Source organism: Centruroides sculpturatus, unplaced genomic scaffold, assembly GCF_000671375.1.
Source record: "Centruroides sculpturatus isolate CEXI.00-Female unplaced genomic scaffold, Cexi_2.0 scaffold506, whole genome shotgun sequence".
Taxonomy (NCBI): domain Eukaryota; kingdom Metazoa; phylum Arthropoda; class Arachnida; order Scorpiones; family Buthidae; genus Centruroides; species Centruroides sculpturatus.
The window spans coordinates 148,849-282,571 of NW_019384672.1; the positions used below are offsets into that span (position 1 = coordinate 148,849).

The 133,723-nt window shown below is 28.9% G+C and overlaps 1 protein-coding gene and 1 long non-coding RNA gene across 3 annotated transcripts; one reads left to right on the forward strand and one right to left on the reverse strand.

The window, feature by feature from the left end:
- Positions 1 to 53,907: 53,907 nt before the first annotated feature.
- Positions 53,908 to 97,286, reverse strand: LOC111626758 (corticotropin-releasing factor receptor 2-like). Of its 2 annotated transcripts, none has more exons than XM_023370246.1 (11): positions 96,880 to 97,286; positions 68,972 to 69,103; positions 68,805 to 68,896; positions 60,949 to 61,052; positions 60,744 to 60,873; positions 60,510 to 60,666; positions 60,308 to 60,438; positions 56,163 to 56,248; positions 55,353 to 55,488; positions 55,217 to 55,258; positions 53,908 to 54,586 (listed from the first exon to the last, which is right to left on the reverse strand). In XM_023370246.1, the coding sequence occupies exons 1-11, from the start codon at positions 96,956 to 96,958 to the stop codon at positions 54,305 to 54,307; spliced, it is 1,371 nt and encodes a 456-aa protein (XP_023226014.1). In that variant the 5' UTR covers positions 96,959 to 97,286; the 3' UTR covers positions 53,908 to 54,304. The 2 variants fall into 2 exon arrangements, with proteins under 2 accessions (XP_023226014.1, XP_023226015.1); XM_023370247.1 differs by lacking the exon at positions 96,880 to 97,286 and adding an exon at positions 76,371 to 76,432 and having other exon boundaries at positions 68,972 to 69,097.
- A 10,808-nt stretch (positions 97,287 to 108,094) lies between these two features.
- LOC111626757 lies at positions 108,095 to 110,016 on the forward strand. The gene is made up of 3 exons (XR_002756922.1): positions 108,095 to 108,213; positions 109,119 to 109,192; positions 109,894 to 110,016. It is a non-coding gene; the product is annotated as an uncharacterized LOC111626757 (long non-coding RNA).
- Positions 110,017 to 133,723: the final 23,707 nt, after the last annotated feature.

A 133,723-nucleotide genomic window follows, 5' to 3' on the forward strand; every position in this document is an offset into this window, starting at 1 on the left:
GATTAAGTTCGTTAACCGGGGTTCCACTGTATTTTTATTTTTTATCAAGTTAATTTTTTTATTATTTCGAACATTAAAAAGTCATTAAAATATAAACTATTAAGCATAAAAAAATTGCATCAGAAAACAAATTATTTGTAATAATGTACTGAAAAATATACCTAAAATTTAAAAACATGCCAGGAGAGACTTTAAAAGAAAAAATATTTAGAAAAAAATAAATAAAATCAAGGAGAATGTGTGTAAAACGAGGAAATTTTAACAAAATATTTCTCGTTTTAACTGAATAACCTTCATCTCTTCCATAAATGGATGAAGACAAAGTGAGTAATTGGATAAAACCACTGAATACTGGTAGTTAGTCGTTGGTTCGTATCTGACCAAAGAGCTGGCCATGTAAAGTCTTCACGTGTATAAGACGTAATAAATTTAATGGGCAATAAAAATGGCGTATCTGATACTCAACAATAATAAGGGACAGATTACCGTAGAAAGTACTTCCGGCAGACAACCCAATTGGCAGATAACCCAAATGTCGCGTACCTTTATTCCACCAATCCAATACAAATCAATTTTCTTCCATAAGCTTGTTCCCCATTTTTATACTCGATCATACTTTGAGATTCCATCTCTTGCACATTCCTACTTCAAATTCATTTCTTCAGTGTCATGACTGTGGAAGAGTGGCTAAAACCATTGAATACTGGGTTCAGTAGTTTTATCCACTCTGAAATTATAGAATTCATTGGTTAGTGTCAGGCCAAAGGAGCTAACCAAGTGATGTTTTCCAGAATGCAATATTAATTCACTCTTACTTCAAAATGCTTATGAAGAAAAGATTCTCATTCGTTCTAATTATGTTATACAGACGTTATTGACGTCATTTAAACGGTTCCTTGAGTATTGTTCCACTTTCCAATAATGGTGACGGTGACTGATACATTTTTCTAACGTGCAGATTACATTATAACTTATTATTACAAAAACTTATTTAAAATATAATTGTCTTGGGTAACCAGTGCCTATTTTATGTATAGGAAAACCCAAAACCCGTTAAGATTACATTCGTCTTAATTTGTGGAATTTTAAAAATTTAAAATTAAAACAATGGCAATGGTATGAGGCAATCTAACACATGGGCGATCTGTCAAATGGGGGTTTCCCTATTAATATATTAGACACCTGAAAAAAACCCTAGAAAACTTCACTGGCCAGCACTTTGATCGAGCATGAACCCGCGACCAACTAGTGGTTTTATCCACTCGAACACTGGTAACCTGTAAAATTGGGGCCAAAAAATATTTTTGTCTAGGACCTATATATAAATATTCTTCATTCACAACGCTAAACAGTGGTAAAGGGGTGAATACAGGTTAATACGTTCTAAATGGGTCAACCTAATATCTGTTCTGGTTCGTCTACTGTATATATATATGACCCATCAAAATTTTCCTTGTTATATATAAAGGAAATTGAATTTTATACCGTTATAGACATATGAAAACAAGAAAAAAAAATGATTGAATATCTCATTCAATCTTCAGACGTGACTTGACTTTAGTAGATTATTAATAAAAACTTCTAGTGTACAGGTGACAATAAGCTCTAGAGTCATATAAACGTTAGAATATCAGATTTTTATTACTTTATATATATGATATGGACTCGACAACATAATTTATTATGAAATAACAAAGACAACAAAGCATTGAAGACAAAATATTACTATTGATATACTAAGATCAGCTACATTTTCAACAGGAGAGAAATAGGAGAAAACAATTCAAAAGATGTAAATTTAAAGAAATTTCACTTTTATAACCGCTTATTTAAGCTTGAAAATAATGGAGTTGTATTACTCCTAGCCATATGAAGTAGATACTGACATTTTTAGAATTCAAAAGACACGATTTACAACTGCCTCAAGACTAACACGAAGCAAAATAATGATCTGTATCGTTATTATTACGTGAATAGCAAAGTTTTATATTGAAATTTACGAATTTTTCAGTCTTCTAACAAGATCCATGTTCTTATTTTCTGCTCGAAGAGTAATAAAAGTATAAAGTTCTCATTAAAATTAATGCAATTTCTAATAATCATCCTTTAATTTTAAACGATAACGTCACTTCGGTCTTGTATTTTCTAAGTTTTTGGTCTAGATTTTAGTAGTGTCTTGCCCATGTATATAATACTTCTCTTGATAACAATCTATAAAACTTAAAGTTCTCGAAAAAAATTTTTAATAAACTGCTTTTATACGTTGGTGGAAAATAAAAATTATATAAAAACGAAAGAATAATTCAAGCAAATGCAAATACAAGTAGTCACATCATCAAAAACTCTCATTAAAATTGATGATAATCTCACTTAAAAAGGAAAAAAGAAACTAATAAAAAACATTACGTATTTACTCTTTAGAATATAATTATGAGTAAAAAAAACCCTTTAAATATCTCATTTTAATACATTATCAAAGAATAAAAAAATCATTTGTAGATAATTTTAAATAAATCATTAAAAAGTAGACTTTTAATAAGAATTTTTTACGAGGTTTTTAACAATTTTTTTTTTAAATTATTTTATTTCTAAGTCATCACTTCGCTTTAGAAATATAATTTATTGATACGGAACAACGATTCAAAAACTAATTACATATTTCATCAAAAGATTTCTAAGTGGTTGTTTGAAGAAGTGAAAGGAGACATCATCTGTTCTCTTTACTTCATCACGGATCAATTAAAGACTGATGAAAGCATCCTTTACACTTCTTCTGCTTAAATTCTTCTATAAATTGAGATGTAAGTAATCTTTCATGGATGATATTTTGTTGTTATTATATCAAAAATATGTCGTACCATTTTATATTATCCTTCTAATATTACAATTAGTAGAAATTTAATATAGTAAATCTGTCTTATTTGGCTGCAATTTTATTTCTTCATCTGAAGCATATAATTTAGTAGTTAATTATAAAAGATACTGTTTCCTTCACAACTACTGGTTTAGAATAGAGAAGCTAACGAAACGTGAAGCGTATGAAAGAAAACATCTTCTTATTAAAACTTTCCAACATAAAAAAAATCTATTTAAATGAAAATCAAATGTAAAAGTTAACATTTCATATGAAGAATTAAAAGTCATTCTTACGTGAAATTCAAAAATAAATGTTTATGGTAATTACACTTTATTGTGAAGTTAAGAAGCGCGAGAGAAATAATAAAGACAACGATTCTTATATTAAAAACTCTACGAGTTGAGTAATTTTTCCGGATGAGTTAAAAATATGTGTTGTGCCATCTGTTATGAGGTTTTATTTAAAAAAAATTAAATTATTAATAATTATATAACGGCAAAAAGCTTAATTTTTAAGGTAGAAATATAATGGGAAAAGATTGAAAATGATAATAAAGAGTGATCCTCGTATCGTTCCATCTCTTCACCTTTAATCCAGCATCAATACTCAGTACACAAATCTCCCTGTAAAATTTCAAAAAATTTCGACGAAAAGCAAAGAACTTATTAAGGTTTAAAATGGAAAAAAATCGTGCATACATACATACACACGAACATGCATACATGTAGAAAAAAACCCCAACTATTACATATAGGCTATATTTTATACACATATAACAGCCGGGAAAGTGATAATTTAGAATCTTCTTTGCATGCTCTTCTCATACACAAGCAGCTTGACTATTCAAGTATTTATCTTTAATTAAATGGTGTATAATTTAAGTGTACTTCTTTTAAATTTTTATCCTCCTACAGGGTCTATTATCCCATTAAATAGTTTTTTTTTGGGGGGCAATCGTTTGGTAGATAGTTGACTTATTGCATTGCTTTTGCTTATCAATTCAATACTTTTTCACACATCTCAGAACACAAACAAATTTACAGGCCGGAGTCCAACTTTATTTTCAGGACTTTTCACCTGTTTATATGGACAACTTATTATATACATGATCAAAAACACAATGACACTCACCTTCCACACAGTTTGTATTAACTGGCAACTGCTCGTATATAGAACGTTTAATAGTGGACTGCCAGGTAATTTAACCTTTGTTGTTTAGTGTCAGGTCTTAAGTGTTTTCAATAGTCATATATTCATTATAAGAAATTGTTCATGTAATGAGCCCTGTCCATATTTAGTATCCCATAAGTCTAGAACAATAGGAATTATGTTGAAGTTCGTTTATTCTAATACAGGTAAACGGTTTATACTTATTTAAAAAACAAATGTAAAGTTATTTATGAAAAATACCTTTATATTCAAATATACAAGAGTGACCTAAAGTCAGTTAACCACAATTAATAAACTAACATTCTGTCTTTTTCGAATGATTTAATATCTATAAATTTTAAAGATAATGTTGCGAATTTTTACGAAAAATTGTACAGTTAACAAACTTTTCAGACATTTTTTCTGTATTTTAATAACGTTTTTTTTAAACCGTTTCTGAAAACATTATTTTAAGCACAGTTTCTAATAACGTAAGGTTAAAGAATGCTAAACACGTAAATTTCCTGCTAGATCATGTTTTGAAAAGCAATAAAAAGAGCGATATAAAAAAATAAAAAAAAAATTTCAAATAATTTCCCCTTGCTTTAAAACTTTCAGATTAAAAATATAATAAAATAAATATCGAATTATGAAAAAAAAATCTCAAATTTAAAAATAAAATTTTCTTCTAATAACAAACAATTTGTTAAATTTTATTTTTTAAATAAATTTTCTTTTTAGAATATAATTATGAGTAAAAAAAACCCTTTAAATATCTCATTTTAATACATTATCAAAGAATAAAAAAATCATTTGTAGATAATTTTAAATAAATCATTAAAAAGTAGACTTTTAATAAGAATTTTTTACGAGGTTTTTAACAATTTTTTTAAAAATTATTCTATTTCTAAGTCATCACTTCGCTTTAGGAATATAATTTATTGATACGGAACAACGATTCAAAAACTAATTACATATTTCATCAAAAGATTTCTAAGTGGTTGTTTGAAGAAGTGAAAGGAGACATCATCTGTTCTCTTTACTTCATCACGGATCAATTAAAGACTGATGAAAGCATCCTTTACACTTCTTCTGCTTAAATTCTTCTATAAATTGAGATGTAAGTAATCTTTCATGGATGATATTTTGTTGTTATTATATCAAAAATATGTCGTACCATTTTATATTATCCTTCTAATATTACAATTAGTAGAAATTTAATATAGTAAATCTGTCTTATTTGGCTGCAATTTTATTTCTTCATCTGAAGCATATAATTTAGTAGTTAATTATAAAAGATACTGTTTCCTTCACAACTACTGGTTTAGAATAGAGAAGCTAACGAAACGTGAAGCGTATGAAAGAAAACATCTTCTTATTAAAACTTTCCAACATAAAAAAAATCTATTTAAATGAAAATCAAATGTAAAAGTTAACATTTCATATGAAGAATTAAAAGTCATTCTTACGTGAAATTCAAAAATAAATGTTTATGGTAATTACACTTTATTGTGAAGTTAAGAAGCGCGAGAGAAATAATAAAGACAACGATTCTTATATTAAAAACTCTACGAGTTGAGTAATTTTTCCGGATGAGTTAAAAATATGTGTTGTGCCATCTGTTATGAGGTTTTATTTAAAAAAAATTAAATTATTAATAATTATATAACGGCAAAAAGCTTAATTTTTAAGGTAGAAATATAATGGGAAAAGATTGAAAATGATAATAAAGAGTGATCCTCGTATCGTTCCATCTCTTCACCTTTAATCCAGCATCAATACTCAGTACACAAATCTCCCTGTAAAATTTCAAAAAATTTCGACGAAAAGCAAAGAACTTATTAAGGTTTAAAATGGAAAAAAATCGTGCATACATACATACACACGAACATGCATACATGTAGAAAAAAACCCCAACTATTACATATAGGCTATATTTTATACACATATAACAGCCGGGAAAGTGATAATTTAGAATCTTCTTTGCATGCTCTTCTCATACACAAGCAGCTTGACTATTCAAGTATTTATCTTTAATTAAATGGTGTATAATTTAAGTGTACTTCTTTTAAATTTTTATCCTCCTACAGGGTCTATTATCCCATTAAATAGTTTTTTTTTGGGGGGCAATCGTTTGGTAGATAGTTGACTTATTGCATTGCTTTTGCTTATCAATTCAATACTTTTTCACACATCTCAGAACACAAACAAATTTACAGGCCGGAGTCCAACTTTATTTTCAGGACTTTTCACCTGTTTATATGGACAACTTATTATATACATGATCAAAAACACAATGACACTCACCTTCCACACAGTTTGTATTAACTGGCAACTGCTCGTATATAGAACGTTTAATAGTGGACTGCCAGGTAATTTAACCTTTGTTGTTTAGTGTCAGGTCTTAAGTGTTTTCAATAGTCATATATTCATTATAAGAAATTGTTCATGTAATGAGCCCTGTCCATATTTAGTATCCCATAAGTCTAGAACAATAGGAATTATGTTGAAGTTCGTTTATTCTAATACAGGTAAACGGTTTATACTTATTTAAAAAACAAATGTAAAGTTATTTATGAAAAATACCTTTATATTCAAATATACAAGAGTGACCTAAAGTCAGTTAACCACAATTAATAAACTAACATTCTGTCTTTTTCGAATGATTTAATATCTATAAATTTTAAAGATAATGTTGCGAATTTTTACGAAAAATTGTACAGTTAACAAACTTTTCAGACATTTTTTCTGTATTTTAATAACGTTTTTTTTAAACCGTTTCTGAAAACATTATTTTAAGCACAGTTTCTAATAAAGTAAGGTTAAAGAATGCTAAACACGTAAATTTCCTGCTAGATCATGTTTTGAAAAGCAATAAAAAGAGCGATATAAAAAAATAAAAAAAAAATTTCAAATAATTTCCCCTTGCTTTAAAACTTTCAGATTAAAAATATAATAAAATAAATATCGAATTATGAAAAAAAAATCTCAAATTTAAAAATAAAATTTTCTTCTAATAACAAACAATTTGTTAAATTTTATTTTTTAAATAAATTTTCTTTCATATATAATGAATAAAGAAATGATTAATACGTTTTTTTTTNCTTTACGTTAAATGATTTTTTAACTTCTTTAATTAGAACAGATTAATGAAAAATACAAATTTCGAAAAGAGAAATAGAGATAAAGATACAGTAAATATACAATAATAATATTCTATTAAAGTATTAACCGAATATTAATTTATTCAGGGTTTATTCATCAACAAATAAATTAAATTCAAAATTGGCAATGCAAAATAGAGCTCTTAAGAGCCTTATGGTGGCTGCCATCTTGTTTGCTAGCTTATCCAGCACTGAAAAAGACGCTTGCAGTTTGCTGCCAGCGCGCTGCCAGCAACCGGAAAGTTGGCTGAGATTTTGAACAGAGGTGCTGAGAGGCGCTGGCAGCGCGCTGAGATTTTGAATACACCCGATGATAAAGTATGATTTTAAAGCTAAAATATCGACAAAAAATTCCAAGCACACCGTACAGCACTAGGTATACGCTATCTGAACGTCACGACACTAGCGGCATCTCGTGATAAAAACCAGAACTACGGCTACGGAATCGTTCTGTAATTAGACGCCAGTTAAATATGTGTTGCATTTATTACATTAGTTCTTAAGTCTGATTAATTATTTAATAAATATAGACTACTACAAAACGATGTTAGTGTTCTAAATGTTAAAGACTGCACTTAGTGAATCTAATACTTTACACGTGTTGACTGTAGCATTTGGCTCGAGAATTGGCTACTTTTTAAAAATTATTCGGCTACGAAAGCTAAAAACATCTGGCAACAACTTCTTCATTTCTATCATCGTAAAAGGTTGGTACACACGTTAGTTTTGGTTAGTCATTCCTTCGATTCAATTAATTGAAATTTTTGGTAAGTACTTCTATTTTAAATATTATAGAAATACTAATTTCTATACAAATTTTATAACCATATCATTCATTTGACGGGAATTTATATGATGATATATTTAGAAATGAGAGAAGTTGATTTTCCGTTCGTGTTTTAACACGTTATGCGTTTTCTTGTTTAAGCTGTTGTATCGTTAATTAGCTAACGAATACGACAAAAACCAATTTCACTCGTAACCACGAAACCACATGATTACGGTTTAATTAACTATTTTGAATCGCACGTTTCGTATTCGGTTCCGATAGCCACGTGAGATAACCAAGGTTTTCTTATCGATCATTCTCGAGATTCTGTTACGAACGTAAGGAAATTTAAAGTGAAGACTACTTAGAAAAATAAAATATTTTCGAGTCTTTTCTTTATCCTTTTACAGAACTACAGAAGTAACATTTAAAATGGGTTAAAGCAAAATCTGTATTAAAATGACATATAATAGATAATTACAATTCACACAAAGTTAAAATTGACTTGTATATTTGTTTTATTATTTATAGGAATTGATAGATCTATAGGATAGGAACTACTGTATATGATAATTGATATATAATTAGGCTAAGGATATGATTGTATGGTGAGTATAAATGGGCACTTGTACCATTTAGGGGGTACGACTATTTGAGAGGTTTTCTTCCATAAAATTAATCAAATCTAAACTAATTTCACTCGAATATTTTCAAAACACGTATAATTTGTTGGAAATGATCGATATAAAATATGCTACGAACAAAAAATTGTCGGAATACTTATCGAATGTGCACCGTCGACCACGCCGTTGCTTAAGCTTGTTTTCGTCGCGGAGCGGCACATTTCTTCGTACGCGTCCGCTTTCAATGTGTCACGTGACATTTTGTCGGTGCTATTCGGTCACGTGACTACTCATCTCTGACGTGTTCCCGATAACTTATTATTTTTGCGAAGAATTTATGCTAAGAAACATAAAGTTTTCGTATTTAGATTTTTATTTATTTATATATTTCTTATTTCTTCCTACATACAACTTTGTTAGTACAGAAGAAATAAATGCAAATGTGCTACTTACACCGCAGTATTTCTTTTATCTCCGAAAGTAATTCTAAGAAACTATTAATGCTTGGAATTTTAAAAATAGTTAAGAAAAATTGTAGGCTTAGTAGTAGGCTTTGAAAATTTAAATGTTTTTGCAAAAGATATGCAAAATCTTTATGGGTGTTTTAGTTCTTATTTAGTTTTAGCATCGACTTTGGATCGAATAATAGTGCATTTCTTTCTTATATTGTGTGTTTAGTTTTAATTATTTATAATTAACCCGTAAAATCGCTAAAAAAAACAGAAAAGAACATTATAAAAGTTTTTAATATAAGTAATCGCGGACCAGGACCTTCAAAAAGAAAATGTAGTGAAGAAAATACATAATGAAATAATAAAGTTATGTTTTACATTTATTATATAAAAAAAATAAAGCAATAATAAAAAAATCAATTTGTTATAGATAATTTAACAAATATCAATTATTATTAAAAAATGGGGGTCACAAAATATTATGATATTTTGTGACCCCCATAATATCTCGGTGGCTCTCGGCTCCCCATTTGGTGGCTCTCGGCCCACCAAATATTATTTGGTGGGCCGAGAGTATAAAATGGTTAAGAACCACTGCTCTAGGGCAGTTTTTTCAACCTGTGGATCGCAAAGCCATACACGGGGAACGAGGGTAAAAGAAAAAGACAAGTGTTTGTCTACACTATAATAAAAAAAACCTACAATTTCAGTGAGAAGGCTGTGTCTGTTTATTTTAGAGTACAATTAGTTTTTTGATCGATATTTAAATCTCAACAGAAAGAAAATTAGATACGTAGTTTTTAAAATCACTGACATAATTTTTATATGGCCGTGGGAGGTCGCCAGAATTTTTTAACTTGTAAAGGGATCGCGTATTCAAGAAGGTTGAAAAACACTGCTCTAGGGTATCTGAGTCAGTCGGAAAATTCTTGGAGGATTTTCGGTTTGTCTGTTTCATATATGTTGATCCTCATCTCTCTCAATCGCTGATCCTCATCTCTCCCAATCTCTGATCCTCGTCTCGTCCAATCGCTGATCCTCGTCTCGTCCAATCGCTGATCCTCGTCTCCCTTAATCGCTGACACTCGTCTATCCCAATCGCAATCCCTTCGTTCGCCACTTAATCGCTCCTGTGGGCCTGGTATAACTCACAATGGGCCTTCTTCCGGATTTTATTTACATTAATAACATTTAAATAGGAACCAATTTCCCATAAAAGACCTCCTGGGAACCATTCTCGCTCGGTAGATCGCCCATGTTTCGCGTTTCCTTAAAACCAATAAACCCAGAGAAAATGTATTTAGCTCTGGGTTCGAATTCCACATTCTTCTTTAATTTTTAAATGTAAAAATGATTATAATAACGTTATTTAATTTAAAAATTTTCACATTTTCTGCTTAAGAGACGAGAAAAAAAAAATATGATTCGTTTTTCAATTTTAAATTTATAAATACATTAAAAATGTAGTGTGACNTATTATTAAAAATGGGGGTAACAAAATATTATGAAATATTTGGTGGGCCGATAGTATAAAAAAGTTAAGAGCCACTGCTCTAGGGCAGTTTTTTCAACCTGTGGGTCGCAAAGCCGTACAGGGGGGATCGCGGGTAAAAAAAAAAGACAAGCGTTTGTAGGTCCTACACTACAATAAAAAAACTACAATTTCAGTGAGAAGGCTGTGCCTGTTTATTTTAGAGTACAATTAGTTTTTTGATCGATATTTAAATCTCAACAAAAAGAAAATTAGATACGTAGTTTTTAAAATCACTGACATAATTTTTATATGGCCGTGGGGGGTCGCCAGAATTTTTTAACTTGTAAAGGGGTCGCGTATTCAAAAAGGTTGAAAAACACTGCTCTAGGGTATCTGAGTCAGTCGGCAAATTCTTGGAGGATTTTCGGGTGGTCTGTTTCATATATGTTGATCCTCATCTCTCTCAATCGCTGATCTTCGTCTCTCCCAATCGCTGATTCTCGTCGCGTCCAATCACTGATCTTCATCTCTCTGAATCGCTGACACTCGTCTCTCCCAATCGCTGACACTCGTCTCTCCTAACACTGATCCTCGTCTCTCAATCGCTGACACTCGTCTATCCCAATCGCAATCCCTTCGTTCGCCACTTAATCGCTCCTGTGGGCCTGGTATAACTCACAATGGGCCTTCTTCCGGATTTTATTTACATTAATAACATTTAAATAGGAACCAATTTCCCATAAAAGACCTCCTGGGAACCATTCTCGCTCGGTAGATCGCCCATGTTTCGCGTTTCCTTAAAACCAATAAACCCAGAGAAAATGTATTTAGCTCTGGGTTCGAATTCCACATTCTTCTTTAATTTTTAAATGTAAAAATGATTTTAATAACGTTATTTAATTTAAAAATTTTCACATTTTCTGCTTAAGAGACGAGAAAAAAAAAATATGATTCGTTTTTCAATTTTAAATTTATAAATACATTAAAAATGTAGTGTGACATCTAAAATCTTTGCTATTCCTAAATATATTTTTATCTGTTAAAAATTTTAAAAGGGTAAAATGTAAACCCAATTTATTTTCAAGCTTTTACTATAATTCTTTAAACAGCAAGATAATTTATCTTTCTACAACAACATGTTACATCCCACACAAATTCTTCTTATCACGGAAACAACGAATGTCACGATTTATTTCTTTTATATTTTTGTGTAGAAAATTGAATACTTAACACTTTTTCTCACTCATCAGTAGGAGAATAGGTAAAAATACTAAACACTGGTAATTGGTCGCGGGTTCACACCTCACCAACAAACTGGCCACATGAAATTATCCTTGTTAAAAACAATCCTTCCTGGAGGCACCCTCAAATTCCATTAATCAATAAAAATCTTTTCTTTTCGAGTAAATTGAGAATGTTTTCTTATATTTTTATACTTATAAAAATGAAATTAGTTTGATTTAAAATTTATATTTTGTCATTGTTTCTACAGGATAAAGCGATTTGATAAATAATCTTTTAATGGTAACTCGGAAAAGAATGGCTGTTCGATATCTATTTATGTTAAAAGCCCTTTTAAAAATTGGTTTTCTTGTGTGTTTTCTAGATATAAAAGTATAAATTTAATGGTCTTGACTTTTATTTAGTGATTTATAACGGTTTATGTTGGCGTGATTTCTCTCTTAGGATATCATTCACAGTCAATGGGTATGATTTAAAGTGTTGATCTGTCAATGTTCTTCAGCGAGTATTTTCTGTGTTTTTATGGGAAATATGAAATTGTAAGTGTAAAATTTAAAGACAAAAATGCGAATAAATCACTTTTGAAGAATGTTTTTTTTTCTGTATTTTCTCCTTATCTCGTCCGTAAATACAATGGTCCTAATTAAATTTACACAATTCAATGCCTTGTGTAGCTCGATATATCAACCGGAATAGTACTAAATTTAATGGAGAAACTAAGGAAGGCATAAGATGAAGGGTTTAGCGAAAAAAAAATTGTAGTTGCATAAGTCGCCGATAGAAGAAAATATGGCGCTGTAAAACGTAAAAATGCGTTTAAACTGACAGATGATCGAATAACAACGACGAAAGTAAGCTAAAACATCATTTTTTCTTTGGTCCCTTCACTTTCCTTGTGTTTATCGCAGTCCATGATGAACACCATAAGTGACTCAGAAAGAAAACTTATCGTTGTCCATTCATCAACATAAAAATACAAGTCTACGACTGTATTTTTTTTTTGTTAAGACGGTATTTTTATGGTCTGTAAAGAAGCTTTGACAATATAATACTTCTGTTTTTCTTAACCCTTCAAGAAATGAGTTAGTTAATAATAATAATAATAATATAAAACCACTAAATACTGATAGTTGATGTAGGTTCACACCCCACCGACAAGNTATACATAATTTGTTTTACAATTTATGCCAAAGAGGAGGAGACTACTAGTTACAGACAGACGAGTTGTGTTTATAGTCAGTTGGGAATCGAACAAACAACTTTTATGTATATACTAATGCATTAATCTGAGAGATACTGAGTCAGTGTCATCGTTGTAACTTTCCCATAAATATGAATGATTGATAATCCCATAGAGAGGAAAGTACTCAGGATAAAACAGTTGTATCTTGGTTTTCTGCTAGATTAATGCGTTGGATACGAATCGAAAGATCGTAAGGTCAAGTGTACACTCTTGGCCACACAATCTTTTAGTAACTGTCTTTAATATTTTGTTAATTGTATTTATAATTTATATAAATCTATGTTTAAATCTTGCATGCTGATTATCCATCCGCATCACTCCATCATTCATTAGATTATAGGAGGAAAGGTACAGTTACTATGTAGCCTGGCAGGTTTAACAATGCAGAAGCATAAAACAAAAGTGACCCCTAAAATGGAGTAGCAGTAAATGATCAGTGTTATATTTTTAAATTGTAAATCTGTTAAGACACTGTTAAAATACTCAAAGTGGAAAAGGAAGAGATAACACGAAACAACGGAACATGTGGGGGATCTGCTAAGAAAGAGTCCACTCGGAAGACTTTCTGTAGGAATCTGGCCCATACTTAAGCGCTAGACACGTGAAGAAAACCCGAAAAACTCCACGTTGCCAGCACATCAGGTGTGAACCCACGACAAACTGCAAGTGTTCAGTGATTTAATCTTCTCTCTAATTTAAAATTCTCTTATAAAAAATAGGGATAATGTTAATAATTAATAACAGCTTTAACTTTAGTCAATTATTCGGTTAAAGGGTCTCTTTTTTGATTGCTGACACACGTCTCTCCCAATCACTGATTTTTAACTCTCCCAATCGCTGACACTCATCGCTTAGAATCGCTCTTACCTATATCTTCCGATTGCTGATCCTTTCCTCTCCCAAGCGGTGATCCTTACCTCTCCCAATCGCTGATACGCATCGCTTATAATGACTGATCCTCATCTCTCATCTTTTAAGGTTTTCTTTACGAATCTAACACGAAACTAGGGGCTAAATATTCTTATAGAAAGTTCCATCCCTATAAGTATAGGTTATAACTCATGTGTTGCCTCGCCTTGTTCCATCCACTTAACTATAAAAATAATTTCGTAGTTTACAAATGTATTTAAATGAAAAAAATGAATTGTTTAAAAGAAAAACTTCTATTACTATTGTAACATTTTATATTACCTAGGATATTGATTATGTAGTTTTAGTTATTGGTTACTTCTAAACATTGAAAGAATATTGGAAACCGATGCTACTACAGTTTGATGTTTTGTGATTTATGTCACTGTAAAATAGATTTATCGATCTCATTGAGAGCTATAAAATAAAAATTTTCGTTTCATTGACATATATATTTTTTATCATTATCAAGTGTACACTATGGCCCAAAAATCAGTTAACCGTGCGTCTATTTAGACTTTAAAATCTGTGAATGGATTGGGTTTATAGGATAAGACAATGCAACACATGGAAGATCTTCCATGTATGCCATACAGCTGAATTTTTATAGAAAATTCGCCCTTATTTAGATACTAAACACGTGAAGTGAAACTATAAAAGGTGTCATTGGTATATAAAACATAAATAATTCCAACTTTGAGCCATTTTTCAGTTTGCAGTTTGTAGTTTACGACTAAAAAATTTGGGATTTATAATGGTTAACTGACTTTAGGACCACCCTATATACGTGTATAAAGATTCTTAATAATAATAATAATAATATAAAACCACTAAATACTGATAGTTGATGTAGGTTCACACCCCACCGACAAGCTAGTCAGGTGGATTTTATCGGGTGTTATTTACTTAACTAGGAGCCTTGTTATATCTACTAAATAAAAGGTTTGTTTCCCATAGGACCATAAATAGTGTCCAGTAACCATTAGAATGGCACCCCAGCATTGGCAGATTGCCCATATGTTGGTTGTCTTATTCCGTAGGAATTTGATAGTGATTTCTTAGGGTTGTACAGTACATCGAGCATGTTTATGCACCGAAAAATATGTAAAATGTATGAGACATTGATCAAATAAGTACGAACTGTATTTATTTATTTATTTAATAATTTATGCACACATAGAAATCACGTATTAAACTGTACAATACACATGTAAAAACTAACTAATTGGGCTGAAATTTTTATATAAATAAAACTAAGTATCGAAGGTATTCATTCGATATTTAAATAAAGTTTTGTTTATGTAATGTATTAAAATAGGGAATGAATCTTTAACAGATAAAACAATATTCATTTTTATTTATTATCAAACAGATAATATACAATCGATATAAGTCTACAGTACAAAAAAAAAACATTTCTACGTCATTATTTAAAAATTAAATTCATTTTTCTATCATTTGAAAACTAATTAATTCAAAATATTATTTGTTTTTCTGTTACATCTGGAATATTTTCTCATGTTTTTTCTATGTATATCTGTAATATTTCATTAAAATAGGATTAGGAAATTCTATAAATTCAGACAAGATTTATAAAGAAAACTTTATAAAATAAAACCTTTTTCAGCTCGTATTGTTATTAAATATTATTGAAGTGATAATATACTAGTATTAAATATATAAAGATATTGTCGTAGCAATAAGAAAGTCAAATAAAATGGTAAAAAAAGTGATAAAATATAAATAAAAGTTGTACAGAATGTAATTGGAAGAGCACTTACGTGTGCAAATTTCGATTTAAAAAAATTGATAATAGGAATTTAATAAAAATTATTGTTATATCCTCATATTTTCTTGTCTAAATTGGGCTGGCTACATGACGTGACCAGTTTAAACTCACTCACCTGTGTAGATGGAAGTTGTCGTGGGTTCGAACCTCATCAACGGCTGAGAATGTGGAGATTTCCTGGTTTTTTCGCGTGTCTAACATGTAAATAGGTATAGAAAGAGACATTCCCATTTGGTAGATTGCTATATCCTCGCGAAATTAGTTTGAACTTATCCATATGTACCTTATTATTTCATTATTTCTGTATAAATCTAGCAATTCTTTATTATTGTATCAATATTTTTTCTTTATCGTTCAATTTATATTCAAGACAACATTATGTTCATCTTTGGATAAACATCTCTGACTTTCATTGTAACGTTACTCACATCTCTTTCATTTCTACACCACACAATTATACTTTATGTCCAACTTCATTTACTTGACTTTCTAATTATATAAACAAACTATCAATTCAATCTTCGTGTTTACACTTCATTTGTCTTGTGTTTACATTTACACTTGTCTGTGCATTTGTATAGCAAAAGAAGAGAGAGAGAAAGCGACTGAAAATAATATGGTATGAAAACATAAAAGAGAGAGTGAGAGTGAGAGCAGATAGAGGACTAGAAGAAAAATTATAAGAGAAGAATAAAAAAAATATCTGAAAATGAAAAGGCATTGTTACATGCTAATAAATAGAAGCAATAGTGTTAACAAAAAATGTTATAATCGGCTGCATAATCGCCAGAAATGTCTGTTTTTTAAATCCCTAAGTTATTTTTATTTAAAACAAGAAAAAAATTAATAAAAAAAATTTATATTTATATTTTCCTTTCTTTTCTTTCTCTTCCTTCTTCTCCTACTCCTTCTTCTTTTCTTATTCCTATTCCTCTTCTACTCCTTCTTCTTTTTTATTCCTATTCCTCTTCTACTCCTTCTCTGCATGCTTCTATTTTTCATTTTCCTCCTCTTCTTCCTTCTCATCTTCCTCTTCCTTCTTTCTCTCCTCTTCTTCATTTTTTTATTTTTTTTCCTTTACTTTTTCCTCCATTTTTCCTCGCTTTTTGCAGTTTATTGGGGTCGTCTTTTCTGATTGTTTTCCTCCGAAGTTGCCTAATTAAGAGCAAAATCTATACCCACCTTAAACCAATCCAGATGTTCTTTTTTCGCAATCTCTCCACTCGTTTTCCGGTCATTCTACGCTGTTTATGTAAACGTAATTTGATCACAAATTTACTTTTAATGCTCAAATTTTGATTAGACAATTTATACATATAAAAATAAATCGATAGTTATGAATACACTTTTGAATATCGTTGGATTTGTTAATTAAAATAGAATGAATTAGGAAAGAAAAGACAGGAGTTAACATAAGAGCAATGAATTCTGAAATCTGCCACATTTAATCACTTCGTGTCCTCACGAAAATGGACCGAATTACTCCTTTGAGAGTAATTACTTCAGTAGAAAAAGTAAACATCTCTAACGTTTTTTTTCTGATTTAAATTTCATTCTAAAATATTAAATATAATTACGATTGTAAGCACTAAATCTCCCCCATCTTGTTAAAGAAAGAAGAGAAAATTAAATGTTTTTAAAGAAGGAAATTTTAGCATTTAATCGAATTTATTTCAGAAAATGTCTAGACATTTGTGTATTAATTTAAGCCATAAAAATAATAAAACATTCAGTTTTATCAGAATTAAATTAAAAGAGGTTTTTCTGCGATAAACTTCTTATAAACAATATTAGAAATAAAATTTATTTTAATTGATATTAGTTTGAGAAAAATATATCAAATCCTATTAAAAGTTTCAGAAGATTAATCGGTATAATTAAAGAGATTACAGGTTTAAATTATTTTTTAAAAATATATTAATAAGTAATATAAACAATGAAAGTCGTTTAATACTTTCTTCTCTTTAACTAATGAAGGTACGTTGAACACTACACGTAATATGCATGAAACTAACGTTGAATTAGTCGTGAAATTTTCTCTGATGGGACGTTTTGAGTTTGTATTTGCTCTATCTACACTATTCTTCCTTTTTTTTCTCTTCCTCTTCTTTCTTCTCTTACTCCTTCTTTTTCTTTTCTTCTTCCAAATTCTTCCCTGCATGCTCCTTTTTCCTTTTCCTCCTCTTTTTCTTTTCTGTCTTCCTCTTCATCCTTCTCTTTATTCGTTTCTTCTGCCTCCTTTTCCTTTCCTCTTCTTTTAAGCACATCTCAGTACATCAAACTATAGCCAAAAACAATTTTCAGGGGTGTAGAACTAAAATCTCTTACAAGAGTATCTTTTCAATGTAAGTCTCAGTGATAAGAATGGATGATAGAAAGATGAAGAGAATGAGGAGAAGAAAACAAGGTAGAAAAAGGAGAAAATGGATAAACTAAAAAAGGAGGAAAAAAGAGAAGAATGAAAAGAAGGAAGAGAAGCTATTTGATATTTGAGATTCGAGTGTATAGAGTCTCTTTCTTTAGTCCAAAATATTACACTCCTCAAATCATCTTCGCAATTTAAAAACGAAAATTCTAATCAGCAAGATTTAGATTTTAAAGAAAGATGTACTTTTATGTCTGCTTAATTTAAACCTTCAACTTGTTTATTGCTGGACACACTTCAATTCGGGCGTAAAATAACCATAAACTTTTCTTTCTTTAATTCTTGAGAATGATCCTTCTAATCACCCTCGTATCAGAAATCCAATTTTTACAAATTTCTCCAAAAATATTGTTGTTTTGAAAGTATTTTAATATTAAAAAGAACAATTTTCTTTAAAAAAAAATATATGATANAATTGTTAACAAACACACCAACGTAAAGTAAATGAAAAAAATAAATTTTCAATTTGAACGGACAGTATATATTAAAAAATTCTATTGAGAATATTCAAAGAAATACCTGAAAAGAAGACGAAGATAAATATTAAAAAAAAATTTAAAAATAAACTCGAAGAATGGCATTAAAATAAAGAAGATAAATCAAGAAAATGATGAAAAGAAATAAACAGAAGTATCGTTAGAAGCAGTTTTCTTTCAGGACTGCGTTAATCCCGTATGAGATTTGTATAAATCACAATAAAATGAAACAGGATAATGGTAGTCAGTCTTTATTTTTTTAAAATAAAAAAGAAGATATAAATTGAAATCTAGCAATTTCTTTAGTGCTTGGCATTTTATAACTTGTTTCTCTGTTAAATAAGTGTAAAGAATCATTACAATAAAAATCTTTATACAAGATTACGTTTTAATGAAAATTTATTCAGCTATAACATTTTTTTGTAGTCTCTTTTATTCTAATTTTATAGAAAACAAGATAAGAATTATTTTAATTTTGTTCTGTATTATCGAGTCTTAAATAAAAATTAGTTTTTAGATACTGGAAAAAAGAAAAGTTCAGATATTAAGAGCTAGAAGGAGAAGAAGGAGGAGGAAAAGAAGGGGAAAAAATGAAGGAAAGAATGAGAGAAAAAAGAAGAAAGAGGTGTAGGAAGGAGATAAAAGTAAGAAAAAAGGGGAAAAAGGATGAGGAAAAAATAAAAGGAAGAAAAGCGAGAAAAGGAAGAGAAGAAAATAAAAAGGAAGAAAAAGAGAAAGAAATGGAAGGGGGAAAACAGAAGGAAAAGAAAGAGGAAGAAGAAGAAGAGAAGGAAAAGTGGACCGCGGGTTCGTTCTCGACCATCAGGCAGGACACGCGAAGACTTCCGGGATTTTTCACTTGTTTAACACCTGACTAGGGTTTATTTTCCCATAGATTGTCCTCCTACATAGTAACTCTTCCTTTTTTAAATCACGTAAGTGTTGCGTTGTCTTATTCTTTTAACCAAAATCAGTTCATAAATAAGAAAAATAATTTATAAAAATTCGTATTGAATTTACTCCGATGTAAAATAAAATCAATTAAAATGATTGAAAACCCTAAAATTTATGTATAGTTAATAAATAAACCACAATACCAAGTTTGATAGAAACACGACTCATGTAAACAATATATAATTATATTTTTAATTATTTGAATTTGACAGAAATATAGGTATTATAGTGGAAAACGTCTCCCTATTCGTCTGAAGAAAAACACGAGAAATAACACGTGCTGGCATCTTTTTGAGGCGACCAGCATTCAGTACTGTTATCACTAGGCTACTTGTGGAGTTACACTAACGATAATTTACGTTGTCAATGTTTTGTTTTTATATTGAATTTATTTGTTTTGTTTGTCCTTTTTACATTAAATTCTATTGGCTTGTCTTTTGTCATGTTAATTATCTTCTCTCTTTTCTTTTCATTTTAAATTCCTTTTAGTTTTTCCTTTTCTTTCATAATAAGTTGCATTGTTTTTCTATTTTCACAGATTGTTTTGCTTATGTATTTTTTTTTTTATATTGAATTCCTTTGTTTCTTCTACTGTTTATAATTTTTTTTCTTGCAACTAATGTTAAATTATCTACGTAAGCATTGCAATATATATACAGTAAAACCTGTGTAAACCAAACTCGTACAATACCAAATATTTTTCCAGTTTGGCAGGTTTATGTTTTGAACAGGTTCTTAAAACAGAAAATCATTGTATATCTAAGAATTTTGTTTCTTGTTTAGGCAATTGTCCGTTTTAACAGGTTTTACTATTTATTATTTTCGAAGCTACAATAAAACAAGAAAATCTTTACGTACTACTTTAAAACTTTTCATTTAAGAATTTTAATATGCAGTTAACCTGTCTAAAACGGAATGGAACCTGAATAAAACATAAACCTGTCTAAACAGGAATAAATTTTTGGAAGGAGGAAATTTTTTATTCTAAAAAAAACCTGTTCGAAACGGAAACATGCCAAATCAGATAACGTGCGATTCCGGCTTACACAGGTTCTACTGCATCTACATAAAAAAACAGGTGAAAATAATTTTAAGATATTGATTAATTTTGACATTCTATTAAATAAGAAATATAAACATTATAAGAAAAATAAATATTTTTATATTTTTTAGATGCAGGATTTAGATTAGAAATTGAAATGACAGAAAGTCACATCATATTTTCTTTAATTTAAATTATTTCGTAAGTTGTAGACTTATAAATTCCCACTGTCGTTCATCCGTCTGTTTTTCCTCAATCTCGAGAAAAGAGTTAGATAAATGCAAAGGAATTCATGCTATTTCAATTCAAAAATTTTTCCCTGAAAGGTGTCAGATACGTGACTAGCACGACTCTAATGTTAAAGGAAAAGTATGATGTACAGGGGCAATTCACTACTAATTTGAGGTGGAGAGCATATAATAATTTATTTTATGTTTAATTTACTTATTATACAGTAATGCAATTACCCTGTAAAGAATACTTCACTGCATACATTCTTGTCAAGCAGTGAAGCCGAACATAACTTTTAACAATTAAGTTTGTATGTTTAATGCACTCTAGAAAAATTAATAAAGTATCTTTAAAAATGTGTAGTTGAGAATCTTTTAGAATGGCATAAATAACAATGAAATACAGAAGAATTAATATAATTCTTATTTAAATACAATCATAATTTATCCATATAAAATGATGTTGTAGATTGAATTATAAAAGTCTTTTTAAATGCAGTATAATGTAAAGTTCAATATTTATTTATCTGATAACGTGGAGCATATGCAGGAAGATTTCTTTCTACATTAGTTTATTAAGGAAGATTTTGTTACAATGATCTGTATCATATAGAAAATCAACTTCCCTAATTGAAATAGTATAATAAATTGATTAATTTATTAAAAAATTGACATAATTCCAAGTCTTTTTTCGTATTATTTTTATACTAAAACACTAAATAATTACTGCCATAAATGTATATAATGAAGCAAAGTTTACTTACTTTTAATGCCAATTACTGCTTCGTTTTTTAAATTATTTATATAATAATTTTCGAAAAATAAAATTAATAATTTATATAAAAATTAAAAATAAAAAGTAATAAATATTTTTATAGTAAATTTCACCATAATATTGTGAGTTTTTTTTGTGTTTTTATTAAATATTAATTTATTAATAAAAATCACATGAAACAGTTAGATGCATTTATATTAATAATTATCTGATGGTTAACTGAATTTTGAACATGTTGTATATACAGGGCCTCAAAAGAGAGTCGACCTTAATATTGACTATGACATTGATAAAGAGGTGAAGAGGTTAGCTCAGGACCTATATATATATTGCAGTTCAGAGTTAATGAGTTTCAGAAAGGGGTTACGCTTGTGCTGATCCTTTGTAATGGAGTCTGCGTATGTATATATAGTATATACATACATATATAACTAGTATTTAGTTCCAAATACTACAGGAGTTATATCGAAGTTTAATTGTACACATTGTTTATATAGTTAAAGTATAGCGTGTAATTGTTAAGTATAAAAATATAGCACAGATTGTTTTATTTTCAAGAAAATAAATGCATAATGTCACAGTTTTTAAAATAATCTTATAAAGTATATCTTTCTGTTAACTCACTTATGGACCACCGTTTATATAACAGAATAAATATGTATATATTTTTATATTTACAATTTAAATATGTATATATACAAGACTTCTTTTAGAGAATCCAATAACGTCTTGTATAATAGAAAAAAAAAATTTACTGTGTCGAGATTCTTTGTAGAAAATCAATATTTTCTTAACCTTAACCTCATTTCTATAATCGAATTCCTAGATAAATAAGAAATTAAGAGAGAATCAGAACGGATGTTTCTATCCGATCTTTAATACATCCTTTATAAAATAATATAAAACGATGCTGTTTTCTTTAATAATCTTCAAATAACGAATTAAAAATTACGCAAATTTCTGTATAATAAAAACACAGAAAATTACCCTTTAATTTTCTTTTCACTAAAATATAAACGATAAACTATTTAGTCAGAGTTTCTATTAAAAGTAAATAAAGAGATTTAATACAGTAAATTCTTTTAACTACAATTTACTGTTGAAAGCAATTAAAGAATATTCTAAGTATACTTTAATTTATGCTGTAAATTTTACACTCATTCTTCATGTTTTACAAGAAGAATGACCATTAGCAACGTTTATTCTTGTTAGTTTACTAATATGAGTATAGAGAAAAGCCCAAAACCGTATCTTGTTTTGTATAGCTTCTAAACCCTTCGTACTAAATGTATACCATAAATAGTTAAGAATCTATTAAGAGTATTAAACGTTTATACTGAGACTAATAAAGCATATATTCAACAAATAAGTAAGAATATTTGCCTATAAGAATAGTATATACATACATTAAATGAAGGATATTCGAATAAATAACATTATGAATTGTATGAGATGTTGTAAATACGCTCTAACATAGAAAAATCTGTAAACAAATAGAGTTATTAAGCGTTTTTTTAACCCTTACTCCATAATAAAGTATTAAACTAAATAGGAGTCAACACACACACGCAATTTTTTCCAGTATATTTAATCTTTCTGTTCAGACGTCACACAGAAACGTTAACTAAGGGATAGAATTCGCATAGAAATTGCATTAGCGACGTTAAATAGAAGTAATTGGATTAACACATACATAGATTGAGAGCATAATGCATATACATATGCAAAATACAATTTTTTACTCTATAATCGCTTGTATTCTATATTCGAAAATATTTCTGCATCTACCTAATGAGAAAGAGAATGTTTTCGTCTGTTTGTCTGCCTGTCCTCTGTCCTTCCTTAATCTAGAAAACGATGTTAGATAGAAGAAAGTTGAGACAACCTTATAAACAAGAAGGTCCCTAAAAACTATACACAGAACTTCCGGTCTAGATCGGAAGTCACGTGAAGTAAATTTTCCCTAGAACAGAGTTACATGGATGACTGTTGTTATCAGGAAAAGTATAGGAGCAAAACACTGGTAATCTTATATTAAAATTTCAATTATATTTTCTGGAGAAGTCCTTGATCTTTAAATACACTTAAACAGGACACCAAGTTAAAGTAAATTAAATGAAAATATCTGTAAATTATCAAACCTCTTATTACACTAAAATATCCTTTCTCCTTTATCTTGCTTTTCTTTAATATTTACTTCATTTCCATTGCTCAAGGTAACCGGAGATTAAGTTAAATTATGTAGAAAGTGTGCTAAATATATTAAATTTCAGATTTAACATTCGATATTAAAATTCGTCTAAAGAAATTCGATACGTAAATAAAAAGAATTTATCAAAAAATCAATTCAAACCTGATACAGAAATATTAAACTTTTCTATTATTTGTTGAAAATTTTTATGTATAATATCGAGTAAATTAGAAGTTTCGGATGATGGAAAACTTTTAAGAAAGTATTGGTTTTTATTACTTTTACATTTGGAAATACAAGTGTACGGTTAGTAACAATAAGGCAGTGGCACATTTTCCTATGGATAAAAAGAATAATTGCTTGGGTGCTCCACCAACAGGGGGAACCAAACCAATATTCTATAAACACCTCAATTCCCTAAATGTCTGCAGTCAACACTGTATATGTGGCTCCATAATTTAATTTAAAATATACGCTCTCCATCTCAAGTTATTAGTGACATGCCCCTGTACATCATACTTTTCCATTTGCAACGGAGTCGTGTCAGTCATCTATCTGACTCCTTTCAGGGGAAAATTTTGAACTGAAATAACGTGACTTTCTATTCGTATCGAAAGTTCGTGTACAGTTAGTTGAGGCCTCCTACTCCAAAGATTTACATATCTTCTCTCCTCTTCTATCTATCTAACTTCGTTCTCGAGATGTAAGACGGACGACAGTAAGAATTTATAGGTCTACAGCTTAATAACCAGTAAAGATGTCATTAAGTGCGATCCCACTAGAGATACAACACACGACCCCTTTTATCTCCTTACTCTCTACTTTTAACCACCAAAATTTTTTTACCTTTCTCTATACTTTCCTTCTGTTGTGTAACAGAGAGAAAGTAACACTCGAATATTCAATCAATTTAAATACTATAAATCTTCGATTTAATATATATTTATTACCGTTTTTAGAGTAATTTTTAAATTAAAATATTAAAAAAATATAGCATAAGAAACGTAAATCAAATTCATTTATATACATGAACTTACATAAAAACAATTTAAAAATATATATTAAATGGTGTAATTTCTGTAAAATGAATGGATAATAAATTACATTTTACATAATTTACAATGATTATAGATAGATATTTTCAATTAAAATTTTTAATAATTTTTTAAATGAGAAAGTAATACTTCCTTTAGGTGATTTTTTGTTTATTATATTATACATAAATTATTTAAAATTATTTACACCAGCAACTTGAAATTTAATAAAAAAACAANTTCATTTTTTTTTTAAAATGCAGAGATTCAAGTGTTATTGTTACGAGAGAACTTTGTAAATTTTCTAGCTTGTCCTCTTCTTGAAAGGAAACAAAAAATAAACATAAAATCTCTACGACCTATTTCTTAAAATCCTCTATTCCTTTCAAGATTTTAAATCTATATCTCGATTTATTTTTATGGTGTTTTTTTCCCTCAGATTTCGTGTTTTGAAATATAAAGAGAAGAGTCAGTTTCAAGTCCAGCAATCTACATGCTTATAGAGATTTATGTAGTAGGAAATGCCTGGTGTTATTCAAAGAAAATCCATTAATATAATGGGTTGTTGATATATATCATCAGTTTGTTGTTTTTGGTGTTAATATGATGTTTTCGAGTCTATCATCTTGCACGTTTAAATGACTGAACAGCATTTACAGGTAAATAGCACCGTAAATGCTGTTCAGTCATTTGAATATGATATATTTTAAGACGTTCATTTTATTTAATGACATCGGGTGGCATTCCAATTCATAATTGGATATGTTAGTTGGTTCTTATTGGTACAATAGATTCCCTCTATAACACTGTTGATAATACCGTGTTATATGAATTCCATGTTGTACGAGTCACTTAGATTTTATAAATACGTGAGCCGTTCACAGCCTGGCACACGTATTTGTAAAATCTAAGTGACTCGTACAACATGGAATACATATAACACGGAATTATCAACAGTGTTATAGGGGGTCTACTGTACTTTAATTACCTGTTGATTCCTATAAACAAACGCCAATGTGTCAAGAGAAAGTTGACTCCTGGGATAATTTTCTACCGAAAACTGGTTCCTATTTTGGTACTAGACACGTGAAAAATACCAGAAAACTCCACGATTTTAAGTCCAAAAATGGAAAAGTAAATTCATTAAAATATGTTACTTTATTACTGTTTATCCACTTATTTAAACATGATGAGCTCTGATTTATATTATATGATGTTAAAACAAGTTAAGGACGTTCTAGTATTATTTTTAATGGAGAAAATCGAGATAAAAACAACTTCATTGTAAGAGTTTTCTGTAAACTGTACTGTAAAGCTGCATCATTATCGTAATAAACTCAACTTTTAATCATGAATATTTTGATATAAACAGGATTTGATTCAATAGCAATAATTGGAACTACGTTAATGACTCTATACTAAAAAGTAATCTCTGAACATAAAAAAGTAATAAAATTTCTCCATTAGATAATTAAAAAAAACAGGAAATTGCTTTTTATCTCACTACTTCGAATGAGAATTGCATTTTCAGAGAGTTTTAGAGGAGAGAGAATAGCTTAATCTTATTTAAACATTAACATTACAATTAATTTTTATTAAAGATAATTAAAATTAACGTAAATATGATTTTAGGATTGTGTTTTAATTTATTCTACGTAAGGAAACGTGGGTGATCTGCCCAATTGAAATGCCTTCTATGAGAACTTTGATGGGAAATTAGGCCCTATTTAGTTATTATAAACGTAAAAAAACCCGAAAAACTCCACATGCCATACTCTTAATAAGGCGCAAACCCAGGAGCAGTGTACAGTGTTTTTATCCACTCGACTACTGAGGATTGTGACATCATTAATTATGAAAATAGCACTCTAATAAATGCTAATGACACATTTTAATTAATGTAATATATATTCACTTTTATTTAAGTAAATTATGCTTGAAGTAATAAAAAACGAAACATTTCAACGAGAGTTGCGTAACTTTCCCGGCTGTTATGCGCTTTTATTAAAAAAAAAACACTTTTATATTATTAATAAAAAATAAATTTGTATGTGGCGCCATCTCTTATCAGAATTTTTATTAAAAAATTTTATATTTTTAATTACTACAAAAAAAAGGCAAAAAGCTTAATTTTAAAGGTATGGATGAGTATTATGAAAAAGTGAAAATGTTAATAACGAATAAAATCGTTATTAAGTCTTACCCCTTTCGAGATATATAACCCCTTTTATCTCCCAACTTTCTTGACCTTTCACCACCAAAATTTAACAGCATCAATGCCCCTTATATACAATCCAACAAGCCAAATTTCGTTTCATAATCTTTAACCTATCCTGAGATATTAAGTGAAATAAATGCCATCAAAAACACATAAGTGTTTTCCCTTTTTATTCACTAGAAAATCTTCTAATTTTCTTATAAATAGCAGAAAAAAAGGAGCTAATAATAAGTAAATTGAGCTTAAATTCTTATAGTTTTCAAAGGAAATTTGATTCTATAGAATATTATAAGATAAAGAAAAGTATAAATATGTAAATGAAGTTTCTCTGACATTAAAGTAATGAGAAAATCTATCAGAAATAGAAAAATCAATTGAAGAAAATTTCAAGCATATCCATTAAAAGATAAATCAATAGTATTAGCATATTGTAAGTCAATTTAATATTATATAATTAGCATCACAAGTGACTTTTTAAGTCTAATATTGTGAAGTAAAATGCTTAATTCCTTCTGTTTATTGACAGAATTTGAATATTAAGAAAATGTATTTAATATAAAACGGATATTGAATTTTATTAAAACATATTCAATAATCTAATATGACACATTTATTACTTAATATAACATGACTTTCATTACTTCAATATTGTATGTTGTAAATGGATGAATCACACAGTATCAGTCTGTATTCCTGAGTGATTTCACTTCGATATTTCTTCGTTTCTTTCATATTAAATAAAGGATATTGAGTATTATGTACTTATTATTGAGTGAAGTAAGAAAGGTATAAGTACCTGCTGATAAAGATTGGATGAGGGATAAATTGAATTTTGTCAGATCTCTCCATTATATATAAACTACAAGAAACATTTTTATCTTAGTTCCGTTAACTGACTTTTGAGCCAGCTTTCATAACCTTTACTTACTATTAAATTTGAAAAATAAATACGCTACAAAAATAAGATTCTTGTCTTTTATACAGTAAACAATATGCACAGTGATTGTAGAGAAGAGGGTAATTTGTAAGCAATGTTTAAATTATGTTAACAAATTGAACTTCTTAGTGCTTTTCCCTCTAAACCTCTTAGTGTTTTTCGAGTGTAAAAATGTCTAAAACTACATATACACACACACAAATAGTAGTGTGAGGCCTACATTGCTTATGTCAAACGTACACACTCTCCCGTTATCATTGGATACCAGCACTTCTGACCCACAGAAATGCTGGTATTCAATACTAGAAAATTCTCAGCATTATAACCCACATTTTTAGACAGATGAAAATCGAGACAAAATATCGAAAGCTTAGAGAACGGAATGATAATAACGAGTAAAACCTTCATTAAGTCGCTACCCTACTCGACCCTACTCTAGATACGACACACGACCGTATTTATCTTTTCACCCCGTCGACCTTTAACCACCGAAATTTAAAAGCATTAATGCCTTTAAAGCACAAACCTTGGTGCAAAATTTCTGGAATTTTGGACAGAAAGCACGGTACTTATTAAGCTTCAAAGGTGGTAAACAAAATTGTGCCCCCCACATGCTAACATCCATACACACAGAAAAAAACCCGAAATTTTTCTTGTATTTCTCGACGTTTCAAAGTGTCCTTAGTTCAAAAATATAAAACTTTTGGGGGTCGTTTTTTATAATAGAGCCAGCAAAGTAAAGTGATCTTGAAACCAAAATCATGTGAAATCGCTTTTTTTGTAATTTTTAAACTAAAATTGTTAAATTTAAACGTTTTAAATTAGTGAAAAGTGATTCAAACAAGACAAGAAACATGAACAATACGTACTACTTACATAATGAGCCTATTATAATAAAATTAACGTGTTTTCAATGATGATAATCTCCATAATTCCAAGAAAATTACTAACCTGCTAGACGTAATATCCCCATTAATGTCTTAAATGCATGATGTATAATGTAAGAGGAAGAAGAAAATAGGTAATTTCTTTATTTAAATAACTCAAGAGATAAAAGTTTCTTTTTTAAAATGGTTTTATGTGAAAAATAAATTTTACATTATAGAAAATCTATCGTTTTTCGTTAAAAATACATTTTAAAATATAAATTAATGATCTTAATTATATTATGTATCACTCAATACTTATTATGTATCACTCAATATTGAGTGATACATAATAAGTATTGAGATTAATGTTCATTAAACTTATATTGTTAAATGCTTCCTTTCTGTCTCTCTCTCTCTCTTTCTGTTTTTCTTTCTTCGTCTCTTTCTCTCTCTCATTCTCTCCCTTTCTTTTCTCCTTCCCTTTTGTTCTCCTCTTTCTCTTTCCTTTTTCTTTCTTTCCTTTTTTAATTCCCAGTGTTTCTTTGTTTCTATCTTCTTTCTCCTTTTCTTTCTATGCCTCTCTTTTTCTCCCTCTCTTTCCCTCCATATCCTTTTTCTCTTTTTCCTCTCTTCTCCTGCTTCCATCACTTTCTTCTTTTTCTTCTGTTTCTCTCTCTCTCTCCTCTTTTCACCCTACTTCTTTCTATCCCTCTATCCTCACTCTCTTTCTCCTTCCATTCTCCTTTTTCTCGCCTTCTTCAATCTCTCTCTCTCTCCCTTCATCCTCTTTTTCTCTTCTTTATCCTCCCTCTTGTTGTCCCTACATTTCGTCTTTCTCTCATTCCAGAATCCACAAGGTATAAAGAAAATACAGTACTATTTATATAAATTAATGTCATTTGTATCATGTATTTGTAATCCTAATACAATACACTTAAACCGCTAAACACTGACGTTAACATAAAAAATCGGAGGTTATTTTATATGCAGTTTTATTCCAAACAGGCAACTTCCTAAAGAAGCATGCCCATTATTGGAGGTTTATTATTGACGATTGCACAAAAGCAATTAATAAAATTAAATTTTTATTAACGAAAGTGTTACGAATTAGTATTTATCTTCCTTAAGCTTTTCCAATAATTAATATTTAATTTTAAACATAAATGTTGAAAAGTTTCGTTAACATTAAATACAATTTACACCATTTCCAATCCTCTTAAAGAAGCATCTCTTATCTGACTTTTCCTAATCTTAACAAGTTTCCACGTTGAACAATTTCCAACTTGTCTAACTCTCTATCCTCCATTACCTTTCATCTATCTCTTCTCACTTTCCATCCCTTTTATCACAGAACTCAATTTATTTAGCTACTCTTTTATTATCTATTCTAACTACTTGCCTACACCAACTCGTGAGATCTGCCTTATTAATAATTTATTAATGCCTTATATGTCCAATTCTTCTTCATTAGCATGAATATTCTCCTCTCTTCCTTCCCTCCATGTAATTTTATCATTTATCTCGGCATCACTTCTTCACTTCCATCAATTTTATCTATTACACTACAACCAATTTTCAATTTACAGTATATCTCAAGACAGATTTGCAGCATCATTTTCTCCTCTTAAGTATTGACTTTTTTTCCTATTTTATCAATACTTTGTTTTTGTTATTGCTTATTTAATCTCCATTTTCTCATTAGAAATGCCAGAGTGTATTGAATCATCTGTAGAGACTGTACTAATTATTTATGTCTTGTATATTTTTTATCTATAGGGTAGCCCAAAAGTCTGTATACTTTATTCTTTTGGCAAGAAATCCAGCATTTTGTGAGTGTTGTAGTTACTGATTTTACAACGAAACATTTTTCTACTTACTACTACAAACTTAAAACTTGTTTACAAAGATATCAATTTAACTGTTACAACAATTAACTGACTTTTGGATATCCCTGGTTAACTGACTAAAATATATTATATTAAAAGTTTTTAATCAAATAAATAAATATTAGATCTTACAATTTAGGTGAGACATTTTGTTTTCACCGATCTTCTCTTAAGGCATTCGTTTAGTGTGATAAAAGTTTGATCGATGGTTGCTAGAACGTAATTAAGAAGTTACTCTTTCTCTCCCCCCTCTTCTAACAAATGATTATTGTGTTAAAGTAAAAAATGTTATAAATGACACTACATTTGGCTGAAAAAATACAGGAAAAAATTTCATTTTTGCCCTCTCCTCTCGTCGTTCATCGTACGTTAACAACTTAACACGAATTTACAATTTGCAGCATAATGATGAATATAAATTTTAATTTAATACATGTTATATCATGTATATAAGAAATTAACAAAGGAATAAATATATGTATAACCTTACAAATAAGGTAAACACATCTGGAAGTGTGTCATGAGAAATACAATTAGATAGGACCCTTAATTTCTAGGTAACATCAAACGTTAATAAATATACAGTACTTCACATATATCACACAAAGTATCTTTCAGTTTCATTGTTTTATGGACAATTGAACGGAAAGTCGACCATTGTGAGGGTGAGAAATTTTCCTCTTACCAAGCTGGTAGAATTAAAAACAATTTAGTGTATAAACCAAGTGATAAATTGTCTTTTAGGTTCAATTTGGCCTTCAACTTTCTGCAGTTGTTCACTTCTGCCACAGCCAATACCAACTGCCAAAGCAATCCTGGAAGCCATTTTATGTGATATCTTATGATGTCTTCCATTGTCGTTGAAGTAAATCCGTGAAGAATCCATGATCAGCAACCATGAAAAATTGAATAACTAGGTAAATTTGGTACGTCTGTACCCAGCTTAATATTCATAAATAATATTCGTGACGTTATTTAGGATGATGGAGTATCGGGGTTAAAGTATTTAATTATACGAAAGCCTGTAAAGTTTTAATGGTAGTTGCATGTTTCTTATGAAACTTTAACAATATTTAAATACTTTTTATTAATCATACAGAAGCAAATGTTATATTCATCACCTCTATTTAACAAACTCCATTAAGAATTGCCCATAGGATTACATACACTAATTTATAAATATTGATTATATTAAACGTATAATTTACTATGTGATAAATCATTTAACTCTTTAAGCATTTCAGAGTTACAACTAATGTAAATATTAGAGAATTTAATAATTGATTATTCACTTGACAGTAGAAATTCTATCAATTCTCACCGAAAGAAAGCTTTAGAAGGAAGAATCCGAAGAAAATATCAGCCTATTCATCAACACTGCAAACATACAAACAAGATTTTTTCAAAGAATATTTGATTTTGTTTCTTTTTCTAAGTATGAACTCAAATAAAAGTATTGTTTCTTTACAATAAATAGGTAATTGTTTGGTGAAATTATCTGTTAGAAATCAGCCAAATTAATGAAGTTTCCAGATATAGAAATTAAATAGACAGTTTATCTACAAATATATAATGTATGAGATATCAGATGAATTTTGTGATAAAGATCTATATTCAAATATATAAATAACAAAGGAAATTATATATAACTTCCTTTGAAGATGAGGACTTACTGGCATAGATTACTACACTATTATTTACAAAAATAAATAGCATAAGTATCCTCTATTCTTCTTAAGCGAAAGAAGAGCAGAATAATTCTTTCTACATATATAAAACTCTTCTTTTCACTTTCCTTCATCCCCTCCTGTCCCTGATCGTCCTTTCTCTTCTCTTCCCTTTCATCTCTCCTCTTCTCTTTCCTTTTCATCTCTTCTTCTCTCTTTCCCTTTCATCTCTTCTCTTCTCTTTCCTTTTCATCTCTTCTCCTCTCTTTCCCTTTCATCTCTTCTTTTTCCCTTTCATCTCTGCTCTTCCCTTTCCCTTTCATTTCTATATATACAGAAAAGCTTACAGAGCTTCAACTTCTCCACTCTTCCTTCTCTGTGGCTGTTGATTTTAGATCTTTGTAGCTCACTCCTTCCCTTATATCATTAATAATCTTTGTTCTTCTCCTTCCTCTCTTTGTTCACCCCTCTAAACCATTCATGAATAGGCCCTTTTCATAACTTCTACTAAAGTAAAATATTGAATTTAATTGTTTATATTATAGCTATTTCATTAAAATATATGATGCACAGAATTTTCAAAATAACATAATGAATAATATACATGACTAACTGAAGCGGTGCTCTTTTCATCTATTATTTATTTGCGTTTAGAAAATAATCCTCTCGTATTAGTTCCTAAGAATAAAAATAAAGCATTTTTATATAAATATAGCTTCAGAATTTCTCATAGGAAATTTGCATTATTTAAAACATAAGTAAGAGTTCCGTTTCTTTATAAAATATGAAAATTATAAGAGAAAGTAAACTATAAAAAAAAATAAAAATATATCCGGAATTATCATTCAATTTCACATTAATACGAATATATATATATATATATATACATTTGAAGATTTAATCTGACTACATTCACAAAACTTGTNCTTCTCAATTTTCTTACTCATCCTCTTCTACTTTCTCAACCATCTCCTTTTCCAGTTTCCCCTGTTTCTTTCTCAACCCGCTCCTGTTCCAGTTTCCCCTGTTTCTTTCTCAACCAGCTCCTGTTCCAGTTTCCCCTGTTTCTTTCTCAACCAGCTCCTGTTCCGGTTTCTTCTGTTTCTTTCTCAACCAGCTCCTGTTCCAGTTTCCCCTGTTCCTTTCTCAACCAGCTTCTGTTTCGGTTCCTCTGTTTCTTTCTCAACCAAATCCTGTTCCAGTTTCCTCTGTTTCTTTCTCAACCAGCTCCTGTTTCATATCTCCTCAATTTTCTTTCCTCTTTTCCAGCTTATTTTTTGTCTTCTTTTTCGGTTTTCGTATCTTTCTCAACTGTCTTTCTAACTCTTAATTTTCTTTCTCTTCTCTATTCTACTTCTTCCTATTTATCCTTCTTTTCCTGCTCTTTTTCCTCTGAAGAGTAGTTTTTTTGTTTGTTTGTCTTCTAAAGATAAATTTTTTGACATTTACATCAAAAGAATTAACATTAGTAAATGATTTTAGACAAATAGAATATTTTAAACTATAAATTTTCTTTTTCTTTTAATGTTATCTACTTGATGAAGATTTCTAAACTCCTTATGAAAATAAAAAGAAAAAAACAAGGAAAAGAGAGAAAGAAGAAAGAGACAAAATAAGAAAAATGTAGAAAAAAAAGAAAGATGAAAAGATTTCTGTAAAAACACATAAAGAGGAGGAAAAAAAGGAAGAAAAAACTCCACGAATTAAAGGAGTGAATGGAAGATAACCAAGAAGAATCGAATATCTTAACACGATAATGTTTCAGTTTCTACTCATTCTTATTTAATTCAATTAATTTATGAGAATGTTTTAGAAATTACTTTGTTATTATTAATTACATTCAATACGACTAAAATACATCTTTGGATATAAAAAAAAATTAATTAATCAAGATTAGAAACAAACATAAATTACAGGCTCTTGATAACAATTAAATTAATTATTTAAATTTTTAGAAAAATCTAAAGTCATTCATGAATTCTCTTCGCTAATTAATTTCTACTTTTATAAAATTTCCTTTGTAATTTTAATCATTATCACATAAGTAATAATCTCTATAGTTTACATTAAAGTGAATGTAACTTAAGCCAATTATAATTAGTCTAATGTTAATTATTAATTTTAAAATAATTAAGTAGGGCCGTTCATATTTAAAACTTTCCATAAATGCACACGGATGAGAACCATCTGTTCTATATAAACAGAAAACCTGCCTCTAAGACAGTGCCTAGAAACCTAGAAGTCTAGGCAGGCTTTCTAGTACCTATGATATGACCTATTGCTCTTTGGAAGCAAGGGACAGGGAGTAAACAATACGGCTCATTATATGAAATGATGTATGTATTTTCATCAAAACATATACGAATGCCAGGAAAGCTCGTCTTAAACATATTAAGAAAGATTCGTATGCCTGTTGTCGAGTTGTTAATGTTCATAAGTCCCATAATAACTACTCCAGAAGATTTCTTTGGCTTAACTTCTCTCATACTGAACATCTAAGTTCTTAATTCCCTTTACTAACTCTATCTCATCTGTTCACACAACATGACCTAATCATCTAAGTCTATTTTCTCTCATGATTTATCACCTGTATCATTTACACGTTGCCTACCTTTAATCAAAGTATTTCTGACTTTATCAATCAATGTTATCTCACTTTTCTCCAAAGAATTTCTGAATCTTTCTTTCTATATAGGTTTAAGTGTTTCGGTTTTTTAAAATTTAAATAAAGTTTATTATAATATAATATAATAAAGGAAAAAGAGCAGACTGTGGAAGGATGAGAACGTTTAGAAGCAAAAAGGAGAGGAGGAGAAGCATGAACGAAGTTGGAAAAAAAAGGAAATGAAGAGAGGATGACGAGGGGAGGAAGTTGAAAAGTCAAAAAGAAGAGAAGGAAAAGGATGACGAGGGAGAGGAAATTAAACAGAAAACAAAAAAAAGATGAAAAGGGAAAGATACTTGAATAGCAAAAAAGGAGATGAAGAGAAAGATGAAGAAAAAGGAGGTTGAAAAGAAAAAGGAAGACGAGGAGAAGGATGGTAAGGAAAACGAAGTTGTAAAGCAAAAATGAGAGATTGTTCAAAAGGAGTCATATGAAGACGAAAAAACATGCATGAAGAAACAAGAAGACGAGAGGAAAAGGAAGGAAATTTTTAAAGAGGAAAGAGTAAAAGAAGATAAGCCCTAATATTTTAAGAAGATATTTAAATTAAGTAAAATCTACACAATTCTAATTTGTCGAATAATTTTAACTTTTATGCTAATAAAATCTCAAAAAAATATTTCAAAAATCGAAAAAGTACTTTAAAATTTTATACATTTTAAAAACATTTTAAAGAAATTTAATATTCTTTGATGATAAAAAATTTAAAAAATTCTGAAACCATCAATTGTATGATTTAAAAAAAAGCTAAAATAAATGTTTTTTATATAAAAAAAAATTACTTTGTTTAAGTTTAGAATTTTGTCGAATTTTAAAATATTTAATTATAAAATAAATCAGAAAAGTCACAAATTTTAACCTGTACGAAATTAAATTATCTTACTGTCACTATATTACATTGATTTGTATTTTATACATATTTATTATAAAATTTTTTCAGTAAATTAAAACAAATTTGAAACGAACTTATTTACAAATTATTAATCACAATTTTTATTAATAAGTAGAATTAATTTATACAATACGTAAATAAAAATCAGTATTTAAAGACGATTTTTGTAAATAATTAATTTTTTTTATTTATATTAATTATAAACTTATCTTCAAGAATAAAAAACTTAATGATTAACATATTAGATTTGTTTTTCTTTTGTCACTTCTACTTTTTCATTTTTCCTTTGCATTTCTTCTTCATTATTGATTTTTCTTCTCTTCTCTCTCTCCTTTCATTATTTTTCTTCTCAATTTTCTTACTCATCCTCTTCTACTTTCTCAACCATCTCCTTTTCCAGTTTCCCCTGTTTCTTTCTCAACCCGCTCCTGTTCCAGTTTCCCCTGTTTCTTTCTCAACCAGCTCCTGTTCCAGTTTCCCCTGTTTCTTTCTCAACCAGCTCCTGTTCCGGTTTCTTCTGTTTCTTTCTCAACCAGCTCCTGTTCCAGTTTCCCCTGTTCCTTTCTCAACCAGCTTCTGTTTCGGTTCCTCTGTTTCTTTCTCAACCAAATCCTGTTCCAGTTTCCTCTGTTTCTTTCTCAACCAGCTCCTGTTTCATATCTCCTCAATTTTCTTTCCTCTTTTCCAGCTTATTTTTTGTCTTCTTTTTCGGTTTTCGTATCTTTCTCAACTGTCTTTCTAACTCTTAATTTTCTTTCTCTTCTCTATTCTACTTCTTCCTATTTATCCTTCTTTTCCTGCTCTTTTTCCTCTGAAGAGTAGTTTTTTTGTTTGTTTGTCTTCTAAAGATAAATTTTTTGACATTTACATCAAAAGAATTAACATTAGTAAATGATTTTAGACAAATAGAATATTTTAAACTATAAATTTTCTTTTTCTTTTAATGTTATCTACTTGATGAAGATTTCTAAACTCCTTATGAAAATAAAAAGAAAAAAACAAGGAAAAGAGAGAAAGAAGAAAGAGACAAAATAAGAAAAATGTAGAAAAAAAAGAAAGATGAAAAGATTTCTGTAAAAACACATAAGGAGGAGGAAAAAAAGGAAGAAAAAACTCCACGAATTAAAGGAGTGAATGGAAGATAACCAAGAAGAATCGAATATCTTAACACGATAATGTTTCAGTTTCTACTCATAAAAATAATTATGAATCAATGCAAGCATAAAAAGTTCTAATTCATTATATAAATACTTAATATACAAATTAAAAAAAGTAATAAATAATTAATACATTATAATAATTTATATATAAAAATTAATCATTATAAATTATATAAAGTTTATTTTATTATTTCTACGCACATTATAATACAGTTAATGTTTAATACGAAACATTTTCAAATTACTTATTATATTGTCCTATTTTTAGTAAAAAAAAAAAGTAAGGATAAAAGTAGCATGTAAACTTGTGAATAGGTCAATAGAAAAGTCCAATACAATAAATGGTTTACAAAGAAATCCATGGAGAAGATGATTTCAGTAAGATTATAATTGACCACTAAGAAGTATTTTTTACAGATTTTTCCTTCAAGGGCAAACGAATCTCTGCCATTGAATGTGTGTAGTAGAGAAAGGGAACAGAAGAAATACTGTTTATTGCTATTTTAATGAATAGCTTATTGTAGCATGGTTACCTCTCTTGTCAATAAGAACGATCATTTATCATTGTCAAGACAGTTTGCTTGAAAGATCAAACATAGTGATTATGATTTTCCAACAATTGATGACAAAAAATATACCCACAATTACTGTTATCTTACAGGAAATTTCCTTTTGCTACACCTTATGAAAGATGTTTCTGGAGGACTATGTATTTTATTTTATTTTTATGAGTAAAATATAGTACAAACAAAGTGTTGAAGGTGATCTTTATAACTTAAACGTATAGTAATATAAACTTTATTTTTTTTTCTTATTTTATTGCTTGTTTTGGAGACGTTTCATGAAAAGTATTATTATGAAACTATGTGGAGGGAGAATAAATATGACATTGGATTGCTCGCCCAGCTGTATAATCGCTAATCAGGCAACTTATCCATCGTCTCTATGGTATATAGTACTTAAAAACTTTGTAAAAAAAATAGTACTTGTATTTTCTTGGGAGCAATGTGAGAAGCAAGCAAAGACAATTTTTGTTTTGTTTTCTTTTTACTATTTTCCAAACTCTGAAAGTCACTCCAATGTCATGAAGTTTATCATTAAGTTATTGCTTACCGAATAAAAAAAATAAATGGAATTTCCTATAGACTTGCTATCGAAATTCTTTAAATAATAGTTTATATATATATATATATTTCTGTCAGTCTTTTTTTTTTATAAAAATACATTTTACTGAAGAATAAATGTGAATTCCACATGATATATTTTTATTTATTGTATAATAAATTGAGTTTGTATCTAAAAATAAATTAGGTTTTGTTTAAAAGTTATTAAGTTTTGAATTTCTACCTTTATTATTTTATTGACACTTGTAATAAATTTTATATTGTATTGTAACGATTCTACATTAGTTAAATTACTATACGATGGATGGCCCAAGAGGACATTTTAACTTAACTAAGGGCCTGAAGACACGCTAAAATTTTTATACATTATTGGAAAGTGGTAAAAATCTGAGATAAGAACTTATAAATGCTCTTATATTTGTTTTATTGATTTTGTTCGTATACTTTTACTGCTTTTGAAGTGATTTACATGCATATTTGTGACTGTCCTGTGTCGCACCTCAACAATCTCAGGCTCTAAAGGTATATTAATTTATAAAATAAAAAGATTTAACTATAAAATACAGTCATTAATGATTAGATAATTTATACATGTGACTTTTTATTTTATGACTAGTTCACTCCCTGTATAAACCTATATCCTACTTTCTATAAGTTTAGTATTATAAGTATTGTTTATTATGTCTGTAAAGAATGCAGTAAACAAACTTTAAATAATTTATATAATAGTGATTTTAATAAAATACTTAATTTGCATATAATTACAAAGGTTTTTATATAAATACACAGGGTGGTCCAAAAGTCAGTTAACCAAGAAAAACTTTAAAAACTAGTTAAAAATAAATTGGAATAAAGTGTTCTTAGGAGGAAAAATAAGAAGGTACACTCGAGAATTATTCCTCTTAAATTATTTCAGTTTTTACTCGAATTTCGTGTATAATGAGCAAGTTTTTAATGTTTAACTTATAGTAGAAAAAACAAATAATTTATGTAGAATTTACATTTTTATTTGTATTTTAATTAAATCGATTGTAGCTTCATTGTATATAGAATTTTGTAATAAATTCTGTTGTGATCTGTACTACTGTTTAGTCATAAAAACTGACTCGCATCTATCATGTCAAGGGGATATCGATGCAATTTAGTTTACAATAATAATAACTGAATAAATAATAAATTCTAGAAATTAAATTTTCTTCTTTATGTAAACAATTTAATTTATTTTTTACTTTTTAATTTCATTAAGTAAAAAAATATATATATATATATTCAATTCACATTCTGAATTATTGGAGTTATATTTTAAACAACAAAATTTAATATTACAGGAGTTAAATAAATAAACATTAATTTTTTTTTCTTAACCAAGATTTATTTATGAATTAATTTAATAATTTTCTATAGCGATTGTTTATTAAAAAGTCAAACTTGTGTACGGTTCCATGTACTAAAAATAACTTTTATATTATTAATTAAAATATTTATTTGAATTTTAAAGCATATTTTTTTCTTTTAAATAATTTTCTTTTATTGTATCGTATAATACTGTAAACATAATAAAAATATATTTTATTATAGTAAATATAAAAGAACAGTTCCCTTTCTTAGACTATAAAGTTTTGTTTTATCTACTGGATATAGATTTTACTCTTTCCATTATTTTCTATTTTATTAAATAGAATTCTTATATGGAGTTTACTCTATCTAACATCCAAGTTATTATACTTACTATTTTATTNAACTCAGAACTTTTATTTAAAAAAAAATATATTTTTTTTTACTCAATTTTCAATAGAACTACATTGAATTTTTAAAAAGGGGTTCCTTCTGTGAGATTTTTCTATGGGAAAATGGAGCTTATTAGAGAGAACGTGAAGGAAACTGTACGTTCTGTGAGGTGCGAACTCAAGAATAAACGGTGTTTAGGGATATTATCGGATAAAATATCAATATTTCTGTTTTAGATAAGATTTTCAAGAATATAATTACATAAAATATACTTAAAAGTTTCACAAATGGATGCAAAATGGATGCAAAATTGTAAACTTTAATTGTATTCACTGTTTTCCTTAGAAAAACTTGGAAAAAATAGCTTCAAACAGGCAAAATGAATAAAACAGCTAAACACTTGTAGTCGCGGGTTCTCACCTCACCAACGGTTAACAGCGTGGAATTATCTGCAATTTCTTCACGTATATAGCACCTAAATAGGGACATGTTTCTCATAAAAGTCTTTCAGAGAGGCTCCCACATCCCAGTAAACTAACTGAACCATAAAACAGCATCCTTGCTCTCTGTTTGAGATTATTTCAAAGAATTTAGTCCTGAATTCCAATGCTTTAAACTGAGAATTTACTTTGTGAGCATCTAATTAAGATATAAAACAGCAATTACGGGATATATTTAATAATTTTTAACTATAAACATAGAAAAAGATGCCCAGGAAAACGTCAAAAAAATGAAAATATTTCTATAGAAAATGAAGCTGTATTTAATATGAAATGTTACATTGAAGATAACTAGAATTAGATATTTAGAAAACTAGGAAATAAATCAAAAGAGCTTATATGTAAAAATAGAGAAAGTAGAATAAAATGGTATGATTATGTAAAGAGAATGAATAAGAATAGAACGTCAAGAGAAACGGAAGAAGTGGAGTTTTTGGATAAGAGAGATCAAGAGGGAGAACGAAGAGAAAAGAGATAACATCAAGAGTGACATAGAAAAAAGAAGAGTGGAATGATTAACTGTGGAAAGAAAAGAATGACAGTAAGCAAGAACAAGATGGAGAATATTGATAAACACTCAGAATTGACAGAAGATCGAAATGAAAAATAGGATAAATAGTTAAATCGTTATACTTGTTTCTAAATATTTTATTTGAATACAAGAAACTTTACCTTCTTGATAAATAAAACAATAATTTGATTAAAATTAAAACGTTTGGATGGATTAAATTAAGGTAATAAAGTAAAGCAACAAACAGGTGAAGCACCGTTTGTTGCTTCACCTGTTCAACAACCGTTTGGTGAAGAACCAAACCGCANTAAAAGAACAGTTCCCTTTCTTAGACTATAAAGTTTTGTTTTATCTACTGGATATAGATTTTACTCTTTCCATTATTTTCTATTTTATTAAATAGAATTCTTATATGGAGTTTACTCTATCTAACATCCAAGTTATTATACTTACTATTTTATTTTAAAAATATATTTTTTTTTACTCAATTTTCAATAGAACTACATTGAATTTTTAAAAAGGGGTTCCTTCTGTGAGATTTTTCTATGGGAAAATGGAGCTTATTAGAGAGAACGTGAAGGAAACTGTACGTTCTGTGAGGTGCGAACTCAAGAATAAACGGTGTTTAGGGATATTATCGGATAAAATATCAATATTTCTGTTTTAGATAAGATTTTCAAGAATATAATTACATAAAATATACTTAAAAGTTTCACAAATGGATGCAAAATTGTAAACTTTAATCCTGCCATTTTATTAAGGGTAAAAGATGAAGTCTACTTAAAATCTAATTCTTTTTTTAGTAGAATATAAAAAATAATTTCTCTTAAAATCCTCCATTTTTAATTGAATAATCATTTATCACGAGAAGAATGGAAATTCTTAATTACAAAGAAAAAGTAATCGATCAAACTGTTGTCAATCTATGGTAACTTCTTATGAATGATCAGAGGTGATGGCAACGTTTATATTAAAGTAATTAATGAGATTATTATTGTTTTAATATGTAATTTTTTTATTTTGATACATGGAAAAATATGCTTATTAGTTATAAATTAGGAATAAAAAATTTTTACATAAATAGTTATATTTTATTTAGGATAATACGCGTATAAAACGCGTAGAAAGGAATTTAATCAAGCATTATTAAAGAAGTTTTATGAATATAATTAAAATGTCTTCAATAAATCTCGTCTTTGACAGTTAAATGATGATAATGGTTCATTTTTTTTCTTCCACTTTCCATTAATATTCTCTCACTAACAAGTTAAGCGAATAGACAAAGCAGATAATATCATAATATATTTAGTTCTAAATCTTATTAAATGTTAAAAATTACTGTAATTTTATTAAATGTGAATAAAAAATATAAGAAATTTTAGAGAAAGTTACTATATTTCTTGTTTTATTCCATCACTAGTCGTAGTGTTTTAATTTCCTTTACGTTTATGTCAATTGGATTGATCCTAGCAACTTATAATCCTAGTAGCTCATCCTCCTCATTTGTTTCCATCTGCTTTGAGTTATTTCCTACATCCTGCAGCTTTCGAAAACACGTGCTCACATCTATCTATCTTTATGACTCGAATGGGGAATTAATGCTGTCAAATAAGCACATTTTTGCCTATTTGGTTGGTCGTGGGTTCGACCCTCATCATTGGGATTTTCTCGTGTAGCTAAATTTCCCATATAAGGACACCTCTCCTTGGCACTTCGTCCAAGAATAATTATTACGTTGTTTATTCGTATTTAGTACTTACACATACATTCGACCTCGCTCTTTCTACTTCTCTTTCTTTGTCTTCCTCTTTTGTTCCATATGTTCAGCAGCTTCGAGCTACTTTAGCCCAGCGGGGATTCGGGAGTTAATGGGGTGTTTAATTCTTAAACACCTTTACAAATATTTTATGATAGTTGCAACTACGGGTGTCTGAAGGATTTGGAATCATAAATAAAACGTATTTTTAGGTATATACAGTAAAAATTCTCCAAGTTCTTTTCAATTTCAAAGTACCTTTCGGGAGCATCACCGTTTTCTTTATTACTGAGGACGTGAAGATCATAAAGATGCTGCTATTTATAGATTTCAATACAGGATGAACAAGGTAACACAACACTTAGACTATTTGTCAAGAGGGATTCATCCTAGTAGGACTTTCTATGGACAATTTATTCCTATTTAGATGTTAGACACGTGAAGAAAACTTCACCTAACCCATCGTTGTCTAGTATATTAGCTTGTTTGCCAACCCTCTAATTCAGATTAGTCATGGGTTCGACCCCAATCTACAAAGATATCTGTTAATCGAAATTCATAATTTTAACTTTCTATTTTTAGAATATTACAAAGCACGTAAAGATCATTTTATAAATCACAGTTTAACTCAGAATAAATTGATATATTACATTAGTAAATACAACTATCTTCTTCATATTTTCTATAAAAGATTGTCTTCCTTTACTAAGAACAATAACAATAATATCAGGGTAAATATATGATACATAATTTACTTTTTCGCTTTATCATTATATGTAATTCATAAGCACACGTATTCTGGTCATTTCTTATTATATGTGACCTGCAAGCCGTATGTAATAGAAACAGCCTTATCAATAACGTTTGCACACTTTACTATTGAGTTAATGCTTGGTCTGTTATAACAAAATATTTCATCCGTACATTAAAAAATACACGATACATTGTATAATGAGGTATTTGGGAAGATATTCTGGTTAATCACGTCATCAATTTCAGAGGAAAATCTATAACAATTTTCCTTTTGATGTTCTAGACATAACATCTCGGTTTGATGGAATACAGCAATCTGTTAGTAAGAGATGCCTCCAAGAAAACCTTACTATAAGAAGCTGGGCATAACAGGTGTTAGACAGGTAAACAGATAAAAAATTTGTTTATACGCTAATGCAATTTAATAAATAGCTATTATTATGTCTGAAATTGTATACCAAGTATCGGGTCATCTATTAATTAAGTGTATAGTTTCTAAAGCACTTTTAACTCTCTCTCTTTGTGTTGTAAACAATGATGTATTTTCGGATAACTTCTTTCATCTCTTAATAACGTGTACAAAGACCTGTCTAATATGAAAGAAACGACTAAAATGTTTTGCAAATATTTTCTGATTAATAGTTTATTCATATGAACACTAACTAGGCTTATCAGAACAAATTCGTAAGTAGCTAATACCAGTAAAATAGGCTTACATACGCATCAACCCCTCTACCTTCCCACTGTATACAATGTAATTTTTTCAACCCCCTCCCCTTAAACTGTATACGTAATGCCAGCATTTTCTTAAATATTCTAATACTAAACAAAAAACAACTGGAAATTTTTTACAACGAAAGTTTAATTAACAAGAAACAAATCTTTAGCTTAATAAACGTGGAAAAAATTTTAATTAAAAGTGTAATCGAGATAAAAACCTTCATGTAAATTGTAATTTCATCTTTCAGTTTATTGAATAATGAATAAAATAACGATAAGAAACATTACAACAAAATTAATATATAACAAAAAAAAAACGACGTTATATGAATTTGTTTTTTATATTTGCATTTAATTTGAATAATATTTTCATTAAAATGTATTGATTTAGAAATGTCTACAAGTGGATAAAACCACCGAACACTGCTTGGTCGTGGGTTCGTACCTAACCAACGATCCTGATTACGTTAAGTTTTCCAGGTTTACTTCACATGTCTAAGGCCTAAATAGGGATCAGTTTCTCATAGAAGTTCCTCTTGAAAGGCTCTTCGTCTTGCTCATATTTTGGGTTGTCTTATTCTATAAAATCAGTTAACCTTCTAGTACTTATTTAAAAAGGCTTTGTTCTTTGTGTGAAAGGATGTAATTTTCTTAAATATTAATGTCGTCCTGGCCAATATTTTAAAAACAGAATTAAAAAGTGTTAAAATTATATAAAAAAAACACTAAAAACACATTTGAAACTTAATACTAAACAACTTAGTATCTTAAAGATGTGTACAAAAACGTCATTACTTCTTAATCCTATTGTGTTTTTCGTAGTCATTAGTTTTCAATTACGTGGTTTTAACATTGTTTTTATAAATTTTATCTTTAAATACATATTTCTATAGTAAACGTCAAAGATTAAAGTCTCAATTGTTTTATAACTTCTACGTAATTTTTAAAATAATTTTCCTTAAGAGTTTGGTAAGTCCTTTTGTTTATTTAAACAACACAATGAATTTTCAATAGTAATCCGGAAGATGTTTAGGGCTTAAACTGCTTTAGAACAGTAGCGTTAAACAGATGACATCCTCCCGCATCACTTTTGGGATGTTGAAACTTCATAAGGATTAACACCACAATGGTTTCCGAGCTTCTGTAAAAATTTCAATATGCTTTTAATACTGGAAAATATATTTTTCATTCTACAATTATCGCCTTTTTTTATGGAAGAAACTTTTCCTACTTTTCTTTCAACTTATATGAGAAGAATCAATTGTACACCCCTCTTAAATCAGGCATAAATACCATTATTTTAACATTGTTTACACTTTATAAAAGTAAAATTTAATAATAAATACATATTTTTATATAAAATAATAAACATTATCTTTATAATTAAGCACACTGATCACTGGTCGTTGGTCACAGGTTCAGCAGTGTAACCAGACTGGTTACTGGGGTGGGCCGATGTAAAAACTACATTTATCCCTCTGCTATTAGATGGAATAAACTGTAAAATACTATATATACATAATTTCATTAATTTACAGTTTTATTCATCATCTTTGTTAAGGTTTGTAAGGTTCGATAAAGATTAATATATGTTTTTAATTCTACAATAACAATACATAGCTTAATATGTTTTTTTGATTTTAAAATTAATAAATATAATTAAATATTGGAGAAATGAAGTGTAATTCGAGAAGTTTATTTCGGGAATTGTAAGAGAAAGATACTTATATGCTATTATCTATCTTATTTCCCATAGGTATTAAACCACAGAGTTACATTTCCTCTTCCTCCCTTCCTTCTTCTCCCTCTTTTTTCTCTTTCTCTCTGTGTATATATATATATTTCTTGATCTAAAGATATGAAATAACACGTTTTTATATAATTTTTGTTTTATTTTATATCCAAAGATTGATATATAAAACTCTTTTCTTATAAAGAATCATCCAGATTATAGACTGCTCTTATGGGATTTTGTCGATATTTCCAATGTTGCAATAAAAGACACAACACAATCATCTTTACTACGTACAGTACAATCTTCTTATTAAATATATACTCATATAAAACCATATTAAAGAGCTTTTTAGAAAGTATATTTATCTCGCAAGATATATCTTCTTTTCTCTGCACATCCATTAAGTTTTTCTTTCCCTTGTAATGAGAACTACCTGCTTAATTAATAATAATTACGATCATTTATTATTGTGATAATACTATTTGAAAAGCTGAAAATGTTCTGTTTTCAATATATCAGCATCACCAAACCTAGAAATAACTATATCTATCGAAGAATATTGTGTTTAAAGAGTGATAAAAACCACTAAACACAGGGCTTTGTAGGCTGGCCATGTGGAGTTATTCAAATTTTTTTACTTTAGTAACGTTGAATAGAGCTTGATCTTTCTTTTTTTTAAAGGTTTTTCTACCTTGTAAGCTTTAAATTGGCTATTTTTATCATGGCCAAGCCTACAAAGGAAACAGTCAGATAATAAAAAAACAGGGCCAGCATATTTGGAAGAAACTTCTTAATTAATTTCCAAATTTTGAGGCCAACCAGAAAACACTCCTCATAGCACATCACCTATGTTTCATACCAGTTTATACCAATCGTAATATTAAAAATACTATTTAAAAACTGAAAGAAATGGTCCCTTATTTAAGTGTTATTCCTATGGTCAGGTGCGAACCCGCAACCACCTAAAATGTATCCACCATTAGGTCTTTTGAAAATTGATAAACCAATATATTAAGATTTACTACAGCAATAAGTAATTAAAGAAAACTTAATACCTTAAATATTTAACAAAATTAGGAAACACCGTAATTATATTTACAATCATTAATCGAAAGAATCATTTAATTGTAATTAAAGTTATCTATTTTTCTGGAAATAATCTCTTTTATTTACAAGTCAATTAACAATAATTTCTCTGTCTAATCGCATATCGCTTCCTTAACACGAGAAACTCATCGATTTAGTAATTTCATTAGATTTAGATAATTTCCTGCAATTATTCTAAGTTTCTCCAATTGTATTCTCGTAAATATTTAATTATGTTCTTTATTTTTTTTTACATTTTTTATTAATTAGTTTGAATTTCTCAACGATCTTAATTTGTAAACTTTAATTGTATTCACTGTTTTCCTTAGAAAAACTTGGAAAAAATAGCTTCAAACAGGCAAAATGAATAAAACAGCTAAACACTTGTAGTCGCGGGTTCTCACCTCACCAACGGTTAACAGCGTGGAATTATCTGCAATTTCTTCACGTATATAGCACCTAAATAGGGACATGTTTCTCATAAAAGTCTTTCAGAGAGGCTCCCACATCCCAGTAAACTAACTGAACCATAAAACAGCATCCTTGCTCTCTGTTTGAGATTATTTCAAAGAATTTAGTCCTGAATTCCAATGCTTTAAACTGAGAATTTACTTTGTGAGCATCTAATTAAGATATAAAACAGCAATTACGGGATATATTTAATAATTTTTAACTATAAACATAGAAAAAGATGCCCAGGAAAACGTCAAAAAAATGAAAATATTTCTATAGAAAATGAAGCTGTATTTAATATGAAATGTTACATTGAAGATAACTAGAATTAGATATTTAGAAAACTAGGAAATAAATCAAAAGAGCTTATATGTAAAAATAGAGAAAGTAGAATAAAATGGTATGATTATGTAAAGAGAATGAATAAGAATAGAACGTCAAGAGAAACGGAAGAAGTGGAGTTTTTGGATAAGAGAGATCAAGAGGGAGAACGAAGAGAAAAGAGATAACATCAAGAGTGACATAGAAAAAAGAAGAGTGGAATGATTAACTGTGGAAAGAAAAGAATGACAGTAAGCAAGAACAAGATGGAGAATATTGATAAACACTCAGAATTGACAGAAGATCGAAATGAAAAATAGGATAAATAGTTAAATCGTTATACTTGTTTCTAAATATTTTATTTGAATACAAGAAACTTTACCTTCTTGATAAATAAAACAATAATTTGATTAAAATTAAAACGTTTGGATGGATTAAATTAAGGTAATAAAGTAAAGCAACAAACAGGTGAAGCACCGTTTGTTGCTTCACCTGTTCAACAACCGTTTGGTGAAGAACCAAACCGGGACTAACTACTAGTGTTTTTATGGGTGGATAAACCCATAACTGTGAAAAAAAAACGGGTGCAAAGAATGGACCTTTAAATCACCTATTATAATAGTTACCGTTTTAATTTTTAACACATCATAAGTCCTCTAATCTTGATCCTAAATCCGAATACATTATAAGACACATTACTAGAAAATTTATGAACTTGGCTTGTATAACTGTTACTTGTCCTTTATTGTAATAAATTAGCATTCAGATATAATTACAATTAGTGCCTTGTGATGACCTTAATTTGATACTGGAACTAAATCTTCATTAAAATAAATTAACATTGAAATTAATAACAAAAATTCTTCTATTGAACGTGACCATTTTTTTATATTAAATTTTGTATTTTTAACTTAATTTTAATAAAAATAAATTTACAAATAAGATTAAATTTAATAAAAAAATTATTTTATTGTTTTTTTTTTCGTTCGTCTGTTTGACTGTCCGTAAGATTCTTTAAATAAAAACAAACTAAAAATAATAATAATGCAATAAAATCTTGATACGTGAAAGATTTAGAATAAAGTAATTTAATCTTAACTTTAAATTAATTGTAAATGTTGTTATTTGTTTAATGATATACAAATTACAGAGAAAATGTAATTTACTCTACAGTTCTTTTACTTGTAATTACACTATTTTTATGTAAATTAGATTGTCTGCTCTAGGCAATGTCGAATTATAAAAGGATATTTGTAAACATGAATACTTAAACAAGTCCTAAATGTCAAGAAAAATACCATTTTTGAGTAAAAGAAAATGTCTGGATGTCTGTACGAAAGTTAACTAAAATAAAAGAGCATTATATATTTATTATATTATATATTATATAATTTATTATCATCGTCGGAGCTTCTGTCTTCTTAGCATATCTGGTCTCGTATTTAGTATTGTCTTTCCCTTTATATTATACTTCTTCTGATAACAATGGAATCATGCTTTTCATCTATCAAATTCCATTCTGGAGAAAACATTGAATTGAAATCATGTGACTCCTCAACCTCATGTATGGTCTCGATTTTCATCCCTATAAATGCACAGACATACCTGAACAATAGAGGCTTCGTCTCACTGATGATTACTAATATTTTCTATACCTGTATAATTCCTGTATAGAAATTAGGCTAGAGGCCTGAAAAGTACTTGGAGACTCTGCACTTTCAGAACAGAAATGTACAAAATAACTTTCAAACAATGGCCATTTCTAATGTTCTTTTCAGTAGCCGTTATACACAGGTTTGACTGTATTCATAAAAAAAAACATTTAATTAGAATACAGTCGACCCCCTATAACACTGTTGATAATTCCGTTTTATATGAATTCCATATTGTACGAGTTACTTAGATTTTACAAATACGTGTGCCGGGCTGTGAATGGCTCACATATTTGTAAAATATAAGTGAATCGTACAACACGGAATTCATATAAAACGGAATTATCAACAGTGTTACAGGGGGGTCGACTGTATTTATAATGGATGCTACTTGGAAATTTTTAAAAAAATTTCTAATTTATATTATTTGTAAGAAGGACTAATTAAAATAAGTTTAAAAGAAATCATTAATTTGTTTTTAATCTCAATTTAACGATACATAAACAATTTTAACAAGGTGTTTAGCAAGATGTAAATACACGATGATTACTTCTATTTTTTTTTAAAGTTTGATAAATTATATTAAAACATTTATTTCTGTAGTAAAAAATAAAGTAAATTTGATTTTACAAGCACAAATTATTTTCAAAAATTTTTAATATAGAAAAATGTAAAAAAATAAAAAAAAATACAACTGAATACTTTCAATAATATAAGCTTATCTAGCGTAATATGTGACTATTTATATCGATTTTTAATGGAAAAATATATTATGTAAGGGTGTCTTACAATAAATTAGTTCAATAGTACTGATTGGATAAAACACTAGCAGAATACAGGTGAGAAAGAGTAAAAGACAGGTCTTAAAAAAGCCCAGAAGAGTCCAAAAAGTCGGATTTAAAAGGAGTTTATCACGTCTAAAATGGTCTAAAACACAAGTCTATAGAAGGATTTGCCAAAAGAACATCGTCTTATACAGTGGGAGTGGGTCAAAAGTGCCTCAAAAACTGTACACGTAATTAGTGAGGAAAAAAAGGGTCCTTAGTGAAGAATACCTCTAAGGCTTCTAAAGTGTCGAATTAAAATTAGAACTTTAAACTTCGTTATTACAGTATTTACTACCAATTTTTGAAAATATATATTATAAAACTCAGAACTTTTATTTAAAAAAAAATATATTTACGATTTTCAAATAATAACGATGAAAATTAAATGTAATATTTAATACGGGTTTATTGTTAAATTCTCTTATAAATTACAAATAAAAATAAAATTAATTGAGTGAAGATATTGCTTACAATTATTGTTATTTGAGTATTTAAGCATTTTTATCGTTCAACTTAAGCATTTTTCTTGAAACATTAAACTAATTAATAAATCTCAGAAACGAGTTGCATAACTTTCCCAGCAAAAATTTCAAATTGTATGTGGCGCCATCTGTTATGAAATTTTATAAAATGGTGAAAAGTTTAGTTTAATTATGAGGGTAGAGTCCTCATAATTAAACTGAAGGTAGAGTCGAATGGGGACAAATTAGTAATAATTTGTCCCCATTCGACACTTGACATATGACCCCTTCTATCTTCTCACCCCATTGACCTTTAATCACCAAAATTTAACATGACCTAACCACATAATACAGAAACCTCCCTGCGGAATTTTGAAAATTTTTGTCAAAAGATACAGGAGTTATTAAGCTTTAAATTGGGTTAATAAAATCGTGCCCCAAACACAGAAAAAAACCTAAATCTTTTGCATTTATGGACGTTTTAAGGTCCCGAGTCTATAAAATATAAATGTTTTAGGGGTTGTTTTTTGATTTAACACCATAATAACAGTTCAGAACGTGAACATTATATGAAATAAAATAAATTAGTGATTATTTTTCATAGTAGAAGGTTAGGATGAGTATCAGTAAAAGCCGATGATGCGGTAACACAACATCATATTATGGTGTTAATGATATCATGACAATGATATATCTTCGTTGTTGTCAGTCAGATTAAATTAATTACTGCAAGGACATTGATATAATGTAATTTATCTCTTCTAACGTAACATTTTCTTATTATTTCTCAAAGGATACAGTGATGTAGGCTAAGTTTTTCATGCAGAATCTCTTGAATACAGAAATCAGTATCTTGGTATGCAACTCCTAAACCAACGTAATTTCGTATTAAAGTTAAAATCCTTCTCTATCATCATTGAGATGTAAAAAAGTGTCATCATTGTCATTAAAAGTAATAAAAAAAAAAAAGCTTGAAACAACGTTGCTGGACTTCCTTGGCATTCCTTATTCGTATAATTCCATATTAATGTAATATCCCATTATTATTAGTAATATAATAATAGGGACTTAATAGGAAATATAAAATAATAAGGAATTTTCAGGGATATATTATTATATCCCTAATAATTGCTACCATTACTTTTATAAGTCTACAGATTAATTCGGAAGAAATTAAGAAGATGGGGCCACATCTCTTGAACTAATGATGTGATTTTCCTGAAAATTTCTACAAACATTCTCCTCTAATACCCAAATTATCCTGCAGAATTTCAGAAATTTCCGATGAAACGTGCAGGTATTATTATGCTTCAAATTGGGTGAACAAAATCGTGACCCTCCTCATTCATACAGGAAAAAAAAAAACCCTAATCGTTTTTGCATTCTCGACATTTTAAGGCACACGAGTCCAATAATAAAAATATTAGGGGGTGATTGTTTTACCATACTTTCTCTCTGTTATAAAAAAAAATAGCCGGAGAAGTAAGAATAGTCATGGCATTTGAGATGAACGTCGTCACAGTAATGATCATTAAGTAAGGAAACAAAATGTATTTATCACTAGAGAGAGAACACACGTCATCCCTCAGTTAAAAATTTCGTAAAAATATACTAGAAAATCAACAGAAAAATAGTGAAATGTATAACCTTCGAGACTACATTTTATGCTTTCTTTGTCCCTCTTATGATTTTCAGCAATAACCAATAATTTAGATTCTAAATAACAATTTATATTTAAATTGTTACCAGTGATTATTATGTAAACTTTTTACTGTTTTATTTGTTATTTTTATCTTTTTTCTTCTTCCTGGAAGAGTACAGAATGACTTACAATCCAAATTCAAAGTGAGTAGATGGGGGAATGCTTAAAGAAAATGAAGCAAAATTAGCCATCAAATTTAGTTCCTTCTAATCAAATTTGAATGATAACAGATTGGTTTTCGATAATTTGATTTTCCACATAAAAACTCTTTAAAAAGAAGTCTTGGATTTTGTTATTTAAATTTATATTGATTACTTCGACTCTTCTTCGAGTTGAATAAGTAAAAAAAAATTACAAAAAGTAAATTAAATTTAAGCATAAAAACACTTTCAAAACAGTTCTAAAATTCACTCTTATACAGTAAAACACTGCTATTTTTATTTCTCTTTTGTTGTGGGATTTTAAAAATAATTATTTTCTTAAAGAAAACATTGTTTTAAACAATAAAAAATGACACTCGTATTAACTGAGAGCATATCTAAACATTAAAATAGACTTTTTTTTATAGTGTTACATTTGTTTCGTGTCTCTTGTTTATATTGATGAAGACAATACATTAATATTTCTGTATGTTTATTAATTTACAGTTTTACTTCTACTGATTTCCTGTAGAGAAACCATTAAAAGGCATAAAAAAATAATCAAGTGTAACGTCATTTATGCTATTTTCTATTTTAACATAACAATCATTCATTTCAGGAGGAGAGAAAGGAACTTCTTAATTACGTTCTAGTAACCATCGATCAAACTTATTGGCCTATCAAACCATGCAAAATGGCTTTAAGTGAAGTTGATAAAGATGGAAAACTTCACTTAAATATATCAAATTTTATAATTTAAATTTATTTACATAAATAAAGAGATGAGATTTAACACAATTAGTAGACGAGAATTTCTTCAAGACCAATTTGAAAATTAATTAATAACTCTTGTGATTATTGTTAGAACTTATTGAAATTTTGCAAGGAATTTTATATATTAGGGACATTGATTGTGTTAAATTTTGGTGGTTATAGGTCAAGGGGGTGGAGAGATAGAAGAGGTTGATATGTCATATCTCGAATAAGATCGTATTTATTTACTCGTTATTAACATTTAAAAACTTTATAAAATTCATTTATACCACGAAAATTAAGTTATTTATTACTTTATAATGATTAATAAATATAAAAAAATTTTTTAATATAATATAATAACAGATGGCGCCACGGAGTAATTTTAAATTTTCTTGCCTGGAAAGTTATGCAACTCTTTGCTGGATTTTTTATATTTAGGTTAATTATCATTTAGATAATTACAATTTTTATGAAATTATTCGATACTAAAAACAAGAAATTAAATTAAAATTAATTCATTTTTATTCGAATAAAATTCTTGAAAAAATAATACAATTAATTAATTAAATTTTTTTATGGTTTTCTTTTATTTCGTAGTACTTAAAATATATTTATTTATTTATGACGTATGTAACATGGCACTTGGTTTACAATTAATATCCATAACTTAAAAAGATAATTCGTTTAATTACATTCATTTATTATTCTAAAACATCTTCGAATCTATACAATTTAATCAATATTTTTAAGTGTAATATACGGTGATGAATGTAAATAATAAGAACGTATTTTCATGTAAAAATTATCATAATTTGTACTGATTTATACAGATAATTTCGTGTAATTTCTTTTAGATATGTAATGTTATTTAACTTTAATTGTAATTACAATCTTTCGTGTTAAGAGAAAATAAAAGTTTAAATTCTGTCTCGATACCTCTTATTATATTATATATATAAAAGAGAAAGAAAATTGATAAGCAAAGAATCAATTTTGAGAGTTTGAAATTTGAAACGTGTCCAATAGAGGGTAAGATGATGATTTTCCATTCTTCTGTTCTAGATAATTACTGTCATTAGAGTATCTTAAATTGTTACTTCCAGGTTGTCTGTATGGAGATTGTTTAATAGGTTTTGTACCGTTTACGGTATAAGAATCCATTACGTTTGACACGTGAGTTGTAGATCCTTGCGGTGCTACTTGACAACGGATGTTGGGATGACGTCTCAATAGAGCTTGGATGTAAGTTTGTTTAAGAGCTGTTTGTACCTAAATAATTATATATATATATATTAATTAAAATTAATAATATATTATTGCTTTTATTTATTTATTTAAAAATATATTCAATATATTGCATGTATTGCTGAAACTTGTTACTAATAAGTCAAGAGCATCACTGGTATTTAACAATCTGAATGAAATAAATGCTATTAACTTTTAAGGAATAATGTTCTTAAATAATTAAAATAGTAAATTTGACTTATATATTTTTATTAATATTGTTTTAAGAACAATTAAAAATGGTTTAAACTTATGAATACATGTGGTCTGGAGTGTTCATGCTACATATCAGATGCATTCGTGATGCTCTTGTGCTACTTATCACATGCATTCCTAATCTGTTTTGCCACATACCACATGAATTCCTCATTCCTTTGTGCCACAAACCATATGCATTCGTGATTCTGTTGTACCACAAACCACATGCATTCGTGATTCTGTTGTACCACAAACCACATGCATTCGTGATTCTGTTGTGCCACAAACCACATGCATTCGTGATTCTGTTGTGCCACTACCAAATGAATTCGTTATATATCGCGGTTAAGTGACCTTTAAACTATCTTTTTCATCTGTCTAACTATGTTTCTTGATAGAAAAGAGTAAAAAATTTACCTCAGAGTTAAGAAAACAATAAAGCACTGCAACAAATATACCCTGAAATATACAAATCATTAATGATTATATTATATTATATAAAATATAAAAATAAATATTTTAATTTGTTATCTATTTTTATCAATTATTTTACCTGACAAGACTGTAAAAGGGCATTTGTAATCATGTAAGCTTGTTCTAAATATCCATCGTCTTGTGGATTTATACAGAAGAGCAAGTGGGTTATCCCCAGCAAAGGAAACAACAAAACAGTAGCTTTAACTGCTTTCCTAAACCAAAAAAATAAAATAAAAAATAAATTTAATAAAGTCAAATGTCTTAAAATTTTAATATTTTAATTTAAATTAAATTCACCAGAAGTTTCTAAGAATCTCATTCAGATTATTTCATTTTAAAATCGAAGTTCCTTAATAAATATTAATTAAAATTCAAACAGAAAATTGAATTTGTGAAGTTGAATTTACTTTGCTCTTTAAATTATAATGGTAATAATGAAACATTATTTAAATTACTTGATTTTATTCTACTCATGAAGTTTGAAACGAATAATAAAATTAATTCTTCTATGCAATTTAAAGATAAAAATGGCAAATACTTGTGGAAAATTTATCGAAAAACTGCTATAAAATATACTTCTGTCTTGTTTTTTTATTAATTAAAAGAGTTTATATTTTAAAATATTTTATAATTTATTTTCTATGTTGGACAGTATGTGATAGAAGAAATTATTATAGTAAAAATAATTGGGATCATTCTTAAAAACATATATAGTAAAACCTGTTCATAACCTCCTTATAACGACCAATATTTTATGTTCTCACCAATAGCCGTTTTTTAGAGGTTTTGCTTGTATAACTGTACTAATATTTTCTCTTTGAATATATATAATAAATAATATTAAGAAGGAAAAGTTCAGATAAAAATAACTTCATAAAATACCTACCTGACCTGTTTTGTTTCTATAGATACAGTAGCACGTATTTTAGTGATCAAAATGCGAACTATAGTAAATAGGAAGATTGTGTTCACCTGAAAATTACCATTAAATATAAAAGAATGTAATATAAAATATTGTATAAAAAATACAGGTGTGCCATAAGTCAGGAACCATAGAAGTTACATTGATTTTTGTTTACTATTTTACAGGTTATATATAGAGCTGAGTAATAAGGAACAAAATCAAATTATAATGATAATAGAGAGCAGCAGTAAGCGTGATGCTGAAGAGTATAATAGGCTGCATCCGGACTTATCACATTTACACATAAAGATGTGGATGTAAGTCTTCAGCATCTTCATGCTTACTGCTGGTCTTCATTATAAATTGAATTCGTTTCTCATTACTCAACTCTATGTTTAACCTTTAGAAAAATATACAAAGATTAACGTAACTTCTATCGTTCCAGGCTTATGGGACACTCTTAATTTTAATTATTCTTTAATATAAAAGTGTTAATTATATAAATTAATTTTCTTCTATTTCTTGCTATAAATATTCAAATATTTATTATAAATGATATGTAAATTAACTAAAGAATTCATTAAAAATCATTTATAAGTTAAGTATATTGAAAGAATAAAGCTGTGTACTATAAAAATATATAGGCACATCTCGTACATTTAATGCGATAAAAGATCTGTATGTTTGTCCATCTGGCAGCTTGCAAAATGGCAAAACAAATTTTCCAATATCACATTTCTTCTGATCAAATTTTTAGCAATTTTATATCCGAGAACATTTCAGCAGCAAAAGCACTTTTGCTCTTCCAACAAATGATTCAAGTGGCCAAAAAAAAAAGATTATTAAATTCTACATTTAATTATACGTTTACATAATTTAATTAATATAAATGTTCATCTAAAAACGGAAATGTTTACAAAAAAATATAAATATTTATGTACAATTTTAGCTTATTATGTACAAGATGGCCCACGTATCATTATAACAGATTTGGTTTTGTGTAATTTCCAGGAATTTACGAGACTAACTTTTTACATTATTGCATACACAAACATAATTCCCTATGCATTGTATTACTGTTATATCTTATTTACCTACCCGTCTACCTCAATGCCTAAACACACACACTATTGTGTAATTAATTTTAAAAAAAATAATAATAATAAAATAATTTACCACTAAAGCTGTAATCATAGGACCGGTAACAATCCATATAAAAGGTAATTTTCCATATCCTCTCCAACACGGAGTGTTTAGATAAAAATTCATACAGATAGCCCACGTGATAACAAACATCCCTGGTGCACCTGAACATCGAAAATATTCTATCAAATATTACCATTGTTTTAAATTTTTAATATTTTATCCTCATACCCACCCCATCCTATAAAATAATATAATTTAAATGGTGGATCTTGCTGAAAAACGAAGACAGAAATGCTGCTGTAAAGTAACAATCCTTCAACAAACATCCAGTTAACGCTTGCAGTTGCAGCATACATTTTTAACGTCAGTAACGTCTTACAAAACCAATCCTACAATAAAAAGGAGTAAAAAATAAATAAAAATTACTGTCAAAATTAATTATATATAATAATATAAAACCATTTACAAAATCATGATAAGTAGGAACAGAATTTTCGAATAAAATTGGCAATGGAATTATCATAAGTAGAAATGAATGAATCATGAGAGCAACAACCAAATTTCTGTGAACTCGAAGCCTGGAGCATTGTAGACATCTGTAAAACAGTAAATATTTAATATTTATATTGTTATTAAAGTAAAAATTTATTATTATATGAAAGAAAATCTACCTGAAATACGAGAAAATAAATAACGTGATCGATAGCAATATCAATGAGAGAAGAGATCCGATGAATAGAATGTAGCTAACTGATAATCTTCCCTTGGGCTCTTTCTGTAAAATAATTTTTATTAAAATTAGAAAATAGAAGCGACGAGAGGTCTTCTAATAAAGAAAATTGTAAGCATTATTGCTTTTCTCTATTAAGTTTTATAAAAATTATATTGTTAAATTGATAGTTATGTCAGTCGTTTCGTCGTAATTCACTTAAGGGTGATGAGTCTCGTATTATTCGTATACCGACACGTGGAGAGAGCTCGTGTAGTGAGATCGTTTGCTGACCCAGTTATTACTGCACGACACCTTCAACTAGTGAATTTGAGACAAACATATTGGATTGTGAGATTGATGCGATAAAGCAACACAACACATGAGCTAACTGCAAAGGGAGAGAGAGTGCCTCACCCTAGAAGTTTCTATGTAAAACTCTTCCTATTTACTCGGAAAAACTCTGAATATTCCAAGCGACCAGCCTATTGATGATGCGCGAAACCGCGACAACGTGCTGGCCACGTGAAATTGTCCCAATTTTCCACTTTTTTAACACCTAAAATAGGAGGCCCTTTCTATATAATATCCTCCTTCAAATTGGCATTCCCCGATTAATTTAATAATGAAATTAGACTTTTAAACGTCGATTACTTGCAGATAAAACTTCAACACATATTTATTATTATTTTCAGAATTAAATGGAGAATTTCTTATTGATGTCTCTACAAGAATGCAGTAAAAATGGTACACTTCTATTTATTTTTATCGTAAAAAGGAGTACAAAGAATCATTGAGACTAGTAATAACTAGTAGCCTTACCCCCTCTTTTGTAAAATAAATAATATATATAAAAATAGATTTTTCGACCCACTCTTGACTTAGAAAACAAAATTTTAGGACCTTTATGCGCCTGGTATCGGGCCAAATTGCCCTTTAAGACTAGCTCATAAATATGTTTCTACCTATTTAATAAATTAAGGAACTTAATCAATTATTTCATTATTCTAACAATACAACGTTGTTAAGAAACTTCAACAATTAATGCTTAAATTTCACATGACATTGATAAAAATTAGAAGAGAAATAATGAAAATTTAATCAAATTTCTATTTGTTATCATTTTTCATTTGATTATCTAAAGAATTTTTAAGTAACAATTAAATAAATCAAAAATTTTCTATGTCAAATAAACACATCACATGAATTTTAATNTCATTTTTCATTTGATTATCTAAAGAATTTTTAAGTTTACATTGATTTTTGTTTACTATTTTACAGGTTATATATAGAGCTGAGTAATAAGGAACAAAATCAAATTATAATGATAATAGAGAGCAGCAGTAAGCGTGATGCTGAAGAGTATAATAGGCTGCATCCGGACTTATCACATTTACACATAAAGATGTGGATGTAAGTCTTCAGCATCTTCATGCTTACTGCTGGTCTTCATTATAAATTGAATTCGTTTCTCATTACTCAACTCTATGTTTAACCTTTAGAAAAATATACAAAGATTAACGTAACTTCTATCGTTCCAGGCTTATGGGACACTCTTAATTTTAATTATTCTTTAATATAAAAGTGTTAATTATATAAATTAATTTTCTTCTATTTCTTGCTATAAATATTCAAATATTTATTATAAATGATATGTAAATTAACTAAAGAATTCATTAAAAATCATTTATAAGTTAAGTATATTGAAAGAATAAAGCTGTGTACTATAAAAATATATAGGCACATCTCGTACATTTAATGCGATAAAAGATCTGTATGTTTGTCCATCTGGCAGCTTGCAAAATGGCAAAACAAATTTTCCAATATCACATTTCTTCTGATCAAATTTTTAGCAATTTTATATCCGAGAACATTTCAGCAGCAAAAGCACTTTTGCTCTTCCAACAAATGATTCAAGTGGCCAAAAAAAAAAGATTATTAAATTCTACATTTAATTATACGTTTACATAATTTAATTAATATAAATGTTCATCTAAAAACGGAAATGTTTACAAAAAAATATAAATATTTATGTACAATTTTAGCTTATTATGTACAAGATGGCCCACGTATCATTATAACAGATTTGGTTTTGTGTAATTTCCAGGAATTTACGAGACTAACTTTTTACATTATTGCATACACAAACATAATTCCCTATGCATTGTATTACTGTTATATCTTATTTACCTACCCGTCTACCTCAATGCCTAAACACACACACTATTGTGTAATTAATTTTAAAAAAAATAATAATAATAAAATAATTTACCACTAAAGCTGTAATCATAGGACCGGTAACAATCCATATAAAAGGTAATTTTCCATATCCTCTCCAACACGGAGTGTTTAGATAAAAATTCATACAGATAGCCCACGTGATAACAAACATCCCTGGTGCACCTGAACATCGAAAATATTCTATCAAATATTACCATTGTTTTAAATTTTTAATATTTTATCCTCATACCCACCCCATCCTATAAAATAATATAATTTAAATGGTGGATCTTGCTGAAAAACGAAGACAGAAATGCTGCTGTAAAGTAACAATCCTTCAACAAACATCCAGTTAACGCTTGCAGTTGCAGCATACATTTTTAACGTCAGTAACGTCTTACAAAACCAATCCTACAATAAAAAGGAGTAAAAAATAAATAAAAATTACTGTCAAAATTAATTATATATAATAATATAAAACCATTTACAAAATCATGATAAGTAGGAACAGAATTTTCGAATAAAATTGGCAATGGAATTATCATAAGTAGAAATGAATGAATCATGAGAGCAACAACCAAATTTCTGTGAACTCGAAGCCTGGAGCATTGTAGACATCTGTAAAACAGTAAATATTTAATATTTATATTGTTATTAAAGTAAAAATTTATTATTATATGAAAGAAAATCTACCTGAAATACGAGAAAATAAATAACGTGATCGATAGCAATATCAATGAGAGAAGAGATCCGATGAATAGAATGTAGCTAACTGATAATCTTCCCTTGGGCTCTTTCTGTAAAATAATTTTTATTAAAATTAGAAAATAGAAGCGACGAGAGGTCTTCTAATAAAGAAAATTGTAAGCATTATTGCTTTTCTCTATTAAGTTTTATAAAAATTATATTGTTAAATTGATAGTTATGTCAGTCGTTTCGTCGTAATTCACTTAAGGGTGATGAGTCTCGTATTATTCGTATACCGACACGTGGAGAGAGCTCGTGTAGTGAGATCGTTTGCTGACCCAGTTCTTACTGCACGACACCTTCAACTAGTGAATTTGAGACAAACATATTGGATTGTGAGATTGATGCGATAAAGCAACACAACACATGAGCTAACTGCAAAGGGAGAGAGAGTGCCTCACCCTAGAAGTTTCTATGTAAAACTCTTCCTATTTACTCGGAAAAACTCTGAATATTCCAAGCGACCAGCCTATTGATGATGCGCGAAACCGCGACAACGTGCTGGCCACGTGAAATTGTCCCAATTTTCCACTTTTTTAACACCTAAAATAGGAGGCCCTTTCTATATAATATCCTCCTTCAAATTGGCATTCCCCGATTAATTTAATAATGAAATTAGACTTTTAAACGTCGATTACTTGCAGATAAAACTTCAACACATATTTATTATTATTTTCAGAATTAAATGGAGAATTTCTTATTGATGTCTCTACAAGAATGCAGTAAAAATGGTACACTTCTATTTATTTTTATCGTAAAAAGGAGTACAAAGAATCATTGAGACTAGTAATAACTAGTAGCCTTACCCCCTCTTTTGTAAAATAAATAATATATATAAAAATAGATTTTTCGACCCACTCTTGACTTAGAAAACAAAATTTTAGGACCTTTATGCGCCTGGTATCGGGCCAAATTGCCCTTTAAGACTAGCTCATAAATATGTTTCTACCTATTTAATAAATTAAGGAACTTAATCAATTATTTCATTATTCTAACAATACAACGTTGTTAAGAAACTTCAACAATTAATGCTTAAATTTCACATGACATTGATAAAAATTAGAAGAGAAATAATGAAAATTTAATCAAATTTCTATTTGTTATCATTTTTCATTTGATTATCTAAAGAATTTTTAAGTAACAATTAAATAAATCAAAAATTTTCTATGTCAAATAAACACATCACATGAATTTTAATTCCGTTATATTTTGACATTTCTAATAATTTTATTATAAAATTTATAATATTAAATTATACGTATAAAAACTTAAAAGAAATTAAATCAGTTTTATTTAAAATATAATTTTTTTTTTCCNTACATTATTTAAAAGGAGATAAATAAATAAATAAACAAAAAGTGATATAAATTATAAAATAAAATAAATAAGTAAAAATGTGAAAAACTTTCTATAAATAAAAAGTAAATTTTTCTATTATTTCTAACACAAAAATATAATGGAATTACTTTGATTAAATCGATTGATGCTTTATCTTTAAACGTAAAAATAAAAATAAAAATACAAACAACTTAATTGTAAAATTATAATGATAATATAAGATAAATGACAGTTTTTCTCTCATCATTTTCCAAGAGAAAATGATAAAATTTCCAATTTAAATAAGTAATTAGCTTATTATTAGATTTTGCTTTTAAGGAAACATTTCACATTTTTAAAAGTGGAATTATCCTTGATGTAATCGGTAACAAGTTTTATTAAGAGAATTAAATTATGTTTGCACCATTAATGAGTTTACATTATTGGAGATAATGTTAATAAGTAGGAATTTTACTGATTAATATCAGTTTTCTAATAATTACTAACGTTTCTATCTGACAATTTCATATAATTTTCAACAAGAATTTCTTTTTCTTTTACTTAACAGAAGTTAAACTTTTTTTTCACAGAAATTTGATAATTTTTTTTTTCCAATATAAACAAGAAAATATAAATTAAATTTACATTTTTTTTTGTATTGTTACATTATAAATGAGCATTTAAATAAAATGACAGCAAATAATAATTATATTTTATACTATTTTTTATGATTTAGAAAGATAAACAATTCTGTAAAATTTTTGGAAAACAAAGTTTACTTCAGAATTCAGCCGCTAGGGAAAATTTGGCGCTAATGTCTACTTAATGTTCATATTACAAAATTTCTTAAGTACTGGAAAGAATAGAATAAGAAATGCATGAGCAGACTGAAAGCATTTTCAACTCCTTTTATACATAAGTAAGAAAACGTGCACATTAACGAGTACAGTCACGCCAAACTTTCCCTAGTGGCTGAACTGTGAAGTAAATTTTCCTTCGAAAATCGAAACAGCATAATCAGGGCAGTGCATATAACGAATTTGGTTAGGATCTGACCAATAATTTTTCTACAGAGAGCTCTTTAACTATGATCTACCGTATAATATATAATATAATTTATAATATACAATTTATAGACCTTAAGCGTAAAGATCTATAAGTAAAATTCATGACTGGTAAATTTTATAGGTTATTAATAAAATAATACATTATTAGTTATATGTATTATAATGTGAATTGTGTTTCAGCATCCATTTTATTCTCGATAAATCAATAAGAGAAAAGTAATAAAATTCGAATTTCGGCTCTTGGCAATTGTTGAAAGTGTCAGAAATGTGAAAAAAATAAATGTTTTTTTTTCACTCGTCCTTTATAAATCGATAGAAGAACACAAAGATTTCAAAAAAAAAAAAATTAAAAGTTTTTCTTTACTTATTTCACGTCTTTACAGTAACCAGGAAGCAATTCTATTCACTTTTTAATTTAAAACATCACGTGACTTCCGTTCTAGACAGGAAGCGCGTGCATACTTAACCGTGTCCTCCGGCTTTTAAATTTTCCATATCTGGTCTCGATTTTCCTGTATCTAACTCCATTCTGGAGATTAAGGATGAACGGACGGACAGACAGTCGATAATGAGAATCTATAATAATGCAATATGTAAATTGCAGCCAAATAGAAAATTTAATAAAGATAAATATAAAAATAATACATTAAAAGTGGTAAAAATGTAACTGCTTTAAGCGAAGAGAATAGATCAAATTTACATGATTTAAAAGGAGATAAATAAATAAATAAACAAAAAGTGATATAAATTATAAAATAAAATAAATAAGTAAAAATGTGAAAAACTTTCTATAAATAAAAAGTAAATTTTTCTATTATTTCTAACACAAAAATATAATGGAATTACTTTGATTAAATCGATTGATGCTTTATCTTTAAACGTAAAAATAAAAATAAAAATACAAACAACTTAATTGTAAAATTATAATGATAATATAAGATAAATGACAGTTTTTCTCTCATCATTTTCCAAGAGAAAATGATAAAATTTCCAATTTAAATAAGTAATTAGCTTATTATTAGATTTTGCTTTTAAGGAAACATTTCACATTTTTAAAAGTGGAATTATCCTTGATGTAATCGGTAACAAGTTTTATTAAGAGAATTAAATTATGTTTGCACCATTAATGAGTTTACATTATTGGAGATAATGTTAATAAGTAGGAATTTTACTGATTAATATCAGTTTTCTAATAATTACTAACGTTTCTATCTGACAATTTCATATAATTTTCAACAAGAATTTCTTTTTCTTTTACTTAACAGAAGTTAAACTTTTTTTTCACAGAAATTTGATAATTTTTTTTTTCATTTGGATGATATTTTCAAATTGCAGACCTAGAGAAATTTCGAGCGTGCCTATCTGGTCTCGATTTTCATCGATGGTCATCGAGAATTTCGTATCTGGTCCCGATTTTTATCCATGATAATGAAGATTTCCATATCTGGTCTCGATTTTTATCCACGATAATGAAGATTTCCATATCTGGTCTCGATTTTTATCCATGGTAGTGAAGATTTCCATATCTGATCTCGATTTTTATCCATGATAGTGAAGACTTCCATATCTGGTCTCGATTTTTATTTATAATAATGAAGATTTCTATATCTGGTCTCGATATTAATCACGAACTTCCGTTCTAGACCGAAAGTTATACCACTTTTTTTAAATTAAAAAATAACTAAAAATATCTGCTCGGCATTATGACCATATGAGAATAATATACCATCGATTTTTTACCATAAAAAAACATTAATTTTTCTAAAAGAATAATTATTTACTTAACTTTGTTTTACATTATTGCTTTCTTTATACCTGGATATACGGCCAAACCTTTGAAAAACGGACACTGATGAGATGGTAAAAAAAAGATGGCTGCCGTTTAGAAATGCCGTTGTTTGGAGGTTATTTTCTACACATTATTGTTTAGAAAGCTCCTGAAAAACTGGTCGCTGTTTAGAGGTGGCCGTTATTGAAGGTTCAAAAGTTTCACGATTATTATTATTATTGAAATATTTTATTATTTTTCGCGACTTTAATTAGTTTAAATTATTTTTAATTTCGATTAATATTGTTTATTTTATTAATTAATTATTGTTTATTGAAGTAAATTGTTATTGTGTATCTTCTAAAAATAAATAAATTAATTACTTATAAACGATTTCGTTGAAAAACACCCATTTTATTTAACTTCCGTGTGGCTTTAAAAACATTTTATAGAAACTTTATTTGTCTTTCTTACACGATAAAATATTTAATTGTTAAAGTTAAATGTATTGTTCGTTTACAATAGACTCGGTAAGTTATATTCAATACGAAGTACGTCTATAAAGCAATTTATGTAGTGCTTCTTAACCTTTTATCAGATGGAACATTGCTTTATTAACTAACAATGACACGTATCGTTTTTTGATTATAATGAGCAATTGGATAAACCTGTAACATATCTATATTACATGAAGCTATGGCTTGTCACTGTGTAAAACGGACAATGACTTGTCACACTGTGATACAGTTAATGTCTTGTCACCGTATAAAACTATAGCTTTTCACTGTTTAAAACAGACTATGGCTTGTCAAATTAAATTTATTTAATTATCTACGAAGTTTAAGTACAATAAAATATTATAAACTGTCTTTATTATTATTTAATTAAAGAGTACACAAAGAAATATTTATTCATCTAATCTTCGAAGAAATTTAATTTAAGGAAAATACTTTGTAAATATTTGTCATGGTTAAAGGTTTAACTTACAAATAAACACGTTAACTGTAAACGTAAATAAATGTTATCGATATAAGTTCGTGTGTAGATTTATGACTTCTAGACGAGGTAAATATTACAATTCTTTAGTAATATTTCATTAAATACAAAGTAGAAAGAGTTAGAAAAATATCAGCAAATTTACAAAAGAAAAAGACAATGTTAATAGAGTTAAAATGAGTTTATCTAATTTACATGAAGCTGATAGAGATTTTGGTGAAGCTAGTGATAGTGTTGGTAATTACGGTGTTTTGGTGCTAGTGTTGTTCTAGTGGTAATGATGGTAGTGCTAGTGTAGCTAGTGGTAGTAGTAGTGATAGTGGTGGTAACAACGTTGGTGATGCTAGTGTTGTTCTAGTGTTAATGATGGTAGTGCTAGTGTAGTTAGTGGTAGTAGTAGTGATGGTGGTGGTAACAACGTTGGTGATGCTAGTGTTGTTCTAGTGTTAATGATGGTAGTGCTAGTGTGGCTAGTGGTAGTAGTAGTGATGATGGTAATAAGGATGTTGGTGTTAGTAGTGTTGATGTGATGAGAATGATACAATAGCAATGACGATAACAGTGATACATTAGTGATAGTAATATAAATTTATAATAATAAAAATTAACATATATAATTAATTAAATAACAAATATATATTATATAAAATACACTCCTTCTTCCTTATATTGTATTATGTCTTTGTAGTATTAATACAAGAACATATTACAATATATTCATTAGAACTGTTTTAAAATTAACCTATAAAATGTTTATTATCTTACAATTACAGACGTTAAATTCTATAATTCTGACTTCTATCATTAAAACAAAACTACATATTATGATAATTACAATCGAAGGGAAATTTATTTCAATTAAAAATCGATGAGAGAGAATATTGCCAAAAAGTTAATTTATATTAAACTTTACGTATATAAAATATAATACTTATATCCTGAATGGGATGAATAGCATCATAAAGGGAATACAAAAAAATTCCATCATCATGAAATAGAAAATCAATGTTATTCCTAAGTATAGAGAAGATTTTATTGTGTAAGCAACAGAAAGGAAAATTCTTCTCTCTTCCAAGAAAAGATATATATTTTTCTCTATAAATTGGTACTAAATTTAAAAAAAAAATTAATATAAAAAGAAATTCATACGGATAAATCTTAAGAATTTAAAAAAATAATTTTTCTAAAAACATTTTAATTTATTGTATTTAGAAAATAGGAAAAATTGAAGCAGTAAAAGTAATATAAATTCTTATTTTATGAAATTTATTCTGTGAAAAAGTTATATTTAATACATTTTTAAATTAATAAATTTGTAACATTGAAAAAACGTGGTTTATTCTCCAAGAATTGAAGTGCTATACTTTATGAAATTGTATAAAACATTTCTATTTTATATTATTTAAATAAATTGTTTGTTTGTTTGTATAAGAAACTTAACGGGGGAGGATTTTTTATGGGAACTGGTCCTATTTAAGTGTTTTAATAACGTAAAGAAAACACGAAAAACTATACGTAACCGACTACTTCAGTGGTTTTCATTCACTCGGCCATTAATTTAAATAAACAATTGCTGGTTTATTTATACAGAAGTGGAAACACTACTTGTGTAAGTTGACCATAGGAAGAAATTAGAGCGGAAAGAGAGAGGGAAGGTAAATAGCTGGATGAAGAATTAAGAAGCTACTTTGATTTAATGACGATTTTTATTACTCAAATTATAATAAAATAATTGAAAAATTAGTAGTATTTCTTGTGAAAATACAATTTTTAGAGAATGTAACGTTCAAAAATTAACATTATTTAATAGTAATATAATAATCTTATTACATTTATAAATTTAATGAATTATTTTATTAATTTAAATATTAGGGGGTCGACTGTAATTTACAGTCGACCCCCTATAACACTGTTGATAATTCCGTTTTATATGAATTCCATGTTGTACGAGTCACTTAGATTTTACAAATACGTGAGCCGTTCAGAGCCCGGCAGACGTATTTGTAAAATTTAAGTGACAAGTACAACATGGAATTCATATAAAACGGAATTATCAACAGTGTTATAGGGGAGTCGTCTGTATACTTAAAAATGCTATCTATGTTTATAAAATAGAATTTCTGTTGCCGTCTGTCTGTTCTCTATACACTTCTAAACCTTTTATCCGATCTGCACCACGCTTTTTATGGTTACTCCCGAGGACTTTGCAGAAAATATACGCTACCATACCACCCTCCCCCTAATTTTATCACCCGTGTTAACTCCTAAATCCTTTTACCGATCTTCATAAAATTTTTCACAGTTATTTACTAAGATCCTGCGGAAAATATAGGCAATCGTAAACCTATACACTTCACTCATCCTCTTACTTTCTTCCCCTTCATACTTAGTGATAATTATGACAATAGTATGATAAAATACCCAAAATTTCATATAATTTATAGTCGTAATACAAAAATATTTTATTATGATTACTTTAAGGCTATTTTAAATTATTGTATGCATTTATTTCTTCCTTAATCCTCTATTATGTTCGGTTGATTAATGATAATTATAATTTACAGTAGTATTTTTCAGAATAAATAAGTGATATTAACCAGATATTTAAATTAAATAATTAACTGATTCAATAAATCTTCATAAATATGACTTACGTTTGTAAACAAAGTTAAACACTCGCTGTAATTTGTCCAGTTTCCCCAATGCCACTGACCTGTATAGTTGCATATTCTATAAGCAACTGGATCTGAAAGTATAAAGAAAACAATACTTTCACTAATCTCCTTACTTTCATTTCAACTTGAAAAATGTATTTACACACCTTTATTCTCTATCCAGATATTTTCTGGTATTGTAAATATGCTTCTGCATGATCTTGTTACAACTTCTCCCGCTGGAACAGGGGGCCAACAGTATAACTTATCCCAAGCAGCTTCACAATATGTACCTATTGAAAAGAAATTCATAGTTTTAGATAAAGCTGATTACAGTTTCTTTACCAAAAACAGTTTATTTCCTCGAGGGAAGAAAAACATTTACAATCGACCCCCTATAACACTGTTGATAATGCCATTTTATATGAATTCCATGTTATACGAGTCACTTAGATTTTACAAATATGTGAGCCGTTCACAGCCCGGCACACGTATTTGTAAAATCTAAGTGACTCGTACAACATGGAATTCATATAAAACGGAATTATCAACAGTGTTATTGGGGGGGGTCGACTGTGTACTACAAACATAAATATAACGCTATGATATATTATTATTACTTTCACATAAAAAAAAACAATATTTTAACGTCGGTTCTTACATTTAATTAAATGTATTTATTTTTTATTATTGCATCCATACTTCTTGAGTCACAGAATAAGAAGAAAATATAATTATATCTTCTAAGTCTGAAGCTTAAACTCTGTATAAAATCGTGAAAATAAATCCCAAATAATAAATGTGATGATAAGAATAAAGTAAAAGAGATTTGGAAGCTTTAAAGAGATAAATTTTCCGTGTAACTATTTTTATAGTTTAATTACAGTAAGAGGAAACTCCTGCAAAAATGATTTCATCATGATAACACTCGGATCTATAAGCTTAACATTACCTTCTCGATTATAATTTATTCACATATTATAAAATATATTTAATTACATTAACCCAGAAGTCGATTAACCATGATAGAAGCGAGCAAACTTAGCTGTTTCAGACAGATTATTTAACTGATTTTTGAGACACCCTTTATTAAAGTACAGTCGACCCCCCCTATAAGATCGTTGATTTTTCCGTTTTATCTGAATTACATGTTGTACGAGTCACTTAGATTTTACAAATACGTGTTCCGGGCTGTGAACGGCTCACATATTTGTAAAATCTAAGTGACTCGTACAACATGTAATTCAGATAAAACGGAAAAATCAACGATCTTACGGGGGGTCGACTGTAGTGAATTATTAAACGTTAATAACTTATATACAGTCAAACTTCTGAAGAATGTTCTAAAAGATTTCCGCTGTTTACAGGTGTCCGTTGTTTGAAGGTTATTTCTGTTCGGAAAAACTGGACGAGGTGGTCGTTATTGGAGGTTCGACTATACTCTGTAGTACAGTTGCTTTTCTAAGAATGTGTCCCGTTTACACAGGTTACAGTTTTATTAAAGTTTTAAGTAGAATGTTATATGAGTATAATATGTTCCTACACGTGATCCAAACCGAACTTTTTCACTAAAATCCCTGCAGTGGAATGTGATTGATTGGTAATAAAACTTTTTCTCCGAGTTCCTTATAAGAAATACTACTGAATTCGATCCAATAGCCAACATTTTCGTTCAAAATTGATGTTTATAGTGGCATCACTTTAAAAATATTTAACTTCTTCAAGAAACTTTATAACTTTCTTCGAAGATCTGTAAGTACTTCAGGTTAAATTGTTATTTATTTACAACTTAAATAAATCAGAAAACGAGGGTTGTCCGAAACAAAGTGAATTTAATACAAAGACGGCACACCATCTCTAAATCACCCTTCCAAAAATGATAGGAATGTTAAGTGTCAAAGGTCACAGCTGAGATAGCCGCACCCCGATCCACGTGTACAACCTCAACTACAATAAAACCTAGGCATAAAACGTACAGTTTAACACTAAGCATTGTAAGATCTTACAGCTCATTTGCTGTTAGAAGAATCTGTAGACAGCTTTCAAACTTAGAAAAGTTTGTTGGGATCGTTCGAAAAATCTTTCTTTGACAGGATAACTAAATAAATATGGTTGAATGATTCCAGTAAACACTTTCAATGCAAGAGTGAAACATTAATACCCAATTAAAATCTTTAACTACTTAATTGAGATGCCGAAGAAAAATCCATGATCAAAGGAAATCTGTAATTACATTCGGTTCTTAGATTTTTCTCTGTTCTTTCAGGCAAAAATCCTGTTTTTCTGTAAGCTTAGCAATGGTCGAGTGGATTAGTTGATCGTGGGTTCGCCCCTTGTTAACACCTAATAGATATCATAGGTGCAAATCCCAAAAACACTACGTTAGTGGGGTGCAAAACAGTAATCAAGTGTGTCACTAGTTTTTGGACTTCAGTGGTTTCACCCATTGTAATAACAGTGATTACAATAGTTTTATTATTTATTTACAATAATTATTATTGAAGCCTAACCGGGAAGAACATAAAAAAGACGGAAGTAATAAGTTGTATTTATTATAACTAATAAAGAAACCCTCGAGTGATAGAGAAAGGTGTTGTATTCTCCATATTCGCAATATAATAAATGCAATGTAAACAAATTTATGTGCTGCAGGAATAAATGATTTTCCTGTATTTTTTTTTATATTCAAGAATTTTCTGTAGAATTTGTAATAAAATTAATATTATGTAGAAAACATTACACTTAAATTTTCATAAATTAAAAGGGAATTAATGCAGGGCTGTTAAGGTTCAGAGTAGTGCCCTATACGCATACATATCTTCGTTTATGAGGTCTTTATCATATTATTTTGATGAGTTAATACTTTAACACACTATTAATTCAATTTAAAAAGACTTAACCTTTTGAACACATATAATTTCCTTTGATGATGCATCATTACCCTGGTATCTGATGAAACGTAGCTACTCAGTTAATAGAAATATCTGAACACTGGTATTGGTGGTGGGTTCGTACCTGACTAATATGCTGGCTATGTAAAGTTTTCCTGACTTTAATCACCTAAATAAAAATTTTTTTCCTTTGGCATACAGCTCCTGTGTTGCAATGCCTTATGTTATAACAAAACAAATCCTCACAGAAAGGTAGCGTTGATGTCTTACAGCGTCAGCAATCTTATTGTCTTAACCACTAGGCCAACTTATTCTTACTACTAACATGAAAACTTTCATGCCTGCTAGATTAAGCCATCCCTCTACGTTCTGGAGAATCCTGGGTTCGATCCAGGATCCTCCGGAACGTAGCAATTTGGGCAATTGAAAAACCTTCAAGAATTTCTCAGAAAATTATCTATATTCTTTACCACCTATTTTGGGCATGGCTAAATCCTCGACTCTTAATAAACAGCCCTTCTGAGTGCTTAATGTTGCGAAAAGTGCATTCAAAAGAGTGCCCATATGAAAATAAACTGCAACTTCTATCTATAAACAGTAAACGTTTATTTAAAAAAAATTACTGTTTCTTCACAAAAAACGAATCGATATTCTAAGAGGAATTTTCTATTTCGGTAATGAATAATTATTTCTTTAGTTTATGCCTGGACAGTTACATAAACATAAAAGAATAACAAGATAGATGAATACAATACTATTGTAAAATAAATTTCTTAAATACTAAAATATTAATTAAAATTTGCCAGTTAAATTATTTTAGTAATTTAAAGCAGTTCAAAATAAAAATAATTAAAGTTATTTTTTCAGTCATAAATATTAACATATTTATATTCTTTATCATTATTTATAATAGATTATTTTTATTAGAGAAACATACAATCTTATTATTTGTTTTAAAAATGATTTAATTTATAATAAAAGTTTTTTTTAATTATACTCTTAACTATTAAGCACTATTTTATANTTTATGTTTACATCTTTCTTAAGTCTGAAAGTCGGTTCAATGTCACGCAGTTTATCACAAATTTTCCTCTAGAAATAGAAAACGGAGGTTTTTCTTCCCCCCCTGTGTTGCGGCGAATTTTCCTTTATAGAACTTACTGAAAGTATTATTTGGTAACTGTGATTGGCAGGATCAATTCTGAGACGTGACTCGACATATATTACTTATAACATTATATATTTTATAAAATAACTACATAAACAGTTCTTTACTTTAGAATAAAACAATGATACTACATATACACCTGTTAATTTAGTTGTAAATGAGATTAGGAATTATAATTCGTATTTATACACTTGAACTAAAACTTAGGGATATAAATATATAATATAAATTTATATACAATAAACCTAGATTTAAAGGGTACGGTTGTTAAACGAGCCGTCATAAATCGAACCTAATTTATGCCATAAATAAAGTACTGTATACACTTTAATTATATACTTTAGATTGTATAATATTGTATAGAAATAGAAAAGAGTACGATATTTAATCGTTTCTGTTTAAAATAACCTCCTAACTACGGACATCTCCGGACAATAGCTACCTTTTATGTTCTCGTTATTAACAGGTTCGACTTTATTGTTATAATTGAACTAAAATTATAATGAAAAGAGAAATTTCCCTATAAAATAATGGAAGAGAACATGAAAAATTCCATAAAATATATTAAAATATGGACAATGATGAATGCTGACACCAAAAAGAAATATGGCAGAATCGATATGTTTAACTACATCAGTGAATGTACTTTTAGTTTTTATATCATAAGTTAGGATTCATCCAATATATTACTGTATATCCCATTGGATTTAAAATATCGATCAGTTCTTTTCTAGAATTTCTTTTCAAGAAAATAACAATTTCTTTTTTACTTTTAATGTCTCGTAAAAGTTAATTTCGAACGGAATTTAATAAATATTTTTATATATATATATAAGAGCGAGATATATTAAACTTGAAAGCTTATTAAGTGAGATAACTCCAAGTATAATAACTTTACAATCTTATAAAATATGTTATAAGTTTATAAAGTTATTAATTTAACACACAACTTATATTATCCGCAGGTTCCTAGAGATTAACTATAAAAAATTTGGTGCAGATCGATCAAAGGGTTTATGAGATAATAAGGGTGGTGAGATGGCAATTGCATTAAGGGGAAATTTTTGAATTAAATTAACGTACTTTTCTATCTACAGCTGAAGATTTTATATAGTTAATCGGGGCCTACTGCCCCTAATGTTTCTATATCTAGTCTCGATTTTTATCTGTCTAACAAGGTTTTCGAGATCAATTAAGGACAGACAAGCAGACGAATGACAGTGGGAATTTATAGGTCTGCAATTATTTCAAATTGGTGAGGAGTGAGATGTCCAGATTTTATGGTAGTCTTTATTTCCTGCAGGGTCTTAAATGGTGCCTATCGGTGGAGTTATTTAGAGCAATTTCCAAACGTCATTTACTTAGAGTCTTTCTAATATTGTACAGTGCAGTATCGATCAATAACCGTACTAAATTTCCACTTATGTACTTTATTTTTTTTTAATCCTTTGTATAGAAATGGTTAATAAATTCGATTAAAATGGAGGAAAGAGAATGACACCGTCCATCTTAATGGAGAATTCAGAGGATCTTCTGAATCATGACTGTTAATGGAATTATATATATCATTTCAAAGGAAAGAATTAAAGAAAGTAAGTAGCTGAATGTGCCATCGATTTAAGATTAAGTGATTATTGATTAAATCTGTGTCACAGAACAGAAGAAAATCTGGGGAACTTGTCTTCTATAATACAAAAAAAAATACCAATATACAGAGATGGACTTATACTTGTATGCCTTTAAGTTATAACATGCAACAAGCTCTATTCCTCTACCAAATATTGATAAAAATATGAGGCCTTAACCTGCAGACTCATAATACAAAGCTGTAGTTTGTTTCGCTTATGATGAATGTGTTAATATCAATTCAACGAGTCTATCCTCTAAAAACAGACAAATTTCGAACAAAGTACATACAAAATAACCTGTTAACAACGGCCACCAACAAGTTTTTTTTTTTTTATGTTCCCATCGAAAGACCGTTATTCGGAGGTTTGATAGAGTACAGTAAAACCTGTGTAAAGCGGAACCGAGTATCTTTTCCTATTTGGCAGGTTTCCGTTTTATTCAGGTTCCTATTTGTACAGGTTTTACTGTATATTTGAATTTTAAAATTTGTATACTCGCTTTCTGTATACAACGTTATACAAGAATAATGGGAAAATATATTTAAATTGTTAAATAATCAATTATATAATATTGAAAAGTGATAGGGAGAAGCGTGGAAACAATATAAATAACTCTAAATAGAAAATTATCGAAGAGACCTTGAAAAGTTTACAGCTATAAATAGAAAATTCTAGTCGATATTGCAACTTTATCATGTGTACGCAATCAAAATTTCAATTGAATATAAAAATCTGATGAAAAATCTAATAAATTTATCAAAAAATATAGATAAAAATATATTTTCTAATTTAATTATATTAATTTTTTATCCAGAAAATATCTTGAATTAGAAAAAGCCATAAAAAAAATCTGTTACAGAGTAGTGAAACAATTGAAACTGTCGAACCTGCGATAACGGCCACCTCCCAAGAAAGTCCATCTGTAAACGGCGGCCAAATTTTCAGAGAAGTTAAAAATTGCTTAATAAATAACCTTCAAACAGTTGCCACTCTCAACAACGGACATTTTAGTGTTCTCCGTTTATGGCTATTGTTCAGACGTGGCCGTTATTGGAGGTTTAGTTGTATGTACAAGGTATATACGTTTTTTTAATGAAAGTAAACATGGAAATTACTTAAGTAAACATGAAAATTAACTTAATTCCAAACAAAATTGTTACTTTTATAACTTTTAAGGAGAAATCGATACATTGTGAAAGAACAAAGAAAACAGTTAAAAACTTTATCCTTGGCACAGTTTAGGCACTTTGCTTTATAAAAATTCAAAAGATGTAACGAAACTTTGCCATAATAATCAATAAAAACATTGGTTACGTACATACGAACGTGTAATAGAATTTGATTAACCAGAATTCGATCGACCAGGGTTTCAATCAACCGGAGTCTTAGTGTTCAAGAATGCCATGTTGAACAATTTAGTAACACTAAACATTTCTTATTCAGTAAACAAATTAGCACGCTGCACTTTGAACAACATACAAACAGCTGACTTTCTCTCTTACGTATGTAAGTTGCCTGACTTTTGGGCAGTTCGTAACTAAGAAGCTAATGCAATATATATATTTTTTATTAATATTAAAGGCGCGAGGGCATAAGCTATAACGTCATAAATGAGGCATTACGCCTCACCTATGATGTTTGGTATGGCAAGCGATTTGTTTAAGCCAAGAACACCAAAGTTGCCAAAATTTAACCTTTTACTGCCAAACCTCAATGTAACGCCACTGCTTCGTTGTCCGTAGAATTGTCACTAAATCGGATGTGCCATTTGTTGCGTTGATTTAGGCACTAAGAGGGCCTTTTTAATCATACCCATGGGTTCGGTCAGGCTCACTATGGGAGTGGCCGGTTAATGAGAGAATTTTTGAGAATTGCTCACCCAAATACAATCCCGTGTCCACCATACTTGTAGGGTACAGCACCATGACTGTCCTTCTTAGCCAAGTTCAAACGTACAGCAGCAAAGACTATAGTATTTCGGGCTGTATGTCACCGATTTCTACGATAAAACCTGTGTAAAGCGGAATGGCGCGGTACCGAATACGTTTTCCGGTTTGGCAGGTTTCTGAATGAAAATTTTAAATTTGTCACCATAAAATTGAACAGTCAAATCGATTTTAAGGACTAAATTTTATGTTTTTGGAATTGATTTTACTGCAACCCCAGAAATTCCAAAGAAGAATGTCATCTTGATAAGTGTCTACTGACCTTTATAAGCCGTCTATATATCAACTGTAGTGTATTTTCCGTAATGGAAAGTGTCCACTTAAGAGAGGTCATTCATAAAATTAAAAAAAAAAAACAATTTTAAGAAAATTAACAATAAACAGTCAAACCTTTAAACAACGGCTATCCATCGACAGAAACATAAACATATCCGTTGTTCGAAAGTGCCGTCTTTTGCAGGTTCAAATGAATTAATAAATTCAAGATAGTATTTAATTACATTTCAATTTTCAAATTATTTTATTATTTTCAGTAATCATTCGTAAATCTACTTACACATCTTGTAGGACATCTTTTCTTGGAAGAGTTCTAAGAATCTAATAAAGTAATTTCGTTTTAGTACTCAAAACACTTAGATTTGTCCTTTGAATAAAATTTACTTTTCATATTTATGAGATTTATTTTACTGCGTTCTCCATATTAATAAATTTGTTTATATTTGTGGTATATATTTCTTAATAAATTCAATTTTATAGGCTTTTATCATTGAATTATTTTTAAATATTAATTTTATGAACTGAATATCTTAAATTCTTACATTTGCATAGTTAATAATGTATAGTTAAATTATAGATATTAAAAAAATAAAATTTTAAACTTAATTAAAATTGAAGATANATATAAATTTCAGTAGTTATTAATAAATGTGACGTAAAAGACATTGAACAGATGGAAAATGCGGATGGAGTAAGGGGCAGAAGTGAGGGATAAAGATGCAGAAAAGAGAGGAAAAGAGATGCAGAAAACAGAACAAAGATGCGGAAGAGACAGAGAGAAAGGTGTAGGGAAAACACAGAAAGCAAAATAGATATTAAGAATCATGTACAGAAGAAAAAGAAAATGTAGAGAATTAAAAAGAATTAGAAGAAAAGGGCGTAAGATCCATAAGAGAGAGTGTGTGTGTGTGCTGCAAATAAAAAAAGTATGAATGATGTAGAGAGAAGAAAGATGAAGTAAACAGAAGAGAAAGTTTCATAACAGAGCGTGAATGTTGCAGCAAAAGCGAGAAAATACAGAAAAGACAAAAGAGTACTGGTATTATTTCTCTAAAATTGAAATGATGTTATTATAAAGTGCCTAAAGTCTAAAAAAAGATAACAATCATACGCATTGTCATTCTTTCCAAGAAAACAAGATTTAAATAAGAATTCAACAATTCCTCAACTATCCAGTACCGTAAAATTCGTCATGTATTTGCTCAAATTCACATTAAATAGAAAACTAGAAATGTTCCTAACTGTTTATACAGTAAACAGCTTTTTATAAAAATATAAAAATATATATATACTTATTTAAATGTTTCTCCTGTCATTTTGCTGTTGTAATTGCTTGAAATCTGCTACAATAAAATAAATAATCGCTAAAAAAAAAAAAAACATAAAAAAATCAGTTTTGTACATTAGAGAAGAAAAAATATTATTTAAAATCACGATATAATCCATTACAACAAATGTTAGCTTCATTTAACAATAGAAAATAAGCAAAAACTATCTAAAATTCATCCAATTCTTTAGATAAAATTATAAAAAAGGAAGAAAAAAACTGTACTAAAAATACGTTTTATAAATAGAAATTCCAGTCATTTTTGAATTACAGCCAAACCTCGATATAATGCTCTAATCGTCATCGAAACTGGCGTTAATCCGAAGAACTTTGAACAGTAAAGATTTAACATTGAGTTATACACTCAAGTTATAAGGGCTGAGCTACATAAAGGCCTTATAAGAAGTCGCTACATAAACGTTGCGCTATAACGAGGTTTTGCAATACGTTAAAACTTACACGAGAATGAAATTAACACGTCTAGAATACGATACTCTTTAACGTAGACACTTCATTAAAATTGCCAAAATGTAACTTTATCTTTGAATATTTTAATGAAGTTCCTTCACAAGAAAAAAAAACACAAAGAAAATAGTTAATTTATAAAAAACTAATTACGTATTTTTTTCTAAGTCGTTGACATTTGAATAAATGAAAGAGGTAGAAGATCTTTTACATTTAATGGTTTATCAAGAATAAATAAATGAAAGTATTAGTTCCATTCTTGATTCTTTCTCTAGTAAATCGAGTAATTCATTTACAGATTCGGGTTAAGGTTAACAAAATATTATCTTTTTATCTTTCGAGATGAATCAGAAAATCGAAGGGTTTAATTTTCGTGCCAAGAAGTCGTTAAAAACTTCATGGAACGTTTGATGGAAGCTGTAGATTTTAACGTTTAAATTCGACTGAAAAGTTCTTCTATGTTTTCAGTCAAAAGTAAATTTAGTTAATTTCTAAATTAATTTAAATAATTTTCATTTAGTTAATTTAGATCAATACTACACTAATTAATTCTGGTTTAAGTTATATAAATATAATTTTAAAAAAAATTAACTAAATTTCCAGTTAATTTTTTACTTAAATCTGTTAATTTTTCTAAACATTATTTAAAGAAATTATAATTTAATCAATAAATATCGTGCGTGAAACGAAACACAAATTCACTTGAAGCACACGCATTAATGTACAATTAATTATTATTACTGTATTTTAATTACAATAAATATTTTAAAAATGTATTTATAATATGTTAATTTTATTTAAAAAATGGTTTGAAATGCAATTTAAATATAAATTTATTAATTTAGAAAAAGAAAATGACGTAAATCTCATTAAGTATTACGCATTTTTATTAACAGATGAAAAATCAGTATGAGTAGTAATTACTATTTTTAAGTATAATTAATTCTCCAAATTTATTCTTAACGTGTGATTATAGAAAACTTAATTAGAATTTCTCCTAATAATGGCATTTAATGTGATTTATTCTTTTTTAAATATAATTTATCTTAATCTCTGATCATTATCACTCTCACATTGTCACATAGTTTGTAAACTTATATTTTAAATTAGATTTATTAACAGGATCCAATTGAGAATCTTTTGAATCTTTAAGTGTATATAAGCCTTACATGATGCACATTAATTCCCTGTGACATGAATCACTACTCTTTCCTTTCTTGTTACTAAAAATATATTTTATACACTTCATCGTTCCATTTCATTGATAAAGTTAATAGTGTTTACATAGTTATTATGCAGAGTATGTCATCATGAAGATACTATTCATCAGTACAATACATCCTCCGTTTTCTGGACAACATTCAGAAAATTATGAAATGTCTTAATTTTATTGCAATGACGAGTGATGTTAAAATTCATCACTATCATCATTATCATCAGAGATATCAAAATTAAGATCAGAAGGAGAGGTGCCTCTTTACATACACACAGGTATATGTATAGTCTCTTTAAATACACATATACCTGTTTGTATTTAAAGAGACGGAAAGAAATAATACATAACTGACTAAAACTGGAACTGATCTAAAACTGGAACTGATCTAAAACATGATTTAGAATTGAAACTGGAACTGGAACTAAAAGACTTAGAATTGAAATTGAAACTAAAAGACCTAAAATGGGAACTGGAACTAAAAGACCTAGAATGGGAACTAGAACAAAAAGACCTAGAATCAGAACTGGAACTAAAACATTTGAAACTGGAACTGGAATTAAAACTAAAATTGGAACTAGAACTAAAAGACTTAGAATTGGAACTGGAACTAAAAGACTTAAAATTTGAACTGAAACTGAAACTAAAAGACCTAGAATCAAAACTGGAACTAAAACATTTGGAACTGGAACTGGAATTAGAACTAAAATTGGAACTAAAACTAAAAGACTTAGAATTGGAACTGGAACTAAAAGGCTTAAAATTTGAACTGGAACTGAAACTAAAAGACCTAGAATCAGAACTGGAACTAAAACATTTGGAACTGGAACTGGAATTAAAACTAAAATTGGAACTGAAACTAAAAGACCTAGAATTGTAACTGGAACTGGGACTAAAACTTGAAACTGACTCAAACTGACATTTGAAACTGCTTGAAACTATAACATAACCCAAAACTTGAACTGAAACTAAAACTTTTTACCTAGAACTAAAACTAGAACTGAAACTCAAACAATACTTATGAAATATATTACTTCACATCTATCTATATGTAAAAGTTTTCATCTGAAACTTTTATTATTGTTGTACGGTTTGTAAAAATGATCCTTTTTGCAACATAAGTCATTTTCCTTTCTTCATATTTCATTCTGTCTCAATAAATTTTATATTGAAATGAAAATAAATATATAATAAAACCAGGAATTTATACTAAAATATTGAAATAAAAATAATATATACAGTAAAATATATTAAAATGATGAAAAGAAATATTAAAGATATATAAAAACTAAAAAAAATATTTAATAATGTTGAACAATACGAGATAAAATACGATTTAAAGTGAAAGAAATTACATTTTTCATCGAATTTCATTGAAATTTTCCATGAAATTTGATCGAATCTAATTGATTGTATTGGAGAATTTGACTAAAATTTATTGGAAAATTTGATTCAATTTGACTGAAATTTACCACAGAATTTGGTCGAAGTTAATTGTAAAATTATATGAAATCTCACGAAATTTAATTGATATTTATTATGAAATTTAACACAAAATTTAATCGTATTTGATTGCAATTTTTCATTAAGTTTAATTTAACATAATCGAAATATCTCATTAATTTTTTAAAAATGTAAAATGTCTTAGAAACTATATATATATATATACAGTACGGTGAATAAACAGATAATAACTTATTCTCTAACAAACTAATGTATATTTATTCAGATTAAATATGCACAAACCATTAATAATCAGATTGTAAATTAATTTAAACAATTCATTAATTTGCTTCTCATTTTATTTTTACTTTAATAAGATTTATAAATAAAAATTTATAAATTTTTAAAAACAAATTAAATGCGATTAATAAAAAAATTAATTAAAATTTAATGAAATTATCATAAAAATGTAAACATTATCATAGATATATTTTTTTTCATTTGTAAGGTTTTTAAATTTTTATATAAGGAATAATTTTAATTAAAATTTAAAAAGTTATATTTAGATATAATGATGCACGTTATATAAACTACTTTATGATTAAATATTCTAATTAAAAATTAAACAATTAAGTTATATTTTAATTATAATTAAAAATGGAGCCATTTAAGTTAGCCTGGTAATATGATAAATGTGTAGTTGTTTCTATGTATATATGAAGCAATTCTGTGTATTGAATTACTATGATTATGTTTAGAATCATGTTTTTACACATGAAAACAGTGTTTGGAGGGAAGAATTAATGAAAAATCTAATTTATTTATCAGCACAGGAGAACAGAATGGATAATTCTACTTATGAAGTAATTGATCATTCGCAGCAGCACTTACTCCAATGACTTCGTATGAGCAAATTCATTAATCACTTTAACAGTGAAAATCTTCTATTTTATTAAGATTTACTTATTTATTTTCATAATTAGTTAATTTAATATATTTATATTTATCACTTATATAAATTAGAACTTTAAGGAAACACGTGGGGATTCATGTTGGAGAGGCAAGCATCTCATGCAAAAAAATGTTACTTTCCTGAAATAATATCATTGTTTTAATTATGATATTTAGCAAATTATTATAAATATTTAATACTATTAAAAGATTTTAATTAAAATATACAATTCTATTGGGTTATTTTTAAAGAAAATCAACTAAATCTGTAACTGGATTGATATTTATTAGTAGGTAAGGTATATGAAGTTTGTAATGCGAGCTAATGAAACGATAAATTTAATTTTATAATCAATATTAAAATTAGAAACTCTGATAGTTTATATCAATTAATTATCTATTAAACTCAATTCATTTTAAAGCAATTTATTGTAGTAAATACGAGAACAAATAAGGCAATTTTTATGGATTATCCGGATGATAACTATAGAAAATTAATGTATTTTTATAAAATTAAATTAAATTACAGCATGTTTACATAATAAGAATATTAAATAACGTTCAGTCTACATAAAAACTACTACGTTTTGTATTTTACATTGCATAAAATGCAAAGAAATGATGATAAATTAAGTGCTTAATTGAAACTAAAAGTACTTGCCGGAATTAAATAACAATTAAATACTAAACTATTGTATAAGTATAAAGCGTGTGTAAACTTTTCTAAAAAAAAATATCTCTCTATCAGTATGAACATTCTATTCAGATATATGATTATTTCATCATCCATAAATAGTTTTATGAGTGGGTGATTGCCTCTTGTGGTTTCTCTAATTAAATAAATCCACAGTAGGAGTTGTTTATGCTTACAGAAAATTTACTACACTTCATACGTAACACATTAATTATGATTTAAAAAAATAACATAAAATATAATTAATATAAAAAATATAATTAATTATCTATGAAATGTATAGTGTATTTAGTCAATGTTCAGAATACCCTAAAAGATAAATAAATAAATAACTTCTGCAGTTGAGAAAATGAATATTTGAATATTTTAAACTTATCTCTTCGTAAATTTGTATAAAAGAAAGTTATACAAACTCATTTAAACACTTGAAATGAGGTAGAAATCATTAATTATTCTCTCTGTTTTTATTTGGTATTTCAATTTAAAAAAAGATTTATTACAAGAATTTCTTTTAAGCAAACTTTATTTTTTTGTGCATAATTTACAGCAATTAAATACATTTTTTAATTATTTAAAATTATAAAATATGAAAATTAAGTTAGGTAAAAATTGTCTACTTCCGGTCTACAATCTTGTTTATAAAAATAAGATTATTTTCTAATTTTTTTTTCGTCTTTTTAGCAGATTATTGACTTCAATCTGTTTACTGTTGAAGTGAAATAACGATGAAATAAATGGGAATGTCATTTACAGATGGCATTGAATAGGGATGGAAATTGGACAAGAAATAAATATAAACAACTTCCTGCCATTTAAAAATAATATAAAATAAAACTTTTTATATGAATTCAATACAAACAATAAATTTATAATTTTTTTTTTTTCAAGAAATTACTTTCTGTATTGTGCTATACAAAACTTGGAATGACAATGATGCACGTTATATAAACTACTTTATGATTAAATATTCTAATTAAAAATTAAACAATTAAGTTATATTTTAATTACAATTAAAAATGGAGCCATTTAAGTTATCCTGGTAATATGATAAATGTGTAGTTGTTTCTATGTATATATGAAGCAATTCTGTGTATTGAATTACTATGATTATGTTTAGAATCATGTTTTTACACATGAAAACAGTGTTTAGAGGGAAGAATTAATGAAAAATCTAATTTATTTATCAGCAAAGGAGAACAGAATGGATAATTCTACTTATGAAGTAATTGATCATTCGCAGCAGCACTTACTCCAATGACTTCGTATGAGCAAATTCATTAATCACTTTAACAGTGAAAATCTTCTATTTTATTAAGATTTACTTATTTATTTTCATAATTAGTTAATTTAATATATTTATATTTATCACATATAAATTAGAACTTTAAGGAAACACGTGGGGATTCATGTTGGAGAGGCAAGCATCTCATGCAAAAAAATGTTACTTTCCTGAAATAATATCATTGTTTTAATTATGATATTTAGCAAATTATTATAAATATTTAATACTATTAAAAGATTTTAATTAAAATATACAATTCTATTGGGTTATTTTTAAAGAAAATCAACTAAATCTGTAACTGGATTGATATTTATTAGTAGGTAAGGTATATGAAGTTTGTAATGCGAGCTAATGAAACGATAAATTTAATTTTATAATCAATATTAAAATTAGAAACTCTGATAGTTTATATCAATTAATTATCTATTAAACTCAATTCATTTTAAAGCAATTTATTGTAGTAAATACGAGAACAAATAAGGCAATTTTTATGGATTATCCGGATGATAACTATAGAAAATTAATGTATTTTTATAAAATTAAATTAAATTACAGCATGTTTACATAATAAGAATATTAAATAACGTTCAGTCTACATAAAAACTACTACGTTTTGTATTTTACATTGCATAAAATGCAAAGAAATGATGATAAATTAAGTGCTTAATTGAAACTAAAAGTACTTGCCGGAATTAAATAACAATTAAATACTAAACTATTGTATAAGTATAAAGCGTGTGTAAACTTTTCTAAAAAAAAATATCTCTCTATCAGTATGAACATTCTATTCAGATATATGATTATTTCATCATCCATAAATAGTTTTATGAGTGGGTGATTGCCTCTTGTGGTTTCTCTAATTAAATAAATCCACAGTAGGAGTTGTTTATGCTTACAGAAAATTTACTNTTATTTATTTAAGAATTTTACAATTTTAAGACAGTTTGGAAAGTATTTTTGTAGATTTTTGCCAGAGAATCAAGGTCTGATATAAATTATCGATTCGAGTTTCCAGTGAGGAAATTTAAACAGGTTTTTTTTATATTTTATTACAGTAGATTTTTCTGCTAAAGAATTGTATATAAGAACAATATTTCTTAAGAATTTGTAAGTATTTCCTTGCAGAAAATTAACTATAAATTATTTCTGACGTGAATAGAAAATTTAATTTATTCACATTGACGTAAATGATTAAAATATTGATACATTAAGCAAATTTCTTTTTAGATTTCTAGTTAAAGATACAAGTTATGAAAACGTTAATGGAGAAAATATAATAAACGTCGATATTCATTATGATTTACTTATTAGCCCTTAACTTTATATTTGTTCATTCAGCGAAATAAATGGATAAAAGTTACCATAAATCCTTTTATTGCTTGAAAAATTAAGGTGAGAAATCTCTGAAAAGGATCAAGAAAATCCAATAACTGTTAGTAAAATAACTGATTAAATGCATTTATTCTTAATAAACGTTCATAAAAATAATATTACACTCGCAGCTGTTATATATAACAGAGGAAAATATGGCAATCGTTCAGAAAATGACCCCCCAGATTTTTAAAATTTTTGGACTCAGGGGACGTCGAAACGTCGGGAAATGCAATGAAAATTTAAGGATTTTTTTTCTGTATATAGGGCTGTTAGTGTGTAGTGGCTGGGAGGCACGATTTTCTTCATTCACTTTAAAGCTAATAACTCCTGTGCCTTTTGTCGACACTTTGTGAAATTTTGCAGAAAGGTTTGCATATTATGGTTATTTATGCTGTTAAATTTTAGTGGTTTGATGCCAAGAAGGAGAGAAGGTAAAGCGGTTGACGTGTCGTATCAGGAGAGGAATCAAAATTGATAAAGATTCTACTCGTTATTACCATTCATAAGTTGTTAATAAAACTTATCTCTACCCTCAGATTTAAGACTTTTGCCATTATATAATAAGTGATATTATAAAAATTTCTAAATAAAGTCCAATAACAGATGGCATCACATATCATTTTAACTTTTTTGCTGAGAGAGTTAAAGTGGATAAATTAATCATAATACGAAATGTTTTCTATTATCTTACATTAAAAATATTCTTTAATTAAAAATTCCAAAATTCTTACACGTTTTAATGCTTTATTCTGATTCTTGCAGTGTTGTAATTTAGTAAATTATTATTCAACTCTCTTTAAATTGTTCGCTCTTTCATATCTGCTGACTTGAAAGAGCAAAGCTAACGACACGTGAAGAATAATAATGAAAATATCCCGTTGTTGTATCGTGTAAGCTTAACCAGACTCTTATTTACGTAATAATAAAATTCAGAAAGTAACACTGCAATGGTCGACAATAAAATACATTATTAATTTTTATAAATTGTTTTAAATATATTTCATAAGAACATTTTAATTTCTAGTTTCTAAAACTTATATAAATGATTTTACAAAAATTCATTTAAGTGTCTTGGTGTTAGAGTTGTTGTTTAGAGGTTTGAATGTATTAAAATTTTAGTATTATTATAGCTTTGTATATATTAATTTTTTAAAATTATTATATAAATATATGTAATTTAAATTAAATGTTTTTTATTCTCTGAAGAGAAAATAAAATTTAATATAATTAAACTTTTTTTATTATGATCTTAAGTGAGAGTTCATTGCAGAATACCATACAATCATTCCTACTTTTCTGTATAATATAGAAAGAATAATAGAATATAAAAATAATTATAAAGTAATCGAAACTGTAAACAACGGCCACTGACGGTAATATAAAAATGGCCGTTTTCCACAGGTTATTTGATATGTATTTTTGATTTTAAAAATAATTTGAGAAAAATGCCTTCTGTTTTGAGTTCATTTTACTGGTAGATGACAGTTCTTGGGGTTTATGCTAAGCATATGTAGTTTCAACTTTATAGTTAAAATGATGAACATAATATGTACTAGAAATAATTGCATACCTTTTGGAGAATTAGCACAAAATGTTCGTCTTCTAGTATGATGCATGTAGTATACAGCATAAAGCATTTCACACTCTAAGTTTTTACAAGAGTAACATTATATAGGGGAGACCGGAACAAGATCGGCATGTTAAGCTTTACTTAAATTTTGTGTAATAAATATTGCTGTAAACTGAAAAAAAAAGCTTTGCATATTGCCTATTGGAATGTTACCTTACTATAGAACTGGTTAAAATCAGTTTGGAAATAAAAATAATTAAAATAATTACATTTATTAAAGTTGCCCCTGGTATAGGGGCAACAGTAATGTAGCAAGATAGGCACGTATATAAAATTATGTTATTAACAATGTATAAGTTGGAATTCACTATTAAAACAAAGAAATACAAATCCAACACCCATTTAATATTATTACAACGAAATGCAAGTTCAAAGACATATATACATGAATAACAAATGCAAACATGTTTTCATTTATCATCTGTTTGATTTTTATCCTTTGCTTCTAATGTGGCTTTATGTTGCCGATCTTACCCCGCTAGTCATGATTTCGAAACATTAAGTACAACCCTGAGAACAGAATGCCAAGCCACGATCTGGCCACGTGAATAAGTTGAAGTTACATCCTTCTAACAGGAAAAGTAACTTTCGTTATCATGGAATTATAACAAAACCTGCCAATTCAATATAAATGAAAAAAAATTTTTATATGGAATTGAACGAAAATGAAAATTTGCTTGATAATTCAACTACGCTTGTTGGAGAACAATAAAAACACTACACTCAACAAGCCACCAATAAAACTCAACTGCCTAACCTATAACCAAAGTCTCCTTTTAATTTGTTTTTTAAAAAAAGCGCTTGACATACTTGCCCCGCATGCCGAAGTTGCCCCGGTCTCCCCTAATTTATTACAAATAAAATGTTTATATATCAATGATCATTATTTTATATCAAGAAAAGAAAAAAGAACCGTCTTTTTTCATACCTAACATAGTCTTTACAAACTAAGATTACCTTTCACACTTAAGTTAGTCTTTACATAGAAGGATCACCCTTTCATATTGAGGTTTATCTTTACGCACAAGGATCGTCCTTTTATACTGAGGTTTATCTTTACGTATAAGGATCGTCCTTTCATTCTGAGGTTTATCTTTACATACAAGGACGTCCTTTCATTCCGAGGTTTATCTTTACGTACAAGGATTGTCCTTTCATACTAACGTTTATCTTTACGTACAAGGATTGTCCTTTCATACTAACGTTTATCTTTACGTACAAGGATTGTCCTTTCATACTAACGTTTATCTTTACGTACAAGGATTGTCCTTTCATACTAACGTTTATCTTTACGTACAAGGATTGTCCTTTCATACTAACGTTTATCTTTACGTACAAGGATTGTCCTTTCATACTAACGTTTATCTTTACGTACAAGGATTGTCCTTTCATACTAACGTTTATCTTTACGTACAAGGATTGTCCTTTCATACTAACGTTTATCTTTACGTACAAGGATTGTCCTTTCATACTAACGTTTATCTTTACGTACAAGGATTGTCCTTTCATACTAACGTTTATCTTTACGTACAAGGATTGTCCTTTCATACTAACGTTTATCTTTACGTACAAGGATTGTCCTTTCATACTAACGTTTATCTTTACGTACAAGGATTGTCCTTTCATACTAACGTTTATCTTTACGTACAAGGATTGTCCTTTCATACTAACGTTTATCTTTACGTACAAGGATTGTCCTTTCATACTAACGTTTATCTTTACGTACAAGGATTGTCCTTTCATACTAACGTTTATCTTTACGTACAAGGATTGTCCTTTCATACTAACGTTTATCTTTACGTACAAGGATTGTCCTTTCATACTAACGTTTATCTTTACGTACAAGGATTGTCCTTTCATACTAACGTTTATCTTTACGTACAAGGATTGTCCTTTCATACTAACGTTTATCTTTACGTACAAGGATTGTCCTTTCATACTAACGTTTATCTTTACGTACAAGGATTGTCCTTTCATACTAACGTTTATCTTTACGTACAAGGATTGTCCTTTCATACTAACGTTTATCTTTACGTACAAGGATTGTCCTTTCATACTAACGTTTATCTTTACGTACAAGGATTGTCCTTTCATACTAACGTTTATCTTTACGTACAAGGATTGTCCTTTCATACTAACGTTTATCTTTACGTACAAGGATTGTCCTTTCATACTAACGTTTATCTTTACGTACAAGGATTGTCCTTTCATACTAACGTTTATCTTTACGTACAAGGATTGTCCTTTCATACTAACGTTTATCTTTACGTACAAGGATTGTCCTTTCATACTAACGTTTATCTTTACGTACAAGGATTGTCCTTTCATACTAACGTTTATCTTTACGTACAAGGATTGTCCTTTCATACTAACGTTTATCTTTACGTACAAGGATTGTCCTTTCATACTAACGTTTATCTTTACGTACAAGGATTGTCCTTTCATACTGAGGTTTATCTTTACGTACAGGGATCGTCCTTTCATAATAATGATTAATTATAATCACAATTTTTTCTAAAATTCATTCCTTTTTTAACATCTAAATATTACCAATTAATCAGGAATACACGTGATAATTTTTAAATTAATTGACGAATTTTTTAAAAAATGAATAATGTAATATTTTATCAAGACTCTACATTAAAAACCCATTTAAATTAAATTAAATTAAACAAAATACATTCAATTTAAAAATAATATTAATATTTAAAACATTTTTTTCTATTTATTATTTTTATAATTAAAATTAAATTTTTGATGAATATCCTTAAGTGAAAACTATGTCATTTTATAACATTTTTAAGGCTACATACGTGTAAAATTGCTGTAAAAGGTGTAATTAATATATCACAAACCTGGAAATGTCATTAAAAAATTTATAAAAATTAAATTAAAAAATTAATAATATAAAGCAAAAACAATCGACTTCCTACTTGTTTATTAAAATATTAATATTTTAATCGAGAAAACTTTAAAAATATAATATAATTTAAAATTCTAACCTGCATCCCAATACTGCGGCCATTTTTTTCCTAGAAACGTTGACAATGCGTACAAAATAACCTCCCAACAACGGCCATCTTCTTATGTTTTCGTCAGTGTCCGTTTTACACAGGTTCAGCTGTGAATAGTAAAGAAATCAGGTTAATTTAAGTTAATAAAGTAATTCAAAAAGTAGTTTAACTTAAAATATTATTAAAAGAGATTTCTACAGAGCAGTAAATAAACGAAATTACATCCAAACCTGTGAACAACGACCACTGACGAAAAGATTAAAAATGGCCGTTGTTTTAAGGTCATTTCTGTACTCATTTTTTGTTCGACGATGAGGAATAAGTGGAGTTTAGAGGCGACCGCTATGACAGGTTCGAATGTATAATATAATAATTATTATAGTTAAAATTTCTAAGATTTCAGAAGTTAAAATATTCATAATTTTACTTAAGTTACGCCCTTTTAAAATTGATGAATTTTGCAACGAAAGTGTGGCCTCGTCTTATGCAAGTTTCTCGATAAATAAATGAAAAGGCATGCAAAAATGTCTTTAGAAACATTAAAAGAAGAGATGAAGATGCTGACGAAGACATATTTTACTTAAATCCTTTTACCAAAACTGTTTAAAATGATAAATTGAAGCTTATCCAAAACGCTTGCATCAGCACAGTCGATTGGCTTATTTGTTATCCACGCTCATCCACTTCATCCGATTGGCAAGAATCGTAAACCCGTCGTAAAGTGAATATTTATCGTATATTGAACTTTCATTTTATTATGAAAATCTATCATAAAGCTGTTTAATCGCATGCTTAATCAATCGTAAAGCAGGAGCTTTCTGCATCGTGTTACACCCCTCTTCTCCACTCTTTTGTATTATGAAGAGAAAGTCAAACAACTTCTAAACAACGGCCACTTTTTTTTATTCGCGTCAATGGCCGTTGATAGAATATAAAAATAATTATAAAGTAATCGAAACTGTAAACAACGGCCACTGACGGTAATATAAAAATGGCCGTTTTCCACAGGTTATTTGATATGTATTTTTGATTTTAAAAATAATTTGAGAAAAATGCCTTCTGTTTTGAGTTCATTTTACTGGTAGATGACAGTTCTTGGGGTTTATGCTAAGCATATGTAGTTTCAACTTTATAGTTAAAATGATGAACATAATATGTACTAGAAATAATTGCATACCTTTTGGAGAATTAGCACAAAATGTTCGTCTTCTAGTATGATGCATGTAGTATACAGCATAAAGCATTTCACACTCTAAGTTTTTACAAGAGTAACATTATATAGGGGAGACNACTGTATATTTTAAGGATCATATCTTCAGAACAAACGATTATAAAAGTGGATATTTATATAATAAAATTCTATTTTATTACATAAAAGACTGCCATACTTTTCTTCTGTTATATACAACTGCCAGGAAAATAGAAGGTAGTCTTTTCAGTTTTCTTCCTGTATTAGGAACTTCAGTTTCTATGGAAATTGTTGTAATATTCTTTAATTAATATTTAAATTTCCTGAAAAACATTTCGTCTAATTAATTATAGAATTCTCTTTAGCATTTTCTAATAATAGGCCTACTTTTATGGTCCTTCTTTTTGGTAATACACAAGCCTTACGCGTTCACAGATGTTATTAATAGCTTTGATCTATATCTTTTAACCTTTATCTCCTGTTTTCTTCCTACTTGAATGGATAAAAATAGATCACGTCACTCCTTAAAGTGTTTACAAAAGTCAAGTCAATTATTATAATAATAATATTTTAAATTATATTTAGGTTAATACCAAGATTAATACGTCACACTTATTATAAAAAGTTATTATAATACATATAATAGCATTCTTCGTGTAGATTTTACTTTAATTAAGTTTTATATACTTAAAGTTACAATTTCTGAGAATGTAAATAATCAAATTCATTACATAAATACAGTCGAACCTGTAAGAGCGGACACATCCCAACGACGATAACCTGTGAATGGCTGCCATATTTTCAGAGTTGAACAAATAACCTTCAAACAACGGCTATTTTCTGTTTCCGTCATTGTCCGTTGTTTAGAGGTTCGACTTTAGTATTAAATTACGCATATTTTTGTATAAAATTGATGTTTTATTTAACATAAGTTATTTTAAATGATTATAAAAGAAAATTTTGTCCTATGCAAGAACAAAGGGGTCATTACTGAAACGATGTTGTATAAGTGTACAATAATTAAGTAATACAGCAACATAACTTATGTAAAATTATAACTGTGAACAAAGGCTACTGAAAATATGGCCGTTGTTTGCAGGTTATTTTGTGTGTATGTCTTTTCAACTTTTTTGGGAAAATGGCCATCATTTAGAGGTGGCCGTTATTGAAAGTTCGAATGTACTTGGAATCCAACCCAGGATTAAATCTGGGTAGAGAGCCCAAGGAATTTTTCATGGGTGGTCTGTTCCAGATACGTTGGGCTCTATGATAATCCACCAGTGATCAAGTTAATGAAACTACTCACCACTGGTCGTGGGTTCGCATCTGGCTCGTGGAGTTTTTCTGAGATTTTCTCACGTGTCTAACATTTAAATACTAAGCTATTTCTCATATTCACCACTCCTTGGAAGAGCTGCCATTTGTTGTATTGCCTTATTTCCATGAATTTAATTCATCCCAACGACCATGGTAATGGTAAAAACATTAATTACAATTCACGAAAGAATTCAAATTTATTTAGAATTTGGTTCTTTAATGAAGGAACATCACTTTATTAATACTTAAAAGCAATTAAAGGCAAAGAAGAAAATTTAAATATTAGTTGATTTCATTAAAATTTCTTTGATTTTCCCAGGTTTCATACGTTGTAATTTATTGTTTTTTTTTTTTGTTGTAAAAATTGGCAAAGAACCAGAGAAACTTTTGTGACAGTCGATGCTCCTCATCATCTGTATATGTTCCTCCTCATCTAACTTTTAATACTGGTTGAGTGTTATCTCAACCAGCATTAAAAGGTCAAATCAATATCTTGACCTGATTTTAATACTGGCTGAGAGCAAGTCAAGAGTACCATAACAAAACTATTGTTCTGAAACTACTGTTTCATAAATATTTAATATAAAACTATTTATAAAATATACAAAAAGTCTACTTTTCTTTATTATATTCTATATTTAGGGATCATTTCATATAATTATTAAATAATTAAATATAAATAACTTTATGAACAATCAGCAGGTAGGTAGGTAGGTACACAGTCATAAATAACTGTATAAACAGGTTACATACTGTTATACCAATTATAACACAGTATCGAATGAATAATAATAATAATTATTATTATTTTAAAATCTATTTTTCTATGTCTTTTTCTATATATTAAATTCCAAATTATAGAAAAATCCTCAAGCATATATTTTCATCAAGTAGTATTGTTGCTCTAGGAATAGTTTAGAACTCATTTAAGTAGAAAATGGAATGCGTTTATGGAAATTATTTTCGACTTTTTATGCTATTTTCAATACAGAAGACATCTCACTCTACAATTTTAATAGAAAAAGTGAGAAAAAATTAATATAAAATCAATATTTAGGAAAGTGGATTGCCACCAGACAACACTACACTTGTGAGTTCTAACGAGGGGTGATGCCTTCCGGGGAGGAATACTTTCTATAGGAAACTATCACCTATTCAAGTGTTATATATGTGAAGAAAACTTGAAAAACTCCATATTCCAGCTTATTTGACAGGTGCGAACCCGCGACACTAGTCGTTGGTTTGCACCTGTCAAATAACCTGGCACGTGGTTGTGGATTCGATATATTTGCAGGGAGTTTTTCGGGTATTTTTTGTGTGTTTTCGAAGTTTTTCAAATTTCTAACGAGTTTAATATTCGAAAATTATTCGATAAAAATCGTTTCTGATTTTAAAATAGGCATTAAAATATTTTTTAAAAAATGTTTTAGGCTTTCTTTAGATACGTTCATTTGAAATTTAATGTTGAAAATCTTTAGGAGTAGAATATTGTAAGATATTCAGGGAATTTGTAATTTTTCTTTATAATAATATATTGCATATTTAAATACACAGTTTCATATTTAAGCTTTGCAGATAATGAGATAAATACCAACAAGCACGGTTGCTTAACTTATTTTACTGAGAAAAAATAAAGTTAATTTCTTCGTAAATCCTTTCTAAACCCGATTTATGAGACAATTAAAAGTTCAATCCTTGCAAGTTTTTCAACCATTAAGTATTAGAGAGCGAAGAAAACGCTAAATGTCTGGATGAAAATAGCTTCTAGCATATTTTTTAATTCAAATAATAGCATAGAATATGTACCGTAATTACAAATTAATGTACTAACTGGCAGTAGTCGAGTGGGTTTATCACCACTATATAGTTGGTCGTGGGTTCGAGCCTTGTTAATAGGCTGGCCACGTTTGTAAACACTTTAATAAAGGCGAGTTTTTCCATAGAAAGTCCTCCAGAGGGGGATTCCCTTAGTCAGATTGAATTGCCGTATATATTGATAATAACAACAACCAACTGACCAGTAAAGTAACCAAGAAAGGGCCCCCTTACCTAAATATATTACGTGTCTATACAGCGCTAGTGAATATATCCAATGGTACTGGGGTGAATTTAAGTTTACATCTTCTAATTAGGCCCTCCTGATATTGTTTCTAGTTACTCTGATGCATACCCAAGTCAATATACCTATTATATAATAATGATGTCTTTTCTGCAAAGATACAGCTCTGTGTCTGTAGGTTCTTATGCATCAGAAATGCTCTCGAAATCACATTATGCTGCATCTCGTGATGCAGCACAAATTGTAAATTCTTCCTGAACGTATCAACACAGTTTTTCTTGAAATAATACATTAATAAACATGTAAATTATAGTTATTAAACCCAATAATTTATCAAAAGTTTACTCTTCATACTTCATTTCTTAACACAAATCCACATCCTCCATTACTTTGTATATGATAAATCTTACCGAGAGAACTTCGTAAATTATTTTAAAGTAATTTTAATTAAAAAATAAATAAATAAACAACAAAATTCTCATTATTAATCAATTGAAAATGCAGTAATAAATTCATTAAATACAAAAGAAATGTTGTTAAATTTATGCTTTTCTTCATACGTTTCTTGTGGAACGTACAAAAGTCGAACTGATTTATGTACTGAAAGAATAATGCCACATCAGATGTATTTCTTTTTATAATAATCCAAAGAAAAGGTGTCAAAATTCATTGTATTCTTGACAGAAAACCAGTCGAAAGTATAAAAGAAAATAGTAGAATGATCTGAAAATATTGGTGATGCAGGTATCGTTAGAAGATATCAAAAATAGATTATCATCGCTTTACTTTCATCTAAAAATGTATGGAATCTCTCAAGAATTTGAAAACGTTTATAGAATTTTTAGTGTCAAGATGTATAAAAATGTATTTTTAAATACGAAAAATATAAAAAAAGTTATTACATAAAGCAACTTTTATCGATCAGTTAGTGATATTTAAACACTAAAATGGTGTTCCAAAAGTTACTTAACCATGTTTCGTTTCGAGTGCTGTTCCACATACATTTTTTATGTGAAATCTGAATTTAGAACACGTTTTTCCTTTAGAAAATCGATGAAAACACGATAAAAAATACTGTATGATTTCAGCTTTGACAGTTTTTTATTGGAGCTTGGATAGACGTGAAGTGGGAAGATTCTAAGATAGACATGAAATGGGATGCTAGGATAGACGTGAGTAGGAAGATGCTAAGGTTAATGCTCACGTTTTGACTTTGGAATTTTTAGTTATGTTATCCTATGTCTAATGATGGGTGATAAAGACGTCAGAAACGTTAGCATTAATTAAAATAATAAATTCTCTGGATAAAAGGATGTGATATGTTTTAAATTAGATACCTCAAAAAATGTATTATATGGGGGATTGTAATGTAACAAAAAACCTTCGATGCAACATAGTATTGATTGGAATGAAGTTGAACACGTCGCCACAGCTTGTAGAGAGTAGAAAACACTTGTACCCTATTACACAGATTGAACTAAGACAGTAATCGTGTTATTTAATTAACATTCTTCATAACAATTTAAACAAATACATAATTCGACAGTATTTAAAGTATTTATATACATTTCTGAGACAAGTTAAATTTGTAATTTTTAAAAATTTTACTTTATTTAGTTTCATATTTATGAACTGTCTTAAATAAAAGACAGAAAAATACATCTTTCTTGAGATGATAAATAAAGAAAAATAGTTTATTATTTTATTCTTAAATAAATTGATGCGATAAAATTTCTTTCTTTTAATTATCAAACTTTCGTGAAGTTATTTTCTGTAAGAATATTGTTTTTATATTGAAGGATGTAACTAGATATTTTTCTTGATTGTAGTCTTTGATAATTGCCTTTATATAGTCTTTATATGCCTTGACGTCGTAAATCAAACTCAAATTTCTCACAAGTNTTATAGTTAAAATGATGAACATAATATGTACTAGAAATAATTGCATACCTTTTGGAGAATTAGCACAAAATGTTCGTCTTCTAGTATGATGCATGTAGTATACAGCATAAAGCATTTCACACTCTAAGTTTTTACAAGAGTAACATTATATAGGGGAGACCGGAACAAGATCGGCATGTTAAGCTTTACTTAAATTTTGTGTAATAAATATTGCTGTAAACTGAAAAAAAAGCTTTGCATATTGCCTATTGGAATGTTACCTTACTATAGAACTGGTTAAAATCAGTTTGGAAATAAAAATAATTGTGTAAGATATGTTATTATAATGCAACAAGCATTCTTTCCTGTTGTCAATGTGATACTGTTTAGCAGTGGTTGTCTCCATTTGATAGCAGTCAATATGCAGTAGTGATGCGGTGATGCTTCTTTGGAAGGGAAAATTCCGATCGACAATTGGCGTATGTTCAACACGTCTACTTCTTATCACACAGTTCAACTGATTAACTCAACAAAGTCACCTTCTCATTCTTACTTTTGTTGAGAGTTCCGGTTACAAAACGTCGCAACCAATCAGAATAGCTTTTGAAGTGGTCTAGAGGAGCTATCAGAGATTGTAGCGTTCGTAGTGGTAAAGAGAAGAAATTAAATCTAAACAGAGTTAATACACGAAGAATTTCTGTACAAAAATTAACAATTAAAACATACCTTGCTGCGTTATTCCATTATTATAATTACTTAATATTAATTAATTATCAAACTTTCGTGAAGTTATTTTCTGTAAGAATATTGTTTTTATATTGAAGGATGTAACTAGATATTTTTCTTGATTGTAGTCTTTGATAATTGCCTTTATATAGTCTTTATATGCCTTGACGTCGTAAATCAAACTCAAATTTCTCACAAGTGTAGTGTTATAAATTCAGGTTCTGTTCACGTAAATACCCTCTAAACTACACAGCAGAACATCAAAATAAACTGAAATACAACATTTTATACAATTATAATTAGGAACTTATACATAAAAATAAATTATAAAGTCAGCAGTGGTAAATCAAGGGAGTAATTCATACTAACAAATTCCTTGAATTGTTGAATAAATTCTTGAATTTGGCAAAAAAAAGGCTGCATATCAGCTAAAAGTAAAGAATTTCTAATGGTGTTAATCTTTTATTATGTAAGAGCGTTTAAATTACATAAATGGAATTTATGTAATCATTACGCATAGTTTTATCTACAATAAATCATCCAGAATGACGACATTTTCATGTTTAAAAGCTGAAGGAACGAATTCAATCCAAGATAAATCAATACATAAATTGATTTATCAGTTTATGCATCTAATTATTTTTGTTTCGATAATGTTCTATTGATATAAACGATTATTATAAATCGTTTTACACAAAGATAAATTATAATAATAATAGCCAATATCTCATTTTAGGTTTTAATAAAAGAAATAATGATTATTGGTGTCACTTTCTAAATCGGTTATTCACTTACATTTCGATCTTATCTTCAATTACAAAAGGATCCTCTGAGACGTGTTGGGGTCACACGACCAGAAATAGGAGGTCACGCGACGGTGGCTCGCGATGGTACGTACGTGATCGTCTTAGAAATTATTAGGTTCTTCGTTGGTGCCGAAAAATGTCCTTGTGTATTAACATCCATCATAAAAGAGAGAATGCTTTATAATTCTTCAGAGGCGAATGAAGTGATCATTTAGGTTTGATCGAACTTGAGGGAGGAACTCTCTGTGGAGGATGAGAGAGAACCTTCTTTGTATTTCTCTTCTATATTGTCCCTTTCATAGGCTTATCAATAACCAGAGCGTATGTCGTTCCTAACAGTTATCCAATTCAAAATTTCAACAAGAAAGTCCTTAGATGAGTAGTATGATCTCAGGAAGGTGTGTTGATAAAAATTCATTAATTTTCTTGTTGAAATTAACGATGTTTGGCTTAATTGATTGTTTTAATAATTATTAAAAATTCATTATTCCACAAATTATTAAAAAGAATAACGTATACTTAAGGTCTATCAATATACTACGTTGAAAACTATAGGAATTATGGCTTCGAGCAGAAAAAATTGCGTAGGAATATGATTTCTAATGGAAATTCAGTATGATAATAAGTATTTTTTCACAGTTTTACATTCATAATTCCATTATTATGCATGCAATCTTAACTAGAAAATGTTCAAAAGACACAGATATTTCGTATATTAATGTTATATGAAACATTTGTAAATCGAAATTTTATAGCATATGGATCTTATATTACACACTGAAGAATTCTCCCAGAAAATCTAATTAAATAGTCATTAATTTTTATTCATATTTAAAGTTGATTTTACTAAATGTACTTAAATAAAACTAAATAAATTCAATGAGTTGATTTGAATTTATGGCAAGGCTACACGAGGACGATATACCCTTCTTAAGAACTTATATGGGGAATTGTCCCTAATTGTTTCATGTTTGTAACACGTAAAGGTAATAGACATATAGTGTTAGGTGTTAGACAGGTGTTAGACCCGAAGCAAACACTAGAGAAATAGTGTTTGGTCCATTAGTATTTGCTCCAAAGTGCAAAGTGTTAGACGTTAGACACATGGAGCAAACAGGAAAATTTCACGTGGCCAACTCGTTGATTAGGTGCAAACCCACTACAAAGTACTAGCACTGGTGTGCAGAAAGGAATTGTTATTTATAGTACTATAAGAAATAAATAATAATAAAACGTTTTTATCATTGATTAATGCATCATGTTAATGTTTTAAAGAGCATTAAATTCATACACGTTGGTGTATCAGCTCTGAATAGCGGCCATTTTTTTCGGATACGTTTCTGTTTGACTGCATTATTTACTTCCCTCGCATTTTTATTAATAAAATGTGTTATTAAATAAGACCAAAATTGAATAATTGCTCGCGAATTTAACAAGAAAGCTAAAATTATGTTATTTAATTTAGAATTTGGCTAAATTAGACAGTTAAGTGAACCTTCGAAGAATGAAACTCGTATCGATTCCTATTAGTTTTATAAGACTAAAGTAGTTGATACGCTTGCACTCTATCGTTAAGAGAATCAGATTGTCCAAATGCCTCTAGGGACACTTAGACATGAAATATATCACTTGAATAACTGAAGGATAGTTAATTTAGAACAATTTCCTATTGCTCCACACAATATGTTAATTGAATTTATCTTGAACATCATCAGGAAAGGTTTTATAGTGCTGGAATCGTTCATATTAGAGGAATTTGCCACGATTTTCTCAACTGAGCATCAAGAGCATCTTTCAATTCAACCTCAAGAGGTCTAAATATCATTAATTTTATTGCAATATGATAAAAATGTAATTAATAATTTGAACAGTAACTTCTCTACAATGTGTAGATTAGCTTAAATATAAAATATGATCGATATTTCATGAAGAAATGTTTAAAATTTTAGTCTTCAACAGAAACAGAAGAACGATAAAACAAAAATACGTTTGATATTCTATTGCTTGTGGCATTTTCGAATATTATATTTTTGGCATTGTTTGTCATAAAAGAATAAGAGTTTTATAATCTTGTTACAACAGGAAACATTTGTGAGGAAATGTTTTCAAAATTGTTTTAGACAAATAAATTTTTAAGGCCGTCAAATATGTAGAATTTTGATTATTTTTTCAATACTTTACTGGAATTAAGTCTCTAAAGTATTGAAAAACCTCTAGAACAGATTTCTTAAACCTGAAGATACTGCTTGTTGGTAGTTTAATTCTTAACAATTTGTCAGTAAGATGTCTAAAATAATACAAGTTAATTGTTTCCAACAACCACTTCGGTGTCATCTATTAGTAGTTTACCTGCTGCTACATTTCCTTTCTTCACACATGATGACTTTTAGTCAGATAACATTGAACACGTAAATTTATGAGGTCAACCACAGGAATTACTTTAATATTACGAGCCCATTATGATTAAAACACAAACTATACAACTTAGACCCCTGCTTCTCTATGAAAAGTGGTTTATGACCCTAACCGAAACTACTTCTTAAAAATAATGCGTGTATTGCTTTATTTCATTAATCTAATCCAATACCACTTAACAATTAGTAAGTAATTGTTAAGAACTCAATTAATTATCAATAAATTATTAATATACTGGGTGATTCAAACAGGTGTTTCAACTTTGAAAGCATGTTGAATGTTAATCAGAATAATGATAGAACTATTTAAAGCATTAATTCATTATCTCCAGTTTCATATGGGTGCCATTGGCGTTACGCTACACATCCTTATGTCATCATGTTTAACTGTGGAATGAGTAAACTTTCTAGAACATTAGGATGCATAATACCGTCGACACCGTAGAAAACGAAGAAACATTACACTTTATCTATGATAAAAGCATAATATATTCACTTTTGGACCATTATGAACGTTCTTCAATACTCCTATTAGTTTACAAATGTTTATATAAGTTCAAAATTACTCAGTTGTAACTGAGTAATTTGTGACCTGATTTGAAACTTGTGACTTAACACAAGTTTTGCAGCATTAACTATTCCCATGTTGAAGGATATCTGCGAGATCGACTAGAGAACTCGGCAGGAAATTCTATTTCTATCGAAAGTTTCTAGCAGTGATAAGAATAATAATTTCAGTAGGAACTTATTAATAATATTTTGTATCTAAGCTATACGATATTGCATTCTTGTCACATCAGAGAAAATTTTCTATTCTAGAATTAAAAACATAAAGATCGGTATTAAATAGATAAAAATTTTCTTTACGGATAAATCCCATTTCAGTTTATACAACTATTATTTCCAACTATCTGAAGAGAATGCTTAATTTCATATAATAAACTTGGTAACAGAAGAAACGAATGATACAGAAGTAGCTTTGACTTCTCCATAACAGTATAGAGATGAAATTCTGGAATCTTGTGTTAAGCTTCTTTGAAATGATGTGAAGAATAAATGGAAAATAATTCATTAAATTGAGTTAGTAATAAGATGAATCGACACGAATATGAAGTAAGATGCATTAGGAATTGCCAATCGACAATTTAATCCCAAAAATCTTCAAGATCTCTTGGATATGTAATTACATTTGTTCTTAAAGAGTAAACTGATGGCTTATAGAGTATGAACATCTTGTAAATTTCTATTCTTCAGGATAATTATTTAATTTAAAAAAATCTTTTTAACCATAAAATGAGACATTAAAAAGTTTAAATATAAACAAATTTCTTAGGTATTTCTTTAAAGTTTAACTGTAATGTACTTAACTTGATGAAGAAGTTGGCTCTGTGCCATGAACATACCACGGATTTCTTCTTACTAATCTTAACAATTGCTAAGTTTACTGTCGAGAAATTCGATTGAAAGTGAGAAATTTAGTGAGAAAACATATAAATTTTTCAAATACTTTTCTTAAGAAAAAATATATTATTACTGTTTTTTTCTTTTGTAAAATAAAATTAGTTCTTTAAAAAAATTCGTATTTTCTCTAGTAAAAAATCTATAGTAAATAAATAAATAAATTGATTTTATTTATCTTTTAACAAGTTTAAATTAACTTATTAATTTATATTGTGAAATCTGTGAAGATATTTAGTCAATTTTCAAATTTCGTGAGTACAGTCGACTCCTCTATAACACTGTTGATTATTCGGTTTTATATGAATTCCATGTTGTACGAGTCAGTTATATTTTACAAATACGTGAGCCGTTCACAGCCCGGCACACGTATTTGTAAAATCTAAGCGACTCGTACAACAGGGAATTCATATAAAACGGGATAATCAACAAAGTTATAGGGGTGGTCGACTGTATTAAATTTCAATTTTCTATAACGAAAACACTGCTTTGTAATTTTAATTTTAATTTAAAAAATAGTTAAATTTTATAAAAATTCCTTTTTCATTTACATTATTTACCGTGTTTTTTTCAATTTTTTTAAAATTATTTTCTACTGAAAAGCTTGTCATTCTCTATTTTAGCTAATGTCTTTCTTGTTAAGTTATGCACGAAGAAACGTAAATATAATTTTAATAATGTTGGAATTATATAAGAAATTTGGAAGATAAACTTGTAATTATTTTCGTATCAACGCTCACTAATTAGTTTTCTTTTTGTGACAAGAAATTTCCAAATATTCCAAAAAAAAAGTTGTCAGTCATTGAGGGCAAGAAGTTTTCTGTCGCCAACCAAGACAACAATTCATTATCTCATCCAGAACATCTCAAATTAATTATAGGAACTAATTTTTTAACCATAATTCAAGTTACCAAAAAGAAGAATATGCTGTAAACTAAATTTACTTGATACTTTACGCTGTCTGATACTTGCTTATACAAGAATAATTTACCTTAATTAACATTTCTCATGTAAGTAACTGGATAACTGAATTAGACATTACCAGAATATCTGTAAAAATGTAATATATACAAAAGTCTTGTATAGTTATATGCAAGATAACATTAGAATTTCGTGCGTAACAAATTACATAAAAAGCTTACATTAGTCTAATCGATAATAACAATAATTACTATTAAAGAAAAATACAGAGAGACAGACAGACGAGAGTGGGAATTTACATACATTTTTGGACTTAGGAGAGCTTGAAACGTATTGAAATGTAGAAATAAATTGAAGAATTTTTCTGTATGTTAGTGTTTGTATGTAGGGGCACGATTTTATTCACTCTGTTCGGAACTTAATAATTCTTGTGCTTTTTGACGAAAACTTTTGAAATTTTGCTGAGAGGTTGGTTTATTAGGGGGATTGATGCTGTTAAATTTTGGTAAAAAAAGGTCGAGGGGTTGGGGAGATAATGGGGGTCGTGTGTATTTTCAGTAGGATCGGACTTAATTCATTATTAGCATTTACATTTTTTATATAAAATCCATACCTACCCTCAAAATAAAGTTTTTTGCGATTTTATAATAGTTACAAATGTAAAATTAAAAAAAATTAAAATATGATATAAGATTGCACCACAAAAATCTTAAATGTTGCCGGATAAGTTGAGCAACACGTTTCTGGTTTCTCTAAACGGTGACAGAGTTTGATGCAAGTCAGTGAAAAAATTTAGCAACTTGTAGGGAATCAAAGCAGAAAGAAGGAGTGGGGGGTCGAGTTTTAAAATAACGTATATTTCTTAAGGATTGTGGAGAATAACTATTTGGAATATGTGCAGTTCGCTCAGAAAGGTTGAGAGCTTCGGGAGTAGGAGATAAAATCAAAGAGAAGAAATAAAAGGTTTGAGTGTTTTTCATACTGTATCAGAGATTAACTATGCGGAATTTGCTCTCCAGATCGGTCAAAGGGTTCGAAAGTTTGTAGTAATCATGAAATAAGTATGTGAGATAGCAGAAATTCCTATATTAAAAATAGTCTTTAATATTAACATTTCGCGAATTACGCAACAATTGTTGTTCTTAGCTACCTGAGAAAGTGTCCCGTTACATTTTCTCGAAAGCAACATGACGCTTTCTCGTAAACTATTAACCTCTGCACGGCCGAAATCGTCTGTGAATATCATCAGAGACGGCCGAAAAAAGTTAGTAGCCGTTTTAGTCCTCGGAGAGGAAAGAAGTCGTCGTCCATCTAATCATCGTTCATTTAATCGTTACCCAATTAATTGTCGCTCATAGGATAACCTTTTGTGTGTGTGTGTTTGTGCACGATCGCCTGGATAACGAAAATTACCCATCAGAACTGGATACCTCCTGAAAAAAACCCATAAGAAGATCTTGTTCTCCGATTCAACATTTGGGATAAGTTATCTATTACCAAAGGTATTTATCACCCCGCGAATCGTATGTGAACTCTCTCTCTCCGCCACAACACTTTATCCAATAGATTGTTAAATAAACCCTTGTTAATTGTTAAGTGTATCTGAGTCACTTCCAATGTTGTCTCTCGAACCGACATTACGAATCCGTCTGACCACGTACGGGACCGCTCGCGCGACGGTGTGACGTAATCGCCCTCTCGGTTTCCGTGTTCCGATAAACACAGTGGTGTCAATCCTGACAGGGTACCAAAGAGGTGTCGACCCGAAAAAACACAAGTAAAACGGAATGAGAGGTCCGAGTTTTAAGGTAACTTATGTTAGTGGCACGTTAACTTACGGGAAAAAAGGGCAAATATCTGGGACTCCCAATACAAGGTTAAAACCGATTTTTTATAAACTCATTACAATGTAGTAAGAATTTAAGGAAAGTTAATTCGCTCTTTATTGTTGCAAGTTTCCGATAACACAAAAGTATTATTATAAGAAATGAATGACAAAGACAATATAAACAAAGCATTAGCATAAAGTCTCACGAATAGATAAGACAATAAGTTTAAAAAAAGCCTTCTAGGTGACAAATGTGTTAGAACTTTAACATAGCATATAAAGGACGATTCTCGTGCATTTTCCTTTATCACCATAAACATAATATATATCCTATGTTCAATAGGACAGAGAAAGCTTTCCAATAGCAGAAGAATTTTAAAAATGAGTTCGGTAGATTTCGAGATTATCTCTAACAAACAAACAAACATCTTCGCTTCAACTATTATTATAGATATAAATAGAGATTACCGAATTTTTAAACTATTTCCCATATAAATTTACAAATCTTTAATTAATACATTAATGCGAACAGAAAATTACCTGAATTTAATTCATCGAATTCTGTAGCCACTTTTGTAGGCGTACACAAGAATAGAGGTAAAATACAGGTAAGAATTATGCTGGAAATAGAAATGAAACATATTTTACTAGACCTTGCTGCAATTTACCAGCAGAAAATGGCCGAAATCTTCATCTTGAATCGATGTACTTTGTATCGTGTTATCGGATCCGACTAACTTCTGCTTCATATACTTTACGTCAGTTGCTATTAGATGTAGTATTTTTGAAAATAAGAAAGAAAACATCATAAATGTATCGAACAGTAAATAAATAACATTATTTTGAAATTCATGCATATACAGCAAATGAATTGCATAATGGTTTGGCAATTTTTAAAGCAATTTTTTATAAGTTATACGTGTGAAAGTATAATAGAAAACAGTTTTCATCATTTCAAATTAAAATGTACAGCATCTAATTCTGGAAAAGTAAAAAATATCTATATTACTATGAAGCTTTATTGGCCAAAATTCAAAATTGCAATTGAAAATTGGCATATACTCTGCACCATGAAATAACCTGCATGTTCTCTCGACTTGCCATATAAGTACGAATAACTTTCATATAATTTAATGAGTGGTATGGTACACTTAACGATGTTGTGTAGGATATGATTGTCTCAAAATAATATAAGCATGTGCAGAATGAGTAATGTGGCTCAGCTCTTGAAAAATATGGGGACCATTGCGTAGGATATTAGCATGTACTAGATATGAAATAAGCACATGCCATTTGCAGAAAAAATAGAGGGAATTTTTTTCCAATATCTACAAGTAAAACAAAATTAACTTTTGTTTTATCTTGTAAAACAAATTTAATTATCTCTATATATATATATTTCCCTGTATCCATCTTTTCGGCATTATCATGGTTAATGGAAAATGGAAGCTGTGAGAAACAAACAAAAGAAAAAGGGAAACAACTCAAGGATGATCTCATCAGCAGCTAGTATAGGTCAACTTTCTGACCTAAGGGTGCGACTATGCAGACGCGAGCGAGCGAATTTTCCGAGCGAGCGAGAATATGTGGCGAGAAGAGGCGAGACGCGATAAATATCAAAACCTGTCAGATATGTGAGAGAATCAGAAATTCGCTCTCGCCAGAGTTATTTCTCGCTTCTCGTTTGTGCATGGTTTTCCTTTGCGAAAATTAAATCGCTCGCAACCTCTCGCTCGCTCTAAATTCGCGTCTGCATAGTCGCACCCTAAGAGAGTTTCGACTTACGCTTTATCAGCGTCAGAAGTGACACCTTTCCCACAATTTAGCGACACCTCCAAGGTATTTTGATTATTTAACATAACATGAAACGCCCGCTCTTCATTTCTTTAAAATCTGTACCTGTGTGCTATTACAATCAGCAGTTTCGTTTGTGCCTTTAGATTTCTCGTCGTCTTTAGCATGTGTGCCGCCACTCTCCAAAACTGATAATTGACGCAAGAACTTATCTCCCTTTCTTTTCTACGTGGAGTTTCTAATTTAAGCTCATAAAATACCGTAATTTGTGAACTCTCTTTCTCTCCACAATGAGAATGCAAAGATACTCCGTCTTCTTTAGTTGTGTAATGTATCGTACAAATTTCATGCTGTCTAATAAATGTATAAGTGTAGTAAATTGCGTCGAGTGACTCCATTTCAACTAAATCGCGCTATTTCCTATTCCATTCTTTTATCCTTAGTTTCATATACGAGACCGCGTTATTGCCATCCGGAAAAACGCTCAAACCTAGTATTATAGGCGTAACCTACTTGGAGTCAGAAATTTCCGCGTGTAATCAGCTATAGTCGGTAATAGGAAAGCTAAAAAGCTGTATAAAACTCCATTGGGATATCCTCATACCGGTCCAAGAGAAAAACGTCAAACGGAAATGTTACATTGGCATCAGAATAAAACACAAACCCACGGGTGTCTGGACATCACCCGGCATTTTTCACCAACCCATCAAAGCATTTGCCAGCCTCACAATAAGAGGGCAGTTTGAAGCGTAATAGAGTTCGAATGGACACCAAGCAGATGTATCTTAACAACTCGGTGGTTTGGTCTATATTACACAGGATACATTGTAACATGTTTTATAATTCCTGCAACAATTTTTGGTAGGTTATAGGCGTAAAAATACAATAGAAAGCAATTTTCACGAATTCAAATTTACATCTAATTACCTTAAACTTACATATGTTTAGTGTCTATACATTCATCATGTTATAAAATATATCTAAACTAAAACATATACTATTACTTCGAAATGTAAAATTACTGTTATGAAAATTCTTATTTTATAAAAACATATTCAAATTTTACGGAATAAATTAATTATTGTCAACAATTAAGATGATAAATCAAACGATATTATTCTATTTCGATGCTTATTATGATTTGCAATTTTGCAAACATTAACAAATAAATTATTACAAATCATATAATTTCGGTTAATTTACAAAGTAATTGTTTATTAAATACAAGAAAGGTCATTTTTAACATTAAAATTTACATTTTTATCTCTATTATTTTGCCCATATCTGAGAAATTAACGAAAAACTCATTCCATTGCTATCTTAGTGGCCACAGAGCTAAAGATTTTAAACCCAAATGATATAAATGCTTAATTTCAGAAATAATTGCATTATTGCCACTCTGTTGTATCGAATTTTGATTGCTGAACAACAATTTGTACATAGAAAGTGACATTATTTTTATGTTTTAAGCAGACGTTGAAAAGAAACCTCTATAATACCATTACAATAAAAGTGTTAAATTGCTGAAGAAGCATGAATTTCAGAATTGCTATTTTAACTTTTGATAATTTAATATGACATTTCCATTCTTAATTTAGATATTATGACATAAAACACAATTATCGTAAGGTATATAAAGAATAAATTAATTACACCCCATAATAGGATACAAAGTACATCGATCCAGGATGAAGATTTCTACCATTTTCTGCTGGTAAGATTCACCGAAATCTAGTAAATAGTAAATTTATAAAAATATAATTAAATTTTACAAATATCTTTATATTTTTTTAACATACATATATACACGACTATTAGAAGACTCTATAATCTATAATATAATCGAGACGGGTTGATGATAATAATAATAAGTGCAGAGCCCAAACGGTTAGGAGTTGGAAGCTGAAATTTGGTACACAGTTAGGGTACGTCACGAAAACGCACACTAAGAAGGGACTTTTCGAAATTCCTCACGGGGGGAGAAAGACAGGATTAAGGCTTAACACTTCCATCAACAATGGAAGTGTTAAGCCTTACCATTGTTGATGGAAGTGTTAAGTAACAATGGCGGTGTTAGGTAACAATGGAAGTGCTAAGTAACAATGGAAGTGTTAAGTAACAATGGAAGTTTTAAGTAACAATGGAAGTGTCAACAATGGAAATCTTACGTAACAATGGAATTGTTAAGAGAAAGCGACGTGCAATACGCAGATGCAGTTTTTTCGTTTTTGCGGGAAATCGAACATATTTTAGACCCATCTAAAAATACTCTAAGGGGACCCAATTCTTGCATTTTGAGAAAACGGGTAAGGTTGACTGTAACGTAATAATATTTATCTTAGTTATCGTTACTTTTGCCCGAGCAACGCCGGGCCCACCTACTAGTTAATATATAAGGCATCATACTAGTAGAAGTATAGATATAAAACTTACTTTTAATGTTTTTTAAGCTTAAAATTTTTACAATAAGATTAGTCTTATTATTCAAATAAATTGCACGTGTTTGCTCTCCTTCACGCTTAACACAATCGCATTTGTTTTACTAAAATTCACGTGCAATTTAATAAAGTATTAAATATTTTTTATGACCCTTAAATTATGTCTTGTTTCTACTTTCAGCATAATTCTTATTTTACCTCTGTGCTTCTCTACGCCGGTAGAAAAGGCAACAGAATTGGATGAAGTAAATTCAGGTAATTCTCTTTTCATTATTAATGTTTGGGTGACTGAGCCTATAACAGATTTCGAGACACTGTGGGTCGAATTATAGTAAGAGACAATATGAAAATACAAAATGAAAGACAGCTTTCACATGGCGATGTCACGATTATAAAGTATACATTCCCGGCTATTATTGCCTACATAACAGAGGGAAGGTATAACGTTTGGTCAAAAAGATGACCCCCGAATATTTTAAAATTTTTGAACACGGGGAACCCTGAAATGTCGAGAAATACAAAAAATTAAGGGTTTTTTTAAATATATGTATGGATCTGAATCTTTCAAGAATAGAGGAACTGTACTTTATATTTCTTCCAGGGCTGTGGAGTCGCGTAAAAATCTACTGACTCCAACTCTGACTCCGACTCTGACTTTTCCTTACCATCCGACTCCGACTCCGTTTCATATACATAACAAGTTGGTAAGTAAAAAGGGAGTCAGAGTCGTCAAAAAATCCTCCGACTCCGACTCCGGCCAAAACACCAAAACTCCACGACTCTGACTCCGACTCTACAGCCCTGATTTCTTCTATTTTCAGTATTAACATGGGTATATCAATGAAGTAATTTGTAGAGCTATAATCTGTACACATATATCTATTAACATTATACAATTATTAACATTTGCATTGTTTTATTTCTGTGTTTTTTTAAATTAATTTTTCTATTCTCAGTTAATGAAGTAAGAAGAATACAAAAGAGATGTTTATATATAGGATGCAGATATTGGTATTGTGGATGCCATGACCCGGTGAAGGAATAATGTATATGCAATTAAGCACGGATATAAATATAATAAAACTTGATTTTATACTGTTTATTCTACATTAAATTATCTCTGTTTATACACAATTTACATAAACAAGAACAAATGCATCATTTTCTGTATGTGAGGGGCACGATTTGATTCACCCAAATTAAAGCTTAAGCAAATCATTGCTTGATTATTCATTTAAAATATTTAAAAATTGTTAACCAAAATTGCGATTAATATGAATATATTTTAACTCTCAAACTTTATTTTATAACGAATATTAGTATTGTAATTATTGTAAAAATTGTTCACGATGACATTAAAAATTGTAATTTATATAACATTTTAAAAAATGTATATTGTTCATACGGCTTGTATATTATTCAGAAAAGGTTACATTATTGATTTTAGGAATTTTATCATAAATAATGGAAGAAAATGGAAATTTTTATAGGGACGAAAGCTCTGTAATCTACGTCACTCATGAGAATTAAAATTACAAATTTCACTCTTAAAATGAAAATTTAATGGCGTTTTCTGCTTATATAATCTATATAATGATATACAATTGTTATTTATTGTTGTAGCCATAATGTTATTACTGTGTTATTTATTACTCAACAATAGCGCTGATTATCATTTGTGCTGTTGTTGTATTGTGCATAACACAATTATAGAACCTCATTATGTAGACAATATACATTAATTACAGCAATACTTTATCATTATAGTGATTTTATACCGTAGTGTTTTTAATTTTTGTCTGAATTTTTGCGTGGTCGTTGGTCAGAAACCTGTGTCCTGTTGTGGTCTCGTGTGAGGTATGATAATGGTATTGAAATTTACACAAATATCTGGTTCAGTGACTTTTAGGGTGCCACAAAATTCGAAAAATAACAAAAATTTTTAATGTTTCGCTTCATAAATTGTAACACATCAATAAGACAATGGTTCGTTAGCGTGGTAACAAAAATTGCAAGTAGGCCATTAAATCAAAAAGGGTTAAAAACCATTTATCTTTTGCATCTAAATTAAAAATTTATATATTTAATTATTGGTGGAATAAGAGAACATAACACTTGTGTGTCCCTCCCAAAAGAACTTTCTACTGGAAATTAAACATATTTAGGTGTTAGACATGTGAAGAAAACACAGAAAACTTCCATTAGTGAGGCCCGAACCCGCGACCATTACCATTATTTCGAAGTTAAGTGGTACTATCCAGTTATTGGATGCTATTAGATTATGATGTCGTAAAACTATGAAGATGATTCCAATCTTCTGTGCTTAAGGGCCCTAAAGGTTCTTAACCACCAATGAATGTAATCGTTTTTCTGTACCCATTGTATGTTCGTCCAAGCCAGATGGTGAAGGACAGAACCTGACATATCCAGGACAAACTATACACAAAAATTTCCTGAAATTCCTCTTCCGAATTTAATTCCAAGAGCGNTAGATTATGATGTCATAAAACTATGAAGATGATTCCAATCTTCTGTGCTTAAGGGCCCTAAAGGTTCTTAACCACCAATGAATGTAATCGTTTTTTTGTACCCATTGTATGTTCGTCCAAGCCAGATGGTGAAGGACAGAACCTGACATATCCAGGACAAACTATACACAAAAATTTCCTGAAATTCCTCTTCCGAATTTAATTCCAAGAGCGATAAATGTCTCTCTTATATCCAGAAGAGGAACCTTATGGGTTGTTTGTTCCAGATATGTCAGGTTCTGTCCTTCACTCCACTGCCTCAATGTTTGACTAGTGTAACCAACAAAAGGCCTGAGAAAAGATCCTCTTAGTACACACAGAGCGAAAAACTCCATAAAATATATTGTATAACGTTACGTATTTAACACGCAACAAACAAATCAATCTTTGTTTACATAACGGTAACAGAAGAATACTAAATAAGTGTTCCTCTTTATAAATATTTTAATACGTGTATACTAATAAAAAAAATACTGATACTAAAAAGTATTTTATTAAAGAATATTCCTGTAAAAATATTTTTAAATCAAGATTTTCAAAAGGAAACTATGTTTATTCACCCTTTTTCTTTCAAAAAGAATAATCAGCAGAACGATCAATTTCTACGTTACAGATGTATTTATGGATTATTCAGTTCTATTTTATGTACTGTTGCGTTTTTTTTTATAGTAATATTTTTGTTTAAACGACATTTTTATTATTATAAAAGGTTATTTTCCATATCATAACATAAAAAAGAAAACATGCATGAATAGCCACAAATCGTATCTTCTAACACTCCCATTGACGTTCTCCTTATAAATACTTTCTATTTAAATATAATTTTATAATATTTTATTCAAATCTGACAATGTCAATATTATTCTAGAATAAAATTTTCATTTGAAACTATGCAAATTTCACAATTCTCATTTAAAATTCTAAATATTAGCTCGTTTTTCTTTTATGACTCCAAAACTACGTTATTTGTTCAAAGATTTAATAACCTTTCAAGTATTTTGACGATTTAAAAATATTTATTTTAATAAATTTTCTTACATTTATAAAAATATTAACCATAAAATTTGTTTTATACTTAATATATTTGTGTATATTTATCAACTTTCATCCTCATCATTTCGCTCCAAGGAAATTTGCTTAAAATAATAATAATAATAAATTATTTTTGAATTTAATTTATTATATTTCTATAAAATTTAATAGACAAATATTTAAATATTTACGTTATATTATAAAAATTATAGATTAAGGATAACTGGTAACAACTTCCAACAACTGTTGGTGAAGTATGTTAATCTAAACCTTCTGTACGCTATAATTTTTTTAAAAAATATATAAATTTATTTAAAAATATACAATTTATGTTTAAATTTAATTAAAATATTATAAATTCTGTTTTTATTTTAAATAAAAAAAATACTACAAAGCTATAATTTGGGAGCCCATTGGTAGCAGAATAGATAAAACTACTAAACACTGATAGATGGTCGTGGGTTCGCACCTCTCCACGTGGAGTTTTGCTGTTTTTTTCACCTTATTAACACTTAAATAGGGGCTAATTGGATTCGAATATTCATTTTATACTTAAAGAATAATCGCATTCACTTAATTTCTCCTTAAATAACTTTCTAATTTCGAACACCATCATCATGCAGACACACATTTTTCGGTGTGTGAAAACTCTATAATATTACGAAATTTGAAAATATAAATAAAGATAAAAGATCCTAGGATGAAGAGGATTGATAGAAAAAGACAACAAAACACATGTGCAATCTGGGGAGGACTTTTAATGAGAAGCAGGTGTTAGATAAGTGAAAAACCCCAGAAAACTCCACGTGGCTAGGTCTGAACCCGAGAATTATCAGTATTTAGTGGATTTATCCACTCGGTTAGTGGTTTAGAACGTCCTGAGAAATAGTTAATAGACAAGTTGAAGTGATATCCTTTGTTCTATAGACAAGAATTTCTCATATCCTGTATCTTTCTTGTTTATCCAACTAAACTTTCAATTCTAAACTGTAATAGAACAAATAAAAGATAAGTTTTTGTTCTTTTCAACCAGCTTTTCCAAATGTCTTGTAAGTAATCGAAGATAAGACAAATGCCAATAATTTAAAGATCAAACATTAGCATAATCAAACTGTCTTCATTAGCTTAAAATAAAAATTACTTTTTACATAAAGATGATTTCTTAATAAAAAGAAACTTGGACTTTATAAATATTTAAAAATCAATTCACAAAGAATAATCATTCCTTAATTATCCCTACACAAAATAATTTAATAGAAAGAAATCATTGTTCTTTTACTAATAAAACTTTCATACTCTTTTCGTCTAGTATTTTTCTTTTGTTTAGAAAACACAGAAAACTTCCATTAGTGAGGCCCGAACCCGCGACCATTACCATTATTTCGAAGTTAAGTGGTACTATCCAGTTATTGGATGCTATTAGATTATGATGTCATAAAACTATGAAGATGATTCCAATCTTCTGTGCTTAAGGGCCCTAAAGGTNGTTTTCTCTTAACTACTCGAATTTTTCCTGGTATTGGTACTCTCAGCATTGCTGTCTTTAACAACAAATTTGGCTTGTGTTAATAAATTTATTCTTTTCGTCTAGTATTTTTCTTTTGTTTATTGTTTTAAACAGCGAATAAATATACTTTTTATTGTCTTAAATAAGTATTTTATGAAAATATATTAAGAAAATCGTATTTCTAATACGTTTAATTATGTTAATTAAGTGACCCAAATAAATATTACAAAATTGCGTACGTATGTAATGATTATTAAGTGATTTATTATGATTTAATATTAACAAACTTAATGTCGTTGTGTTCAAAAATCTATTATTGTAAACTAATTGCAAGGAATAATTATAATAAATATAGACAGTAGAATAGTTTTAATAACAACTGCTGATTGTATTGAAGACATTTATATAATGATGTAAATATAATGATAATGCATAAATAAATTATAAATTGTTTAATTACGGAGTGGATTGTATGGAAATTGGTTAAAAAATTATCCCCAAGAGACATTTTTGCACCTAGAAAACCTTGAAACATCCTGAAATGCAAAAAGATTGGGTTTTTATTTCCATGCACAGGATGGGGGCACGATTTTGTTTACCCAATTTGAAGCTTAATAACTCCTGTTCCTTTTGTCAAAAATTTCTAAAATTTTTCAGGAAGATTTGTGTATTAGAGGTATCGATTCCATTAAATTTTGGTGGTTATAGGTCAAGGGAGTGGGGAAATACACGATCATTTAGTATCTCTCGAATGGGATTGAAGTTAATGAAGACTTTACTCGTTTAGAATTTTTCATAAAACCCATCCCTACCGTGAAAATTAAGCTTTTTGCCATTATATAATAATTAAAAATATTTCAAAAAACTTTAAATAAAATATCCTAACAGATGGCGCCACCAACTGTCTAAATGTAGCCGGGAAAGTTAAGCAACTCGTTGTTCACGGTTCAGATTAAAATATACTACAATAGCATACAAATTTATCAACTGAGAATCCCGTAATTAGTAGCAAACCTACGAAAATAAATTCTGTAAATTATAAAACAGGAAAAATCCTTTTAAGAGTGAACAGGAAGGAAGGAAATAAATTTTAAATGTTATAAACAAGCAAATAGCTATCCTAATTTAAATATTTTTAATTTGTTTAACAACTGAATTTTCTAAAAAGGAAGAATAAGATTCTATCGTGAAGATTTAGCTTTAAGAAATTCACTATAGTTTGAAAGAATTAGATTATTTTTATTACATTTAGATCCATTAAGGAAAGTATCCATTTAGTTGTAATCAAACTAGTGTGTTTGTTGCAAATAACCTTGTGTTCTTTTTTAGTAACAAGTCAATTAGCTATATAAATACGTGTAATTCTTCTATTCCGAGAAAGGGTTCAATGATCTCATACATTTACTTAATTATTTAAATTAGTTTCCAGTTTTATTTCCATAATTAACAGCAGATTCATGCTCACACTCTAACGATTTTTCGCTTGATTCATACAAGGAATTATAGCTAAATAATGATTTTCAATCAAGAAGTGGTACTTGGTAGTGTTCTTATATGGAAGTAATGGAAGAATTTACTTAAAAGCTATGGAAACAATCAGTTTTTTCTGGAAGAAAATAGAATAGAGGAATCATTTTACGATACCTGTTATGTTAAAAAGCTTGTTTAAAATTGGTGTTACGTGTTTGCTGAAAGTAACGGTGTAAATCTAATGGATATCTTGACTTTTATTGGTGATTTATTATTCAGCACTTTGGTGTGGTTTTTCTTCTAGGTTATCCGTTACAATCATTGGCAGTGATTTAAAGCATCGATTTGTCAATGTCCTTCTACTGACGTTTCCTGATTTTTCTATGTAAACATTAGAAAAATTGACTGTAAGAAACACTGTAAACATTTGTTTTAAATCATTTAATACATTCTACAGCCTTCTGTAAACATAAAAAAAAAAAAAATTGAAAAATGGCTACATTCCACTGTTTTGAACTATTATACACGATGTCAAAAATTCCTGAGTTCATTAAAGAAATTTATTTCCAAACGTAAATACGGTACAACTTCAGCAAATATGTTCGATACACTTTAATCTCCGGACACTTCTGCAGATGAAACGCCATGTTTCTTTTTATTATTAAGTAGAACATATTAGGAGCAAGATCTTTACTGTCATCTGTCATATCTTCTCATAAATAGAATGAAACTTTATACTTTCTCTTTAGATGTATATGGAGGTTGCTTATTCTATGTATAAGTAAGTAAATAATGAAATTATACCTTATCTTTATGGAAAAATGCAAAAGAGAAGAGGTAAATCCTCCTACTAATCAATTTTTATTGTCAATAGTAAAAACTAGTGTATTTTCTAGCATAATAAAAATATCAGTGTATTGTGAAAATTTCAATATCACACAGTACAAGACAAGTCATTTCATACACTAAATCAAACTATTGTTAAGATACTACCCCATATTTTCTAGTCCCCCCTGATTTTTGCTTTTCTACTTACCTACTGAGTTAAATTAACAAAATATTTAAAATAAATTATACATTACAATTGAATTTTATAATTTTTTAACACCCTTTCCACCCTGTGGACACTATAGAACCTTTTTTCATGGTCATAATGGGGTTAACCAGGCCTATAACTTGATATATTCGATACAGACCACCACCGAGGAAAGTGTTTTTTTATATTAAAAAAATATATATATAAATATATATTTTATAAAATGATTTAATATTAAATTTAAGAGGAATTTTTATAATAGCATCGTATAGAACTAACAATAAAAAAATTTATACTTTTCATAAATTATATTTATTTTTTTTGGCATTGACAAAATGAGGTCAAATCTGCTGCAATGTGGAATTTCGAGTTAAAATTTATAGTTTTATATTTAATACTCGAAAAAAAGTTTATTTATTTATTTATTTTTAATTATAAGAAATGAAAAATAGCATTTATTCTATTTTCAAATATATTACGGAATTAATATAGAGTGTGGCCCAAAATTTAGTTAACTTTCGAATAAGTTTTATAACTTGCTACAACGGTTATGATTTGTAAATTGAACAGAAAGACGTCATTTTATAGTATTTAATATAGTAAAATTTATTATTTACAACGGTTAAGTGATTTTTGAACCACCCCGTACGTCAATTACATTAATACTTAGGAAAAATCTTCTAAACAACGATCATTTTTTTATGTTCCTTCAGTGGCCGTTGTAATTTAAATAAAATGTCTTAAATTTATTTATAAAAAACTTAAAATTATTCTATTTCTCGGAATAAGAACGGAGCCGATTTGCTGGATCTTGAAAGTGTATCACTCCGCAGCGTAGTTTAAACATTGCGAAATTCAAATATAGTGCGATATGACCCATCCTGTACTTTTTATAAATTAAATTTTTTTGGAAAAATTGTTAATAATTTTATATATATTAAACATGTTAAACGTCTCTTATAATTCTCTATCATAAATTCTATATAAGTTAGACTCTACTACGTAATAAACCAGGAACTATTTTTTTTTCATGTATAACGCCAACTATTCGTTTTTCCGCCGAAATTATCGAGTGTGGGCTAAAGTAAAGAGTGTCAAGCAATAAAAATCAATTCAGGTATTGAGATTTACACACAATTTTGAAAATTGAGTCCATAAAAGATGCAAAATTCTCGGTTATTCGAAGAATACTTCTATTCACCAGTATTTATTGGCTCTGTAAGAGAGTAGCGTTATACAGGTAAACTGTATATCGAGGTTTCGAGTGTATAACTGTAATTTGTTTTCTAGTTTCTTGCTTGAGTCGTTAATTTAGCAATTAAACAGTTGAAGATTTATCGAATACGTCAATTGCAATTGTTGTAAACAGTTACAAGAGACATACCTTCTCTTGCATAATACCTGGAATACAATTAATAGTGTTAATTAAATCATTAAAAAAATACGTAAAATTTTAAATAATAATTGTAGAAATATCTAAAAGCAATTAAATGTAAATGAAGTTAATTATTCTTTTTCACAATTAAACGCGTGATGAAAGTAATGATGCGGAAGATTTAATTCGATATACGTCTTTAAACGAAGGTAATTGCTAGATATAATCGAAGAATATCTGCAGTTTGCTTCTCCGAAAAGTTCGATCAATTTATTGTGTCGATAATTATTTAATTTTAATTTTTAAGCTACTTTACACACGAAAATTTGAAATAATTAATGAAATTTGCAGAGAACTCTGAAGGGGGAAAATTTAAATATTTCGAAAAACTGTACATATTTAATTAATTATAAATAAAATTATTACTTTTTAAGAAATTTATAACTTTTTTTTACGGTACAAAACACTTTTTTATAGATGCTCAGGAGATAAGAAAATTATAAGAACTTACCTTCAGGCAAACTTAAGTCTTGTGTACTTAGATCCATAAATTCAATATGAAAGAAGAAGAGTTTCGGAAAAAAGTGTATAAAAAACTGTAGAAAACGAATTATATTAGCTAAAATTACTTTTAGTACTTGAAATTCTCACATCGTATACGAAATATACGCCAAGTAATTGTGCTATTTTTCATACGGGAAGTAGTTGGTTCCATGCCAAGCAATCTCTCAATAGTTTTCTGCTTGAGAAGATGTCAACACACCTAAAAAAATGTTATTTATAAAAATAAGGATTGCTTTTACAAAAAAAAAAAAAAAACATAAACTGTATCAATGTAATTACACCCTTACAAATATACAACAATATAGGATTAATTTAGTACTTACGGTGAATTTAAAATAAATTATATTTATTTGAATTAGTTTAATAAGAAAAGGACAATTCTTACATCGATACGTGCAACATCTCCCGCTAATTACAAGAAGATAGTAATATCACGATGAATCTCTTGAGCAATGTGTTATTATAGGTTTAGATGGAGGATCAGCATGGTCATATGGTCATATTTATATGGTGTTATAATAATTAAACGAGTCATGCAGACATAGGTAAAGTTTATTAATTTTTTCAAAGGATATAAAGAAAATATTTTAATCAAATATCTATAGACTTAGATATAGTTATAAGGTGTAGGAAATAGCCAGGGTTTTCATTTCTATCCGACGATAACACGAAAACAATGTGAAATTTTATTTTAGTTTTCTTAGAAAATTCTATTCTTAGATTCCTCTAAAAACGGGAAAATCAAGTTGCTACAGTTGATAAGATAAGAATTCTCGAGGAAAAAAAAATTGCTACGTTAGTAAAAAAGTTTCAAAACAACGAATCATGATACTTACCACTACACTACGAAGATTGTATCTTGAAATTTTCTGATGTAAAAGCTATATACTGTGTTTTATATTGTGTTTCACAGTGTGATACAGTTGGAATTTTAATGAAGTGATGAAATAAGGTTAAGCAACACGTGGGCGATCTGTAAAAAAGGAAAGGTAGTTGCGAAGACCTCTATCTGCAACATATCAGAGAGGAAAAAATCGCAGATTATCTTTCCTTTTTTTTAATTTAAAGTTTAAGTATATACTGGCTTCTATTTCACGTGAAAAAAATATGTTTTAGTATTGTCGAAGTGCGAACCCGCGACTCAACAATAGGCTGCTGGTTCGATGGTTTCATCTACTACGCTATTGTTGAATTCTTTACGAGGTTAAATTGCCAAAATTAGTACTAAATTGGCCAAAATATATTTACGGGTTCGTAAAGTACATAATTTAATAAAAGATTTTTGTTATCCTAGTTACTGATAATAATAATAGCAATTTATACAAATCTTATTTACAGCAATTATAATGAATCAGTAGAAATAGGTTAATGGTTATCGTTAAAGATAATCCAAAGAGCAAGCAATTTCTTACGTCTGCTATCCAGCAAATGATGTAGAAAATTTAATTGGATAAGAAAACGGATATGTTCTAACATGAGGGTAATTGGTAGAAAAACCACAATGGCTAACGAACATTGTACCATATTTCCTCTTGTTACTTGCACTTAGTTATTTTATTATACAACGTTTCTCCTGTTTATTATACTTGTTACATAATACATAAGACTCTAAAGAGATGCTCGAACTCCATTTCTAAAAATGATAGAATATTTTAGTACTTAAATTAATTTAGTAGATAATTATGAATAATTTTGTCAGAAGAGCCTGTGCCAATTACAAGTGTGAAATTTCCCTTCAAAATTTATAAAATATATATAAGTAAAACTATTAAAGGAAACAAAAGATCCAGGCTGACTCGGGCCTGACATTTATGAGGGCTTCAGTCAAACGTTTATTAATATAATGAAGTCCTTAAAATAATAAGTGATCAGAAATGATAAAAGTGATGAAAATAGTAGAAGTGACCAGCAGTTCAATTGAAGGCCTGTCAGAAATGAAAAGAAGTCCACTTAATTTCTGACAGGCCTATAATTGGACAGGTGGCCCTTCCATTTAAACTGAGAAAAAATAAGAAATTTAATTGATTCCTTTAAATTATATATAAAATATTTTTCTCTTAAGAAGCTTGAGTGATAAAAGAGGAAAAAATTGTTTACATTATTTCTAACAAGTAGCTATTAAGAATTAAATGGAAACATCCATTTCCGTTTTCATTTTATTTACTACTAACCCAACAAAACAGTAGGAAATTCATTTATGAATTGAGGTCAAGTACACGAAAATATAATATTCCTGGATAGCATTGTAACAGGAAATTGTTATTATCCTATTCAGGAAATTATTGGAATTATTTTATTATCTAATTTTTTTTTTTATTCGATTTATCTTTAATAGTGTTAGACGAACCATTTTTGACTAAATTACCTAACTTATAATAATTTTTAATTGTGAAGAAACTTTTTTGTATTCTTCACTTATAATTATATTGCTATTTATGCCTATTATCGTGTCATTATCATTATCTACTGCAAAGTACATGCATTTAAAGCTGCGATTTGAAACGATTGTAGATCTATAAATTCCCACTGTCGTCTGTCCGTCCGTTTACCCGTCTGTCTGTCTTTTCTTAATTTTGAGAACGGGGTTAGATAGATGAAATCCGATGTAGGCAATAGGCTTCTATTAACTATATACGAACATTTGATGCAAACCAGAAGTTACGTTATTTCAATTCGAAAATTTACCTCTAAAAGAAGTTAGGTGATTGGCACGATTCTATTTTTAAAGGAAAAGTATAATGTACAGGGGCAAGCCCCTATTAATTTGAGATGGAGAGCATACGTTTTAAATTAAATATATTAAAAATTGTAGCACGGCATTGTGACGATGTCATAATAAATAATTGCTCGTTCATAGTTTTTTTTTATTAATTTCATTCATTGTTTTTCAAGTTTTCTGTCTGGAAACCATCTTTTAGATCTTCTCTCCCTCTTCCATTCTCTTGGCATTGTCCTATTGTCTTTTATCCTTAAAAGTTTCTTCCTCATATCTATGTTTCCTCTTATAATCTTCATAGTTTCACACTTGTTTTCTCTTAACTACTCGAATTTTTCCTGGTATTGGTACTCTCAGCATTGCTGTCTTTAACAACAAATTTGGCTTGTGTTAATAAATTTATTCTAAAAAACATTAGTTTTCTATAATATTTCAACGATATAAGCATAAATATGTACCATTTAGTGTTTCTTTACTAAGAAAACAATCCAATTATAACGTATGTTCTATGTGGGGATTACCCGTAAGTCTGTTAACCGAAATTTATTTTAAGAGTGGTGTGAAACTATTGAAAATCGGTTTCCTCCATTCATAAAATCCTAACAAACCTGGTTAACTGACTTTTGAGTCACCCTGTATAATTTGTTTAAGTTTAAAACTATTTATTGAGTTTTTCTTACAATTAGCAATGCACAGATTTGCTAATTTTGCTATTTATTTTACTAGAAACAACTGAATTTCAAATTTTATATACCAATTTCAAATATGCTAATTAGTTGAAACAGTTTAAACTGTTACAGGAAAAATAATTTATGACAATTTAAAGCAATTCTTCCGTTTTATCCGCATTAAAAGCGAGAGAAAAGTGTGAAAATACGTTAAAATGTAATTAATTCGTATAATAATAAAAAGCTTTTCTGAATACAATTAGATAAACTTCAATAAATCTCATTAGTAATCATTAACCGAAGCTAATGATAAGTTTCTTTACTTCCTGTTGTTTCCACTACAATAATCAATCCATTATTACGAAGAATAAAACAAAATAAATTACCTTCGACTTGGATTATTCACAATATCGAATAATATAACCATTTTTAAGCAGATAATTTGTGAAAAAAAACAATGCAAAATATGTGTTAAACAACGGTTCCCAACCTTTTTCGGGTGGCGACCCCTTTTTATAAAAGCCAAGTGACCCGCGACCCCGATACTATTGAAAAAGACATTTTTAATAAGGTAATTAAAAAAAACAACGAAATTAGTTTTTTAGTATAATTTTATTTTAAATTATGTCTAATGATTTAATGCGATTGTTGAAATTGTATGTTATTAACCAGCCGTAAAAGTCGCGGGTAAGTTTTTGTTAACGCCAACCTCATTTCATTCTCAACATTTAATTTACTCCTCTCAAACTCTCAACACATGATTCAACCAACTGTGACGGAATAGCGTACCTAGATTACACTTATATTAATTTTTTAAAAATACAGTCGACCCCCCATAACACGATAGATACGTTCCGTTTTTTATGAAATTTATGTTTTAGGAGACCTTGCCAATCACAGCCCGACATGTGTGAAGTTTACGGACTACGGCTGTTTGAAAGGTTTTCTTCCATAATAATTAATCGATTCCTAGACTAATTCGACTTAACATTTTCAAAATATGTATATTTTTTGGGAATTATCCGTATAAACTATGCTATAAACAAAAAAATGTAGGATTACTTACCGAGTGTGCACCGTTCGACGTTGCCATTGCTTAAGCTTGTTTTCGTCGCGGAGCAGCGCACCAAACGGCGGCCGCGTTTTCTGATAAATTATTTTTCTGCGAAAACTTCGTTGAACTTTGGAGACATCATTAATATAAATAATATTATGGCCGTTGAATAAGAAATGTTTCTTTCACAAGAAATGTATAAAATTAGTGCTGTATTAGACTTACGGTACCTAATTTACATAATGTACAGACGATAGTAAACTTAATTTACCCGCCTAAACTCTCCATAGCGTGGCTTGGCTGCCCGATGACGTTTTACCGAATTATAGGTGTGTTTTTTACCATGTTTGTACGGACACCGTCGCAATTTTTTCGCCGTCATATAGGAATCCGAACTATAAGAACCCGTGTTATAGGGGGATCGACTGTATATCAAACTTCAAGACACTTATTCAAACTTCAAGACACCATTAAAAATAAAAATTGCATTATAGTTAACATTTCTTTTTTAGTTAATTGTATAAGTTGGCGACCCCACAGAAAGCCCGTCGCGACCCCCTTCTGGGTCGCGACCCATAGGTTGGGAACCCGTGTGTTAAAGGGTGTAAATTGCTGCATTGTAGGTAAATTAATATTTCTGTAGTAATTTTTAAATTTTGAAGTTAACGGTTAAATTCAGAATGTAAATTGTCATATATCGTTCGAAATTGGCGTATATATACAGGGTATGTGTTCGATTTTTTGTAAAAAAGCACTGACAAATTTACATTTTAATAAAAATACGTAAAAGAGAATAAAATTTCTTTACTTTCATCATGTCTAATCACTAGGAACAACAGTCTTTCACAGCAGAGATGACCTTTCTTTATAAGCTAAAGTAAAGACGTTTTAGTCGCTTTTACGTATTATTTATTATGTGTTAGATTGTCAAAGATGCTTTTAATAAAAGCAAAAAATAATTTATTCAAAATCTCACGTTACTATGGCATTGGTTTAAACTAGGGGTCCCCAAACTTTTTTTCCCCGTCGACCCCTTTACAAAATATTTGCCTTCTTATCGACACTCAGATTAAGTATTTAAGAAAAACATTAAATCATTTTTGCATTCCTAATGTTAAGCGATAAGGAGACCTGCATAACAACCAAATAAAAGAATTTATAGTTCCCATATTTTATAAAATCCACTCAATAATATTAACAAAAAAGGAGATATTTTCCACTGATTTATAATCTTAAAAACATAATAGCAAAATTATGGATAGATGGAAATTTGCCTATACTTCTTAAACCGTACATACGTAAAATACACACTTATCTTTGAAAACATAACATTAGTTATATTGGATAAAAAACCTCTTACTCTCATTTTGCGACTACTACTGAATGCCTTAAAAATATGTAGACATACCTTTTTATTAAAATAGTTGATGTTAGGGGGATGGATGTCTCTGAAGAGAAGCAGCAAAATTATTGATATTCGGTTGAAAATTGGTAAGTTTTAGTCGCAAATCACCGCGGTTTTCCGAGTTCAATCTGTTCCTCTGTTTTGTCAAAATTGCGTTCGCGTGGCTAAAACCAGCTTCAACCACGTATAAAGTTGGGAATTCAAGTAAGAAAGGTTCGGCTTCTGCTCTGAGCTTGGGATATTTAGTAACAATATTGCTATTGCTCCAAAATTCACTGAGGTTTTTATTTTTAAACAACGCTTTAGCTTCGAGATCTACACACATTTCACTCAATTCATCTTCTAAGCCAGTTTCACTACCTTCATTATCTATTTTTACATTAAATAAATTAGGAAACCATTCGGAAACATGCATATTCTCCAATTCTTTGAAACGTGCTTAAAAGTCTTCTCTTAATATATCAAGATGTTTAATATATGTCTCCAAATCACGGTCGGAAACCTTTTCATTTTCTTTTATTACTCGCAAGTCTGAAAAATATTTAAAATTGAATAGTGCCAGTGAAGATTTAAATAGCTCCATTTTTACTTAAAAGGCCATTTTTTCTTGCAAACGCTTCTGTACTATATTAATGATTTTCGATATATTACGATATTTTCTCTGGAAAAGACAAAATATCTACATTTAGACATAAAACACTTAGAGTGACAACCCAACTAGAGTGCAACAGTGCAACGTATGTCTGTGTATAATGAACTACAAGCGTTCATAACATGTTTGCGACACTAGTTCAGTTGCCAGATGCGTAAAAACAGAGTAACGCATGCTTAAAGAGGCGTAGGCTAAGGCAAAACTTAAGTTATAACTAGGTTAGTCAGTAATGTTGTTGATCATATCCGTATTTCAAATTTTTATTGGAATATTCTATTTTTTTCCTAGACAATTTAATTGATCCTATTTAGTATTAATCGACCCCCTTTCGACTCTCGTGTATTAATCGACCCCTGGAGAATTCTTATCGACCCAAAGGGGTCGATATCGACCACTTTGGAGACCCCTAGTTTAAACAAAAATAGTGAAAATTCACTATTCCATTCATCTTATCTCATCATCTTGTCTTACATCTTCATTATTTCATCTCGCTTCATTCATCCCAACTCACTTCATTTCCATCTCACCTTAATCATTTCATCTTCATCTCACCTTAATTATTTCATCTTCATCTCACCTTAATCATTTAATCTTCATCTCACCTCACTTCATTACCATATCACCTTAATCATTCCATCTTCATCTCACTTCACTTTATCTCCATCTCACCTGACTTCATCTCCATCTCACTTTAATCATTCCATCTTAATCTCACCTCACTTTATCTCCATCTCACCTGATTTCATCTTCATTTTACCTTAATCATTCCATCTTCATTTCACTTTAATCATTCCATCTTTATTTCACCTTAATCATTCCATCTTCATCTCACCTCACCTCACCTCATCTCTATCTCATCTTAATCATTCCATCTTCATCTCACCTCACTTCATTACCATATCACCTTAATCATTCCATCTTCATCTCACTTCACTTTATCTCCATCTCACCTGACTTCATCTCCATCTCACTTTAATCATTCCATCTTAATCTCACCTCACTTTATCTCCATCTCACCTGATTTCATCTTCATTTTACCTTAATCATTCCATCTTCATTTCACCTTAATCATTCCATCTTTATTTCACCTTAATCATTCCATCTTCATCTCACCTCACCTCACCTCATCTCTATCTCATCTTAATCATTCCATCTTCATCTCACCTCACTTTAGCTGCATCTCACATCAATCATTTTATCTTCATTATTTAATTCACACATAATTAATTTTTGAAGAATCGAATACAGGAAATAATGAACATTACATAAACAACTTTTTTAAATTCTTATAGAATCATTAAAATTTATTCTGGAATCTAGCAAATTGTGATGAAATAATTTTATTATTCGTAGTGTTATAATGATTAAAATTAGTTCATAATCACGAAATATCCCAAATTTTATAATGTAATATACATTGTATTCGGGAAATTTCATTAAATTCTGTAACGGAATAAAAATTTAAATGAATTTTTCTGACATTGACGTTGCAATTTTTTAATCATATTCTAGTTTTTATAATAATATAATGTTTATGAATTAAATTTTTGCATTTATTACACGTAAAACAAAAAGAATTTTTTTAGTGAAATAAATATAAATTTTTAAATCCTTTAATAGTAATAAATTGTACTATTTAAAATTTAATTTTAAGTAAGTTATTTTATTATTACTTTCTTCCTTTAACATATTTGCATAGTTTGATAACAGTTTGATCGATGAGCGCGTAATCAAAAAATTACTTCTCTTCTCCTGTAACAAATGAGTTTTCAGTGAAAGAGAAGTAAAACGGCCAATTTCTTTGTCAGTAAAAACAAAAAACTTTTACTGTAAATTAAGTTTTCTTATTACTTTTCCGGCTGTTATATGTAACAGAGGGAAAGTATGGCGATGACCCCCCCAATGATTTTTACATTTTTCGACTAAGGGGAGACCTTGAAACGTTGAGAAATGCAAAAAATTTCGGCGATAATTTCTATATGTTTGTGTGTGTCTATAGGGGGTGAGAGATTTTATTCATCTATTTTGAAGCTTAATAACACCCGTGCCTTTTGTCAAAAATTTGTGAAATTTTGCAGGTTGGTGTGTGTATTAGGTGTATTGATGTTCTTCAATTTTAATGGTTAGAGGTCAAGGAAATGAAAAGATAGAGTAATCGCTTCCCATATCTCCAATGGGGTCAGATTTAATAAAGATTTTACTCGTTATTAGCATTAACATAATAAGATAAAAGTTACGTGAGTTTTGGTACTTTTATCACGTAATAAATTAATTATAATTTTATTTATTTAAATTTTAAACAGATGAAAACAAAAATAATAATCAGAAAATACAATTATATTTATTAAATTTATATAGTATAAAGCTGTATTTGTTTTGCATTGTTTTTTTTACAGGGTAGCAACAGGGTACAACAGAGGAAGTTAAAGGAATCTTTCACAATGCTTTTACTCAATACTAATGATTTATCAAGGCTCAACTATTGAAAAGTTTTCCAAGCTCAAACACTTGTTATACATCGAAATTAATCTTTGAAACTGTATAAAAGTTACAGCTTAATAGCAATGATAAGAAAACAATATATATATATATAAAGATTTAATGAAGTTAGAGGATTTCCGTAATAACAGTGTATACTTTTATTACGTCTTAAATAAACTCGACACTTATGACACGCTATAAAAATCTGATACTTTCTTTATCTGCACAAACTTCATTTTCTGAAGATTGAAAGATAAAGGCTGTACAGATATCGAGATAAGAAATGGGAGAAGTAAAATCATTTAAAAAATAAATTATCATCATAAAGATTATATCAATTTACGTATAAATTGATATAATCTACGTAGGAAAACAAAAATATAACTATTTAGTGTTGTATAAAATTTATTTTTGAATTTCAAAATGTTTAGGTAATGCGTTGGAAATTTGTCTGTTATAATATTTAATATATGAATTTTAATCTTTAATTAAAATGATTTCAAAAGGAAATGTTGAAGAGAAAAGTCTTAGAATTTAGAAAGATTAAGTTGAATTTATGTAATAAGGAAAATCAATGTATACGTAATCTCCCAAGGGAGGACTTTCTATAAAGACTGATCAGAGGGATCAGTGTGGTGTTTAGACCACATTGAAGGTGTTAAACACGTGAAGAAATCCGGAAAACTCCACGTGACTTAGCTTGATGGTGAGGCTTGAACAACGCGACTAAATAACACTACCAATGTTCAGGTTTGGCTTTATTCGTATACGCATAGCCTTATACGAATAATACCAAATCTGAACACTGGTAGTTTAGTCTCGGGTTCGCACCTCACTAACTGACTGTCAATGTGGAGAATTCCGGATTTTTTCATGTGAATAACTTATACCACATGTGGTGTAAAGTATACAGTTGTTGGTAAATGTTCGAACTCATTCCAGACCACCATAAACACATAAATGGGAGCCAGTTTACCATAGAAGGAGCTCCTGAAAAGCATCCTCTTTATAAGATTGCACATGTGTCGCGTTACCATGTACAAATAAACTATAACGGTTATTTCACCTTTATTGAATATTTTAATTCCCGATTGTATATAAGTGGTGCTGGCTACTATAATGGATATATCAAGCATTAAGATATTTTAAAATAAATGTACTTAAAGTATATAAATTATTATTATTTTACTAAAAAAATATAATAAAATCAAGAGTAAACGTTTATCAACAGTGTAAAAAATTGAATATAACATCAGCTGTTAACTAAGTATTTTACGTTGAGGCTATTTTAATTAAATTTCTGTATCATTCTCAAAATTAAAATAAATAAACCGGAGTGATTAATTGTATCGGGGCGTCAGCACATTAAGGTTATATTGGCAACCATAATTACGCCAATGACACGTGGACCTGATCGGTAAGAGTTGACCATTATAGATGAATAATGGGAGAATTACCAATCTGAGTACAGAGAAAATCAGTTAACACTGTATTTCCAGAAATGATTGAGGAAATTTTTAAAATTTAGAAATTTGTTTTTATTATAACTTAAAAATCAACTGTATTCTAAATAAAACAGTGGTAAATAATAACTTAAGAAGATTACTCCATCCTTCAATGCCCGAGTGAATAACACTGGTAGTTGGTAGCAGATTCGCACCTCACTAACGTGATGTTTCTCGTTTTTTTTCACACTCCTAACATTTATATAGGAGCAGTTTTCCATAGAAACTCCTCTTAGCAGGCATCTCCTTAAAAGATTACCCACTTGACTTATCAATCAAAGTGAAATTATACCCAATTACCAAATGCATCATTTTTTCCTATAGTATCCAATTTAATTAAATAAAATATCTAATAACTGCATTGCAATTTTACTAAGCAGAAACTAGACTTGCACAAACTTCCTTTTTTACATTTTAGGGTGAACAAACTTTCAGGCAAAATGACTTTCTGGAAAGTCGTAAGGGTTTTCATTCCGAACTGAATCATATGATAAATTTCATTATACAGTTTCATATTAAAACATAAAAATTAATTATTAAGAATTGTGACCACCCCTTAAGTATACCTGAAAAAAAGCATGCCTGACCTGTAAACCTACCAAGCAATTGCAGAAAATTCACGTTAAAACAGATTTTTATTAATAATTTTAAAGAATGTCAGAGAAAATCAGAATAGCAAGAATAAAAATGTTAAGGTTTAGTATTATAAAAGACTGAAGAGGAGCCAATAAACGTTATATATAGCTATAGATGCGTTTCTTCCGAAATTTTTCAAATGAAATTTCTGCGAATTTATAATAGCTACACTATCAAAAATAAGAATTTGAGACATTAATAATTACTGGAAAAAATGTTCTGTTTTATCAATTTTTATTTAAATATTAGAAAGAAATCCTTTAAGAATATATAAATGTTTTCACGGTCATATAATTACCGAAACTAACATTAAAAAAAGAAAAAAAACATTAAGTTATCTTCGATCTTTCTTTAGAGGCATCTTAATCACCTGTATAATGTTTATGATGTTCTCAAAGGAGAAGAAGAAAAGAGATCTTGTTGGAATATTTACAAGAGGGTAAGAACCTTTAAATACAAGTCCAGGTCATTTTAATGTGTTTTTTTTTTAATTTTTAGTGCTTTTTAACGTTTATTCTGGTAATTACATAGATGTGCAATGAAATTTTTACTTTACACCTACTGGTATACCTGGTAAACAGTGCCTTTTTCTAATTGATACCAGCAATACAGCATGCAGTTTATAATGCCTTATTGCTGTGTTGCCAATTGTGTGTATATATATATATATTGCTCCTGTGTAAATATTAATACATAAAATTTTATATACATAATAAAGTATTTATGCAGGTAACAGTGGATATGTGACTTGGTGAAGCGGCATTAAAACTGCTGAACAAGCAAACGACACTGGCTTTTATTTAGAAGTAAACGATTCTAAATGAAATAAAAAGGCAGAAGATTAACCTGACTTTTTCACTACATATTTGGCTTACTTACACAGCTGTGTTATAGCCATGTGTATTACTGTTTAAGTGTTCGTAGCGCCATCTGATATCAATAAATCAAAGTATTTTCTAATCACGTTAGCAGATAATTTTAAATTTGAAGAGACGAAATGTAATTCAATGAAACAATTATAGAATATTTAATATTGGTAATTGGTAAAGCACTTATTACTTTAATAGAAGAAACGTTATCGGAATAATTAAGTATGAACTCTCTTCTAGTGACATTATTTATATTTTGTAATTAATTACAATTTATTAAAGCAATAATGTAACCTGTTCCTTGTTATGACCTTCCCGACGAAAACCCTCTTTTTTATTGTTATAACATAATAAACATAAAAGTCCCACTAAACATATTGCTAAAAATCCTATTGTCCTAGTCATTAAGATAAGGTAGGATTTTTTTAGCTCGTTTAGAAACTTTTTACGTATATCCGTGGGCATAATATTGAAGACCACTTAGAAGTGAGATCCAAAAAATTATATTGGTCTTTGTTTATTCTTTAATAGACAATCAAGGAGCTGTATAGGGAGAATGTTATTGGTGTGAACTCGCAGTCAATGTAAAGTCTAACAGAATCTTACACAAGATTTAAAAAGCAATGATTGTATAGTTGCTACGCAGCCGTATATTTAGGCAACACTTCAAATTAGGTTATCATGGAAACCTGCTATATGATCTAACTGTTACAAGGTGGATCTGTTTCTTTATATACACTGCAATTCACTGAAAGAACAGTGTGAACACAACAATAATTAAACGTTCTTATTGAAATTAGACGAATCCCAAGATCTCGTAACATTGCAAACATTTCTACTAGTGATTTAACGAATATTCGGTTACTATTCGGTATTTGGCCTATTCGGCCTATTTCCGCTATTCGGCCGAATACCGAAATTTTTATCACTATTCGGCCGAATACCGAATACCTAAAAACGGGAGTAAGAAATAAAAAAAAAAAAAATCAGAGTAAATTAATCATTTTGGTATTTAGATTTAATGTTATCGGGTTAGTGTTGTTTGTTTATATTTATTCATAACTTATAACATGCACAAAATAAAAAAGAAAATAATATTAGTCACATGTAGGCCTATTTACAATTTATAACTACAAAGATCAACACACGTACACGTCTATCGTTGGAGAATCCTCGCACATCTGAGGGTCTGACCCTGCCTATCCTTCTTTTTAAGCGTTCGTCTTTGCTCTTCCCTTTCTTTTTCCTCTATCGCTCTAGTCCATGTATACCTATACATACATCATAATACGCGCTCACGATACTTTCGATTCGTCACTTTTCTGTCGTAGATTTCCCATTTTACAATTACGTGACTCGTAACCTGTTATGATTTCACAGATTCCAGACAGCTCGGTAGCCCGAACGACTCCAGGCTTTCGCCCGTGCATGCTATGTGACTTTCATTACAAGCATTTAGCTTTCCGAAGTCTATGACAACAATTGTTTGGCATTGACAGCCGCGAATTTCGCGCCAATAAGCTGCCTCGACTTGTTCGATTATGTTATCAACTCAATTTCATATTTATATTCACATTTTCACTTCGCGGTCCTTCTCTGTTCTTTTTCCGTTATTTACACGTGTAGGTCATTTCGTTGTTATCCACATTTGATATCATCATTTATCGCATACTGCCATGACGCTCTTGTCTGTCCGCTACAACTGCCAAGAATTAACGCGATTGGCGTAGTTTAGTGACAGCGGGCCAATAGAGAGCAGGGTCCTTGCCATAATGCGGTTTGCGCGCCAATTTTCGTACGTGCCTTAATCGAGCCGAATAGTTTGGCCGAATATTCGGCTATTCGGCCAGGTATTCGGTATTCGGCCGAATAGTATATTCGTTGCAACACTAATTTCTACGTTGATTGTTCTGTAATTAATTTTGCATCGATTAGAGCTGATTTGTTTAGTATTAGATGCAGTACGAACTTAGAGATGTACAGAAAGAAAGAAAACTGACTTGGAGGTTATTTGAGCCGTTTTCTAATCTTGGAATACGGCTCAAATATGGAGCGATCATCCGAAGACGATGTTTTCTAACAGTGAAATGATGGCTACGTTCGTCAGCCCAGTTGAGGATGATTCTTACTTGGATCAGCCATTTGAAATGAATGGATTGCCGTGTACTACGAGAAGACTTAGATCATCGAAACCCCCATTGAAAATGGGATAATAAATCTAGTGTCATAAGAAGGCATGAACCATTCGTTTTGCAAATAAAGACTGTGAGTATTACTACTTAATCTTGCGAGTCTTAATACAAATATACTCTTAGACAAACAAAGAAGTGTGAAAATGCGGAGTGACGTTTTATACAGTAAAAATAAAAGAATAAGAATATAAAATAAATAATATTCTTTTTATCATGTTGCAACATGAAAAAAGTGTTTGTTATAATACTGTATCAATAATGCTTATGTTAAATGCCAACATGCAGTTTACTTCAAAAACAAAGAGATAAGGTGAGGAGAAGATATGAAGACACTGCAGCAGAAATAGGTAATACAACTCTTAAACATAATAAAGAACTAAGCAGAGAAAAACCTAACACTGCAATTCAGAGGCGGTTTAGGGAAGGGTGACCACGTCCAAGACGTTTGTTGTAATTTCTCTAATGGGTATCAATTACTAATTGGTTATTACTTTGCTTAATTGATAGCCGTATACACCCTTTTCCTATAAAGTCACTAATTCAGGCATTAATCAAGCTACCTCAATGTGACTGATTATAATATTCTTACAAATGATATCAAAGTCCGTTAACCTTGAAAAACTTTATTTGTGAATTATCAGATAAGTTCTAACAGTTATATTCTAAATATAAACTGAATAAATAACATCAAGGACATTATCGAGACGGTTTATATTTTCTTCTTTATCATTAAATAAACTAGAAAATTAGAAAATAATCTTGTAAATTCAAATATTTTCTATTGATTTCTAACAAAGTTTCTTCAGAATAATAAAGATTTAAGCTGCACGAAAAAGGAAAATATTGATAACTTTATGCTTTATTACTGCAAGTTAAATTAAATTAAAGCTAACAGAGGAGAATTGTATATACAGTCGACCCCGCTATAACACTGTTGATTATTTCGTTTTATATGAATTCCATGTTGTACGAGTCACTTAGATTTTACAAATACATGAGCCGTTCACAGCCCGGCACACGTATTTGTAAAATCTAAGTGACTCGTACAACATAGAATTCATATAAAACGGAATAATCAACAGTGTTATAGGGGGGT

Excerpts from the sequence above, each read along its gene's own strand:
- LOC111626758 (XM_023370246.1), bottom strand. The coding sequence starts at position 96,958 with ATGGAGACAACCACTGCTAAACAGTATCACATTGACAACAGGAAAGAA. Across the intron at positions 69,104-96,879 it reads TTATAATAACATATCTTACA|CAATAGGTACATATTGTGAA; the intron begins CAATTATTTTTA and ends TGAATTTCTTTT. Across the intron at positions 56,249-60,307 it reads CTATGATTACAGCTTTAGTG|GTGAACACAATCTTCCTATT; the intron begins GTAAATTATTTT and ends GGTAATTTTCAG.